At 39.0% G+C, this 126,893-nt stretch overlaps 5 protein-coding genes across 5 annotated transcripts; 3 read left to right on the forward strand and 2 right to left on the reverse strand.

Moving 5' to 3' along the window:
- Positions 1–1,741: 1,741 nt before the first annotated feature.
- LOC117303324 (sushi, von Willebrand factor type A, EGF and pentraxin domain-containing protein 1-like) lies at positions 1,742–59,365 on the forward strand. Its single transcript, XM_033787491.1, has 30 exons — positions 1,742–1,855; positions 9,168–9,332; positions 9,953–10,141; positions 11,546–11,701; positions 12,488–12,685; positions 14,068–14,247; positions 15,366–15,539; positions 16,894–17,067; positions 17,850–18,023; positions 19,496–19,541; positions 19,980–20,124; positions 21,259–21,349; positions 23,039–23,245; positions 24,414–24,596; positions 26,071–26,250; positions 26,967–27,098; positions 29,095–29,187; positions 29,951–30,181; positions 31,220–31,411; positions 39,083–39,253; positions 39,950–40,156; positions 41,286–41,486; positions 43,611–43,820; positions 46,133–46,354; positions 48,063–48,347; positions 50,869–51,042; positions 52,850–53,026; positions 54,778–55,038; positions 58,012–58,257; positions 58,914–59,365. Exons 1-30 carry the CDS (start codon positions 1,792–1,794, stop codon positions 59,174–59,176), a joined length of 5,391 nt encoding a protein of 1,796 aa, XP_033643382.1. The 5' UTR covers positions 1,742–1,791; the 3' UTR covers positions 59,177–59,365.
- A 2,450-nt stretch (positions 59,366–61,815) lies between these two features.
- LOC117303259 (CDGSH iron-sulfur domain-containing protein 3, mitochondrial-like) lies at positions 61,816–64,623 on the reverse strand. Its single transcript, XM_033787415.1, has 3 exons — positions 64,518–64,623; positions 62,705–62,795; positions 61,816–62,194 (listed from the first exon to the last, which is right to left on the reverse strand). The coding sequence occupies exons 1-3, from the start codon at positions 64,575–64,577 to the stop codon at positions 61,959–61,961; spliced, it is 387 nt and encodes a 128-aa protein (XP_033643306.1). The 5' UTR covers positions 64,578–64,623; the 3' UTR covers positions 61,816–61,958.
- A 7,903-nt stretch (positions 64,624–72,526) lies between these two features.
- On the forward strand, positions 72,527–94,194 carry LOC117303382 (protocadherin-like wing polarity protein stan). The gene is made up of 10 exons (XM_033787557.1): positions 72,527–73,486; positions 82,751–83,595; positions 84,858–85,086; positions 85,750–85,955; positions 86,829–87,038; positions 88,462–88,687; positions 88,815–89,034; positions 90,356–90,560; positions 93,161–93,267; positions 93,826–94,194. The coding sequence occupies exons 1-10, from the start codon at positions 73,192–73,194 to the stop codon at positions 94,001–94,003; spliced, it is 2,721 nt and encodes a 906-aa protein (XP_033643448.1). The 5' UTR covers positions 72,527–73,191; the 3' UTR covers positions 94,004–94,194.
- An 11,932-nt stretch (positions 94,195–106,126) lies between these two features.
- LOC117303325 (AP-3 complex subunit mu-1-like) lies at positions 106,127–119,161 on the reverse strand. The gene is made up of 10 exons (XM_033787492.1): positions 118,962–119,161; positions 117,688–117,800; positions 116,347–116,459; positions 115,081–115,202; positions 113,942–114,068; positions 112,531–112,677; positions 111,196–111,269; positions 110,191–110,293; positions 107,501–107,779; positions 106,127–106,863 (listed from the first exon to the last, which is right to left on the reverse strand). The coding sequence occupies exons 1-10, from the start codon at positions 119,159–119,161 to the stop codon at positions 106,798–106,800; spliced, it is 1,344 nt and encodes a 447-aa protein (XP_033643383.1). The 3' UTR covers positions 106,127–106,797.
- A 2,418-nt stretch (positions 119,162–121,579) lies between these two features.
- Positions 121,580–126,675, forward strand: LOC117303326 (TBC domain-containing protein kinase-like protein). Its single transcript, XM_033787493.1, has 6 exons — positions 121,580–121,634; positions 123,181–123,434; positions 124,298–124,370; positions 124,709–124,823; positions 125,629–125,702; positions 126,396–126,675. Exons 2-6 carry the CDS (start codon positions 123,242–123,244, stop codon positions 126,673–126,675), a joined length of 735 nt encoding a protein of 244 aa, XP_033643384.1. The 5' UTR covers positions 121,580–121,634; positions 123,181–123,241.
- Positions 126,676–126,893: the final 218 nt, after the last annotated feature.

The raw sequence follows: 126,893 nt of genomic DNA on the forward strand, positions 1-126,893 counted from the left end.
GACAAGTGCAACTTGGATGATACAATAAATTGTACGAATCTCGCTCGGACAAAAAGAAACTATGATGCGTTTCAGTTCTTTTGACTCATAAAGGGATCATCTAATGTTCTTACGTGTTGGTTAAATCGTGGAGGTGTCTGCGTTTTCCCTCCTAAACAACCGGTGCTTTAAAAAAGCTCATGAACTACAGTGCTATATCAGTGTACGGGCAATAACCAAAATTAAAATTCTTTATCCCCAATGCAAATTTGACATCTCTTATAATTATATAATAATACTTTTTAACTTATTCGGTCAATTACTTCACATCAAGTACAATACAAACATGAACATATTTTAAAAACTTACGTTAAACGACAGTGCGATGCCCACGACGAACGCATAATAATAACTGTTACCAAAAGGCGTATATCGATTTGTATCGAAACAAATCTAGGGAGCCTAAAGTACGGTATAAAATAATTTAATTTATAGCATTGTTTGTAGTTATCGTGTTTATACAAGGTTTGTCTATATGAATTATGAACCTCATGCTGTTGACGCTTTTATCAGTGAGCAACGGTGGACAGTATTACAGCATTTACAAGTATTTTAATTGCAGTGGTATAGTTGGATTATAGATATGATATAATGGCATTTTTTGACGAGGATTTTTAGCCTTATTGTACGAGGTTGCAACATTTGAATCGAAGTTGTATTACAGACTACGGCTAGTATGGTGCTGTTGGCACTTAAAGAAACACGTTGCCTTGGATCGGTCGAGTTGGTCTTTGAAAAGCGTTTGTATTCATTTGTTATAAAATGCATATGATTAGAAAGATATTTTAAAAGTAGAATATAATGATCCACACAAGTTTTTATCATACGACAAACACGGTCGGCCATTTATGGGGGTCAAATGTTTGACTCCCATAAAATTTAATGGCCGACCGTGTTAGTTCGCAAAGTAAAAAAAAAACACGCAATTTCGGGGCAAATGTGTGTGGATCATTGTATTCTACTTTTAAAACAAAAGAAGAGAGTAGCTTCGAAGAAATGACACAACCTATTCGAAGTGACAAAGAGATGTTGATGATTACAATGAATTTGATCGAATAGGGCAGCTTAATTCAATAAAATCAGTGTTGATCCTATACGGTTTTGATACATCTTTTTTGGATCGTTCATTCTTTAGCGTCCTCTGGAAACACCACGCGGTTTATAAAACTTACATTACTGCAATCATGTATGCATACCTTTTCCCCAGAATCTTTTATGTGTATGAAGTGCAAAAAGCATATACCATCTCCAAAGATTTTATTTAGACCTATACAAAATAAAAATGGTCCTATTTCGGATTACACTGTAACGTCTTATAAACATGAAATTAACATCCCAAGAAACGAGTCTCTTTGATATGCCTCAACCCGGACACTGAGCATGGTGACTGCCTAATTCCCAAAATGAATAACACATACTGTTTTTATTCAGGGTATTTTGAAGACAAACCTCTGTTTTCTAAATTACATTTTCGTCTTACATCAATAATATTTTGAAACCGTGGGCTGATATGTTTGTTTATTGAAAAACAAAACAAAACAAAAACGACTTGATAACGGCATGGATCTTTATTGGTCCACGGTAGTTGTAGCTGAAACAGTAGTCAGTCTCTTTCTCTATGGTCTAAACAACCGTGGCCTATGAACACCCGAATCCTACGAAGTTCCGGGACTGGTGTTTTTTTTTTGTAAAAACGAACCGCAGCCACGAGGTTGCATATACCATTAGGTGTGCTGAAGGGACAGTTCTGCAATGGCAACGGCGCGGTTAATGTACCTGTTATTAATGATTACTGCCAACCTGGTTGCTTTTGAAGGTGAGTTTGTATGGGGGTAGTTTTGATTAAGACACCATATGAAAACTAGGCGATCACGTTTTCCTGACACTGCCTTGTATGTCAAACTGTTTGTATTTTGCCAGATTTGTTTTTCTGTACGCTCGATCACGTGCTTGCTTAAAAACCTCGGTTAATGTTTTCTTGTGTGAACCCTGTGTCTTGTGCGGAAATATTTCTGGGTTACCAAGTTTGATTTAAAATAAGTGACCAGCCCGTCGATGTCACCAAACTCATCCTAACTTAGGATTAATCTTAGGACTTAAAGTTCACTATCGCATTGAACCATCCTAAGTTAGGACGGGTAACTCATCCTCGAAGTAGGACTAATCTAGCGTTTCGTGAAATCGGCCGCAGTCACGCGTCATGTGGCTTATGTACCTAGTGTCTGAATGGCACAGCTCCGAGATTTTTAAAACTGCACGAAAGAAAATAAGTATTTTAGTCGAATCGGCAACAGCTGGCTGTGTAAGACTGTTGCCATGAATTCCAATGCACAATGGCGAGGTGATCCTCACGTAGCTGTAGCCACCAAGTACAGACACGTGAGTTTGAAATGAAAAGTGTGCGGGACATTGGAGATGACTACACTAGTGTGCGTGAGTGTCGACAGGGTGTAAAACACGGAGGAAGATTACTCCCCTCCCATGATTCTACATACCGCCGCCGAGGTCGTAACCAACGTCCCCGGAGAAAAGCTCACTCTGTAGACATTACTTTGTTCTATGCACAATTAATTAATATTCTTCAACACTTGTGAAACCTTGTGTGGACGTGTGTAAGTCCACATGGTGTTTCAAAACCCTGCCTTTTCCCTGTTGTTTACCAGGGCAAAAATGTAAGGTTTTTTTGAAAGTCTTTTTTTTTTTTTGGGGGGGGGGCGGTTAGCCTACGCTTATTTTAATGAAATTGCTGACGAAGGGGATTGAAATACTATGAACTCCTTTTTTAAATTAAAAGAGCCAAACAATAATACTGTACCACTGTGTAAGGCTGTAGGCATATAACCCTTTTTAGTTTAATTTATCTTTGTTTTGAATGCATATTTCACTGAGGTCCGAATTGTTCGTCCGCATTGACACTAACAGTGTTTTGTAGTGACACGATGTCTATGTTCAATCTGGAGTTGACATGTAGCCTACTTGTAGGCCTAGCAATTACTTCCAAGGGTCACATGAATTCGCGTGGGAAAACTCGCGTTTTAAACCAGTTAGCGTAGTGACATCGCACTCAGCAGCAACATAGCTAGGCCTACTCAAAATGGAAATTCTCAGTGCGCAAGTAAATTATGAATATACTTGGCTTTGTTAATTTTTTTGTCCCACCACCTTTGTCGGAATTTTTTTGTTCAAACAAAGCTTATAATATTATTGAATTTACGAACACTAAATCTAATTCGGGTCATGTGAAATCTATACATCGAGATCATAGCTCTATTATGAGATAATCCGCATAGCGATCTCCCGGCCCAACGGGCTGGTACTGGTCCGATTGAGTAGTTAGTGTACGATTGTGTCTCAAGAGGGCGCTATACTAGTTATTAGCTGGGTCCCCCGCCGATATCAAAAAGGTGGAATTTTAATGTCGGATCTGTGCTGTCGCCTGCGCCTTGGATTGGCAAATAAACTTCGTAGTCAAAGTGATGGGTATAATTTATAAGGTAATGTATGTTGTAATGTGTACTTTTTGTAGCATTATAGAAAGAGAGTCACTGCTAGAGTAAAGGACCGTCCTTCCCTCTGACAGACTAATTCTGAAAAATACAGCATCGGGGGACAGGTTTACGGTGGTGTGGTGGTGGTGGACGAAACAGGTCAACTCGTACCCAAGTCAACTCGATACCCAAGTCAACTCGTACCCAACATATTACACCCAAGTCAACTCGTACCCAAGTCAACTCGTACCCAGGTCAACTCGTACCCAAGTCAACTCGTACCGTGTAACGTATCCTGGTGTCATGTGTTTTCAGTAGGATAACAGGAAAATTGTTCACAATCAAAAACTAAATGCTTTTTTTTTCAAATCATCTATACAATTTTTTAACAATAACGCTTACACTTCATCGTGGTGTGTTGAAATTTTTTAAGTTTTGGTTTTGCGTTGCGAGAGACAGTCCGCCATTAACAGTGCTTATGCATGCACAACATTGGAGCAACGTCATATGTTTTCACACCTTTCATTGGTTGGTATTTTATTGAATCTTCAGAAGCTAGTATGGCGTGCAAAATAAATCAAAAATATTATTTAATTACTACTTAACTTAAATTTAATTTCATTTTTGTCCTAAGGCATTTTGGCTACTAAATTAGAATCCAGAGATATCATAAGGCATGAAAGTAAAACACCCCACCCCCCTTGAAACACACACACTTCATAACAATCCAATTTCCCCATTTCAGACCAGTAATGTTTGGTTTCAGGAGATAAGAAACCAATCTATGATATTTTCTCTTTAATGTAGACTTAATATTTATTACGCTTATCGGAATTTATTACAGTATGCAGTAAATCAAAAAAAAGTAATTGTTGTAATTTTCACTTAAAATATTTTAATATTTTCCCCATATTGGCACACCATAGAATCCCAAATAGTAACCACCTCTCGTGATCCATCTAGTGACTAAAGCAGAATGAAACTCAATCTCTCAGATAGTAATTTTGTTTTGAACTTTCGAGGTTGGATGATGTTTTGGACTCATTTGAATGTTGGCATAATAATGCACTAGTGATTAGTACCAAAAATCAATCATTTTATAAATGTTTGAGGATAACCAACGACAGGAAACTTTTTCTCAGCATGATTAAGCCCCCGGGTTGTTACATATTTTCCCCAAGTCAATGTCGCCCCTAGCAAAGTCGCCCCCAGAATATGTTATAAGTTCGGAAAATGGTAGCGATTTAATTGCTGTTCTTACCATGAAATATTAACAAAGTTTTAGTTTTCATCATCATGTCGAGCGCCATCTAGAACCTCGAGCCTGCCCAGTGAGTTTTCTCCAGATGTTCCGGTCCAGCATGCAGGAGCGAAGTTCCTCAGCGCTGGTCAAGCCGGTGTCTCGTTTTAGTGTGTCTACAAAGGAGAGACATCTTCTCCCACGCGAGGCCTTGCCTTGGGTGGGCTCCCAGAGGATGGTTGGGCAAGCGGCAAGCTCCGAGTGGCGGACACAGTGCCCAGCGAGCTTGAGTCGGCGTTCACGGATCTTCTCTGTGGCCTTTGGCCAGCCAGCATACAGGTTGGAGTTTCTCATGTGGTCCTGCCAGGGGATGTTTAGGGCCATACGCAGCATCCTGGTGTAGCAGCCATCCAGAGACTTCTCCATACTGGTGGTGAGGGTCCAGGTCTCAGCTCCGTATAGTAGCACTGACTCCACTGTTGCGACAAATAGTGATCTTTTCAGCCGGGCACTCAGCGTTGATGACCACACCTTTTTCATGCTGTGAAGCACGGACCACGCCTGTCCTTTTCGTATCTTCAGGTCTTTTTCACTGGAGTTGATCCAGGATCCAAGGTATTTGAAGTCAGATTCAAAACGAAGAGTTGTGCCTTCCCTCGTGTGGACAGGAGGGTCACTGATGTTGTAAGCTATCACCTTGGTCTTTTTTGTGTTCAGCTGTAGGCCAATTTTCAGGCACTCCTCCTCGACTGACAGTAACAGGTCCTGGGCGTGCTCAATCGTGTTTGACACCAATGCGATATCATCCGCAAAATCCAGGTCAGTGACTGTCACAGGAGGCACACGTCGGCTCTTGCGGGGAACTAAGGTGAAACCCAGCTCTTCTTCTCTACCGCCAATTGCCTTTCTCAGCGCATGGTCAAGGATAATGATGAAGAGGAAGGGGGCCAAGGTGTCACCCTGGAGTACTTCAGCTCGGATGTCGAAGAAATCGGTGACCCCATCTGGTGAAGTGACCTTTGCTCTGGTGTTTGCGTATGTTGACCCGATCACTTCAACTAGCCTGTTTGGGATCCCATAGGCAGTGAGGATGTTCATCATCTTGTCCCGGTGGATTGTGTCAAACGCCTTACGGAAGTCGATAAAGGTGATGACTGCAGGAAGATGTTTGTGCCTGACTCCTTCAACGATTCTCCTCAGCGCGATGATGTGCCCCACCGTTGACCTCTCTTGCCGGAACCCATTCTGCTCTGCCCTTAAGAGCGGGTCTAGCACTGGCCGTATCCGGTTAAGTAACATGCGGTTAAAGGTTTTGGAGACAAAAGAGGTGAGACTTATTCCTCGGTAGTTGTCCGTGCAAGTAAGGTCACCAGCCTTTGGAACCGGGATGATATTGATTGTGCTCCACTGATCTGGTGCTTCTCCCTTCTCATATGCACAGTTGATGAAATCAAGCATAATGTCGTTGATGGGGACATGCTTTAGGACTTCTGGGACAACACCATCCTCCCCGCAGGCTTTTCCACTCTTGAGACTGCTCAGTGCTTTGGCATACCCTTCCTGGCTGAAGGGACTATCCTCTATGTCAAGATCAATGAACACTTGTTCTACCTCCTCCTGAGCTTCAAGCACAGCTGGTGCGTCTCCAAGTAGGTTTTTGAAGTGACGATACCATGCGTCTACCCATTGCTCATCTGTGTCTCCCTTGATCTGAGAGGGCTTGGATGTCTTTTTACCAGTGATCTCGTTGATCAGTTTCCAGCTCAATGAATGTTTTTGGTTAACATGAGCCTGTTCCACTTCACTGATTTTCTGGAATAGTACCTCCTCTATAAGGTCGTAGGTTTCAGCTAAAGCCTTTTTCTTGCTAGCATATTGTTCTTGTTTGTTGCAGCTGTAATCTGCTACTAGTGAATTATAGGCTACTTGCATCTCCTCTCTTGCTATGACGACACGAGGATCCCTTGAGGCTTTTGCCCTCTTTTTCACCTTAGGAACCTTGTTCATGCAGATCTCTGCAGCCTCCTTATTTGCTTCAATGAATTTCCCGTAGCGGCAGGTTGCAGATTCCTCATCCTCAGTCAGTACCTGGAACCGATTGCGGACTTCAATGGCGTACCTCTCCTGTAGATTACTGTCTCCTCGGAGTTTCCCCCAATCATACTGAACCCTTCCAGTGGCTGCCTTACATGGAGATCTGAGACTAAGGCGCACCTTTGTCACCACAACTCTATGGTCTGAACCAACTGTAGAGAAAGTATTGTGGGCACAAGAGTCAAGTACGCTGTTCCTCCATTTTTGCCTGGTAAGGATGAAGTCAATCTGGGCCTTTGAACCTGATGGAGACAACCATGTCCAGCGCCTTCCCTTACGCTTTTCAAACTGGGTGTTATTGGCGAGAAGAGAGTAGTCCTCAATCAGCTCTATCAGACGCTTACCATTGTCATTGGCAACTTGATGGTAGGTGAAAGGAGCATCCCCCAGTCCCAGACGGGCATTGAAGTCACCAAGGATGGCAAGAAAGTGATGCTAAGGGACAGCCTCAACTGCTTGTCTCAGAGCATTATAAAATGCTACCTTTTCATCTTCCTGTGCTTGAAGGGTTGGCACATAAGCCACTATGGTTGTTAGAACTGGGTTTCCCTTGAAGGAGGCAGTAATTACCCTATCAGAAGACTGGGTAACACTGATAAGCGTCTTCTGTGCGTCCCTGCTGAGTATGAGTCCAACACCACCAGTTGCTGCCTGGGCTTTGTTTCTCCAAGCCGATGTCGTAACAAGGTAGTAATCCTCGATCATCTTGGTTACCACCGTTTCCTTCATGACATCAGTGTGCACCCTCCTATGTTCCTGGATCCCACACACAGCCACTCTGTACTTCCTCATCCTGTCCACTAGTTCCTTGGCACTTCTATCCTCTCTGATTGTACGAACATTCATGGTGGCAATAGACGTACTCTTCTTACATCTAAGTAGCGCGTTGGTTCTCCGGCACCCATCAGCCGCCCCCCTCCCCAAAGATGATACAAAATTGGGGTTTAAAGGAACGTCATCATCATGCTCACAGGGCGAGCGTGCTCGAATCCCCTCAGCTAAGTTCCTGCGGACTCCGGCCGCTGGAAGTATACGATTCATCAATGGATTATAATTCATGTTCAGGCTTTTCAATTGCGGAGGTAGTACTTGGGTGGTCGCAACTCCTCTCCCAAGACGGTTGGTTTGAAGTCGAAGTTTTCCATCTCCTAGGACAGCTGCCTTCCCATGGCTAACGAGCCCCTCCTGCCCGGGTTTGGAGTCAGAGTGTCTTCTCCTAGGTGGATTGCCTCCCATGGCTAACGAGCCCCTCCTGTCCGGGTTTGGAATCAGAGTACCTTCTCCTAGGTGGATTGCCTCCCATGGCTAACGAGCCCCTCCTGCCCGTTTTGGTCCTTTCTCTATGGTTTTGTTCAATAATGTTTGATTACAGTTTTTATGTGTTTATAATTGCAATTGTCCTTGCATTTATTGATTTCAATTTCTTCAGTGTACATTTTGGGCTGGACATAACAGGCATTTGGATCTGCACTGTGCATCGTATGAATTTTCACGAGCGCGTGTGTGATTACGTATCTTTATAATGTTTTTATCACCACTCCATTGTGCGAATCTGATTGGAGGATTAGTGCGTACTTGAAGATTATAAGTTATCACAGCTACATGTAAGCGCGTATGGAATGCAGAAAAGTGAAGCACTTCTGCGCCCCATCCAACGAGACCTTTCGTTGGATATGGGACACAGACGCACTTTATTTTTTCGTATTCCACGAGCAAACGTGTGATAACTAATTTATCTTCCAGTCTCACGTGCAACTCGTAAAGTTAAACAAATTCCGAACGTTATTTAACAACGAACAACATGCACGCACGTAATGTTTAGAATTTATTTTTTGCACTGTCCGTACACGGAGCGTCACGCATTGGCACTCACAATACGCACTGTGCACCTACATGTAAAACACTGGAAATGGGTTTGTATTCTGCCCTCCAGTTTGAACATCTGATTGGTGGATTAGTGCGTACTGGAAGATAGAAGCTTGACACCTGTCAGTATCATTCATGTAGTCTTTGTATTTATTGCCATTTACAAAAAACTGTCCATAACACTCACACTAATTGTTACAATTTGACAAACCTAAATCAGTGGGCCATAACTTTGAAATGTCACTCAGTGTGCTCTAAAAACTGTATCCATCTTTTGGTTTAGTATGAAACTTGTACAAATTACTGGAGTGTAAAGGATTGCAAAGAATTAGAAAGAACCTACACATGAAATTATTGATGTAACCTAACTTGTTTGCATGCTCAGAAATTTAAAATTCTTCAGATGCTGTTGTATTAATTTATTTACATTATTTTTGCAGCCAATCCAGAACCTGAGAATGACTGCATATTTGATGAGTCAGCAGCAGCCGCTGCTAGCATTGGCTGCAGTAACAAACGCTGTAGCTTAGATACAGACCTTTGTAATGGAAATAGAAAGTGTGTGTGTGATGGAGTATGTGGCTATCGATGCATCAACATCAACAGTAAGAACTCAATTCGTTTGCATAAATCTACATCTTACCCGTATTCCGAATTTTACCGCGACTCCCGCGACACTGGCAGTATTCTTGCGAGACTGCTGGCCCCTCGAGACTACTGCTCTCATGACTACAGTCCCATTTAATGGGAGTAGAAGTGGGCAACTAGCAGTTCTTACGAGATCACTGCTCTTGTGATCTCGTGAGAGCAGTATTTGATCGCGGAACCTGAATCATTACGTCACCACCATGACATGGCTATCACACCACAAGTCTATATATTACCCAAATTTCAACTATTTGTACGGTCTTTCAGTTCATTGGCCATCACTGTTCAGTTTCAGTGAAAATTAGAAAATCATGCAAGGATAAATGTAGTATGGAGTCACAGTTATAAGTGATTGTTTAGTCAGTTCAATTTTACTTTATTATCCCCGATCAAATTTACTTCAATTTTGCAAAAATTTAATAAATTTAAGTTTTACCATCTATACAGTACAAAATACACTACAAGCAACAGTACTCTACATAATAAAAATATAAAAGCTGAAAGTACTGTACATGTATACAAAATTACTTTTTCAAAAATAATTCAAAAATATCCTGACTTTTGTTCCCACCTGTAGATCGTAAACTATGTCCACCATTACCTGCTCCTGTCAATGGTAGTGTTGTGTACAAGACTAACCGAGCTCATGGTGCTAAAGCAACTTACGAGTGCTCTCCTGGATACAGCTTAGTTAATAGTACAGAGCGGACATGCTTAGGAGATGGGCAATGGACTATGGATGCAGCACCAACATGCTTACCCAATGGTAATGCAAAACTAAACAATGTATTTTTCTAGGAATTTTCTCACTGTGTGTAAAGCTTGATTGGTAACATTATTTTATGTACGACTTTGTACGTATCGTATCCATATGAGCAATGGACCCTTCCCATGAAATATGCTAATTACATTCACGCATGCGTACAGACCCTATTGGTTGTCAAACACCATAGAGTTGTGCACTAAGCGGACACGCAATCGCGTCTGCGTCAAGCAGCCATTAGCTGTGTACAAACAGTAAGATGTTCCCTCATTTTGCCAACCAAAACGTTAGTGCGCACGCACTATGTGCAATTTACATATTTCATGGGAAGGGTCTATTCTAACCAAACCTGTTGTTGGATCAAATTTGTGCTTAGTTTGTTAAATCTATCTGGCTTTCGAACTGTTCAGAGCCTAATTTCATAGAGCTGCTAAGCACAAAAATTTGCTTTGCATGAAATTTCTTCCTTGATAAGAACAGGATTTCCAACCAAATTTCCATTTGTTGCATATTGCTTGTCACTGGTATTCAGCTGTTGTTTGCTTATCCTGATGAAAATCACATGGAAATTTGGTTGGTAATCCTGTTTTTATCAAGGAAGAAATTTCATGCTAAGCAAATTTTTGTGCTTAGTGGCTCTATGAAATTAGGCCCTGGTAAAATGAACGAAAGATGTAGAACTGCTGTTTTGCTTGCCCAGACCTCTAGAGATTGTCAAGTTTGGGTGATGTAGAGAACCAGATAATCCTCTAAAACACATTTCCTTGAATTAAGCTGATGTCCACTACCACTTTTTGATGAAGTGTCGTGGCCGAGCGGTTAAGAGCACCAAATTCAAACTCTGGTCTTTCTGATCAGCAGAGTGTGCGTTCTGATCACCAGCCGTGACACTTGTGTCCTTAAGCAAGACACTTAACCATTGCTTTGTCTTTCGGATGGGACATAAAGCCGTTGGTCCCATGTGTTGTGTAACGCGTGTAAAAGAACCCAGAAAAGAAAAGAGAAGGGGTTCGCCCCGGTGTTCCTGGCTGTGGCTGCTGTATGCGCCATAGCACCTTGTAAACCCTTATAAGGTGCTACATATTGGGTCTCAGAATTCATCACTGCATTAACCTATCTTTCTGAAAGTTTGTATATACTCAGCGCCTTGAGTACCTTGTTTGGTAGATACGTGCGCTATAATATAGGACTTCGATATTTATGAGGATGTTTGAATAATGTACAATCACACGACAAAGTCCTTTTTGGCATCAAAGTAAACATTGTATAAAAATGTATGCTAGTTGGAAATACCCTGCATGTTGGGTGCAATATATGATGTACATGTACATGTATAGGCCTACGTATGCATACTATTAAAGTACATTATTTCCTGATTATTTTATTTTTTTTCCCTTTTCAAAATAGATGAGATTTGTCCTCGTCTTGTAAGCTTAACGAACAGCTCTGCAGGTAATGGAAGTGGATGTTTGCAAGCATGTTCCAGGCGAAGGGATTGCCCCAAGAAAACACAGCAAATATGTACGTGTCGTGGTGCCTGCGGGATGAGTTGTGTGGATCTTTGTAAGTCAACATTTACAATACATTTCCCAAATTGTTTTAATTTTGGAATCATTTGTTTTAGATGCAATTCGCCAATTCAAGGTGTGTGCTACAATTAACCTTTTTTTCCAGAAGCCACTGCCACCAACTCCTAGGGCTGAAACAGGTCACCCCCTTTACAGTCCATACAGATGTAGGCTTGAGTATTATCCATCAGAAGCCTGGCTGGTGGAGCAGAAAACACTACCTCCCAAACTTTTATGAAGCAATCATGGTTAAGTGTCTTGCTTAAAGGCAGTGGACACTATTGGTAATTACTCAAAATAGTTATCAGCATAAAACCTCACTTGGTAATTAGTATAGCCCGGTTCATACTTACTGCGAATGCGAATGCGATACGAATGTTGACGACACTTAACCATTGCTTCGTCCTTTGGATGGGACGTTGAGCCCTTGGTCCCATGTGTTATGTAACGCATGTAAAAGGACCCAGTGCACTTATCGAAAAGAAAAGGGGTTCGCCTGGGTGTTCCTGGTCCGATCGGCAGCAAATTGCGCCACAGCATCTTGTAAAGCATTACATGGTGCTATCAGAATTAGGTCTCATAGCTCAAACGTAGTCCCACATCTGGAAGGAAATACTGTATGTTACAGCGCCAGGAGCGTCACTGGGTGACGGACATGTGCGCTATGTAAGAAGCCACAATTATTATTAATTACTATTTACTGTTCTGATCAAAAACCATGATTGATTGTTTTTTAAGCAGTATTTAATTTGTGTGCTTGTTTGTGATTGTTTTGATGTAGTTGTCCAGGGTTACTGTCCAGACATAGAGGTAGCTGAAGGCACAGTCATCCTGTCTGTCACTCCAACGGGTAACATGTATAAATCAGTAGCAACTATAGGCTGTGATGATGGTTATAAAATGGACACTGAAACTCAAACTCAAGAGATTTCTTGTATGCTAACTGGCCAGTGGAATGCACAGCCTGCAAGATGTACAGGTATTATGATCTTAGCATATGGTTGTATTGTAATAATAATAAGAGAGACATTTATACAGCGCTCTTACACGAGGTACCACAGCGCTTTACAAGAAACTAAACAATGAGCAAATAAATAATGGCACTGATAATGGAAAAACAGTCAAAGCAATCAATCAATGAACAAGAAAGTTTCTTGAAAACTGCACGTGACTCCGCGGAACAAATTTGATGAGTGAGACGGTTCCCTTGGGTGGCATCACAGCTGAAGAAGGGGGGTTTATCACCAATTTATTTAGAGACGAGAGTGTTACAGAAACACAAGTTCACTGAAACAGACAGTTCACAATTGGAGATGACATGTACATCTCATCAAGATGTTATTGGATGATTTAGAAAGATCACAGTTTAAATCAGGACATCACTTCACATTCATAAATACCTTGGACGGTTTTAAGCCTCTGATTGGTAAAAACCAGGTCACGTGGGGTTGTGTTAACGGTCAGTTTAAAGACCGGCTTTGGAAAATAGCGATTAAGTGGCCCCTAATCAGCATACATTGTGTGAAACTTGAGCGTTGCATTGCATGCTTATTTATATTCATGTTAGTTTCATTGCAAAACTTTGCGCACTTGCGCGTACACACTAAAAATGTATCAATTTTGAGTTAACGGGTGCGTTAACAGCGCTAGCCACCAACCCGGTCATTACCACGCAGTGAAGACCGGGTCCTCACACTGTAATTCCTAATTAATTCATCCACAGCACAGATCAATTATTGAATGTTCCCGCAAAATAGAAGTATTAAACAACAACAATCAGTAATTCATCTATGTTTGTGACGTGACTCTAGTGATACAAGTGTAGATTGTTTTGTATAAAATTAAGCTCAGTGGTATGAGGTTAGGAATCTGCACTCAACTGTAGATTTGTTAAGAATCTACACTGACCTGTTAATTTGTTTCAAATTAAAATGTTTTGTTCAACTGGAACTGTGATGTACATCAAGTACAGCTGGAAATTATTTTATCTTTCAGTTTACAGGAATATTTTACAGTCAAAATTATCACTTTAGTACGACAAAGACTGTAAAAACTGCAAAATTTGCACAATAAGTTAGTGTCAATACATACAGTTCAGGAATCAAATGAACTGTATTTAATTGTTTTTTTGATTAACCACCCACACTCCATTTATTTTGGGGACAAATTTTAAGTCAGAGAATAGACTCTGTTCTCTGACTTAAACTATTTCCCCAAAGTCTACATGTACATGCATTTTCCTGCATTTAAATGAATACTGACAAGAAATATCAGATCAACATTTTGCTCTAAATTTCAGAAATGGATCTGTGTAAGTACATCATTTGTTTTCAATATTAAATTAGTTTTCTTTCAATTTAGTTCTTTGCAGTCCTCCTCCAAGAGTTGAGAATGCCCGGCACAATAGCAGGAGTCGAACATTTAGCCCAGGGGACGTCCTATCCTACTCATGTTTAGCTGGCTACCATCACTATGGTAATGCTGAGACTAGTATATGTTTGGAAGATAAGCGTTGGACACCAGTTGTTATGAAATGCTATGGTAAGTACAGAGAAACATTGCTAGTGTGTCTCAAAAAAACTTATACACTTTTAAAATGGCTGCTGAATAAAATATATATGATTCTGGGGAAAAAGGTTTAGATGTATGGATAGCTTATGGACTCAACTTTCATATGTCACCAAAAAGTCTGAAAATAATTCATGCTTGGTTGAGCTGAAGATAAAGTACCTGACATCTTGGATTGAATTTTGTGAGCTTCAAAGGACTTACTCTCACAAATTGGAAGGCTTGTTACTGCACAAAAATGAAGTTCTCACCCATGCATGAATTATTTACAGATTTTTTGAAAGTCGGGTCCATAAGCTATCCATACATCTAAAACTTTTTTCCCCCAGAATCATATACTTTTTATTCGGCAGCCATTTAAAAAATGTTAAGTTGTTTTTTTAGACACCCTGTATTGAATAGTTTATTGAGGCACTGATTGATACCTCTACATTTACTTGCTTTACGCATATCTTTTATGAGGTAAATATTTCTAGTTCTGTTAAATTGAATTGGTATTTTTGCAGTTTGAAAAATAATATTGGTTAAATTATGCAGCAATTCAGTCAACTTTCAATATTTAATAATTTGACTAATGCAAACGTAGAAAATGAACTCTGGAACCTGTTTAACCACTTCATATCAGTATACAAATTGTTATCATGTCTCTGAGCGGTATTACTTTTCTGAGCGTTTCGGAAGCATTCAAAATAATCATAAGCTTTCAGAGCTTTCCCACCATTGTTGCCGCAATGAAAACCTGGACTTAACAAAGGAAAGGACAGACAGCAAAGATTCTAATACAAAGCTTCGATGTGTGCTTTTTCTAAAAATATTATTATGTGATCACTATAAATTGCACACCGCTGTTAATCTGCTATGGTTTGTTTGATTCTAGGCCCATTCGGACTTGCTGCGTATTGAGCTGAATATAATAATAAACAGTGATAAAGCTAGTGTGTTAAAATCATCTTATTAGATCTTGACTGTATCAAACAGAAGATGCAAACCAGTCTTATTATTCAACATAAATAGCCAGGCACTCAATAAATTACCCACAACTATTTTTGTGTATATGTCAGCATTTAATTATTAAATTATGTTTTGAATAGCTAAAAGCTGTGGTGATCCAGGCTTCCTCAGAAATGGTTGGCGTGATGGAGAGTTGTTCACCTTCTTGAGTAGAGTCATCTATCATTGCAATGAGGGATATGAGATGAGAGGTTTTGCTTACCGTACCTGTTTATCAGACAGACGTTGGAGCTCATTTATGCCTAGTTGTGTAGGTGAGTACTCATTCTTGAGTAGAGTCATCTATCATTGCAATGAGGGATATGAGATGAGAGGTTTTGCTTACCGTACCTGTTTATCAGACAGACGTTGGAGCTCAGTTATGCCTAGTTGTGAAGGTGAGTACTCATTCTTGAGTAGAGTCATCTATCATTGCAATGAGGGATATGAGATGAGAGGTTTTGCTTATCGTACCTGTTTATCAGACAGACGTTGGAGCTCAGTTATGCCTAGTTGTGAAGTTGAGTACTCAAGTATCTATATAGACCATAATATGCACATGATATCATAACTTAGTAGTGCGCCCTCACCTAGAGGTGAAAAAGCGATCGATCATTGGACAAACATGTGCGCCGTGCGTACAAATCAGTGCGTTTTGATTGTTTTTTTATCGTTTTACCTCGAAGATGCCGGCTGGATGACGTCAATGCATAAAGGCTATTTGAAACGTAAATTTGTGAACTATTGCATCTATAGGCAGTTTTTCATTCTAAAGCTTGTAAAATGTTATGAGAAATCAATATTTTATTGAGAATTTCCTCACTAGAGGGAAAGGCACACAAAAATAAAATCTCTGTGTGTCCCATATATGCGACAATGACACGGGCACCATGGTCTGGTTCATACTTCCTGGGAATGTTTTCATGGATATTCGCCAGAGAGTTGAGCACAACTCAATTGCTGCAAATTACTTGTTGTGAATTTATGACGTCAACATTCCCATCGCATTCGCATTCGAAGGAAGTATGAACCGGGCTTAAGTCGTATGGAATGCAGAAGGGCTGTCTATTTTTGTGTTCTGCAATTACGGTTGTTGGAATAAACCATCAGGCCAATTTGCAAACACACAAAGCCAAACAGTTTTCTTTTAAAGCTTCAACCCTAGATTTGAGTGTTTTCTTTTTAAATTTTTTCCCGAAAGTTTGTGATAATGTTCTTTAAAGGCAGTGGACAATATGGGTAATTACTCAGCAATGGAGAGCTGTTGATAGTATAAAACATTGTGAGAAACAGCTCCCTCTGAAGTAATGCAGTTTTAGAGAAAAATATTTTTCGGCGAATTTGATTTCAAGACCTCAGAATTAGATTTTGAGGTCCCGAAATCTGAAAGCACACAACTTTGTGTGACAAGGGTGTTTTTTCTTTCATTATTATCTTGCAACTCTTTGACGACCAATTGAGCTCAACTTTCCACAGGTTTGTTTTTTGGTGCATATGTTGTGATTTAGTGAGAAGACTGGTCTTTGACAATTATTACCAAAGGTGTCCAGCGTCTTTAAGTTGAGTTTAGCTTAGTTGGAACTTGAAGTGTACTCTGTATTAATTCATTCTTTGCTATGATCTTTGTAGCTATTGAATGCCCTGCATTGTTTGCCCCTGATCATGGCACTGTACAAGGTACACAGTATGACTTCAATGAACAGGTGTACTTTGCCTGTAAGGATGGTTACAGATTAGAAGGAAGTCCAGTTAGACAATGTCAAGCTGACCAGACATGGAGTGGTGAGGAGGTTACATGTACAGGTATGTGTTATGACAATCACATGGATGTCCGATACTTTAACTTGTTGTGTTTCTCTCTTAGTACCAGGAGTACAATATATCAGCATTACTGATGAGAAACACATTCGTAATCTCAGTCTGCAGAAATTTACACATCATTTTAATTGTAGGATTTGAGGTACTGCATGGTGAGGTATTAATATTTATTTTGTTTGCGGTAACACCATGTGTGTATCTTGCCAGGTAGAGTTTGTTTCTAGAGAACTGTGTTTCTTTATTCTACTATCGTGGAGTAGATTTATCAGATGTTCAGGAGACTTCTCATTTCTGAAAAGAACTTTTCTGCTTTTAACTACTATCCGGGCGGAATGTATAGACAATTGGCTGGGACTACTACTTTAGCTTATAGGATCAAAATTAAATGCACTACTGTGGAGTCAGTTCTTGAAATTGGTCTCAACGTTTCGACTAGTTTGCTCTGGTCATCGTCAGGAGACTTGAGAGATAAGAGAGAAATGGGCTAATTTATCATTTTAATTGTTCTAATTTCTTATAATAAAGGTTTGCGGTGACATCTCTAAATGAGTTTGAGTCATTTAGAGATTATCATTACATGGAGTTACCTCAAACCTTTACTATTGTAGTTCCACCATGCCACATGTGCAAAGTTTCAAATCCTACTTGTTCTCATATCATTTTTGTATAATAACCATTTTTCTATGGTAACCCTTACTCTACTTATAATGGCATATTCCTCTCTGATTGGATTGATATCAAGGTTTTTATCTGATTTTCTCTGTTAGTTGTGAGGTGTCCAGAACCAGAAGTGCCTGAACATGGCTTTAAGATAGCACCCAGGCTAGGAATGAATGCCATAGTGCGATATTTTTGTAATGAGGGTTACAGTCTAGTTGGAAGCCGAACAGCTAGATGTACAATGGAAGAAACGTGGTCCAATCTTGTTCCTGAATGTAAAGGTGAACTATAGTTTCTGCCTTTGAGTAGATTTTTATTTTGAGTTATTTCCTTGTTTCAGTGGTCTATTTAAAGACAGTGGATACTATTGGTAAATACTCAAAATAATTGTTAGCATAAAAACTTACTTGGTAACAAGCAACAGAAAGCTGTTGATAGTATAAAACAATGTTGAAACAGCTCCCTCTGAAGTAACATAGTTTTCGAGAAAGAAGTAATTTTCCACTAAAATATTTGGGTTAGATTTTGAGGTCCTGATATGAAGCATCTGAAAGCACACAACTTCGTGTGACAAGGGTGTTTTTTCTTCCATTATTATCTCACAACTTCCATGACCAATTGAGTTTGAATTTTCACAGCGTTGTTATTTTGTGCATAGTTGAGATACACCAAGTGAGAAGACTGGTCTTTGACAATTACCAAAGGTGTCCAGTGTCTTTAACTCATTTGTTGCATTTTCATGGGGGGATTCATTTATTTTACATTTTCCTTTAAAAGTGTTGTACTAGCCAAACCTATGAGGTTTAGTCAGGAATCTCATTGGAAACTCAAGTACTTGCTTGCAAGGATTTGAAAGCTCGTTATAGGCACAGCTAGGTTAATAGTAAATAAGCATTTCAGTACATAATTCCAGTATTGCCATCGTACATTCACTGTAAAGTGCATCTTATCTGCAAAATTGTATCCCAATATATCACAGATCAGTTGTATGACGTTTCTTTAAGTGGTTTCACAGATCAGTTGTATGACGTTTCTTTGAGGTGGTTTCACAGATCAGTTGTATGACGTTTCTTTTAAGTGGTCTCATAGATCAGTTTTATGATGTTTCTTTTAAGTGGTTTCACAGATCAGTTTTATGACGTTTCTTTTAAGAGGTTTCATGGATCAGTTTTATGATGTTTCTTTTAAATGGTTTCACAGATCAGTTGTATGACGTTTCTTTTAAGTGGTTTCATAGATCAGGTTTATGACGTTTCTTTGAGGTGGTTTCATAGACCAGTTTTATGACGTTTCTTTTAAGTGGTTTCATAGATCAGTTTTATGACGTTTCTTTTAAGTGGTTTCACAGATCAGTTGTGTGACGTTTGTTTTTTAAGTGGTTTCATAGATCAGTTGTATGACGTTTCTTTGAGGTGGTTTCACAGATCAGTTGTATGACGTTTCTTTTAAGTGGTTTAATAGATCTTAGTTGTATGACGTTTCTTTGAGGTGGTTTCACAGATCACTTGTATGACGTTTCTTTTAAGTGGTTTCACAGATCCGTTTTATGACGTTTCTTTGAGGTGGTTTCAAAGTTTCTTTCAAAAATCAAAAGCATACATTTGGAGAGAATTTTCTTTACAATTTTATAAGTTTGGAAATGTAACCCAGATGCATGCTTAACATTGCAGTGCTAATGCCCAATTTACCGTCTGTATTTGCCAAAGTAGGGTCAAATGGTTCTTTCAATATGAACTACTGTTGTTATTTTCAGCTGATTGCACTATTCTTAACGCTCCACAACATGGTAGCTATGAGCGGTTTCATAGATCAGTTTTATGACGTTCTTTTAAGTGGTTTCACAGATCAGTTGTATGACGTTTCTTTTAAGTGGTTTCACAGATCAGTTGTATGACGTTCTTTTAAGTGGTTTCACAGATCAGTTGTATGACGTTTCTTTGAGGTGGTTTCACAGATCAGTTGTATGACGTTTCTTTTAAGTGGTCTCATAGATCAGTTTTATGATGTTTCTTTTAAGTGGTTTCATAGATCAGTTGTATGACGTTTCTTTTAAGTGGTTTCATAGATCAGTTTTATGACGTTTCTTTTAAGTGGTTTCAAAGTTTCTTTCAAAAATCAAAAGCATACATTTGGAGAGAATTTTCTTTACAATTTTATAAGTTTGGAAATGTAACCCAGATGCATGCTTAACATTGCAGTGCTAATGCCCAATTTACTGTCCGTATTTGCCAAAGTAGGGTCAAATGGTTCTTTCAATATGAACTACTGTTGTTATTTTCAGCTGATTGCACTATTCTTAACGCTCCACAACATGGTAGCTATGAGTGGCCATATAATAGATTTATTCCTGGCCGAATAGTCACACATGGAACAGTTATACAGGTTAGTCTTTAATCAAGCCTTTAATTACTACCAAATACAGTACTTTAGAGGAGGGTTAAACATCAAGAAGTGTATGTATCCTATTATGTTCGTTATCAAATACTAAACCACGAGGGAAACTGACCGGGTAGATTTGAAATGATTTGGCATTGAACAAAGACAAATTGTTTGGAGCGGGCTATGAACCAACCACCTCCATATTAATTTGCCTGCGCTCTACCTACTGAGCTCCCAGCCCTATGTTAGCGGTCTCCACATTTAAAAGCTATTGACAAAATAGGAAGACTGCTAACAAAGGAATAGAAAGCTCAGTAGAGCGCTGGAATGTTGATCCGGAGGTCATTGATTCATATCCCGCTCTTGTAAAATTGTCCCTGTTTAACACCAAACCATCTATTAAACTGTTGCAAAGTTTACTAATAACAAGTTTACTAATAACAAGGATTGAGAAATGGATTATATGATGTACATGTAATGGATCATATTGATTAACCAGTTCGCTCATAATATGACTCTTCAGATTGACTGTGATAGATATTACAGTCTTAACAGCAAAGAGGTTCATGTGTGATGATGGGCAGTGGTCATTTCATTATAAATGTGTATGATTCTTTCCCTTCAGATTGACTGTGCTAGATATTACAGTCTTAACAGCAAAGAGGATCGTGTGTGATGATGGGCAGTGGTCATTTCATTCTAAATGTGTATAATTCTTTCCCTTCAGATTGACTGTGATAGATATTACAGTCTTAACAGCAAAGAGGTTCATGTGTGATGATGGGCAGTGGTCATTTCATTCTAAATGTGTATAATTCTTTCCCTTCAGATTGACTGTGATAGATATTACAGTCTTAACAGCAAAGAGGTTCATGTGTGATGATGGGCAGTGGTCATTTCATTCTAAATGTGTATAATTCTTTCCCTTCAGATTGACTGTGATAGATATTACAGTCTTATAACAGCAAAGAGGTTCATGTGTGATGATGGGCAGTGGTCATTTCATTCTAAATGTGTATGATTCTTTCCCTTCAGATTGACTGTGCTAGATATAACAGTCTTAACAGCAAAGAGGTTCATGTGTGATGATGGGCAGTGGTCATTTCATTCTAAATGTGTATAATTCTTTCCCTTCAGATTGACTGTGATAGATATTACAGTCTTAACAGCAATGAGGAGTATATGTGTGATGATGGGCAGTGGTCATTTCATGCTAAATGTGATGCAGGTAATACCTCCCCCCCCCCCCCATCACCACTCCAGACACTATTGGTATTACTCAAAATAATTGTTGCCATAAAACCTTACTTGGTAACGAGTAATGGAGAGAGAAATGGCTCCCTCTGGATTAACATAGTTTTTGAGAAAAAGTAATTTTCCACGAGTTTGATTTTGAGACCTCAGAATTAGATTTTGAGGTCTCGAAATCACTACTTTGTGTGACAAGGGTGTTTTTTTTCTTTATAGTTATCTCACAACTATGAAGAAAAAAAACTTTGACGACCAATATGTTGAGATATATGTACACCAAGTGAGAAGACTGGTCTTTGACAATTACCAATAACGTCTGGTGTCTTTAAGTCAAACTAAAACTACTGGTTTTTTGTTTACCTTGACTTGTGATTTGACTTGGACTCGTTAAAAAATTATGCTGTCACTGCTGCACCACACCCACCCACATTTATCAACCCCTTACATGTAAATCGAAGAGATTAAGAAATGATGCTGTCACTGCTGCACCACACCCACCCACATTTATCAACCCCTTACATGTAAATCGAAGAGATTAAGAAATAATGTGTGTTTATTGTGCTTAACCACTTCACGTCGGTATTTTTACAAAAATGTCCCTGCCCACCTGCAGTTTTATTTTTCAGAAATTTTTGAGCTTCTTGAATAATCTTTTTTCTTAAAGAGAAATGTCATTGGCACAAAGAAACTCTGTCTTGACGAAAGGATGATGTTGTCTTTATGAGAAAATTGAGCAGGCACTCGCAGTGATTCGCAGAACCTTGGCCATGAGACACGGCTGGAAATCTGCTTTAGGTATACAGGAATCTCTGAATGCTCAGACTCGCCTCTTATTGAGCTGAATAGAATAATAAAGACTGGTGACAGCCTGTCCATTCTTGTATGACACATTTGTACAACAACAGGACAAAGGTCTGGAATTTGAGGCTACACAATAACCCCTACAGCCGATTTCACGAAACGCTGGGATTATTCCTATCTCGAGTTAGGACGAGTCACTCAACTTAACTTGTTCAATGCGACCTATGTGACGTCTAAGAATACGGAACTTAACTCGTTCAAAGTTTAATCCTTAGTAAGGACGAGTTTGGTGAAAGCGATGGCTGGACATTTTACAAGACATGTTTTCCTAAACCTGTTGTCACTCTTTGTATCAGTAAAACAAAGCATATCATTGTAGATGCCTGCCTGTGCACTCTACACACTGAAGTATTGGTGGATGTTCATGTGAGCCATCTGGCCGGCAGCAAAACTTTAGAAAAATCTTATTTTCTTCCATGCGTGTAAAACATCCCCAAAAATTGTCCAATACAAATTTGCGGATAAACATGTCTTTCGACGTGAGGTGGTTAAATAAACAACTAAACATTCCTTTCCCTCTAAGTTACAATTTGTGAAAAGTATTGAGCAAAATCTTTTTTGGGCGGAGTTTGAAGTATTTCCTTTTAGATGATTAGTTTTGTACATTGCAGGAAACTTCATGTAACAATTAATTGCCACATGATATCTGGTTGTTTTCAACAAAACTTTGTTTGGCTTCTTCACAAGTTCCTACATTAGAAAATTGTTTTGAAGATATATACTGTATAAAAGTAAATAATTGACTCCAAACTGCAGATGAACTTTGCACTAAACTGACTGTGGTTGTATTGTTTGTTTTGGATAGCTCCTTGTACACGTAGTAGGCTCACTGTTCCTCGCAATGGTGACATCTCCTATCAACCAGAAGTGAACCTAGCGGTGTCGACGATCCCTCACGGTACAACAGCTTCTTATAGTTGCCTGTATGGATATGAACAGCAGGGTCAAACTGTTACTGTGACTTGTCACTATGGTTCATGGAATCAGCATACACCACCAGTCTGCCAGCCTAGTATGTATTCGTTTACTCTTTGGTCAACAAATTCTTAAAACATGATTAATTATTTGTTCATAAGTGGTAAATTAATACCCAAACAAAACAAGTCCACCTAGTTGAACTGACAGTGCCATTCGAACAAACATATCCAAGGCTCATGAACGAAAACACCAAAAGTACGCAAACCTGGTAGCCGACATCTCAAAAAATGGATACAATTGCAACCTCAACTGCATTGAAATTGGTTCATGTGGTGGTCACTTCTGAAATGGATATTTGCTCGTTCACTAAAACCAAAGCTTCTAAGTCTCTCAAAAAGGAACTTGGTAAAATTGTGATCCTCTGTAGCTACACCATATGGAATGCTCGCCACAAACCATCATGGGGGTCTACTGACCAACCTAGCCTTGTTCTTAGAACTTAAGCTATTTTTGTTGCTCATTTGCTTTTCTCTAGGTGTTATGTCTGGCGTATATATATATTTTTTTTGTCTGCCCTGCACTCTACCATGGCCAACTTTGTTGGCCCTTGACATGGGCTGTAGTGTAAGCTTGGGCGATATCGATTTATTTTATTAACGATATATCGCCGACAATATATCGCGATATTCGATATAGTCGCGATTAATTAAATTTGACATCATCAGTCTTCAAGCTCCAAGTGAAAGTTGTAGAAGAGACAGTCATAGCATAAGAGAGGTGTTCTAATGACCTATTCTTTTGGTTTTACTCCAAACCTATGGGGTGCAAGATGTCTCAGCTAGGAAATACATCGTGATATTGCGATATTTAATCGATATCGCGATATATTGCGGTATTTCGATTGAAAACAAATCGATCCGATATCGAAATCGTTTCCAAATTAATATCGCGACATTCGATAATATCGTGATATCGCCCAAGCTTACTGTAGTGTGCTTTCTTTATCCTCTGCCTATTAATATTTTGTATATATATTGATTTGCTCAATAAAGATTGATTTACTATAAATGCAGTCTTTGACCAGACTCGTGTGGCTGGTTCTGGTGTGAGTTTTCTTTAGAGAACACATCATTGCTGAGTTTCCGAAAGCTTCTTCATTAATACACCAGCTAATTCTGAAGCTAAATCAAAACAATCGAAAACAAGAATGGTTTTTAATGATAAAGTATTGTGTAATAACTGATATTTTTCTTTGGTTGCAGAGCCATGTGATAAGGAAAGTTTACTGCATGGAAGTGTGGTCTATGACTCAGTTGGAGATCCTCACCATGGTACAATCAGGACAACGAAATGTAGTGAAGGCTTCAACCTGGGTGGAGATGTTTCACAAGATCAGAGATGCAATAATGGGGTGTGGACTTCACCTCTCCCTTACTGTCAACCAAGTAAGCTTCATTCATTAAATCTATTGTTATGAACTCACCACTCCCTAACTGTCAACCAAGTAAGCTTCATTCGTTCAATCTCTTGTTATGAACTCACCTCTCCCTAACTGTCAACCAAGTAAGCTTCATTTGTTCAATCTATTGTTATGAACTCACCACTCCCTAACTGTCAACCAAGTAAGCTTCACTCATTCAATCTCTTGTTATGAACTCACCACTCCCTAACTGTCAACCAAGTAAGCTTCATTTGTTCAATCTATTGTTATGAACTCACCACTCCCTAACTGTCAACCAAGTAAGCTTCACTCATTCAATCTCTTGTTATGAACTCACCTCTCCCTAACTGCAAACCAAGTAAGCTTCATTTATTCAATCTCTTGTTATAAACTCACCACTCCCTAACTGTCAACCAAGTAAGCTTCATTCATTCAATCTCTTGTTATGAACTCACCACTCCCTAACTGTCAACCAAGTAAGCTTCATTTGTTCAATCTCTTGTTATGAACTCACCTCTCCCTAACTGTCAACCAAGTAAGCTTCATTTGTTCAATCTATTGTTATGAACTCACCACTCCCTAACTGTCAACCAAGTAAGCTTCACTCATTCAATCTTTTGTTATGAACTCACCACTCCCTAACTGTCAACCAAGTAAGCTTCACTCATTCAATCTCTTGTTATGAACTCACCACTCCCTAACTGTCAACCAAGTAAGCTTCATTTGTTCAATCTATTGTTATGAACTCACCACTCCCTAACTGTCAACCAAGTAAGCTTCACTCATTCAATCTCTTGTTATGAACTCACCACTCCCTAACTGTCAACCAAGTAAGCTTCATTTGTTCAATCTATTGTTATGAACTCACCACTCCCTAACTGTCAACCAAGTAAGCTTCATTCATTCTATCTCTTGTTATGAACTCACCTCTCCCTAACTGTCAACCAAGTAAGCTTCACCGGTGTACATCACTTTTCATGTTACCCGGCCAGTCGAGCCATGTAACCTGCCTTTTTGTTGTGGTCACGTGATTGGTTCTCGACCAATCAAACTTCGTAGTTTGTTACCGAGGTATAACAATGTTGGTTGATTTCCAGCGCTGTGTACGAAACAACGGCGGGTTCGAGGGAACAGTCAGGAAATGTTTCTTGTTCGTCTGCTTATTTAACAATGAATACTTCGTCGTAATAATGTTTGAAGATAACAGCAGAACTTTGAGAAGAGGAATACTAATGTTACCAAGGTTTAACAAAACAATTGTTGCACGCTGTGATTGGGGTGCATGGGTTTTGTACACCCTTGGGGGAAAATGGCACCCTCGGCCTCGCCTCGGGTGTACAAAATGCATTGTATACTGTAAACCAAGTAAGCAGATTTGCCAAACAAAATTGTTTTTCCAATTTCAAATTGATTATCAGTTCCTCTTTCTTATTGTTTTCAATTGTATTAATTAGTATTGTTTTCCCTTTTTATTGTAGATGCATGTAGAACGTTGACAGTCGTAAATGGAGACATCAGATATGTCAATAAAAATTTGAACCATGGAGAGAGAGCCAATCTTACTTGTAATGCTGGTCTCAAACCAAGTGTTGGAGATGGCCAAGTTCGTTGTCATGCAGGGCACTGGGTTCCAGCTGACCTTCAATGCATTTCCAATGGTTTGTAAATAGTACATTAACAAGTTGTTCTTGTTAGTATTTCACAAACTGAATTTTTCAGTTTATTAATTATTTTTTGTCTTTTTATAAGAACACCAAATGATTGTTTTTTTATACAAGCTCTTTACTATACCAATTTGAGGAAAATACAAGGATAAATCCATTTTGCGCCATCAGCGCTCTATAATATTGTGGTAGTGTCGTCTGGCCGAGCAGTTAAGAGCACCAAATTCAAACTCTGGTCTTTCTGATCAGCAGAGTGTAGCTTCAAATCCCAAGGTGTGACACTTGTGTCCTTAAGCAAGACACTTAACCATCGCTTCGTCCTTCGGATGGGACGTAAAGCCATTGGTCCCATGTGTTGTGTAACGCATGTAAAAGAACCCAGTGCATTTATCAAAAACAGAAGTGTTCGCCCCGGTGTTCCCGGCTGTGGCTGCCTCTATGCGCCGTAGCACCTTGTAAACCCTGATGAGGTGCTATATATTTGGGTTTGAGAATTCATCACTGCTATTACCTACCTTTCTGAAAGTTTGTACATACATGTACTCAGCGCCTTGAGTACCTTGTTTTGTAAATACGTGTGCTATACAAGACTTTGATATTATTATTATTATCATTATATTATTTAATTATCTTAGAGTGATATTCATTAATCACTGTGTGTGATACTAATGAAATCTGGAGGTAATGCTGAGTTTATTAATGACTTGCAGATATATCATTCAACATTGCTTATGGAAAGCCAGCAGTACATACCTTCATTGGAGCCAATACTTGGAATGCAAGCTTAGCAGTAGATGGTGATAGAAGTACAGATTACAATCATGGAAGTTGCACTGATACACGTCGTGAGTACAGTACAGTCGACTCCCGTTATAACGAGGTCCGCCGGACTGGCCCATTTTCCTCGTATTATCCGAATCTCGTCTTAAACGCAGCGCGCTAAATATAGATGCATACGTCATCATTGTGCATGCACACAACACGTGTACATGTACATGTACTTGCATATACATGTACATGACATAATGGCCGCACGTGTGTACACACAGATGCATGGCAGAGCTGCAATTGACTATACTACTGTGTGCATAGAGTATAGTACATTATGTGCGATGTACTGCACAAACAAGCACAACGCGGGGATTATAAAACTGTTTTAACTAAGTTGATTTAGTTTTAAATTAAATTTGAAAATCAATTTACATTTTACAAGATTGATAAAAAGTGTAAGATTTTAACTTGTGTTCATGTTTTGGGAAGTTTCTCTTACAAAACTTTGGTCGCCGGCAGTTTACTGCCAATGCAATAAATAGAGTCTTGGTTTTCATTGGTAACCACCTGTTTAACGCTGGATGGTTCATTACTGCTGCGAGACACCAGGGGAAATCTTACTGCTGCAATGCATACTGCACACGCTGTGAAAATTTTCAGTCAATAAAATAAAAGCTGGATTTTCATTGGTAACCACTAGTGTAATAATAGAAGGTTCATTGCTAACGCGAGATACCAGGGAAGATGTTCTGTGCATGTGTGTGCATGTGCAATACACTCGTCGCAGCAACAAAAAAAAGAATCTTGATTTTCATTGGTAAACACTGTGTCATGTTAGATGGTTCATTGCCAATGTGGGATACCAGGTAAAATCTTGCTTTTGCATTCAATAATATTGATCACGCAACTAGTTTTGATTGTAAGTTGCGGGTGTTTTTATTCTTCTGAACATTTATAATGCGCTTATAAACTCAGTGGATCAGTATCTTTTCTTAAGATTTCTCCAATGTTTGAACCATGCAAACCTCCTAATCCCACCATTGTCCGGAGTTTGGAATTAACAACCTTGCTTGCTGACTCGTGACTCCCGATTTCGGATTAGTGTTGCTAGCGGTAGCGTCCACTTAACACCTCTATTGTATGTCTTAAAAGCCACAAATATCGACTTTACCAGCTGTACAGGTATTTCCTTTGTTGGTTTTTGAATTGTTCTCGTTATAGAAGGGTTTTATACAATGTTTTGCTCGTAATGGGTCTCCCAAATTACCTCGTTATAACCGTGTTCTCGCTACTACCGTGCTCGTATAATCAGTATTTTAATGCATTGAAACACGCATGGGGCCGTTCGGGACCGGCAAAAAACCTCGTATCAACCGGAACCTCGTAACATGCGAGCTCGTAATAACGGGAGTCGACTGTATATCAATCATATTCAATAATAACAGAAGATACACAATGAGTCAGATGTAGAAAGCCCTGTTCATGCTTTTTGTATACTTCATAATTAGCATGAAACAATTGGATTTCTACAATTGGTAGGTGTGGCATTTGTTACAGGGTCCCTTAACAGTGGTTGGCTGAAAGGCCAGTTAAAACACCCAAGGACAGTTAACATTCAAGTGGTCCAGCTGGCTAGTTCATCGTAGTAAGGGTATTATTTCATTTGTAATAATTTATTATTGATAAAGCTGTTGGACAGACCAGTGAAAAGACAAGCTTAAGGCCCAGTCAAACAGGCCTCGATAACAATAACGACATTGAGAATGTTAACAATGCTTGCCCTCGATTGGTTGAATCAGCTCGGGCGTATTCTGCGTGGAGCCATTCAACCAATAGAATGCGTTCTTTTTGCGTTGTGATTGTTACCGTTTTGGTTATCTCTGCAGTGTGACTCGGCCTTTACTGGTCCTGCTGGCAAGACGCTAAAAAAGTCAAGGGTAAACCCCGATTCTGGTACAAGTACTAAGTAACAACTGTATGCGATAATTAGAGCATCAGTTGAGTGATGAGTGGCTTGAATCCAATGTGCTAGTGACATTAGGTTTTTTTCTTCTTACTGTAATGCAGGAAATGCTGACAATGAAATATTCTGGCGGGTGGATTTACAGGATATTTATATCATTAAATATGTTGAAATCTACAACAGACAAGATTGCTGTGGTAAGAAACATTCATAAATACCTTCCCTTTCTTCCCTGGGTGAGCCCCTGGAATGAGGTCAAAGTTGTTCAAACTGCACCGGGGGAAAAGTGGGGTCGACCCGGGGAAGCTAATCGAATAAACCCAATAAGGTGTGCTTTTTTGTCCTCTACTCTGAAGCACCTCCACAGTTATAATTGTAACTGTCTAACTTGATATGTCTTGTGTCTACTTCAATGCTAATCATGCTGCAGTCTACTGTCTTGTCAATATACCATTTCCATCTAGTATTCAGGCACCAACCTCCCGGTCGTTGAGACATGATCATCACCTAAAATATGGCATGCCCTCTGTCTCCCTGGACTGCTACAATTATTCATTCTACCTTCGTACCATCAGGATCTGGAATAGATTATCTTCTACTGTCGTCACAGCACCCTCCATCTAAGCATTTAGGCTTGCAGCCCTTTCGGAGATCCGAGTGATGGTCCCGCAAGTGTCTGACAGACTCCTCTCATTTCTCCCTCCAATGTACAGTGTATATAATGTTCAATTTGTCTTGTCCTACACTTTTGTTGCACCACTGGTCACGGCGTCTTGCACAGCGTATCATCCCAGTTCAGCTTTTACCAGCTGTAAAGGGATTACTTCATCAAGTATCAAGTATCCATCATGGAGTTATCACATCATATTGAATGGGAGTTGTTTAAAATTTTGCAAGATGTTTTTTCTTGAACAGTGTTCCCCTGTAGATTATGATATTGTACCCTCGTGTTTCTTACAGGGGAAAGACTGTCTGAGGCTTCAATACATGTTGGACTATCAGAAAATGAACCTCAAAGACAATGTGGACTCCAGAAGATCAGTACAGAATCAGTAGGATCTCAGCATCCCATTCATGTAGATTGTGCTGCAGACAACCTGTATGGGCAATATATAACCATCAGATTGCCAAACAACAAAGGAAAGATGAATTTATGCGAGGTGGAGGTCTTTGGTGTTGGACCAGTTAAAAGTAAAAACTGTTTGCTCATTTCCTGTAAATATTGCTATGTGTTTCATAACATAACCCTATAATATCTTCCAATTGACAATAGATTCATGGTTGCTGTGAAAATTATTAAAAAGCTTGATATATTAGCAAAAATGATACGGAAATCACTGAAGCCAGAAAAACGAACATGTTTGTGGTAATCTAATCTTGTGAGATGTGGTTGTTATGAGTAGGTCAGAAAATGATTCGAACTGCTTGATAGAGAAGCAGTAAGTGGTTTAAAGGAACATTACAGAATTGGTTTTGCAAGTAAAACAGTTGGTGGCAGTGTTAGCACTTTATGTAATCCACCATATATACATAATAAACTGACACACCTGTAGAAGTTCGAGATCGATCGACCATCTGGGTCACGAGAGAATAGTGAATAACCGAATACAAATTTTGCATTGCATCGACGCCAAAACAAAAATGAATAAAATGCTCACTGAGCGATAAACTCCAAACGCAAAGTTAAATTATTTATTTCTCATCAAATGTGAAATTTCCTACAGAAATATTTCAAGGGATGTTTTCTACTATCATCATTAGACCGTGTAAGTTTTATGTAAATCTGTGATGTTCACGGTTTTTGTTTCTTACCAATTCTGTAACAGTCCTTTAAGGTTATGGATGTAACAGTCCTTTTTACATGTAGGTTCATGGTCTGAACACAGCTGGTGGAAAACTCAAACCTCAATTAGACTCAAAGATATCTCAAATCTACCACACAAACTGCCTCTAATTGGCACTGTGGGATGTGATACAAGCATAATGACGAAATGCATGGCCCTTTCCCAGACTACAAGTATGGCAGAAACTTGTACATGTGATGTACTTTGTAACTGTATTTTGTCAAACTTTTGAGTGCAATTGTGTGATTGTTCCTTGTAGTGGGATTGGTGTATTGCACCTTTATATAACCAGTCATATGATTTGCACAGAGAAACTATTCAGTGTTTTAGCATCACTTAACTTGTTTTGTTTGTTTTTTCTTTCTCCAATATTTTATATTCACAGCATGTAAGGTCAATGATGATCCTATTTTAAAAGTATCCCTAAAGGATACAGATCTTAGAGTGTATACTGTTGTTGCTGCCACTGTAAAGGTGTATTATAACTGCACTGAAGGTTACACTCTACATGGATCCCCTGTCAACAGATGTAACAAGAAAGGTCAATGGAATAAAGCAACCCCCACGTGTCATCCAGGTATGTCATATCAAGAATTTGAGTTATTTAAAGGCAGTGTCCGTGGACACTATTGGTAATTACTCAAAATAATTATTAGCATAAAACCTTACTTGGTAACGAGTAATGGAGAGCTGTTGATAATATAAAGCATTGTGATAAACGGCTCCCTCTGAAGTAGTGTAGTTTTTGAGAAAGAAGAAATTTTCCTAAGATTTGATTTCGAGACCTCGGATTTAGAATTTGATGTCTCGAAATCAAGCATCTAAAAGCACACAACTTCATGTGACAAGGGTGTTGTTTCTTTCATTATTATCTCGCAACTTCAAGGACCAATTGATCTCAAATTTTCACAGGTTTGTTTTTTTATGCATATGTTGAGATACACCAAGTGGGAAGACTGGTCTTTGACAATTACCAATATTAATATTTTACAACTTCAGCATTTTGTATCATTTGCAGAAAATGCAAATCGTTTGCAGAATTTGTATTATTTTAGGGTACATGTATGCATATGAAACCAAATTTTCATAGCACAAAGGCCAAACACCAACCAAAATATTGTCATGGTATTACTATTTTTCAAAAGGCATATTCTGGTTCAGGAAAATATGCATAAATAGGTACTTACATTTATATGCTGAAATTAGCGGCCTAGTCGGTGGCCCTTGTGAACATGAGAAGATTTGTGTGTACTCGCTTTACACTGGCATTTTGTACAGTTGCATCAAAATTATTTGTCAAGGATGCCTGTGGTGTGCAGAACAAATTAAGACTGGGCGTATCAAACAACTGGTACAGGATCTGTAATATATTTGTCTGTAGCACCTGATAACAAGACCTATCAGGACTTGGCAAGAGAAGAGTAGCTCGAGGAGGACATTGCTGAGGCAAAGGTCATTAATATACTTGTTTTTGGAAAGAGTAAAGGTGATATTAAAGGCAGTGGACACTATTGGTAATTACTCAAAATAATGATAAGTATAAAAACTTACTTGGTAACAAGCAATGGAAATATGTTAATAGTATAAAACATTGTGAGAAACGGCTCTCTCTGAAGTGACATAGTTTTCTAGAAAGAAATCATTTTGATTGAACTTGATTTTAAGACCTCAGTATTACATTCTGAGGTCCTGAAATCAAGCATCTGAAATCACACAACTTCAGGTGACAAGGATGGTTTTTTCTTCCATTATTATCTTGCAACTTCGACAACCAAATTTTCACAGGTTTGTTATTTTGTGCATATGTTGAGATACACCAAGTGAGAAGACTGTTTTTGACATTTACCAAAATTTTCCAGTGTCTAAAGTAAATTGATGTACGTAGCTGTTTATCTAGTTCCATCTACAAAGGTAACAATACTCACAGTATTAGGCGTGCTCTTATGATGGTATAAGTTGTTTTGATTTGAGATTACACGGATGGCAAGGATTATTCTTTGATTATATTTATTCATGAACTGCTACATGTCTGTAACTAGGTAGCCATGTTTTAACTGTCTAAAGTCTGCCAAGAGAGGGCGCTATTACAATAACATGTAAAATCACCACATCTTCCTTTCTTTAAATAAAGAAGTTCCTAATATGAAGTTATTGTCCTGACAGTGTATATAGTTCAAAGTTCACATTCCAGTTGATACACGTATCGCGATGCGGTAGTGTTATGAAGACGATGCGGAAAAGTTCAGTGTTCATTCTCGAAGACTGGTGTTTATAAAAACAACTAAATTTCCTCAAGAAAACTTTCAATTTAAGAACTTGAAGATAATGCTGTAAACTCATTAACGCTGTAAACTCATGAACGCTGTAAACTCATGAACGCTGTAAACTAATTAACGCTAAGTTTAACTGTGACTGTAAGTAAGGTTTGGCAAGTCTCGCGATTTATAGATCAAGTCTTATCGGTGGCTTAACAACTCGTCCGCTCCTGGTCATAGTAGCTGTTGGTTGAGTGATGTCGTTGTTGTTCGGCTCAACTGCTGTTGCGGTCGTGGTTGTTTCGAAATCCTGTTCTTTGGATGATGGCTCGATGAAGTCACACTGCTGTGGCGGTTGTGAAGCAACTCTCAAGTGCCGCCTATTACGACGTCTCGTGCCATTGCCTGTATCTACTTGATATGAACGGTTTGGCAATGCGGCTGTAACTACTCCGCCCTGAGACCACATATTCTTAGTCGTATCCAGCAGCCTCACGGTATCTCCTACTTGAAGTAGAGGAAGGTCACGGGATCCACCCTTTTGTTTTTCCTTTTGTGCGTCCTTTCTTTGCTTGAATGCTTTACTGTCCAGATGTTTAAAACCAAGCAAGCTGTCCACCATGGGAAGATTGGAACGAATTCTTCTGTTGTACAGCAGCTCTGCTGGGGATTTCCCGCACTCAAGTGGTGTACTGCGATAAATCTGCAAAGCTCTATAGATGTCTTGGCCACTGTTAACTGTTTTGCGGATCATGTTCTTGACAATTTTCACAGCATTTTCCACCAATCCATTTGACTGAGGATAGTGGGGACTCGATGTGGTGTGTGTGAAGTCCCAATCTGCTGAAAAGCGTTTGAATTCAGCGCTGGAAAACTGGGGTCCATTGTCGGTGAACATTTCATGTGGAGTTCCCTGTCGCGAAAACACAGACTTCAAGTTGTTAATCACTGTGCCGCTGGTTGTGCTTGTCAATGTGCAAATTTCTACAAATTGTGAGAAGTAGTCTACAATGACTATATAGTTCTTACTGTTGAGTGTGAACAAATCTGCTCCTACCTTTTGCCATGGGCGGTCGGGAGTAGGGTGCGGCTGGAGTGTTTCTGCCGTCTGCTTTGGCTGGTATGTTTGACATGAGTTGCAATTTTTTACCATGTCAGCTACATCTTGGTTGATGCGAGGCCAATACATCACTTCTCTGGCTCTACGTTTACATTTCTCAATGCCGAGGTGACCTTCATGGATTTTCTCAAGCATGTTTCGGCGCATTGATGTTGGGATGATTATTTTAGTTCCCTTGAACAACATGTCGTCTGCTTGTGAAAGTTCATCACGTGCGTTCCAGTAATCGCTGATTGCAACTGGACATTTGCTCTTCACGTCGGGCCAACCTTCATTGATGATTGTGCTCAGTGTCTTGAGGGTTTCATCGCGTTTTGTCTCCAGGGCGATTTCTTTCTTCCTGTTAGAGGACACTGGCATGTTGGTCAATATTGTATTGACATAGGCTTGAATGTCATCCTCTTTGGAGCTGTCTTTATCTGCATGAGGATCGACTGCCCTTGAAAGTGTGTCAGCGGTATACATGAATTTACCCGGTGTGTAAGACACTTTCAAGTCGTAGCGTTGTACTCTGATGAGCATGCGTTGTACTCTTAATGGACAATCACACAGTGGTTTAGTGAACAACGGAATGAGTGGTTTATGGTCAGTTTCCACTTCTATTTGTTGTCCGTAGATGTACTGGTGAAAGCGTTCACATGCATAGGTTATGGCCAACAGCTCATTTTCAATTTGGGCGTATCTTGTCTCGGCCGCTGTCATGGCTCTGGATGCATACGCCACTGGTGCCCATTCATTATCATACTGTTGTAGTAGAACTGCACCGAGCCCATTCTTTGATGCATCAGCTGATAGCTTGATGGGCTTTTTGGGGTCATAGAACCTGAGCACTGGCGCTGTTGTCAGTATAACTTTCAGTTCTTGCCACGCCTTTTCCTGTGCTTCAAGCCACATCCATTGATTCTTCTGGTCAAGCAAGCTGCGTAGTGGTGCTGACTTGGTAGATAGATCTGGAATGCATTTGCCCATGTAGTTGATCATCCCCATGAATCTTTGTACATCATTCTTATTTTGAGGTTTCTGCATGTTGAGGATAGCAGAGACCTTTTTGGGATCAGGCAAGACTCCTTGGTCGCTGATGACATCTCCAATGAAGGTCAATTTTCTCACCCCAAACTCACACTTTTCTCGGTTCAGTTTGAGATTATTACGCTCTGCTATCTCTAGTACTTGTCGGAGATTCTGGTCATGCTCTTCGCGAGTTGAACCCCAAACGATGATATCATCCATCATTGTGTTGACCCCTGGCACTTCAGAAAAGAGATCATGGATGATTTTGTGGTATACCTCTGGTGCACTGCTGATGCCAAAGGGAAGACGAAGGAAACGATACCTTCCAAACGGTGTGATGAACGTGCAAAGTTCTGAGCTGGCATCATCTAATTTGATTTGCCAAAATCCGCTTGAGGCATCAAGTTTACTGAAGAATTTTGCTCCTGCAAAGTGTGCTGTAATTTCAGCACGAGATGGCAATTTGTAGTGCTGTCTCTTGATTGCCCGGTTTAGATCTCGTGGGTCCAGACACACTCGGAGCTTGCCGTTTTTCTTGTCAACGACGCAGAGTGACGACACCCAATCTGTTGGTTGGTCTATCTTTGTGATCACCTGCATTTGCTCCATTTTGTCCAGCTCTTCTTTGAGCTTTCCCTGTAGAGGAAAAGGCACTTTCCTACATGCATGCTGGACAGGTATGGCATCTTCACTTGTTGTGATGTGGTGTGTTCCAGGTAGGCATCCTAACCCGGTGAACACATCTGCAAAATCTTCTACTTCGAGGGGTGTTTTAGTGATGTTTAGTACTCTTTTTATGAGGTTCATCTTCTCACAAGCTTGCAACCCTAACATTGGCTGATGATTACCTGGTGTGACTAGAAATGCAATGAAGTAGTTCTTACTTTTGTGTTGCACTTTCACCATACATTTGCCGGTGATGGGTATGTCTACTCCCGAATATCCTGTAGCCTTTACTTTTGCTGAGTGAAGCTTTGGCTGTGGTTTCATTTGTTGAAACAGCTTTTCAGGAAGGAGATTTGCTTGAGCCCCTGTATCCAACTTGTAGTTTACTTTTATACCATGTGTATGGAGTTGAAGTTTCCATTCATCGTTGCCTGAATCACTGTCTATCACATCCACAAAGAATTCTTCCATATCTTCTGGAGTTTCAGTGACGTTGTGTACATTTTTCTGTCTGTACGGAGAGCTTTGTGCACCCTTGCAGGCTTTTGCAAAGTGATTTATTTTTCCACATTTTGTGCACGTTTTTCCATGAGCAGGGCATGCACCATACTCGTGTGTTTGGGCACATCGATAACATGTCTTGTTACCCTTATTCGAAGCATGTGGAGACTTTTTGGAGAAATTTCCTTTGCCATTCGATCTTCGATCTTTTGCTCGTACTGCATCTACTACTGGCTTGCCGGATGGAGCTAGCTCTTTTGCTTGTAGCTTTGTGGTTTCTGCTGCTCTGCATAGCTGCATGACTTTTTCCAGAGTGAGGTTATCTCCCCTTAAGAGTCTCTCTCTTAAGCTATCCTCTGGAATTCCACAAATGATGCGATCTCTGATTAGCGAATCTTTAAGCTCGCCGAATTCACAAGATTTACTGCGCGTACGGAGTTCCGTAGCATACTGATCAATGGTTTCTCCTGGTTGCTGATCTCTGGTAAAGAATCTGTGGCGTTCAAATGTGATATTGCGCTTCGGCATGCAGTATTCCTCAAACTTCTTTAGCACAACATCTTGTTTCATACTATCATCTTCCGATTCAAAAATAAATGTGTTGTAGATGTCGAGGGCTGCCTCCCCTATGATATGAAGGAGAGTTGATGTCTGAGTCTTATCATCTTTCTCAGTTAATTCTGAAGCTATATTATACAATGTATATCGCTGCTTGAACCGTTTCCAATTCTCGGCAAGGTTGCCAGTCAGATCCAATGCCGGAGGTTGTGATAGATGGGGTAGATGTGCCATTTTAGTGTTCAAGATTGTCCTTTTATTGATGAGTATTATAGATCTCTGTCAGGTACATACCCCTATTATAAAGCCTGTAATAGCTAGACAACAGGAGGAGCAAAGCCCGTCCCCCAACGTATGAGATCAGTTCGACAATAAACGTTACAACGTTTTTTTTCTATGTCTTTTTATATCGGCAATTCTTGAGTTTTATGGCTGATTTATGGCTCACCTTCTATCAATCTTCAGCTATACTGTCTTGACAGGAGAAATCCCACTTCTGACACCATGTTTTGATTTGAGATTACACGGATGGCAAGGATTATTCTTTGATTATATTTATTCATGAACTGCTACATGTCTGTAACTAGGTAGCCATGTTTTAACTGTCTAAAGTCTGCCAAGAGAGGGCGCTATTACAATAACATGTAAAATCACCACATAAGTTAACATATTTTTCAGTTATTTTCATTGGGTTATTCCGTGTCAAATCAATAGCCTCCAGATGCTAAACAAATTTGTTATACTTGTTTGGTCGTATGCAGTGAGTATGGTTGTATACTTGTTTGGTTGTATGCAGTGAGTATGGTTGTATACTTGTTTGGTTGTATGCAGTGAGTATGGTTGTATACTTGTTTGGTCGTATGCAGTGAGTATGGTTGTATACTTGTTTGGTTGTATGCAGTGAGTATGGTTGTATACTTGTTTGGTTGTATGCAGTGAGTATGGTTGTATACTTGTTTGGTTGTACATGTATGCAGTGAGTATGGTTGTATACTTGTTTGGTTGTATGCAGTGAGTATGGTTGTATACTTGTTTGGTTGTATGCAGTGAGTATGGTTGTATACTTGTTTGGTTGTACATGTATGCAGTGAGTATGGTTGTATACTTGTTTGGTTGTATGCAGTGAGTATGGTTGTATACTTGTTTGGTTGTATGCAGTGAGTATGGTTGTATACTTGTTTGGTTGTACATGTATGCAGTGAGTATGGTTGTATACTTGTTTGGTTGTATGCAGTGAGTATGGTTGTATAATTTAAAGTAGTATTGTACATCTATGACCCTATATAAGAGGCATGTACATTGGACTCGGACTTTACTTTAAAATAAAGTCAGCCATATCTTTGCATATGAGATGATTGTTTGGGAAAGTTAAGGATATTGTAGGCGGTGATTATAATAATAATAACAAATCCTATGGCACATTTACACAATATTCGATGGGATTTACATTAGTGCCGTGGTCATAGGGCCAATAACATCCCTTTAATGTTTCTCAGCTCCCTGGGCATCTGGAGTATACAGCCCGAACTACCGTGGCACTATGATGGCTTTTTCATACACAATATCAACCTCTACACTCGCAGGTAACCATTTATACCCCTGGGTGAAGAGAAGCTCAAGGACACAAGTGTCACGACCGGAATTCAAACCCACACTCCGGTGACTTGGCACCAGCACTTGAATTTGATGCTCTTAGATGGGTCAATGTACTTTTTGTAGGACAAAAAATACAATGTCAACAAATTTTCATTAAGCTTACACAGTTTGAAGATAATGATGGTAGAAAGCTTCCCTGAAAATATTACTTGCTGAGGTGCTTTAGTTTTTGAGAAACGAGAAAAACAATGTAATGAAAATAATTTTTGTTTCAGTGGTCATGAGACAAAAATTATTTTAGCATGTAAAAACGTATTTTCATGACAGTGTTTTTACTCATTTCTCAAAAACTACAGCACCTCAGCAGCCAATATTTAAAGGTACACTTTCTACTATCATTATCTTCAAACAGTGTAAGTTTAATGTAAATCTGTGGACATTGTGTTACAAAAAGTACCCAAATCCTTTAACCACTTAGCCATGACCCGCTACCAGCTGATCACATTCTTGAAGTGGTTTTATATTTGTTTATGATTTGCAGATGGTTGTAGTGTGGCTGCTCCAGAGAATGGTCAGCTTGACCAGAGTGTATCAAAAGTTAACCATGATTGGAGTGTAGCCTATTCATGTGACCGTCTCTATATCAAGCTACATGATGAAGTTGTTTGTAAAACAGGCCAATTTGAACCCGGACCACCAACCTGTATACCTAGTAAGTAAATGGGTTTTTTTGAATTTTGTTTTATTACAAATGTCTTTGAATCCCCGAAATTCTGAAAATGCTATCTAACAATTCTATTCCTGTTTGAATGCAGTTGGCAGTAATCACTCTCTTTAGTATAAACTCTGTTTTCTAGACTCTGGAGATCCACATTGACCTTATGATCTGTCAGATGCACATGTTTTGAGAATCGTTGAAGTTTGCATTACTGATAAGTCTCAGATGATTTTTTTTCCCATCATTAAATTCAGTTTTCAATTCAATTTACATTTATTTCCACAAACACATTTCCACAAATAATACAGAGCTAAATGGTAATGCATACATGTACATGTACATGTTTAAATCAAATACAACAAAAGTATAATGATATGGACTGTAACTTTTCAAGAATATTAATTTAAAATACTGAAAACCAATAAAAGAAAATATAGGGCCTTGGCAAGATACCCTGCTGTAATAGCATTATGCCCTCCTCATACACTCCACACAAGTTATACAACAAGAAGATTTCCACAATATTTACTGTCCACACACATGACTGACAAATACATCTAGCAGCATAACAATTTTCCTGTTAAAACAGTTCTTTAGTTTGAACTGGTTAGTAGCTAGAAAGTGAATGCTGTTGAGATTAGTGTTGAAGTTTGTTTTATTATTTTGAAAAATATTTCACTTTGTCTATAGAAAACTGCCTCTTGGATGCAAGTCAGTTCACTAATGTACATGTATTCGTAGACAATCAGGAACTATCACTAGATGAACCAGTTACCATTGATCATGGTAGGGGTGTCACTTTCAGCTGCAAGACAGGATTTCAAGTTGATCATAATTCAAATACTCGTACATGCTGGTTTGGAGAGCTGGATCACCCAATACCAACATGCACAGCAGGTATTTAAGACTAGAGATATTGTACACTTGTAAATATAATTATGTCACAATTGTTCTGTATTGTCAACCTCTCCTGTGATGTCATTCCCATCGTTCCACTACGTTGTATGAATGGCGCAATGGGTACATGTTAAAACAATATAGCGCTATTCGTGTGAAATAATGGAGCGATTGAACAATAGCATGACGTCACAGGTGAGGGATAAGTCGTACAATCAGGCATGTGAGATTTCCTGTTGAGGAAAAGCTTTGATTTTACTCTTTTTTACTTGTTGTGTACAAAAGTATAGAAACTTTATTTTTTCACTTGTTTTTCTTGCCTGGTTTTCTCTTCATTTCCTCTTTTTTTCATGGATAGTTAGTCACATGCCTGCCTTATGACCTCAATGTTTGCACCATTTTGTAGAGTCAAAATTTTGACTCCATTAAATGGCTGACCGTGTTTCTTTGCGATGTAAGAGGAAAAAACATGCAATTTCAGGGCATGTTTGTGTGGGATATGATTGGCCCTCATGCTTTGCCCTCATGCCATTCCTACCCACCTTGCACCTCAGACATTATTCTATATTTATTATGGCAGCCTCCTAAGTGAGCAGGAGCTTGAAACTAAGGTTGGAAACATTGATTTAATGATAAACTCAGACCCAGTTTCTCTTCACTTGATGAACTTAAATGGGCACACTTTACAGGAACACAATGCCTTGGATCAGTCGGGTTGGTCTTTAAAAACTGTTGACGTGTGAAACTGTTTAGAAAGACATTTTAAAACAGAGTATACTGATCCACACATGTATCACTCGAAATTGCACGGTTTTCCTTTTACGTCGCAAACTAACACGGTCGGCCATTTTATGGAGTCAAAATTTTGACCCCACATGCCCGACCATGTTTCTACGCGACGTAAAAGAAAAACCCTGCAGTTTTGAGGCATGTTTGTGTGGATCATTATATTCTACTCTTAAATTATCTATCTAACCATTTGCATTTCATAAAAAACAGCCCCAAACGCTTTTCAAAGACCAACTTGACCGATCCAAGGCAACATGTTCCTTTAATTTGAGGACAGTAGCCAGCATTATGCAACCATCCTTTGGTTTGATATTACCGTAGTTTCTCTGTTTTCCTACAGTTCAATGTCAACAGCCACCTTTCATGGAGCATGGTTCCTACAGTATTGTATTTGGTGATTCTAGTCTGACATATAAAACATCAGTCCGTTATCAGTGTGATCAGGGTTATATGTTTCAAACGGGTGACACATATGTTTTCCGAAGATGTTCTTCAAGTGGTAGTTGGGGTGAAGACCTCCCATCCTGCCAGTCGCAAGCAGGTGAGATTACTTTTAAGAATGCTTAGTAGAGTTGATATTATAAGTTAATGTATATCACACAAGCGCGAGTGGAATACGGAAAACTACAGCGCTTCTGCATGCCATATCCAACAAGGCCGAAGTCCGATTAGGATGGGATGCAGATGTGCTATATTTTTCCGTATTCCCAAAGAGCGCGTGTTTTAACAAATTTATCACCCAGTCACAACCTCATTTATAAAGAAACAAAGGAACAACTAAACTTAAAGCCAATATACACTTTCAGTAAACAGTATTGTCCAAGTCCCACACTTCGTGTATCACAACTTATTTATAAAATAACAAACCTGTGAAAATTTAGGCTCAATCGGTCATCGGAGTGGGGAGAAAATAACGGGAAAACCCACTCTTGTTTCCGCACGTTTCGCCGTGAACAAGGAGCATGTTGCTGGTGAATCTAAGACCAGGTCTTGTAGTACGGGGAGTCAACAGGTTTTGAATAATTATAGAGTGGGGCTGAACCTTGGAGTGCCTTGAAAGTGAGAATGATTATTTTTAATTTGATGCGTTGTTTGATGGGAAGCCAATGTAGATTATAAAGGATTGGAGTGATGTGGTCATGCAATTTGTTTCCAGTCAAGAGACGTGCTGCAGCGTTCTGAACAGATTGGAGGCGCTGCAGCGTGCTCTGTGGAAGACCAGCAAGCAGACTGTTGCAGAAATCCAGTCTGGAGGTGATAAACGCATGGATGAGTTGCTCTGCAGAAGGCAGCTTCATGGAAAGAAGACGTCTGATCTTAGCGATGCGTCTGAGGTGTATGTAGGAAGATTGGCAGACACGAGAAACATGTTTTTCTAGGTTCATGCACTGGTCAAAGAGCACGCCGAGATTTCGTACATCTGTGCTTGGTGTGACCAGGGTATCGCCAATCTGAATGTGTTGGATGGGAACTTTGTTGCGGAGTTGTGGAGAGGAGATGATTATGAACTTCGTTTTAGAAGGATTGAACTTAAGAAAGTTGTCCAGCATCCATCTTTGGAAGTCGTGCAAGCAGTTGGTGAGTGACAAGAGGATGTTGTTGTGATTACCTACCAAGTTGGGACTGAAAGTTGTGTATAATTGTGTGTCTTCAGCGTAGAAGTGTGATTGTAAATGATGATTCCTAGCAATTTGATCAAGTGGCGATGTATATAGAGTGAAAAGAACGGGACCTAGGACAGAGCCCTGCGGGACTCCATAGTATACTTTGGCCTCCGGTGATGATTCCCCTTGAATTTGAACTAGTTGAGAACGGTTATGTAGGTAGGATTTGATCCAGTTTAAAGCTGTGCCCCCAATACCAAAATTAGAATGCAGTCTCTGGATGAGAACATCGTGGTCAATTGTATCGAAGGCCGCTGAGAGGTCGAGCAAGATCATCAGTACAGCCTTTTTGCTGTCGACTGCGCACATGATGTCTTTGTGAACTTTAAGAAGGGCCGTTTCCACGCTATGAAACTTACGGTACGCAGATGGGTGACTTTCGCGCAGCTGGTTTTCTAACAAGTGTGCGTTTAGTCTTGCAGCAACGACCCTCTCAGTGACCTTCGACACAAAGGACAAATTAGATATAGGACGATAGTTCTTTAAGTCATTACAGTCCAAAGATTCTTTCTTGATTACTGGGGTGATCAAAGCAGTTTTGAAGCTGTCTGGGAACTGGCCACTTTCGAGAGACATGTTGATCAGCCGGGTTATTGGGACTACCAACGAGTTGTTCAAGTTCTTAACCAGCAATGTCGGTAGAGGGTCCAGTGGGCATGATTTGGGAGGAGATCTCTTGATTATCTTGGCGATCTCGTCCTCCGAAGAAGGTCTCAGGGTTTCGAGGGTTGGACTCAGTGGTGGGGTTGGGTCAGAGCTACTGCTAACTGTGATAGGTGAGGGTATGGGGCTTGTTTGATTTGAAACCAGGTCACTTCTGATCTGATCAACTTTGCTAGTGAAATAAGCTGAAGCATAAGATCAGTTCAAATAAGAAATAAGAGTTTTTTTCGGAGGGGGGGGGGGGACTGGTCACTTTGAATGTTTCTGCAAAGTATCATCCCATGTTTGGTTAATCTTATTTCTAATCTTATTTTCATGTTTTTTTTGTGTATCATAAGTTTCAAGTGGAGATGTTGTGCAAGAATGCAGAAGACCTTCAATTCAACAAGCGCTTATTTATCACCAACAACAAAATATAGCAGGTTCTCGTATCACCTTTGTGGATGGAGATGCTATTACAATTCGCTGCAGCCGTGGTTTCATAGTAAGTGGAAAATCATCAACAACCTGTAGGAATGGAAACTGGCAACCATCTCTTCCAAGTTGTGGTAGGATCAATTGATTTTATTGGATTTATTTTTGTGTATTTTTAAACCATATTGCTATTTTGATCATGTTTTTTTATCCTGCATTTTAATATTTTCTTGGGTGTACAGCGCTTTGAAACAGTGTTAAAGTGCTTTATAAATGCATTTAAGTTAAAGGCAGTGGACACTATTGGTAATTACTCAAATAAAATTGTTCATAAAACCTTTCTTGATTACGAGTAATGGGGAGAGGTTGATAGAATAAAGCATTGTGAGAAACAGCTCCCTCTGAAGTGACATACATTTTCGAGAAAGAACTAATTTTCCACGAATTTGATTTCGCGACCTCAGATTTAGAATTTGAGGTCTCGAAATCAAGCATCTGAAAGCACACAACTTGGCTTGACCATGGTGCGACAAGGGTGTTTTTTTCTTTCATTAATATCTCGCAACTTCGACGACCGATTGAGCACAAATTTTAAGATTAAGATTATTGAAGTGCAGAGAACGCAGGGTGAATGCAGTACAAACTGTTTCTTTAAGTGACTGACGCTAATAGACCTGGAATATTGTACAGTTAGCACTCATGAGCAGGGAAAAGTCCTATTGAAGTTTTTGTTCCAACTGTTTTTCATGGATAGCATTTTATTGAAAGTTGTAGCAGCATTACTTGTATCTGGACAAAACCATGAAAGGTTACCAAAGAAAAACTCCATCATTTGTCCAAAGGCCAACGAGTGCACTGATTAAAACTATTTAAAAAAACGTGTACAGCTGAGAGTAGGCCTATACATGTTGCTTTTTTTTTCTCTGGAAAGTCATTACACACCAGCAGCCGATTTCACGAAACTTTACGCAACTACGTAAGTCCACTTGCGCAATGTTTATGACGCAACTTACGCAATAAACGTTGCGCAAGTGGGCTTACGCAGTTGCGTGAAATTGGCTGCAGCCCTCTTACTGAATGTGACACTGACCTGGAAGGGTTATTAACCACTGGAAGACATACAGTTTACATGAAAACAGTTTCAGGACATGCAACAGAGGGAGCCTGATAAACAAACAAAAACATTTTTTTTTTTTTTCACTCATACACCGATGTGTGTTAGCACTGTATACTCAGTACTTTCCCGAGTCCTGTGAAAATATCACAGGCATCTAACTTGGGATTTGCCCGGTAGCTATAGGCTGTTCGAATGCTATGTTTTGGCAGCGGGTACCGCAACGATATATAATAGATGTTAAATTTGCATCGGGGATAAAGAATATTAATTTTGGTTTTTACCCATACACCGATGTGCGTTAGCTACCGGGCAATCTCGGCAATATTCTTTATCCCCGATGCAAATATTCATCTATTATATATCGTTGCGGTATATGCACATAGGATTCAAACTGCCTCTAGTTACCGGGCAACCTCGGTAGTCTAGTTGGTAATACACTGCTCTAAAATTGCACTGGTCGTGGGTTCCAATCCCATCCAAGTAATATGCCTATGATATTTTTTCACAGGACTTGGGGAAAGTACTGAGTATACAGTGTTTTAACACTGTATACACACATCACTATTTGGGTAAAAACCAAAATTAATATTCTTTATCCCGATGCAAATTTAACATCTATTATGAACAAAAACATATCCATGAATGCTTGCAGCAGAAACACGTAAACAAACCCAGGCACTTCATTGTGTAATGTGCACAGTGCATTCAGCTATTGTATTACCCTGTACAAAGTGGAACAAAGAGTACAAAGTTTTTTGCTCAAATCTTTTTTTTTTATGGGGGTTATTTTTCTAATACCCAATTCCAGACCTTTGTCCTTTTGTAGGACAAATAGGGATTACAAGGGATCGAAAGAAAATATAGAAATCTTGGAACATTTTTATCAGATTTGTTGTCTTAACTTGACAACTACAAATATATTCTTTAAACTCTGACAAATATTTGAATTGTGAACTTGGTAAGTGGTCAAAAATATGCGGTTTTGATTGTGTGAAAATGATTTCTAGACCTATATTTTTAAATTTGCTATATATGTTTATAGAAATTAAATTTGCATCGGGGATAAAGAATATTTATTTCGGTTTGTACCCATAAACACCAATGTGTATTAGCGCTGTATACTCAGTACTTACCCGAGTTCCGTGGAAACATCACAAGCATATTACTCAGGTGGGATGCGAACCCACAACCTTTGCAATTCTAGAGCAGTGTCATACCAACTAGACCACCCAGATTTCTTGGTGGCTACATATACGTATGTCATTGGTTATTTTTGTCTTGTAGTAACCGAGCAGGAAATGTAAAATAGTGAAAACTTTCATATTTCAGAAGCTTCGGCTAAGCAAAGCTGCAGACTTCCTGATAGAATAGACAACATTGCGCAGTACAAGAATGGAAAGGATAAGATTGAAAATATTGCTCCATCCATCACTGTTACACATGGAGGTTCTATCGTATCAAGATGTCGTGATCCATTGGTAGACAAACTGATGACTTCTGCCATACGCACATGTAATGATGGACAATGGATTGAAGAAAGGCCTCGGTGTGGTATGTGATTATTGAATACATGCTTAAAGGATTTGGGTACTTATTGTCACACAAAACACAATGTCCACAGATTTACATTAAAAGAACATGCTGCCTTGGATCAGTCCAGTTGGTCTTTGAAAAGCATTTCAAACCCGTTTGTTATGAAATGTATATGGTTAGAGCGATGTTTTAAAAGTAGAACATAGTGATCCACACAAGTGTGACTCGGAATTGCGCGGTTTTCCTTTCACGTCGCAAACTAACACGGTCAGCCATTTTATGGGGTCCAAAATGGCCGACCTTGTTTCTTTGGGACTTAAGACAAAAACGGTGCATTTTCGAGGCATGTTTGTGTGGATCATTATATTCTACTTTTAAATTATCTACATGTATCTAACCATGTGCATTTCATAACAAACGGTTTCAAATGCTTTGCAAATATGTACCAGCTCTACCGATCCAAGGCAACTTGTTCCTTTAAACTTACAGAGTTTGAAGATAATGATTGTAGAAAGCTTCCCTTAAAATATTGCTTGCTGAGGTGCGACTGTTTTTTAGAAATGAGTAAAACAATGTCACGCTCGTCTCAGTTTTAGCATGTAAAATGTATTTGTAACCAGTTATGGTATTAAATACCTTACACATGTAACTGGTTAATTTACCAGTGAGACAAAAAAACTTTAGCACGAAAAACGTATTGATAATGCTTAATTATTATGTGACATTGTTTGACCATGGTTTTACTAATTTCTCAAAAACTACAGTACCTCAGCAGTAGTATTTTTAAGGGGAATAGAAATATGATTTCAGGAGCTAAGCGTAACAAAATTATGCTGACCATAATAATGTTACCAGCCAAACTTAAATGTCACAAGTGACTGGTATCTGCATTTTTCTGCTTAGCAGAAAATTGTTAAGCAATCATTTCTGCTTAAAGCAGCTCTATGAAATTGGACCAAGTGCTTGATGTGTAACAATTCCCCACAGCTTACCTCACAGCTAGATCATGTTTCAGACATGAACATAATGAGATTAATAAAGTGTTTCCTGTTTTCATTGAGACCTCTTCATGTATGATTCTTGTGGGGACTACTGTAGAAGATGCTGTCATTGTAGGTTGAAGGGAAGGGAGTTTCAACAGACCTCTTGCATATGACTTCAAAAGCCCAAACAGTGACCTTGCTAAGGACAAAGAAAGACCTAGCGTTGACTGAAATTGTTTGACCTGAGCAATGGTGGCCACAGTCCAAGGGGTCTATTGTCCCTGTTGTCCAAAATATTTCACACTTATTAGATAGAAGGGATCCTGGGAAACAAAATTGTTACAAATATTTGTATACATGAAGTTTGATTTTTGATTTTGTGTTCTCTCTCTGGCGAGAATACTGTACAACAACAAAAATAAAAAAATATGTTATTAATTTTTTAAAGAATGAAGTTTTGGAAAGATTGTAGAGGTTGAAGACAACATGTGAACTATTTAGGAACTTGTAACAATCTAATTCACAAAACTATTAAAACTATGATACATTTTAACAGGCAATTGTGTAATATAAGATTTGTTAAATTTCTATGTACTGTTTAATTCTCACAATTGTTTTTTGTTTTTCAACAAGAGTATGTTATAAACGTTTATTGAAAAAAATATATAAAAAATTGAAGCGTCTATTAGGCCTATGGCAAGGGTTGCTGTATCTCATAACTATGTTTTTTTATATAACTCTAGAGCGTGCTGAATCAAGGTTTCAACTTCCATATCTGGCCGGCATGCGCTATCAGTACTACGCTAATGGCACTCTCCTTATCTACCCTGGCATCGGTCAACTAACAATTGGATGCAGGGTAAGCCACCCATATAAACCTAGCCTTGGTGTTTCTCACCGAGAGCACATTTATGGCAAGTTTACAGGTGGCAAGGATTTTGGACAACCAAGAGAGGAACATTCTGGTGTTTATGTGTGTCAGAGACTAGGAGGCACATTCCAGCATAGTCTTGATATTCAGGTAAGAGGTAAGTTCCACCACTAAGGACTAAAATCAAAGAAATGTAACATCTGTATCTCCAGCTATTTAATAATCATTAGTTTGGCGCTAGTATTATTTGTTTTGGTGGGCGTTAGTTTTTGTTCTAGGAGGACACCGTTCCTCCTCCAGCAAATTATGTTAAGGGCTAAAATTAACAAATCAAAAGCCATTGTCGTAGCTGTTAAATTAATTTTATTATCAATTTTTATAATCAAATGCTTTATACTCCGCATTTGCTTCCTCCTGTCACATCTACATTGTGTTCTTTATTTGGATCGATGGCTGCCATGTGTTTGTGTTTTATTTCCATGCTTTTAGCATACTCGGGGACTCTCCTGACACTTGGCAGTGGGTTGGCAGGGAAGTAGGTTGGGTGGTTCATTCTGACATTTAATTATGGAATAACAGTTGGATTATTTGGTCTTCACTTTGTGGTAATGACCGGGCGGGTTGGTGGCTGGCCGCTGTTAAACGGACCAAGCTGGAGGCGTGGTCCATTCACAGCGGTCAGTCACCAACCACTGTCCCTTTAATAAATACCTTTTTCTTAAAAACAAATGGTTAAACCGTCAAAATGTGAAACTTTTGCTTTGCATTTCTGTTGTATTAATGTTCAAGTGCCACATTTTACTGTCAACTATGACCTCTGCTAAATGTGAACCAGACCATGTATGGACATACGTGTATGAGTTTATATGTGGGCACCTGTTACATCAAAATTGATACAATTTCAGCGCGTACATGATAGCAGTTAGTGGGGGTGATAGCAATTAGGCCACATAAAAAAAATTGTTGATTGTCCCTGCCCGACCGTTCAAAACCCCCAACCCCATTTTTTTTTAATCATAAAAAAACAACCTTTTCAATTATATTTTTTTCAAAATGTAGGCCTACAGGTTTGAAAAGATGTTTAAAGAAGGTTTTTATTCATGATGGCAAAGCAAGAACAATTCTTCAAATATTTACTTGGGCTACAATGTGCTTAGTTGTTTGAAAAAGTTTACAGAAAATGTCATCTAGGAGTTAAATTTGTTTGACAAAACTATTGAAAACATCAAAAACACACAAACCCTATAGAGCTGTTTTATAGTGATTGTGATGATTTCTTTATTCTTGATTTCATATTTGGCATGTCAACAAGACTTTAAAAAAGCAGTTAGTGTAGTACCGCTTTCTGCAGCAAGTTGTGACACATGTAAGTTATGAGATGAAGTGCCAATGAAACTAAGATGAATAAACATGCAACATGCAAAGCGCAAACACTAGTTATACACAATGTATGCTGGTTAAAAGGGGCCATTTATTCGCTAGTTTCCTTTATTTCAGCTCCCTGGTGATATAATAATAATAATATTAATGAATTAGCTCATTTTACAGAGATACAATGCGCTGGTACAAAAAAAGCTATGAAAAAATTACAGTTTATGGGGGAGAAGAGAACAGATGCGTTTTTAATTTCACACTTGAAAGTCTGGAGTGAGTTGATGTTGCGAATGTGATTCAATAGAGAGTTCCAGCATCGGGGACCAGCAACTGAGAAAGACCGGTCCCCTGCCCTTTTGTGAGTGTGAGGGATTGTTAGATTCTGGCTGGAGCGGAGGCCACTCCAACCAGGTTTGTTGAGGTTGAGAGACTCTGTGATAAACTGTGGAAGTACGTCAGAGAGCGGCTTTGTGCATGTTCACTGATGGTTTGAAGGTGGCGTTGTCTAACCAGTGTAATTGTTAGAGAAGAGTGGAGGCGTGTGTGTATTTGGGTTGTGAGAAAATGATACGAGCAGCATTGTTTTGGAGCCTTCTAGTCGTTCAATGTCAGCTTGCTTAATACCATTTGCGTATACACAGCCTCTGGTGCCAAGTGTGTAGCACACTAAGTTGAATCAATCACAAAGAACCATCTCTAACTTCCCAGTTTGCCATTTGTGTGGCATTTTAAACCAAATCTCAGTTTCCCTGTGGGCATTCAACCTGTGCTGCCCCAGCTGTAGTGCATCGAGCCAAATCAATCACAAGAACTGCTCTGTTCTCACAGGTACCCCTTCAATTGTCAAAGACCAGTCTTCTCACTTGGTGTATCTCAACATATATATGCATAAAATAACAAACCTGTAAAAATTTGAGCTCAATTGGTCATCAAAGTTGTGTGCTTTCAGATGCTTGATTTCGAGACCTCAATATCTAGTTCTGAGGTCTCGAAATCAAATTCGTGGAAAACTACGCTACTTCAGGTTCAGAGGGAGCCATTTCTCATAATGTTTTATATTATCAACAGCTCCCAATTACTCGTAACCAAGTAAGGTTTTATTATGCTAATAATTATTTTAAGTAATTACCAATAGTGTCCACTGCCTTTAAAAGCACTCTTCACATCAGATACCATGTGTTAAGATTGCTGTTGATCTCCATTTGTTATACATTTGTCTGTTATGTGAATAAAAACCTTAGGCTGCTTGCTTCACCATAGCTTTCAGTAGTTAAATAGTAAGTAACTGTTGTTTTCCCATCTAGCTATCTCTTGTCCAGAGCCAGAACCACTTACGAATGGGAGACGACATGGCGATGAGTTCAGAATAACACAATCAGTGTCATTTGAATGCAATGAGGGGTATGAGCTTCAGGGAGACTCCATCTTTAAATGTAATCTCGGCCAATGGTCACCAAGTTTCTTTCCATCATGCAGATGTAAGTATCAAAGTTGAATTTGTTTGCATCCAATGTTTCAGAAAAGTTATTAACATGTTGGCACTTGATTTAAATAGCTTACTCATCCACATTTTATGAATTGTAGGGGGCACACAATTTTTTTGGTGGGGTGGGGCATTTATAACTGCCCAAGTTTCCAGTTACTCTTTTCCAAAGTCCCGTTTCAGCAGCTTTTTTTAATGTAATCTACTATTTTTATAAAATAATCTGCCGTAAGTGCAAACAAAAAATCCGGTGCCTGCAGGTAAATGGAAACATAGTGTTAACAACATAAAAATAACAACTCTGGAAAGTTCCAATCACAAAAAGTCACTTGCCCTTATGACCCCCCCCCTCCCCGAAATTGTGATGTTATTTCACAGTCTAAGTTCACACACATGCACACACCCATCGGTTTTAACTTATCACTTTTTGTCCAAAAAACGATGCCATTCTCACATTCTTGAAGATAACAATTTTGGGTGAGCAAAGAAAAATTTACAAGGACAGGATTTGATAATATCACCAAAAATTTGATCCCCATTAGGGTGCTCCCAGGTTGTATCATAAACTTGGGTGCGATCCCTGGCTACACGGCAGTTATAACGGCTATATGGCTTCTGACTGGCACCCATGTACGTATTAGGAAAATATGAAGATTGCCATAACAGAGCTTATAGCTCAGTTGGTACAGTGCCGTCACGTTAATCGCAGGTTCTAATCAATTTTAGTTTTTCACCAAAAAGTTTAACTTAATTAACCCAGTCAGTTTCCCTTGTGGTTTGTTACCTTATCTTTTAATAAAGACTCATAAAACTGTTAACAAGTTTTTCAAGGACATTTGTAGTCTTGTTTTGAATGAGCCCAGTTATTATTGTTGTGGAGAGAGATCCAATGGGAGACTTTTAAGACGCTGGCAGCAGCAGACATAACAGTCCTTTTTTGCAGTCTGAGCCTGCCCCTACATGCTCAGTATTGCGCATGTAGGTCTGAGCAGGCGCTGAGCTGTGAAAAAGGACCATCCAAAAGTGTCCCATTGACAATATCATCTGCCATGAGCTGATCCTGGTAACCCGCTTGTTGCCGCTTATTTTGCAATTGCCCTAGTTATCAGTCTGTGGGCAAACAAGACAATAGATAGTAGCAGGGCTTTATGCTTCGTTTTTGAAAGGGCAAGGGCACCAAGGCAATTTCTCTTTGGCAGAGGGCACCCTATGAGGAAATTGTAAATTTCTACTGAAGCATTTCAAGGGCTCTAAGGCAATGACAAGGGGCAACGGAGGCAATCGCCTCCAGTGCCTCCGTGAAGTATCAGGCCTGCTAGTAGTGCTCTCAGGGTTGTCCACAGTTTTTTGTAGTAGCAGGTAAAAAGAATGTAAGTTGCCGGCTTTGTCAAACGACTTAGCAAGCGAAGTTTGAGTGCCCCTACGATGTGGGGTCAGGGGCCCGCCTAAGGCCTAAAAGATTTTCCCGTTGTAGGACAGTACTTTAGCAAATTGGAGGAGACCAAAAAACTAATAAAAAAATAAAAGTAGCCGGCAGAAAAGGACCAAGTAGCGGGCGAAATCCCCGGCAAAATCGCCAGCTACTCCAGCTGTTCTGGACAACACTAGTGCTCATTGATGGTTCTCACTATGCAAATGAAGCTTGAAATAAATGAAGTGAATATTTTACATTTTGCCGTTCAAAATCACACCTTCATGTACAGATGACAATTGCATGGGTCCTCCTCTACCCATATTTTGTGTGAACATTAATTGCTAGTGTAAATAACTTGTTGATATTAAATTATATATTATATTTGCAGCTCTTAACTGTCCTGAGATCATGAGTGATGATCAACATATGATTGTGGAGGGTGGAGGGACCTTAATTGGTTCAAACGTAGCATTTCAATGCCGTCATGGATATAGATTAGTTGGTGATTACTACTTAGTATGTCAATCTGGTGGTACCTGGTCAAACTCTTATCCTCATTGTGAAGGTAAGATTGTTATTAAAGATGCTATGTCAGATTCTTGGCCGATTTGACCCAAAAATTTGAATTTAAAATTCAATAGGTATTTTGATGGGGGTCGAGAAAGTTACAAGTTTTCGTTTGAGCCATTGCTTGAAAAAGTCCACCAATTATTAGTAGCAGTGAAATAAAGTGCTCAAAATTAGTTTTTGTCGGGATTCTGACAATATACATGTGTGTGTATCACGTGACCAATTCTTATGTGTTTTATAAGAAACGTTTTAAATTTTTGTCATGGTTCCTGACCATTAACATTAAAAGATAAACTTTTTTTCGTTAGAGCGGGTGATACTCTTTGAAATACCATTCACTCAAAAAAATATATTTTTTAATGTTTGGGGCCAAAAAATCTGACATTACATCTTACATGTACATCATTTGTACTGAACAATTGGTAGTGTGATATGTCAGGCATCTTTTACAGTATGGACACCAAGTAAATTCACCGCTTGCACGATGCGGAACGCACAAGCGTCCACAATTTTCAACATTTTGGCTTTGGTGCTAGTAGTTCTATGCGAGATATTCTTTCCACTAAGTTTATAGACTAGTTTTTACTTGACACCCAAGGCTTTGAAGTGATGATATTAGAAATGTTGTGGGCTTTGTGCTCTGGATGTTATAACGTTGTGAACAGCATCAGTCGCATTACACAAAAAGGATGTGGTAAAAAATACTCTAGTCACAATTCAAAAGTTTCCTTTCACTAAAAAACTTGGGAAAGTTTTACTATATGTAACACACAACTCTTATACATGAGTCTCCAACAGGATACTTATAAATGGTCAGCAGCTTGAACTTTTAGGTACACATGGCAAAACTATGGTCAGTCGTTTTTCCGGTCAATTTAGCCAAGCCTTCGTGGAGCCCAAGCTGAGTTCTTATTTGGCAAAATTGGGTTCATTTTTTGTCAACAACTTAAATGTTTGCCTGGAATTACCCATTTAGTAACTGTGCTCACCATGGAAAAGGAGGTTCTTGATTGTATATGGCAAACATTGATTATGATGTTGAGCATGGTTATTGTTTAGGTAATACTGAGGCATTCTGATACTCACATTCTCACAAAAAGGTGGTTGGGTTTATAAGAGTAGCACTCTCTGCACCTAAAATATTTCTGATAATTTGGACTGATTCTTTAAAAAGTTTTAACTTCCAATTGTCAGAAATAATCAAAACAATTATCAAGTCACAAAAGTGTATCTTCAAATTTTTAATAATTCATTTGGTCTAGACAGTTTTATGTAGGAATTAACAAGTGCATCTTAAACACATACAATGAGCCAGAGTTTGAAACAACTGCATTTAAAGGCAGTGGACACTATTGGTAATTGTCAAAGACCAGTCTTCTCACTTGGTGTATCTCAACATATGCACAAAACAACAAACCTGTGAAAATTTGAGCTCAATTGGTCATCGAAGTTGCGAGATATGAATGAAATAAAAACACCCTTGTCACACGAAGTTGTGTGCTTTCAGATGCTTGATTTCGAGACCTCGAATTCTAAATCTGAGGTCTCGAAATCAAACTGTGGGAAAATTACTTCTTTCTCGAAAACTACGTCACTTCAGAGGGAGCCATTTCTCACAACGTTTTATACTATCAACCTCTCCCCATTACTCGTTACCAAGTGAGGTTTTATGATAATAATTATTTTGAGTAATTACCAATAGTGTCCACTGCCTTTAAGATAAAAAACATTATTTTGATTTTACAGAAAGAGCTGAGCCGACTACAACTGAGCCAGCAGTATTGGATTGTGGAGGTGATTGTGAGATATGGGAGAGATGTGTTGGTACTGACCAAGGTCAGAGAATATGTAGCTGTATTCATCCTACCTATTGTGAAGAGGAGGAGGAAAGACGACTTTACTGTGGAACTGATGGAAACGAATACCCAAGTATCTGTAAACTCAAAGCTACTGGATGTCTGCTTGATCAGGACATTGAAGTAGATTATGTGGGACCATGTAGTCAAGGTTAGAACTCAAATTATTTATGTTTTGTTAGGTCCGCTGCTCCACGTGCTTTGATAATTTGATAATTTTCACTAATAAATCGCATCACTTAATCCCCCTCTAACACTTCAGGTTAAATGGCTTCTGACTGGCACCCTAGACGAACAACATTTTGACAAAATAGGTGGACTGCCAACTTACGGCTAGATAGCTCAGATGGCAGATTGAGCACTGGCATGATAATCACAAGCTCAAATCTCATTCTAATTAATTTGTCTTTGTTCACCAAAAAGTTTAATTTAGTGAAAGGCAATGGACACTATTGGTTATTACTAAAAATAGTTGTTAGCATAAAACCTTACTTGGTAACAAGTAATGGAGAGAGGTTGATAGTGTAAAACAATTGTGAGAAACGGCTCCCTCTGAAGTGAGAAAGAAGTAATTTTCCACGAATTTGATTTAGAATCAGGGACCTCAGATTTAGAATTTGAGGAGATCAAGCATCGGAAAGCACACAACTTCGTATGACAGGGAAGTTTTTTCTTTAACTATTATCTCGCAACTTCGACGACCAATTGAGTTCAAATTTTCACAGGTTTGTTATTTTTTGCATATGTTGAGATACACAAAGTTAGAAGACTGGTCTTTGACAATTATCAAAGGTGTACAGTGAGTTATCTCAACCATTGTTCAAAGACTCACAAATGGATTTTAATTTTCGTCAAGGCCACTCCTAAACTTCTTTTGAATGAACAGAGCTATACAAATACTCAAAAGCATGAAAAGTGTCACATGTTGAATTAGTATAGAGAGACCCATCTGCTCGGATTTTACAAATTTGTTTCTGTTAATTGGCCACCAGTGTGTAAGTAAGACCTACATGTACTTCCTCATTCTAAGATGTTTGAACTTAAAACCAGGCTTTCTGCTCGTTCTCATCCATACACTCTTGCTTTGTTGAGATGTAGAGCAAGGAGCCATTTCAGCAGTTTGGAACTCCTTGCCTGGTGCATGTTTCCCTCCATCCATGTTTAATTTTGTTTTTTGTTTCTTTGTTCTGTTTTTGGTTGCTTTTGTTTTTTTTTCCTTGTCGTCCAAGTCCTTAATTGTCTGTCTCAGGGAAATATACAAAAGCATTATGCTTAAACCTTTTCCCTGCATATTGACTATTATGTTAATTTCCTTAGTTATTATCTTCAAATTCTCTACATTGCATCCGTCCTTCATGATTATATTCATCGATATTTCTTTTCTAGTGTATGCGTAAATTGTTATTGTCACCATGAAAAATAAATGTTCATTGATTGATCTAAGACTACGACATCCGGACGCCTATGTTCTATAACATGATCAGTGTTAATGTTAAAGTCCCAGAGGATCTGACGCGGTCGGTCTCTGCAACTTTCTCCGGAACATGGTCGTACCAATTTGCAGTCACTTGGACACCTCATTTCTTGCACATATCCCAATGATTTACCTTGGCCAACTTGTCGCATCTACCTTTGTACTCCGTCTAAGCCATCTTACTGCACTCGCTGACAATATGAAAGACAGTCTCCTCCGCCTTGTTACACATCCTGCACAAGGGAGAGACGTTTGCTTTCTCTATCCTTGCCCTCATTACATTTGTCCTCGGAGACTGGTCCTGTGCTGCAGTAATCAAGCCCTCGGTTTCCTTTTTCAACTCTCCTCTCTTTAGCCAATTCCAGGACTTGTTGCAGGCCACTTCTTTAGTACATCTTAAAAACCTACCAAGAAGTGTTTTGTTCTAACAATCTTGGTGTCTTTCTTATTTCCTTTCCCTCTTGTACTCCTTCGGCCCAACTTCGCACACTTTCAAGTATTTCTGTGCTGCTTTCAACAAGTTCTCCTCAGTTTTCCTAACATGACAATGCAAACTCCTGCGCTCTATGTTGACACTGCCTGCCACACTCAGCAACCCTCTACCGCCCTTGGAAGATGAAGCCTCCTCACATTCGCCGCGGATGAAGCATGTCATTCATGGTCATCAGTTTTCTTGTTCTCCTATCCATGACATCTACATGTAGATCTTCCTTAGTCCACTCGACTATACCCGCACTGTACCTCACTCACCAAAGACACGGCCCATGTATTGAGTTTAGACTCCAAACATTTCTTGACCCGTCTGATGATGTATTCTGCCCTCATCCTTACCTTTGACTCCTCATGAAGAACATGGTCCGATTCGAGTACACCAAGATGCCAGTAACTCTCCTCTTCACCCAAAGCCCTCATCTGTGCACTATCTGGCAGAGCAATGCCATCGGAATGTACCCGCTTTCCCCTCTTCATCGTCATTGAAGCACATTTCTCAAGGCCAAATTGCATCCCGATGTCATCGCTGAAAATCCTGAAGGTCTGCACCAAAGAGTCGATCTCCACCTCAATCTTTGCAAACAACTTCAAATTGTCCATAAAAAGCAGATGGTTTATCTTACACCCGTCCTTCTTCATTTGGTAACCGGCACTTACCTTCCTCAGAATCAATGACAGGGGCATCAGCGCAAGAATAAACAGCAGCGGGGAGAAAGAGAATCACCTTGGAAAATACCTCTTCTTTTACATACCTTGCCCAGACTATCATTGTAATGGTTCTAGTAATGTCAATAACCTTACAAATTTAAATTCAACAAAACTGTTTCATTGGTTGAGACCAATTCAAGAATTTACTCTGAGGTAGTGCAGTTAATTATGATCCTATAAGCTAAAGTAGTAGTCCAAGCCAATTTTGTATTCCTTCGGCCCGAGTGGTAGTTAAAAAGCAGGACAGTTCTTTTCAGAACTGAGAAATCTCCCGAACATCCGATAAATCTACTCCGCAGTAGTAAAATAAAGAAAGACATCGTCTAAGAACAAACTCTACCTGGCAAGTAGAGACACACATGGTGTTATCACAAACCAATTTTATAACAAAGACTACATTTGAAGAATTTGGTATTCTTTTTCAAGGTTTGAAGTTTGTTTCTTTGACAGTGGACAGTGTAGCGCCAGTCATCAGCGACTGCCCAGCAGACAGAACTGAGACTCTCAACACTGGTGCCTCATCAGTAACCATCACTTGGGTTGAGCCTACCATGGCGGACAATACTGGAGTGTTCACAATGACCAATTCCCACCAATCAGGTGATGCCTTCTTCCATGGATCTACTACAGTCACATACACCTTGGTCGACATCGCTGGCAACCAAGCAATCTGCTCCTTTGTAGTAACTGTCATTGGTGAGTACCAACATTTTTTTCTGTTCAAATTTTGCAGCGAACGCTACTTTAGCGATATGCAGCCAAAAATCATATAATTATTACACAACAAATACTTCTTTCCTCTCTTCATTAACACCCAAACAACATTTTAAATATTCCAAACGTCTTTCTTATTTTATTCAAACAACGTTCAATTCTTCTTTGCGAGTAAACAGTTTTTATTAATATTATACACCGCACACAGAAATCCTCGTCATTTGATTGGTGGAACACATGTCCCACGGCATCCGTTATTTTGCCATGTGTTAACTGCTGCAATGTTCCAAAATTTAATGAAGTCCCCTATGGATAATTATTGGATGCTTAACAGCATCATTCCCCGATTAATCGTTCCTCACCCATTTGTGTAAAATGGGGCAAGGTTTTGTCACAGCAGACAAGGTTGGTTTCTGCATGGAGTCTGTATGGATACTTGTATGGATGTTGTATGTTAGCTGAAGTTAGTACTCGCAAAACAAGCAGGCTGAAACCAGGAAAACTTCCCTAACTTAATAAAAAGGATTTAGTTAATGTGCTCACCATAGAAAGTAAGGTTCTGAACAAATGAAAGGCAAACGTTAATAAGAGTTTGAAACATCTGCATTTAAGATAAAAACATTATTTTGATTTTACAGAAAGAGCTGAGCCGACAACTGAGCCAGCAGTATTGGATTGTGGAGGTGATTGTGAGATATGGGAGAGATGTGTTGGTACTGACCAAGGTCAGGTAATATGTAGCTGTATTCATCCTACCTATTGTGAAGAGGAGGAGGAAAGACGACTTTACTGTGGAACTGATGGAAACGAATACCAAAGTATCTGTAAACTCAAAGCTACTGGATGTCTGCTTGATCAGGACATTGAAGTAGATTATGTGGGACCATGTAGTCAAGGTTAGAGGTCAAATTATCCATGGAGTAACAGTAAACAATAATGTGTGTTGACAAACAGTAATAATATATTTGATTTATACGGCACCTAAAGATATCTCCAGGCACTTTACAAAGTGTATGAAAGACACTGGACACCATTGGTAATTGTCAAAGACCAGTCTTCTCACTTCGTGTATCTCAACATATGCACAAAATAACAAACCTGTGAAAATTTGAACTCAATTGGTCGTCGAAGTTGCGAGATAATAATGGAAGAAAAAACACCCTTGTCACATGAAGTTTTGTGCGGAATATTTGATATACAGTACTTGATACTGTGGGGTCCAAGCAAGTTTTTTCAAAGGTTTTCTCAACCTCGTACAACGAAGCCTTCTGATTTGTAATTAATGCTGGCTACTGTTTATAACTGTCACTGTCAAATTTATGAAACACCAATTACATGTATTTTATCATGCAATACCAAAATAAATGTTTTATTGAATTGAATTGAATTTAATGAAAAGGAAAGCTTCATTAAAAGCATAAGATTATTATTTGACCCTTACGAAACCGCAAGCCTATCAAAAGTGTACGTATGGGCTTTGAATTGTTTCTATTTTGGGGTGATTTCATCATTTAAATTGTTTTACATAATCTGCTCGTTCAATCTGTGTTATTTTGGTGAAGTAAATATTAATAACACATGCAATATAATAGGTTGTTTAAAAGGCATTGTATGATCACGAGGTATCAATGTATGCCATGAAGATTTGTTCTTTGGAACATGTCCTGTTATTTCACTGCTGCGGAGTGGATTTTGGAATTAGGGTCTCAACGTTAAGACCAGTCTGCTCTGGTCATCCTCAGGAGACTGACTTAACTTCTATGGAATGATTGGTCTCAACATTAAGACCAGTCTGCTCTGGTCATCCTCAGGAGACTGAAGACTGTTGAGACACTGTTGTCTTTATAGAGATTCAGAGGTTTCAGTGTAGAGTCAGTCACTGCTTTGATTGGTTCTTCTGAAAGGAGAACTGTGTATGGAAGGCTCACCGTTATTATTGTGTGGGCTGCTCATAGTGTGTGAGTGCCTGATGCACTGGAGCTTGTCAATAGACTGTATAAATCTCATCACCATACGTAAGGAATAAAAGGGATGCTGTTTTGATGTTTAATTATTAATAAATCATTATTAAAGCAGAACCTGTTACTGGTTGCTTGACTTTTTGTAATTTTCTATTCTTCATTAATAGCTCCGCAAGGCTCTGAATTTAATAATAATCACAATGAACAGATGTTAATTGTTAGCTTTCATTTTTATACAAGAAAGTAATGTAAGTAATTAAGACATTGTTTACAAACCTACTACTAATTACAGGGCTTGATCTCTGGGTCCAATTTCATAAAGCTGCTAAGCAAAAAAAACCTTTCTTAGCATGAAAGGGTTGCCTTCAATAAAAATAGGATTGAAAACCACTTTTCAATGTGATTTTCAGGATAAGCAAACAACAGCTGAATACCAGTGTTTAGCAATATGAAACAAATGGAAATTTGGTGGGTAATCCTGTGTTTATCAAGGGGTTGTAACCCCACCCGAGTAGTATGTCTGTAGATTTGTTCTGCTCACAAAGCACCTTTCTTGTCCAAAATCAGTGTAGGTCAAGATAATAATACTACATGTTCCTTAAAATTTGTTTTAAAAATGTACACACATTTTGCATATCGTAAGTTGAACTTTATAATATTGTTTATTAAATGTTTGTATTCGTGGTACCAAAACTAATGATGAAATTGTAGGTTCTCTGGGTTTCAATGTATATCAAGTTTTCAATTGCGCAGAAGAATTTATGAAAATAAAGAATGAATTTGGGTACAGGATGTTTGTTTACAAAGTCTGCCTTTTCTTTTTGTTCACATCCCTTGTTTCATTAATTACCACTAAGGCTGTAAATCTCTTTAACCCTTTCCTTCTAAGTCAACTGTTCTTAAATCCCACCCGAGTAATATGCCTGTGATTGTTTTCACCGGACTCGGGGGAAAAGCACAGAGTATACAGTGCTATTACACACATCGGTAATAAAAACCAAAACTAATATTCTTTATTCTTTGTACCGATGCAAATTTAACATCTATTATCGTTGCTGTACCCGCTGCCAAAACATAAGATTGGAACTGCCTCTACCGGGAAACCTTGCTAGTCTAGTTCGTAAGGCACTGCTCTAGAATTGCAAGGGTCTTGGGTTCAAATCCCATCTTAGTAATATCTTACACCAATGTGTGTTAGCACTGTATACTCAGTACTTTCTGTACTCAGTATGCCTGTGATTTGTTTTTCACAGGACTCACCGAGTGTACAGTGCTAATACACATCGGTGTATGGGTAAAAACCTTTAATATTCTTAGATGCATTGGACACCTTTGGTAATTTTAAAAGACCAGTCTTCTCATGTTGTGTATCCTCATGACGCATAAAAGAACAAATCTGTGAAAGTTTGAACTCAATTGGTCGTCGAAGTTATGAGAGAATAATGGAAGAAAAGACGCCCTTGTCACACGAAGTTGTGTGCTTTCATGTCTTGAATTCGAGACCTCAGCTGAGGCCAAATCTTTTAGTGAGAAATACGTTACTTCAGAGGGAGACGTTTCTCACAATGTTTTATACAGCTCTCCATTGCTTGTTACCAAGTACGTTTTTATGCTTACAATTGTTTTGAGTAATTACCAATAGTGTCCTTTGCTTTTAATTTAAAGCACTTAATAAAAATAGAGTCTAGATTAGTTTAGCTTCCCTTGTAAGGAAGAGAAGCATCAAAAGTCTGGTACCCAGCCACACTTGGTGCATAGCTTAGGGCACTTAGTTTGATGGTCATCTTTAATTGGGCAGACTTTCTTTAATTGTTCTATAGTGTCTGGTAGATTAGTATGTGTTGCATCACAGAAGGGTGGATCCTTGGTGTGTTTACACAGGCAGATTGAGTAGAGAGATTGAGGCTTCGAAGGTACTATCCACTTCAGGGATTTGAAACCTGTCCCTTTGTGAGCACCTGTAAAACAAATGGATACAAAAATCCATCATTATTACTCATTTGTGTTACACTGCAGTGCACTGCCCATTTTAAATTCAAACTCAAAAAGGAATTGAGAGCAGAAGTTCAAAATGTCAATCTTCGGACTTTTAATTTTCTACCGTTAAGTGTTTTCATTCCAACATAAACAAAGACTATTAAGATCCTTTCCATTGGCAGAAACTTCTACCCTAACTAGGTGGCAACCCAAACGATGACTACTGCACAGAATACAGCATTTCATGGACAGAAAGGTCTTGCGTAACTACTTGGGTTGACTTCACAAAGAGCTCAGATTGATTTGTTGAGCAAAGTGTGATGTCACAATCAAAATCACTTAAGTATGGGCATTGTTCTTCAACAATTTGTAAAATAAAGAAACAGATTCAAGGCACATTTATTATGTGATTTACATTATACATACTGGAGCTTTTGTCATTGTGTAATTAAACATGTTAAATATGCAAAATGAGTGTTACCACTACTCACCATCACACCATGGTTGAGTTTTACTGAGTCCACATGTGCACCATTTCATCTTCTTGCCTGGCTCAAGATTTCTCACATTAGCTGGACCATACTGTTTATCAAAAAATAATATAGATTTATGATTAGGCCCTCTTTGTCTTCAGTAAGGTAGGGTCACAAATTAATTGTATAGAGCTAAAATGCTGATTTATTGGCAAGGTTATCAAGAAAGAGTCCATAAAACCACATTTTAAAGTTTCAGCTGAATACAGTGTATAGGCCTAGTTGTTGAGAAAACAGCATAAAAACTGTGACAGTATTTCACAAGAAAGTCAGATCCATCCACATTTAACGAGGTGACAGCAAGTACCAACTCGACTCTAGCTGCAGCATTCAGAATTCTGAGAAACGATTCATGCCTGAATCTTTTCCAAGCTATTGATTTCTTATCAATCGGGAGCATTTCAGACTAATAAATTCCGCAGAATGCTTACCATCTTTATGACAAGTTGGGGGAAGGGGGAGCTCATTACCAAAGTAAGACCCTTCCTTCTAAGCTTCTTCTTCCGGGTAAGTACAGACTCAATTACATGAGCAAAAGTGTACTGCGTACTTCCTTTAAGTTCCTGCATAATATATTATTCTTTATAATTCGTCAACTTAAGTTTTCACTAAAGCCTGAACCTCAAGTTCATTTTAAATTACACAAGTAAATGTTTTGTTAGTCGACGAAACTCTAGAAACTATTTTGGGCCTCCTTAACGCTATACGTTTTTCAAATCACGTTGATAGGTGAAAGTTTTACGACCGTTAGCCAGCAATAACTCAACTTTCTTTTGGACTACACTACCAACACTTTCCACACACACTCAATATACATTCATAATGCTTGCATTTCCTATCTGTTGAGTGAAATTAAAAAACATCGTCAAAATATTACATTTTCTGCTCAGTACTCACTGTTGTTTTTCTGCCGCATCGCACCAGCCTACTACATGTAGATCGACGAACTGCCGAGCCGCGGCCGAGTCGAACTGTGAAAGCGGTGTTACAAGGCAGTGCAGCAGCAGTGCGTGGGTGCTGTCCGTTTACAATACCCGCCGTTCACGCATAAAGCTTGCATGCACTGTGGCGGCCATATTTGACTTGGGATTTTGAGGCATTATGGGAAAATTTTGAGCTTGGCATACAGCAAGTTCGAGCTCAGCACCCCTCAATACCTCTAAAAAACTTAAATTAACACAATTTGCCTTCAGGGTTGATTTTTTTAAAAATTTTACCCAGTCTATCTTGGGCCCTTTACTTATTCATCGCTATTTATGGAGTGTCACGTCCCACGATACATAGCGTTGTTACATCACTAAATAAAGCGAGTTTTGGGAACATGCTGTGTGCCAAAAATCTAATCTATCTACTGTTTTTTTTTACCACCGCTGTTTTGGGGGATTTCTTTTTTTTTTTTGGGGGGGGGGGGCGGTAAGAGCGTAGGCCTCTTTTTAGTTTATTCTCATCTGAATTTGTCCTTTAAACTTTCTGGTCTAAAACTTTCTTCTAATTTCAATCCAAGATGGCGCGGGTTAAGCTTTTAATAGTATAGATGGTCACACGAAGTTGTTTGAGTTTGACAGCAAGAAAGGTTGAATATGCCAATAATTAATTTGAATTTAAGCCCCCTAGCCTAATATTAATAATAATATAGGCCTATACTAATATTACTCAAAATAGTAATAACAGTAACAAACTTGCCTAATTAGGTCAATTTCATTGAATTATAATATTCTGTGTGGGGCCATTCAATTCAAGTAATCACTAATGAACTATTTATTTAGATTACCATGCAAACAGCTGGCTGTAAACTGTCTTTTTCGTCGGTAAATGAAGCCATGCTGGTCATAAGGATGGTTGTTGTGATTAGACGGCTGCCCAATTCATGTGTCGGTCACCTGACAAAATGAGTCACGTGTATACAGTCTTTCAACCACGTGAGGGCGCAAAATAAAAGGGCGGAAAATAAAAGGCCTCAGCTGTGTCGTCACGCGTTGTTCACAGACCTTTCTTATAAACTATGGAAAGCCAAAACTACAAATCTGATAGCAGAAATTCTGAATAATAGTAGAAAATGAATAATGTTTGCTAACATACCAACCAGCGCAGTTTGTTTGTCAAAAATGTATAGGTGAATGAGAGATATGGGATTAATTGGGGGGGGGGGGGCATTGTCAATGTAAAGTCGTTTCCTTAGATTTCCTTATTATGTTCATAGTATTGTTGCTTTAGAACGCCATTTCAAAATTGAAACAAAAGTTATGTGTAGTTGATCGCGAAGCCTTCCGGAGTCGGGTTTTGGAGTCACAATTAAGTTCAAATTAAACTGCAGAACTTAATTGGCCTTTTGCATTGTGGACAACAAATTTAAACACAAGATCAACGAACGAAAATAAAAGGTTGCCGTCGTTTATTGCAATTTCCAAGACAGCCAAATGACTGCTAAGGCTTCTTCTAAATTGAATACAAACGTGCCCTTTTGTCATCATAATGCACTTTCTAGAAATCTAAAATGGCTGCTTTTCCCTGCCCCGTGAATACAAGCTTCTAATTTTGAAATCTTGAACTCCGTCACTAGTATACTTTGGCTGCAATCGACGTTTATATTGGAAAACATTATGACGTTTGGACCTAAACGTTGTTGTAAAGTGCATTGTTCTTTGTTTGTGTCCTGGGGTAAGCTTTTTAAATTAAAACATTCAGCAAATTTTCAACAACAAAAATTGTAAAATTAAGACCGACTCATTAAATTTCGATTTAAAAAAATGACACCAACACTTTAGGCAGTCAAAGGAACCGGTGCATTCGCTGTTTATGAAATAAATAATATCACTCAGTTAAGTTGCAAATTTCATCATTTAATCGCATGAAAGAAACAAGCTAGAGGTAGGTAAACTTATTTCAATTTTATCAACTGCAAATAGGTATAGAAACTTAATTTTATAGTTTTTAATAATCTACATGACATGACTGGATGATCTGGATGAGAGAATGAAATCATGTGTACGAAAACGAAATTAAATGCAAAAGCATTAGTAGCTGTACAAACTTCAGCTTCGATGAACTAGAGGAAAATGCGTGAATTTGCAATTGAGTTATTTTTTTTCTTTCTGAAAATTACCGGGAAACTGATTTATAAACTATCAACAAAATTGTATAAACTGACTATTATTCGATTTTCTACACTCTCAATCAACGCTACAGACCCATGTGAAGAGTGCACACCTGGTACAAGCAAACATGGGCGTCAATCAGGGGGGGGGGAACAGGGGGACATGTGTCCCCCCCCCCCACCTTTTGGAGGGTGGGGAACACAATATCAAATGTCCTCCCACCTTTTTGACCACCTTTATCATGAAGCCCAAGTTTTGCACTGTGTAAGACGAAACCCGGTGTCCCTAGGGTGGGGGACACTATATCAAATGTCCCCCCTCAAAATTGGCCCTAGATTGCATCACAGAGCATCTAAAAATGCAAAATTTCATCGGGCCCTTAATCGGGCCCGCACCTCACGACGTAAAGGCTTCCCACACGCATGGTCCATCGTTGACAGATTTGCACCTCCCCCTGAAAGAGTGGAAGGAACGTGAACCCCCACCCCATTTTCGAAGGGTGTGGGACACAGTATCAACTGTTCCCCGTGGCTTTTGACCACCTTTATCATGAAACTCATGTTTTGCACTCTGGAACTGTAGAGCACTGGAACACAATATTCCCACAGCTCATTGTTCTGTTTCGTTTGCCATTTGGCCGCTAAATGGCCTAAAGATTGCACCATCTAAAAATACAAAATTGTCCCGGGCCCTTAAGCGGGCCCGGACCCATGCCGTAAAGTTTTCACATTCGCGTGCTCACTCTTTGGCAGATTTGCCTCCTAAACTTTCGTGTCAGATCAACACCTGAACATGCTGTTAACCAAAAAGATTCTACTGCTGCTCACATTTTTAGATGTTCTGTTCCATTATGTAAGTGAAAGCCTCTTATTGGCCTAAGATTGCACCACAGAGTTATGGGCTCCTTTGGCATTGGACAATCGCATCGGGTTGGTATGACCCCATGTTGACCTTTTTCCGGGTCAACCGGAAGTGGGACCTTATTTCAAGAACTACACAGCAGATTTTCAAACTTTTTTCAGTTATGGACTCTTTGGGCATTGAAAATCAAGCATGGCTTTCCGTGACCCAGTATTGACCTTTACTACCAAGAACTACACAATCAATATTTGAACTTGTGTTACATTTATTCAGCACAATGACCATGGCGCCATGTTGACCTTTATTTTTTGTGTTTAAGCTCCTTTTGATTTAGTATCGGATACAAGACCAGGTAATCACATGTCATAGAGTTGTAATGTGTGTGTTTTTTGTAGCATAGAGAACTTTTATTAACAAAACATCCGGGAACAGCTGTGTGATTGTTTACAATCACTATCTCTAGTTTGAATTGCAATTATTAGTACATAGTCATACTGACCCTTAGCTTGAAACGTAATTTGTAGTGGAAGGTTTGTGTATATATAGAGGATTGTTTTATTGAATAAACTAATAGTGTAAATCGAGAAATTCTCTCTGAGTGTTATTCATTGGATTATGGACCGCAAGATTGTTCTGACATTTATCAAATGTTACCATGAGGGGAAAATATGGATTACTGCCTCTTCCATTATGCGCCTCAGGGCTAGGATGTGTCCAACAGTACACTCATTAGAACACTCATTAAAGCTTCTAATTAGCATAAATTAACACGTGATGACGTCACAGTCTTTAAATTGTGTTTTTCGTACTAATACATTTCATAAGGTACAAGATGGTATGTAACTTACCCCCAATCCAATGACATCTACAAAACCCAATTGTGTATTGCACTAATCATAGGTTAGATGTATGAATGCAATGATCAATGCATATCACGTTGTACCCATGATGCCAAGATTTTTAATGAATCATTAATTAGTGACGTACCTTGACTGATTTTAATAAACTGAAACATCTCTTATTAGAATCAGTAAATTTTTCAACACAGAATATGAAATTTTGAAAACGAACAGATAAATTATTTTGAAGTTATTGTCAATTATTGTGTTTTTGACCTGTAAAACGTTTCCACTTTTAGCACTATATGTTTTGTACACAGAAATAAAACGTGCAAACGTATGACGTCATGATGACGTGACTGAAAGCGTTAGGCTGGAAGTCTTATCTACACTTCAAGACAAGCCCATAACCGAAAAAAAAATTGATTGGATGTTTAATTCTTGAGATATGATTGTTACAATATTGCCTAATTAAATATTCACACGGCTGTCACGTGAATAATTAATTAAGAATTTTAATATAAATAAATCTCAAATTTAAGTTAGGCCATAATCTTCATATGGTATATGATTTGTCTCTTTCTGATAATTATAATTTGACATTTGACAATTTTAAAAGTCAGGTGTTAAGTCAATACGATTTTGAGGAAAGAAAGAATAATAATAATAAAAAAATAAAAAAATCTCGACGATTACAATAGCTGTTCCGACTGAAATGTCGGAACAGCTAATAATAATTTCACCTGGTCAAAAACTGAGAACTCCTTCTTCGTATAGGAATAGTGATTCAGTAAATTGTTAAAACAACCTAACCACTTCCCGACGAAATAAACGACAATGAATTATTATCTGTATTTCTAGGTCCTCGGTTACACTTCAAAACCAAACAAAAATCCAACCGAAATCACTCCCCTCAATATTACAATGAACTATATTATATTCCACCACCAACTTTATAGTACTTCCACTCTGGAAGATTCACCTCATACACTGCGTTTAGAGGTTTTACACTATGCTACACTTGTTGACTGCTTCTTGTTGACTGCCTTGCAGTAATAGTTCAGTTATAGTTTAATATTGTTCCGTCCAACGCTCTTGGTAACGAGTTCCAGCATGGATCCTCCTCACTCACGTCCTTTGTACATACACATCGGTGAACCAGCGGTTCCTGGACGACCTGTTACTTTAGTATCAACTCCACACTTCCAACTACGGGCCATCTGAAATATTGATTACCCAAACTTATGCCATAATAACGGCTATAAAACACGTTATACACTTCAATACACAATAATCACATTAATGATAAATCACACATCTATGAAACTGCACTTCACTTCACTTTACAAGGGAGACAATTATTCCACCAAAAATTCACCAACTTCCAAATAATAAATTGCAAAATGACTTTCGAAAGGCATTCGATACAATTCACAGGTGGAAAGTGTTCAAAATACTGATGGCGTTATGGAATACCAGTGAAGATGGTCAGCGCAATCCAAGCCATGTACGAAAACATCGAAGCAATATTGTTCTTTGACCTGACGGCAATACTGATCCCTTAAAATCAAAGCAGGAGTTTTACAGGGCGGCACACTTGCCCCATTTTTGTTCATTATTGTACTGGACTACATAATGAGGAAGTCAACCACAGAAGCAGAGCGACTAGGTTTTACACTCAACCAAAGAAGAAGCACTAGATACCCTAAAGAAGTCCTATGTGATCTGGATTTTAATGAATGATATTTGTCTCTGCAGCGATCAGCACAATGGCCAAGAGCTACTGAGAAATGTTGAAAGGCATGCTGGAATCAAAAACCAAATATCTAACAATCAACATCAACACCAACGACAAAATCATCAAAACAAGTAGCAGTATGCAACTAATTAAATAGTTGACAACTACAACTAGGTGTCCTTTGTGAGAGACAGCAAAGGGGAACTTACCAAAAGAATATGACAGGCATGGCATGGTCGGCGTGCAACAAAATGAATGCTGTATGGAAATCAGGCCTCAACAAAAAGAGCAAACCCAAACATCTTCAAATTAAACGTAAAATCAATTATATTGTATGACTGGGATTCATGGACAGTCACAAGGGAACTTGAAGAGAAACTGGATGGGTGCTCTACAAAACTCCTGCGGAAATGCTTCAACGTTCACTGGAGTCAACACATGACAATACAGAACTGTATGGTAAGGAACCAAAACTATCCACTAAAATACAACACCTTCGTCTGGGATTAGCAGGGCATTAATACAGAAGCACCAAAGAACCTGTCTCTCAGCTTATCACCTGGTCACCAAAACATGGAAGGAGAAACAGGAGAAGACAAAGGCTCAGCTTTACAGATGTAGTTGCTAGGGATATCGGGGTGCTTCCAGCTGATCTTCCCAACCTAATGAGAGATAGACAGGGATGGGCAAGCCTCAACATGATTCCGACCTCGGTCGACTAGAGATAGAGAGAGAGCGAGAGAGAGAGAGAGGGGAGAGATTATTCGGTCAATGTGTTTAGCGCCCTCTGTTGAATGATGAAGATCTCATGTGGATTTAATTTGCAGATTGCAACTTGTAACAGTGAAGTGCCCCATGCAGTTAAACCATCTGTCACACTTCAAAGTCCAATCAATTAATAATTACACAGGCACCTTAATCTCAATAGGAGCCACAAGGCTCTCCTCCCTTTGTAAAAAATGTCTCAATAATAATATTGGGACATTTCAGCTCGTGTCGTCACGAAACAGTTCATAATGAAACTGTTTCAAACTTATCCTCGTCTCCAAGCCAGCCTCATAACTACTAAGTATCTGCTATGGTTTAAACTGTTACTTTTAAAATGATACCATATCGATGTATTGTTATGATTTTGTGGAAAATAAAGTAAACTGAACTGAACTATTCTTTTTCAGCAATCATTGGAAACGTCACAAAATGCCAAAACGCCAGAAGGACTAGGAATAAGTTTAGCAGACCGGCAATACAGGATTTGCGCATAAGCAGTAGGCCTACAACTAATTGTTGCTTCCGATGATTGAGCCGTTGTCGGGTGGACCCCTCGTTAATCTACCGGGGGGGGGGGGGGTAGACCCACACTCAAAAACCTTGACTGATGGATCACAAAGTTGCAACAGCCACCCAGTAACCTTGAATCAAGGAAGATCTTAACAAACATTTTATATTATGGTAATATCGCTTGAGGGGGTGTAGCCCCCCCCCCCCCACCCACACCACTGCCTCCCTCCAAGACACTACACGCACATACCCTTTACTTCAATTTGTCCCAATATTGTTTGTATACAAAACAAATATACAGTTTCCGAAGACTTTCATTCTAAGCGTGCGGCTCAACGGGTACATGTCCAAAGGCTTCTGAGCTAACGGAATGTACGATGTAGAGAATAAGTGCTGTTCAAGGAGAAATGCCAATTAATAACCGGTTAAACGCTAATCGTCTTTTCTTAATGGGGAGACCTCGTTAGATAATTGGTTTTGCTAACAAAACCGTTGCTGGCATTGTATAAGCACTTAATATATAATCCACCATATTCATAAACTGGTAGAAGATTTAGATCGAACGGCCATCTGGGTCACGGGAAAATAGTGAAAAACGATTACACATTGGTTTACACGACATCGATAAAAAAATAAAAAATAAACGAATAGAACGCTCACTGAGCGATGAACTCTACACGGGAGATTGGTTTATTTATTTCTCATTAAATTCCGACATTTCAAACAATTATTTCAACAGAAAAAAATTCAAGGGATGTATTCAAGTTTTATGTGAATTATGTGATCTAAGACGAGATTGTTTCTTATTCTGTAATGTTCCTGCAAACGAATCGTGAATATACTTTCAGACTGGCGCTCTAATTAAATTGTATTGAAAACAGTGTGATTTCGAGACAACGACATCTTCCGAAATAATCGTCGTCTTTTGAAGCGTTTTTTTTTTTTTTTACTACGTGTGTTAATTTATATATTATGTCGTTGTTTTATAATGCATTTCGCGAAGGCTTTACACGCTGGACATTGGTCGTCGAAGTTGCGGGATAATATGAAGAAAAACAAACCGTGTGCTTTCATGCTTGATTTCGAGAACTCACGCATGGGGTCACGAAATCAATTCAAATGTTTTACTGAGAAATGACTTCTTTCTCAAAAAGTACGCTACTTCAGAGGGAGCCGTTTTTCACAAGTGTTATACCATCAACCAATCTCCATTGCGTACCAAGTGAGTTTTTATGCTGACAACCATTTTGAATAATTACCAAAAGTGTTATGTCACGTATGATTAGTATTATTGTTTCAAGTATTCTCACTTATGAGTTATTATTCCTAAGTTAAAGACACTGGACACTATTGGTAATTGTCAAAGACCAGTCTTCTCACTTGGTGTATCTCAACATACGCATAAAATAACAAACCTGTGAAAATTTCAGTTCAATCGGTCGTACGCGATAATAATGAAAGAAAAAATACCCTTGTCACACGAAGTTGTGTGCTTTCAGATGCTTGATTTCGAGACCTCAAATTCTAAACTTGAGGTCTCGAAATCAAATTCTTCAACCTCTCCCCATTCATTACTCGTAATCAAGAGAGGTTTTATGATGAAAATTATTTTGAGCAATTACCAATAGTGTCCACTGCCTCAAATAAAAATTTGTTGCAAATCAATTAACACTTTTTGGAGGCAACATCTCGTAAATGCTAAACTTCTGTCGTCAAGTCTTGTATATCGGTCACCTTGACCTCCTCTAAAACACAGACAAGTAGGAAACAACCAGTTAGTTCGAAGCAAAAACCCAGACGCCGGAAATAAAACTGAAAATGTTTTTGCCATCGAAAGGTTTCCCGACGGTAAAGGTGTTTTCCTCTTTGGCCGCACGCACATCATATCACCACTACTCAGACTGATAAGCCATACGAGTCAACTACCCGTCAGCATTATTACTCTAACCCAGGTTCACTGTGTGTCTACAGCGCCAATAAACACAGTCTTGTGGGACCTATCGCTCATTCCATGCCTTGCTTCAAACGAACACGTTGTCAATATTGTAGAGGAGGAAACAACAAACGGAAAAAGAGATTCAATATTTCCTTTGGGGGTACACCACTACATAAAGATAACAGCGAGTCCCTTGGTTGGGCAGCAGTCTGGAAATTATCTCCGAGTTATGCGTATCGACTATCTTCACTCATCCTTTGTCAAGCAAACATTTCAACTAACTAGTCAAGAACTTCTAGAGCGTAGATACTGAATCGTCAGACGTCACATGGGCCTTGCCGTGGTGTAAGTAATTTGAATGAGACCTCGTTTGCCCTGTTGTCGATCACTAACAATATTCGTGTTGCACACAGGAATCTAACCTTGACGGGGCTCAAGTTCTTCGAAACAGCTGAGAAATAAGCCCGTTCAACAAGTCGACTCTATCCTGTAACACTGGATAATTTTACTCCTTATTATGACGTCTTCCTGTGCGTTTTGTCCATACAGGCCAGTCTATGACAGCCCTTGATGATGATTAAAACACCTATAAGTATAAGATCTATCAATTTGACTTTGGAGTGTACCGTATTTGCGTTTATAGCTGAAGACCAACTTGGATAGCAAACCGGGTCGCCAGTTAACCAACACCACCCGGTATGCGCTCCCATTTCACTTTGCTCTTGTATATACTCTACATTTGCTGTGGATTGACGGCTGTCGGTGTCGACGCCGCTGACGGTGGACGCCGCCGGGGCAAAGCGAAGAAAGCCCGACAACGGAAACCCGCAGGTCTTAATTGGAAGGGTTCTAAAAACCAAGTAGATGAGAATGATTCATCAGCCAGTATTAATGGCTTGGTGTTCGGACAAGAGACTTACGAAGGAGAGGTGACAGAGAATGCCCCGGTAGGCTCACTGGTGCTCACCATATCTGCATCACGGACTGGAAATGGTAATGTGTACATTAATGTCATCCATGATTATTTGCACTTTTATTGAAAATTTCTGAAATTATAATAATATTTGTTTGTTAGAAGCTAGACTTTAACAAATTTCAAATTTGTGCATAATTCAATTATAATTTCCTGACAAACAATAATAACAATGGGTTTGTTTTTGCTGCGGCTATAAATCTGAGCTTCAGAAAAAATGCAAATTGCAAATTGCCTCTAGACTCAGTAGCTGTTGGTTCATCCCAAATTGCAGATCATCATTTTGAAGAAACTCTGTGCTTTTCCTTTTTTACAAAAATTTTTTTGGGGAAAGAGTGTGCCTTCAAGCAAGACTTCCCTGACGTCATTTAGGTCAAATTGTCTTTGTTTTAAAATGATAATCGCAAGTTTGGGCTAGCTCATAATCTATATAAGCGGTGGTTGCTGCTTATGGTTAAGGGATGGGGAACAAATTATCTTAAATTGAATTGTTTACCTTTGGGAAAGCATTGATTGACCATGTTCTGGATTAAACGTTCAAATATCTGTGGAGGGGCAAATGGGGGGGGGGGGGCAAAAGAAGTAACTGGAATGGGACCCCCCACCCCCCGCTGAGTGCCGCTTCTGTAACAATTTCGACCTAATGTTACCCATAGATGCATGGTGTAATGTTGTATATACAAGAAGTTACCGTTTGTTCACGCTGATGGCGCTATCAAAAGCATGGCATTGAATATAGACATTAGGTTTCCACTGAACTCTGTGTTTTAATATGAAACAAGTTAACTTTGCATACATTAACAAAAGAATGTTCATGTGACAAAACTAGCGTTGTACAGTACATACAAGTAAAATTCAGTCTAGACTGTTCTTTGGAGGTTAAGAAGGTCACGTGACCTACTCTAGTCATCAAGGGCATGCGACATATTTGTGGCATGCTGATGTCAGCAACTGTTGAAAGATAAAGTTTCACACGTCACGAACAGCAAGAATATAACATGTAGTTTATGAAAATGGGACCTCTGGCAACTGAAATGAAAGGTATAGAGCATGGGTATACACAGGTGTCGCCCCACAGAACGGTGGCAAGACACCTGTTGTGGACACTTTATTCTAGAACTTTAAAGGAACACGTTGCCTTTGATCGACGAGTTGGTCTTTAAAAAGCGTGTGTAACCGGTTTTCTTTTTAAAATGCATATGGTTGGAAAGATATTTAAAAGTAGAATACAATGATCCACACAAATTTGCCTCGAAATTGCACAGTTTTCCTCTTACTTTACGAGCTAACTCGGTCGGCCATTATGGGAAATTTTTGACTCTCATAAATGACCGTTCGTGTTAGTCGACGAGGTAAAAGGATATTGTGTGGATCATTGTAAATTATTATACTTGTACAACATCTTTCTACTCATATGCATTTTATTAAAAACGGTTACAAACGCTTTTCAAATACCAACTCGACCGATCCAAGGCAACGTGTTCCTTTAAAGGCACTGTGCACTATTGGTAATTACTCTTAACAATGTGTTAGCATACAAGTTTATGGGGAAGTGTAGATGATATAAAACATTACGAGAAACGTAACCCTCTGAAGTAACATAGTTTTGAGAAAGAGGTAATTTCTCACTCAAATAAGAAAAGGCTTCTGAAAGCACACTGTGAAACAGTGTTTTTTTTCTTTTATTATTCTCTTGCAACTGCTGAAGACCAATTGAGTCCAACATTTTACAGGTTGGTTATTGTATGCATATTGTGAGAATGGTCTTTGACAAAGTGTCCAGCCGTCGATTTCACCAAACTCTTCCCAACTTAGGACGAGTACAAGCCTTGCACTATGTAAACCTTAAGATTTATTAATCTCTCGAGGTATCTTGCGTTTTGTGAAATCGGCTGCAGTGCAACATCCCAAGGAAGAATTTCACATATCTGAGATGGACGCGTTACAATGAAATGTTAAAAATGAATCAACTGCCGTCTAAGAGCTCATAAATAATGTTTTATCAAAACACAGCTGCATACCAAGCTAAATAATAGCTTGAGATATTTGATTTGACATAATTGTCCATATTGGGAAAAGCATTCAGGTTATTTTATAGTCTAGTGCTGAAACGCTAACCCGTCTGATGGTTCAAAAGTCAGATAATATTTTATGTTGTCTGGAAAGTGACAACATGACGGATCGATTGGAACCTCTCAGCATTCTAGGTGGTATTTGTAATCCTTCTGAACTTCTCAGTTTGATTATTTATTTTACGTTTCATTACGAAATGTTGAACGAGGTTTGTATACAAATTAAAGCTGAATTTGACAGCAAGATAAAGAACTGCAAGATAGAAGATGACAGGTAGTGCCACTATAAAATGTGTAACTGTCAGCTAAACATTTTCGAACTACATTTCGCAATATCTAAGCAGGGTTGTTTTTGTGGATATGTGCGTCATTTTAGTAACTTTGACTTAATCTTTTGAGCTATTTTTTTAAAACTTTGCAAGTGATGATTGTGCAAGTGATGTGCATAAACTTGTCAATTTCAATGTCCGGCATATATCCAGAGCCACTTAAAGAATTCCCTTGCTAACTGCCCTTTAGGTACTAAGATAAACTTGCAAAACAAACACTATTTTCCCGGGATTTTGATGACAAATACTCTTCGTGCATAATCCGGGAAACTATTTCTATTAGTGTGTATTTTGTTGTAAGTAGCTGGCCTTGGGGGGTTTTGCGTTGGTCTAATGGAGTGTATAAATATTCTATTGGGAAGAAGTTATTGGCAAATCGTGAGTTTTGTTATTTCTACAAGGGGAGGTCGATGTCAAGTCAGAGAGGTCGCGACATCTGATCCCGATTGTCGAATCTACCAATGTAGTCAAATGTAGAAGAACTTAAAACGTATAACGTTCTTAATACATAAAGTGTTAACCAATATAGGCTAGATACCCCGCGGATTGGAAGTGTTGTTTTTTGAACTACGCATGAGTGACATGTTTGAGCTACTAGTGTTATCGTCGTTTCCACTTGAGAAGGGATCCAGACAACACAAATATTATACAAAAACGATTTAGAGGAAACACTACGTCATCAAAACTGTCAGGCTGAAAAATTCTCTCTTTTTTCGGAATTGGTATATTATATCACAATTTCAAATAAACTATCCAAACAAATTTAATAATTTAAGAAAGTTATAGTTCACAATTTCGAATTATAAGTTTTACTGTACCCTGCTGGCCGGCGCAATTTTGTAATCTCAATCAGAAAGTTAATAATTTCACAGGATGGTACCGTCTTTATTTTTGTAGGCCTTATATTCAAGGAGGCTTTCAGGTATAGAAATTAGACCTCGATATTTCCGAGGTCGTTATAACGGACCTGTCACCATTACTCCATATACATTGGTCCATATACAGGAGAGCTATAGGCCTGTTAGCTTTTAAGAAATATCTATCGAAGCAGATCTACTTTGAAATAATTCATAAGGCATGTTACGTACTTCAAAGCTTGGTATCATCCATTGTAGTAGGAGAATGATGACTGAATACGTACATTGTTACATGAATTGTGTCTTATTTATGAATCAGCTGCAAAACCCGAGGTTCAATCTGCTATTAAAAAATTGTATTCCTTTTGTTTAAAGTTTGGGGGTTATTTTAAAGTTTACATTCATGCAAATACCCTTTTTAAAACTTATTTCATTGTTTATTATTATTTAGTGTTCTGAACTCGTGTATTCTCCATGTGCTCTTATAGGCTGTAGCATTTATTTACACTTTAAAAAGGTAGATTAGTCGATATCGTTCAGTTTTTCGATTAACTGTTGCAAGCTCTAGTACTAGGTGACCCGACCGTGAGGTTGTGAGGTGTAAAAGGCCGTGGCTGTTTTAACGTTAGTTTCACGGACGATATATCCACATTTTTGTATAAGAAGCTTTCTGTATTATAATATAGTTGCTGGCATTCCTTCCAAGTGGGTGCTTCTATCAAACGAGGTCTTAATGTGAGAATGTCCTTCATAATGTACATTGGAAGCATAATGTTACCAACCAAAACGCACAGAGTTTGTTCATCTGGTCCCCTGCTAGTTCTTATATAGCCATAAGGCAGTATTTTCCACTAAGCAGTTCTAGCAAATTGGGCCTTGGACGCCCCCTATGGCTGCCAAGAGTGTATAGATTTAGGAACATTTCTCCGTCGAATTAACCACTTTGCTCCCCGTCGTTTCTGCGATCGTGGACAGGCCTCGGTCCCATGGACCTGTACCGGCGAGCACAGCGGGGAACGGGGAAAGCAAACGAGCTTTTTATATGAACCTTGAAGATTTATTTCTGTTTTTTATTGATTTTTATTACTGAACAATTGTATGTAATTGTCCCCGGTATACCTGAAAATAATGCCACTGTATGTTGGTGCTATTTAGTGTTAAACTTGTCTTAGTCGCTTTAACGCAGTTGCCCCAAAACACGGATTCACCTGTTGATTGTATTATTATCAACGGCAATTTCACAGCTTAACTAATTGAATTCCTTAACCGCAAATTCTGTTAACCACAGAGGAATCCAAATTACATATAAGACATGTATGGCACTCACAACTGTACAATCCATCAGAAGATGTCACATAAATCAAAGTTGACATTGCTTGAGGGTTCGGAAACATGTTTTTCCGGATGTTTTAAATGGAAGTATTATGGGTTATACGTTCATGTGCCTGCTGAGTTATCTGTTTGTTTATACAATATAGTACAAGAGAGTTGAGTTATGCAAATTAATTTTCACAGCGACTGTTTATGGTATCCCATAAAAAAGTGTTGTTTTTTGTATTATAAAATGTAGGCTATTACTGACATACGTCAATAGTAGACGTTGGGTCTGACCACGTGATAAATAAAACACGGATTTGAGTTGTAAAAAAAAAAATCATAAATTCTGAAAAAGTACAAGCTTCATTTCAAGTGATAAACTTTGCCTCGGACTGTGTGATTTGGGCTGGAATGGGCGTTTGTTATGAAATGGGTCGAATATAATAATGGTCGAGAAGATGTTTTAAAAGTAGAGTATAGTTATCAACACAAGCTTTACATGTTTTTTGTTCTTCCCCATTTTCTTCCTTTTGTATTTGAAAAACAAGAACAACAACTGCTCACAAGACGGGCAAACATGGGCAAATGACAAGCAAAACGAAAGAACTACTGTAGATTAGAGCCTATCAGTTTGTTCTACTCTCATCAAATGCTAGTACTGCATAACAACACATCCACCTGGAAGATCTCCAAATCTCATACGATTTGTTATATCTAACTATTAACTGGTCTCGCCATCTCCCTCAATTAACAAGAATACTTTGAGTTCAGGTTACAAACGAATTATAAATCAAGCAGTGCCTGCATCTGAACAAATCAAAACACATTCCTTTTGTTATACTTGATAATCCAAAGCCTTAGCTCTTGACATCAACATTTTTGTTTTTCTTAACTTCGTGACCTAACACGGTCCACCATTTTGTGTAGTCACGTGATTCCCTTGATTTTACGCAAGTTTAGCAAAAGGTGTGTCAGTGTTAAATGCTTCCTTGGCTTTGCGTTGTCTGGATTCAAGTTAGATTTGTAAAATAATATGTTCACGTTAATGTCTTAATAATTACCACTGTGGTATGATTTTGATTCTATTACAGTGCACAATACAAGAAGTGGTGTAGCTGGGGGATCCCCCCATTGATGTCCTTGTCCCCACCCCCACCCCACCCCACCACATTTTGTTATCTGGTATTTTGAGATTTAAATTTTGCCAGATTAATTGTTACATTATTTAGCTTGAATGTGATAATTTCAATGTTGTTATTCAATATTTTTCATTTACATATACAAAAGTACTTGTTTTTTGTTACAGTCACCTCGGACTATCTTATCAAGTAGTAAATGACATAACAAGAGCGCTGAAAAGCCTATGCAAATGGAAACTCAATTGACCGAAAGGGCTCCCTATATAGAAGAAATCGTTCCCTTGTTTCACGTGCCGAATACAGGTCATGTCATAGAGAGTTGTGTGTGTTTGAACACCCCTTGTACAAATCTTACTATCGTATCAACACTTCAACTACTTATTTTGTTCTCGGTTTGTGTGAGCAGGGTCAACTAATAATACCCCTGAAAGCAGATTACAGAGATCATTGCAGGGGTCAAAATATGAAGGGAGTTACACAGAACCACTTCAAACAGAAAAGGGACAGCGTTTTGAATGATTGAGAAGGGTATCATTTGTCGATCTCAGCACGTTTGTTATAGCCTACTGAAAATAATCTTCTGGCTGAAATCCAACTTTGGTAGCCCCCCCCCCCGACACACACCCATATGCCCGCAACAGTGGTCTTAGGTTTGTTTATACTATTTTTTTTTGCATCAGCTCCCATTGGTTTTGTACACGTTTTCCAACTGAGGACCTTTCCCGAACCGTGTGGACTCTATTGCATGTCCTCTGTTGTTATATGTCCTCGGTTTGAATGTGTACACCTGCACTCATACACCCACAAGTGTTAAAACACATACACTCGAGTTCAGCATGGTAACCGTTGTGTCCCATTGGTAGTGTACATACTCTCAAACTGAGGACCTTCAACAAACCGAAGACCTATTACAAATGGGGATACTATTATTGTCCATAACTATTGCAGGTCCAAGTTTGAAAGTGTTTACCCATTGGAATGTCGTCGATGTTCAGCGTAGATTTTAAAGTGACAGGTTGCGTGGTTTTCCTTTCATTTTGCGAACTAACGCGGTCGGCCATTTTGTGGAACCTTGTCGGCTATTTTGTGGAGTCAAGACTCCACAAAATGATGTGCCGTGTTAGTTCACGACGTATAAGGATAACCATGCAATTACGAGGCTTATTTGTGTGGATCGTTATATTCTACTCTTTTAAAACATATCTTTCTAACCATACGCATTTTATTACAAATGGTTTTCAAACGCTGTTCATAGACCAACTCGCCCGATCCAAGGCAAAGTGCCCCATTAACAGTCATATTTAAATTTCCTGAGGCTTTTTTATTTGGCTCTTTTTTAAATTTGGTTGACCTAGCACGAGCGGATTTTTATTTGCGCCCAAAAGTTAATTTTGAGGAGAAACTATTTTTCTTTCAATGCAGGAAATCAGGTGAATCATATGATAATATTACTCTTTGTAAAGTTTTATTTCATTCCAGTTCCATTCAATTATATATCGTTTGAAATACTGTCAGTATGAAAAATACGCAAATGCTCATAGTCAATAAATGACAGCAAATAGCGCCACTTCACACGAGAATCTGTTGTATATTGTTGACAATATCAAATCTGTCAATAAAGAAAAAACACCCTTCTTGCAAACTCGCGTGCTTTCAGATGCCTAATATACATCGGTCACGAGTCTTGAGTGAGAAATTATCTCTTTCTAAAAATAAACTGCGTTACTTCAGACGTTTTATACAGCTCTCCATTCCTTGTAACCAGGTATAGTTTTTAATAGTTAGATACTAATAGTGCCCAGTGCCTTAAAGCAGGTATGACCTACGACCTTTTCAACGCCAGTCTATTTTGTTTTATTTTTTTGTGAACCATGTTTTTGTCCAAGTTGATGAAATAGGACACATGGGATACGGAAGCGAGGTTCATATTTCACACCATGTTCCCAGTTATCCCATTTCCGAAATGACAGACGGTTGCCCGAGGGACTATTAACAGTCAAACATTACCCGGAGGAGAGACGCGATCCCCGGCCTGGGCTACACTGACGCCTCCGCTCACCCTGGGGTTATGTCAGTTGTGAACTTGAAGTGCCTGGAGTTCTTTCTCATGTTATTTTGTCGTTTGCACGCTATTATATTTTACAGGCAAATCATTTGTAGGTGATGAAAGCACTTGTTGTTTGGGACTGAAGCAGAATGCTCACCCTGGAGGGTGCATGTATTTAAATTGCAAAGGCCATTAGAATTACCGTGATTCTAATCCTACTACCTCCATTGCTAAATACAGTGCAGTCACAATTATTTAGCTGCATGAGTAAGCCCTTGAATTATAGCGAGCAATGTAGTCATGGAGGAAGAAAATTATCTCCATGATGTTACCAAGACAAGGCGCAGAGGATGCAACACTATAGCAAACATTACCAGCATTGCCGGAAAGAAAGGAATTGTTGAACTTTCAATCTCTAAAATAAAACAACCGTCGATGACGAGTATTTGTCAGATCTCATAGTATGCGATAACGTTTATAAGTCTCCTGAGAATTGACTCCTTCGTTGCAGTCTGTTTCTTGTATTTCATCGTGGGGACTTGAAAAACTGACACAAGACTTAGTCAGCGGCTCAACGGGTCTGCATTCCTTAAATGTCTCAGACTAACCCAATCTTGAGAAGTAATTCCTCCGGTACTTACTAACTTCTTATGACGTAAAACCATACCAAGTTATGACAACAATGCATAAGATGTTCCATTTGGATATATTGACCTGATGTCTCCACACGAACATTCAATTAAAGGGACGACACGGCCATGGACTTGGGAAAATTCGTCTGTTTTGTTTAACCTTTTATTTGATAATAATAACATCAAAAGTCAAAAGCTTGACTCCATAAAAAGGCCGACCGTGTTAAATTAGTTCGCGACGTAAACAGAAAACCGTGTATTTTCGAGCCATACTAATTGTGTGGATCATTATATTCACATTCTACTTTTAAAACATCTTTCTACAACCATATGCATTTCATAACAAACGGTTCCAAACGCTTTCCAAAGACCAACTCGCCCGATCCATAGCAATGTGTCCCTTTATTACAGGATTGAATCCTTTCGAGACAAAACTGGTCCGATGACTGCTCACTCAGTGTAAATCCGCTTTGGGAACAATTTTAACGGAAATGATTATTAAAATAGTGTGCACATCATTTGGGATTCTTTCCGTTTCACAGTGTCATGTATTTTCCTAATGTCAATGCTTTCTAGTTTTGTTGTATGGTTATAAATTCCTATTGAGTTTCAACTATGAGAAACAAACATATTCGAATGTTTTACCTTAATGATACAAGAGGATGGTAAGGTAAGTTAAGCTGAACGGGTTGTCACTAAGATTCAACCCTGTGTTTTTATTTTTAAAAGGCCTTTCAAATCTTTTTTTTTTAAATGGAGCATCCGCCACCTTCTACACCTAATTGCTCTGCCCATAAACCAGTGGTATTATGTTATTTCGGCTTACAATGATACACATGTATTTGAATATATTGAGATTTATCACAATTGTCCGCATTTTCTTATTTACAGAAGGCAGAAATCGAAACATCAGATACGAAATCAAGAAGAGGAAATTTGATACGTTGTCCCCGCCTCTCAGCATCGACGCTGTGACTGGTGAAATACGAACACTGCGGGCGCTTGACTTTGAGACAACCAAGGAGTACAGTGTACTTGGCTACGCAAAAATTGAGGGGAACAAAAATATTAAAGCAACTACACGGATAACTCTGAGAGTATTAAATGTGGATGATGTACCATTGAGGTTCACACATGACGTTTATGAAGCATATATTGATGAAAACACTCCCGGTCAGGTGAATAACTCGGTTGAATTAGAGCAAGGAGATTCGGATTTGACTTTCAGTTTAAAATCCTCCACTCCGTATTATGGCCTGGAAGTGTTTTTCATACACCCGAGGACGGGAAGGGTGTCAGTTAGTTCCCCACTGGACAGGGAAGAAGATGATAGATTCACCCTGGTTGTGCTCGCAACATCCCGTAAGCAGTCAGCTGAAACCAGACTAATCATCCATGTAAATGACTTAAATGACAACCCGCCAATATTCCCCCACCACGTCATGACGTTCTACATCTTTGAGAACTACCCCTGCTGGCTCCCACTGAACGCCACTGACAAGGACAAAGGAGAAAACGCCGTCATACAGTACCGAATAGCTTGGGGTGCCACCCGATTCTTCAAAATTGACCCCGACGATGGGTCAATTGAGAACATCCGCAGGATTGACTACGAGAAACATAAGATCTTCAGGATGGTAGTTAATGCGTACTCTGGCAATCTCTTTGGATATTCTAGGGTGGTGATACGTGTCATTGATACAAACGACAACCCACCGATCCTGAATGACTTCCAGGTAAGATATATCAGTGACGTAACCAGAGGGGGCGGGGCCACTCCCAAGACCCCTGCCTGCCCCCCCCCAAAAAAAAAAATATTGAAAACGTGCAGAATTGAATTGAATAGCCCCCCTCCCCAGGTATGCATTTGACCCCTTGCCCCACCCTCATCACAATGCACCACAATTACAAAACTATCCGGGATGCCCCACTGTGTTCAGTCTATTATTGTTTTGCAACTTTCTAAAAACAAATTTGGGCTTTCCTCCGAAGCCTGAAATTCTCTGCTGCAGTTGTTTCGCCAAATGTCATTTCTGGTGCTCCCATGTTGGCTAGAAACGACGTGTCATACTTTATTTTGCCATTACTTCCGCGACCTGCGGCATTCCGAAATATTAGAGTCCAATTTTTGATTAATATAGGACACTTGTGGCTTTTCACGTCGTTTCCAAAATAATCGTTCCCGACCGTTTGCCCAAACGAGGCAAGGCCGAATCACGACGGCCAAGCTGGCATGGAGTCTGACATTAAAAGGGTTTTCGAGTGGGAGTTGGACGCGTTTCTGTGACTGTTTTTTTTTTTTTTTGGGGGGGGAAGAAGAAATGTTCAAATAAAAAGGATGTAGGCTCAGTGGTCCTTTCTCTTCGGCTTACGTGTGTGTTATATCATAGAGAAATGGTCCTTTCTCTGGTTATAATATATAAAACAATCATTAAATGAATTTCGTTTGTGGATTGTCGCAGAATATGTTCACTCGTTGATCTAGTCAGAACTCACATCGATATTGTATTATGCGACAGTACACTCACATCATTGTATATTTGAATGGTATGCAGAGCTATGTTTTGAATTATAGCACAAAGTTTTTACAAATCGCAATCTGCAGCCAAAAGTGTACTATGACGTGATGATGCTCCTGCCTATGTGGCATACACATTCCACATATAGCAGACTGGACATCCTTGCCAGTTGTTTAATCAAGCAAAGCAAATATAACCTGGGACCTATTTCATATAGCTGAGCAGAAAATATTGCCTCTTACTTTATGAAATAACTATGTTATGCTTAGCAAAATTAGTAGAACACCAGTCACAGATGTGATGTGGTATCTGGCTGAGAACCGTAATCTGCTATATTAAAACATGTTTGGTTAGTTATATTAGATTGGGCCGTGCGTGGGTGGGGAACTATACACTTCTCTGCTACACACATTGATTATACCCTTTTCCCCATTTATAGACAGTTCCTTATTATGATAATTACCAATGTCCCATTTTAGGTATTTTACAACGCCTTGCCGGACGCCCTATCCGGGGCTGAGCTTGCCCGGGTTCCTGCCAAAGATGTTGACCATGAAGGGGTGTTGCGCTTCGGCATCGTACCCGAACGCTCCCGGTGGAATAAACTCATCACGATCGATGAAGTCACTGGAGTCCTCAGTATGTCAAATACAAGATCAAGGGAAGTGCGGAATAAGATAGTAACTGACATTACCGTGTATGTCACAGGTGAGTATCTATATATAGGAATACTACAGGCTGAATTTCATTTAAAATGTTTTCAATCAATAAGGAAATCGAGTCACATGACTATAACAAGTTTTTAATTGTGTAAAAAAAAAAAAAATCGAACATTCCTTATCCGCCGCTTTTCTGAAAATTCGCGAAAAGCTCAGTTACGTAATCACTCATGTTAAGTCATAGTTGGGAGCTCCAATTTGTATAGCGTGGAGGTATAACAAAGCAAACTCCCAGGCACGACGTCAAAGCATTGTCATTTCTACACGCGCCGTCAACGGCAGAAGTGTTTTTAGTTTTTCAAAACCTTGAGGTTGAGGCCTGAATTTTTAATCAGTAATTACGAAAAATTCAGAAGTATACACATATAAAAACTACATTTGAATGGTGAACAAACGCATTATAAACAGCATTTCGTTTAAAAACATTACGCTCAAGTAGCTGTTTAAATGAAGTACTCTCTTAGTACTCAACGGTTTTAACTTAAATTTCTCACCATTCATTTTCCTGGTCCACTTTATTGACCTCTAATTAAATAAATTCCTGGACACAAAGATGGCGTGTGCGTGATGAATTTAGATCTCCAACAACTGTCAAAATACATGCCTTATCCACATGCACATGTGATATCTCTATATCCGTTTATTTACTCAGATGGTGTACATGGGGCTCAAGCAAGTTGTCGTCTAGAGTTGACACCAATATCCATTGAGATGATGGCTAACGGTGTTAGTGTCAATGTCCTGAATGTCACTGAAGACAACTTCCTAAGGTCATTCAGACTCAATGCACTGCGAGATGCTCTGGCTCATACGCTCAACTCACACGCAAATCAACTAGTCATCTTTAATCTACAAGAGGTATGTGGTTCTGTTAAAGGCCCTTTTCGAAACGACGGCTTCACCTTTGGATTCGGCTCAAGTTAGCTTGGCCCGCCGGTTGCGCGTGCTTTGCATCGCGCTCAGGGTTTCAGACGAGAGAATGAAGCCTCAAGCCGAATCCAAAGCCTAAGCCGTGGTTTCGGAAAGGGCCTTAGAGTGACTTCTTGTAAACAAAAAACAAAAATCGAGCGGGTTTTAGGTCTAGGTTTACTTTACTTTGTAACCGTCAAAGTCCTTTAGAACTGTGGTCGATTTCACGGAGATAGTCTGATTACTTATGACTAGTCCTACCGATATAAAAAACTTTAGGCTTGTCCTAAAGTTAGGACGAGTAACTCATCCTTACTCGCGATATAGACTACTTAACTCTTTGTAAAATGAAGCAATTTAATTTAGGTCGTCCTTTCAGCATAAATTCAGTATTGTAAAAGAAATAACAGTCTGTATATCTTGTTGAGATGTTCTACTTTTTCATTTTAAAGTATTATATAGGATGCATGCAATCTCCATAAAATGTAAGATTTTAATTTTCTCTCCCTTTGAACTGGGTACAATTCGTTCTTGCACGGAGAAAGTCAGGACTGTATGTGTGGCTCTTTGGAAAAATATAATAATACATTTATTGTGATATCATGGTCTACGTTTGCGAGGTTTAGCTGCACCTTACGCGAGGAAATACGTGAACATGAACGTCAAATAAAGTGTGTTGTTTCCGGATGATATCGCCACTTTGGGCTTATTGCATGCTCACGTATGACGTCTGCGCGCACGTACGTACCTGACACAATGTTCTGACGTTCACGTTCGTTCAGGCAAAACGTGCAGCTAAACCTCCCTCATGGTGTCTTGTAGGTAGCACGCGACGGTTATCCACTTCTTAATGTCTCATTCTCGGCACGTGACTTGGACAACAAGTTCTTCTCGCGGGAACACATCTTAAGCACGATATACTTCGAGAGGAGGAGTATAGAAGCAATGAGTGGACTGCCTATTCTCCCTGCTGAAGATGATGTGTGCGTCTTGGAGACATGTAATGATCTACAAAGATGCGTGCCCAGAAAGGTAACGCCCCGTCCGACCAGTGCAAGCTCTGACTGCTCATGAGAACAAGCAATGGTCTTTCAGCAAAAAATACGACCCAACCATTTTTTTCAGATTTCTACGGTGGCTGATCTCTGCCAACAAATAAACACCTTTTCAGTAGGGCGTTATAACGCCCTATAGGGCGTTATAACGCCCTAAATTAGGGCGTTACAATGCCGTAATTTAGGGCATTATAACGCCCTAATTAGGGCGTAATAATGCCCTATACGGCGTTAAAACGCCCTAATTAGGGCGTAATAACGCCCTATACAGCGTTATAACGCCCTAATTGAAAAATTGGGCGTTATTACGCCCTAATTTTACGGCGTCATAACGCCCTAATCACGCCCTAATAGGGCGTTATAATGCCCTAAATTACGGCGTTATAACGCCCTATTTCTCAATTAGGGCGTTATAACGCCGTAAAATTAGGGCGTTATAACGACCTAATTGAGAAATAGGGCGTTATAACGCCGTAATTTAGGGCGTAATAACGCCCTATTTCTCAATTAGGGCGTTATAACGCCCTACTGATAAAGTGTTTATTTGTTGGCGGAGATCAGCCACCGTAGATTTCATGAACACAAAAGCTTAATTAAGTCACACATTCACAATGTAATGTCTGTGGTCAGAGTAGTGTATTACGTTATCGCACTGTATTACGGTGTCACACACAGGTCATAGGAGTAGCACATACCACACTATTTCTAGAGTTTGGATACCATGGGAATATTTTAAACGATAGTTTAATGTCGTATACTATTATTATCCGTTATGGCTTAGTACGTGATGGCTTAGTACCTTACCAACGACCAGGGACCAAGCAATGTGTACTCAATTTAATTCACACACAACCTTTTGAAGCACCCCGAGAAGCTCAGAAGTTTGTGTAGAAATCTTTAACACATCAAATGTGACCCTAAAAATATTGCTTTGGTGTCATTTTGAAAAACCCCGAAATGTCGGTATAATATTATAATTGTTTCAATACAAGCGTTTGACAGTTGCAACCTGTATTTAAAGACAGTAGACACTTTTGGTAATTGTCAAAGACCAGTCTTCTCACTTGGTGTATCTAAACGTATGCATAAAATAACAAACCTGTGAAAATTTGAGCTCAATTGGTCGTCGAAGTTGCGCGATATGAATGGGAAAAAACAACCTTGTCACACGAAGTTGTGTGCTTTCAGATGCTTGACTTCAAATTCTAAACTTGAGGTCTCAAAATCAAATTCGTGGAAAATTACTTCCGGCTCGAAAACTACGTCACGTTTCTCACAATGTTTTATACTATCAACCTCTCCCCATTACTACTTGTTTACAGTGAGGTTTTACGCTGATAATTATTTTGAGTATGTACAAATAGTGTCCACTGCCTTTAAAAATTATTTCTCGTCAACAGAATCTGACTCAGATATCCTCCGTTCTGGCCCATTCTACGGGAGATCTCATAACCTTCCGAGGCGTTCATCCCGCTGTGGAGAAGTCTTGTGAATGCCCCAATATTTACAGTATCAATAACTGCTCGGAATTCGTGAATTACTGCGAGTCGCAACCGTGTTTGAACGGCGGGACTTGCGAAGCAACTGACGGTGGATACTCCTGCCTCTGCCCAACACATTTTGCCGGTGAATAACAACTCGATTGTGTAAATTATTTATTTAAACAGTCGTAATAAACTCAAATCAAAATGATTTATCTTAGACCTGTCAATATTGAGAGGTTTTTAAAAGATGACAAACTGATTTTGTTTAGGTGACGATTGCCAAGTGGATTTCAGTGAAGGGTATTGTTTCGAAGATGCGTGCAAACATGGTGGACAGTGCCTCAATCTAACCGAGGGAGGCTTCGTCTGCCAATGCATGCCGGGATACGATGGTCCACAGTGTGAGATGACGTCACGGTTCTTCCCTTCCGGTTCCTACATGACCTTTCCGAGTCTTCACCAGCGATCTATGATGAGCATTTCTCTCAAGTGAGTCAAACATTTAACATAAATTTGTATGTTTCAATTTTGTTAATTGTTTTCACTCTAGTGAGGTTTGAGATTTTTCTCCCTCATATATGGTGTGGTAATTCTGAAGAAAACAATGTGGTATGCGGACGTTTCGATCAGAATGCTCTGGTCAACTTTAGGAAAGCATACTGATCGAAACGTCGAGCGTTGAAACCAATATAATTTTCAGAACCATTACTGCTCAAAGAGAGAGATCTTTTTACATAGTGTCCTCGCAGATTATATTCCCAAATTGCAAATGACGCAAGAACCGATGTCAACAATTGCAGCTAGTAAGCGTCTACTTGCGTCAGAGAGCTGATACAGTCACATGGAATTAAAACAAATTTAGTATTTGTATTCGTTGGTTTCTGATAATTTTCGAAATCAGATGAACTTTATTTCATAGATTGCAGATTCTCTCCCCCGAAATTGCTGTCAGTTTTTATATTCTTGGCAGAGACTCGAGCTTTAGAATTTGTCACTGTCATGTATGAGAAAGTACATGGAAGTGTTATTATTGCTCCGCTCTCGATTGGTTGAAAGTTTCGGGTGGTTGAATGACGTAGAGCAGAGTGCACACAAACAACAATGGCAGTGCATGAACGAAGTCTGCAAACGAGTCGGCCTTCTTATTTATTGTCAGTGTTTTGTCAGGGGTTAATAGACTTTGCCCACAAGCACTGTCAACGCTCTATACTAAAATAACCCCTTAGAGTCTGATGATCGCTTTGTGTTATGTTTAGTATTCCCAGTGAAAACAACTTAAAGCGATTTACGACTCAACGAACAATTTACAGGATCTTTCCATTGAACTGAAACGGTGTTAAAGAGACTGTCCCTATGGGGTTTTAAATTAGGAGAACAACAATATTTTGGGCAGCATTTCGTTTTAAACTAGTCGGGAAATGCACTAGAAAACACGTAAAGCAGAAACAAAACAGTTAATAATAATAATAAGAAGAAGAAGACTTGTAATGCGCACATATCCACCCTGCTGGGTGTTCAAGGCGCAGTTAAACCATGATGGTGTATTGCTCCACGGTTTTACCAAGTAAATTTGAGGAATGTTGCAGTGATTTCTGTCTGGTAAGTTACTTCATTAGCAGGCTGTTTCTGTTCAAGTTTATCTTGTTCAGCTTTTCACCCGGACAACCCCAACAAAGATATTGACAAAAAGGGAGACTGACAACATAGGAATATATAACTCAGTGCTGGCCGGTTAACCCCAACATTGTTGGTTCAAATCCTGCTCAGTTCAATTATTGTTTCTTTGTTCTGCCCCAATTCAATTGTTCAGCTTTTCAACCGAAGTGACGGACGGGCTGCTGTTGTATGTGTCCAGATACAGTCAAGTGAATGATTTACTGGCCATCGAGATCATTGATACACAAATTGCATTCTCCTTTGCCGTTGGCAAGATGACCATGCGTGTTATGGTCGGCACTCCTGGGGGAGTCAGCGACCACAAATGGCACGTTGTTGAACTCATCTACCGGGACAAGGTAAAAACAAACTTCCAAACTTTTCTTCTGCTCATAATGCGATGGACTTGACCCTTGATAGGTCACCAGTTGAGGTCACACAACTGATTGATTTATCATAGTTGAGAATACCCAATAGGCTAGTAATCCTTGCTTCTTAGCTTAACCTTGGAAACGAACGTCCTTCTGGCGCAGTAAATCACTCCCCACCTAGGATCCCCCCATTTGTTCTATTGTTCTACAAACAAAGTGTGTTTTTTATTACAAGTTATAAGATTAACAAAATAAAGTAGCCAGCTAAATGTATTTCAAAATTACTTGCATTCACAATTTATTTCTTATGAACAAAACTTAATAATCATACTCTTAGTCAAAATGCGTTTGAATTGTTGATTGAATCAGGTAAACAGGTTTACTTTCCTCGTGCAGTGCAATCCACGCTGTAAACTGAATGTACAAGAATATAGGCCTATGTGTGATTTCTAACCGTGATTTCTAACCGTGATTGTATAAACCGTATATAATTATCTAAATATTGTGAAATATGTGTTGGAACAACGAAGACGAAGGAAAATTTGCAACACATGCATGAGCCACGTCAGTTTCCCCCGTGAGTTCTCCATGAGCGGGTCGCCTCTGATCGTGCCTTCAAGGCACATTTAACACCTAATTCCCTTATGTCGCATGAACGTGCACCCCTTCACCCGTCATTCCATGAACCACCCCCTATGACTCTCACCTCTTTAGTTTCCCCACTTGCCACCCTGACTGCCACCCAAGGTCCTCTTCGCCCCTATTGAATACAACTGGGTCATCCTTTGCTCCATAAATTCTCACCTCTGTCCCTGCTCCCCATCGATTTCCTCACCTAAGGCTCTTCAGTTTGACCTGCTTATTTTGTTATCGTCACATCATGTTATAATGTCTGGTGTACTTCATTGCTTTCCTGCCCACTCAGCTATTAAAAGAAACAACCCCATGTGTAGCACACAGGGTGAACTGTAGAAGTGATGATTATTTGAAAATTTATTTTCAGTGTTTGATCGGACGGCCTAATTTACTATAGTTGTCCAAACACACAACTTAGCTAAGCATTACGCAATCATGCTTACCAGAATACGATTGCTAGCCAAAGTACAATAATATGACGCATTTATATTACAATGTCACCAGTTGACAGGTATCCTGCTCATTTTTACCGAACATTGTTAAGTATTTAATTGTGCTGCTCTCTAGAACTGAAAACTTAACTTGTGATGGATCATTTTATTCTGACGGGAAAAGAGCACCTTGTTCAAAACACACCCCCCCCCCGCCCAAAATAAATAAATAAAAAATATATTAAATCGTTTTACATTGATTTCTTTTTTCCCCTAACTGTTTACCTCTTGAAGCTGCGCATCCTTTTCGAAGATACATCTATATTTGATTAAAGGAGTGCTTCTTGGAAATCAAACCAAGATGGAATGGATGACTGTCCTTACAAAATTATAAACAGCATCGAGTGATCCCTTTAATCGAAGAAAGCAACTTCTGTGAGACTAGTGGAAAGGACGAACTTTGTTTCACCTGTTTTCCGTCTTGAAGATCATTATCTTTAGGGAGTAATACCTTCCACTCAGGATGTTACTGTCTAAGACGGTTATACATTTTGAGGAATCTGATAACTCCGTGGCCTTCACCCATGCTGTCTAGGTTTAAAGTGGATGTCAATCAATTAAAAAGCACGCATGGGGACCTCAAATTCCTTGCTGACAGCAAGTCACGATCGAACAAACTAATTTGAAAAATGAAAGTGACATCTGGAACATACCATGAAATGACTACTGAGTTAAATTTGAACCCCTAGATACTTTATTGCTATTGTATTTGTATGCTCATTGACGACGCTATTTTGTTCCCGAGGGCGGGATAAAACATATTTCTATATTTGATTTATATACAAACAGATGTGAATAATATAACCCCTCTGAGGGAATAACTTGATAGCATAAAGATCAGATGTTTATTTGACAGTAATAACTCCGTTGTCATGCTATACTTTGCTGACCCTTTCTAGTTTATATTTGCATTGGCTCCTACTGTTTTAACAGTGCAGCCTCTATTCCCGAAAAACCCCCATAATTGATCCGGATTCCAGCTTCCAAGGGGAGAGACCTGACCCATTACTGTGTCAGGCTGACCCGGTTCTGGTGGGATTTTAACTCGGATTCTGCGCCAGTTTCCACCCATTATTGGTTTATTTTGACACAGCTTCTGACCCGGAAACGGGTCAGGCTCAACGGGACTCGGAATCCCGGTCAATTCTGACCAGGAAGCACGGTCAATTCTGACCCGGAATACCGGTCAATTCCGACCAGAAATTTACGGTCAATTCTGACCAGGAATCACGGTCAATTCTGACCCGGAATCACGGTCAATTCTAACCCGGAATCATAGTCGATTCTAACCCGGAATCTCGGTGGATTCTGACCAGGAATCCCGGTAAATTCTGAACCGGAATCCCGGTCAATTCTGACCCGGGAGTTATAAAGAGTGAAGTGTTTTTTGAAATGTTACTCGACTTAGAATGTGTAGACTCTGATGTTTAAAAAAAAATAATATTCTCTCCTTTGATGTAGATGGTGGAGGTTATGTTGGATAGTTGCGACCGTGATGCCGAGGGTGAAATTATCAATAACTACCCGTGCGTTGCGTACGCCACACAGGCACTGGATGTCACCACATGGTAATATTAATGTTTTAAAAAATGGTTTCTCTTATTTATGATGTTATCACTAATAATAAACCACTATCAGTAGTACTTAGTGGTAGTAACAACAGCTTCGTGATGTGTTGTATTTTATTGTATTGTCTTTTAAAAACGGAATTAAGAGTAAAGGAAATACATCGACAAAAAAAAAACTCATACGATTTAAAGCGGGTTCAAGATTGAAGACGGGAAAAGAAAAGGGCCAGCCCATTTAGGCAAGCTGGGGAGGCAAACTCAACGTAGCGTGCGGGCACACCCACATTGCTTGATATAATGTAACTCTAAAAAAGAGAATATGTAGGACATTATAGAGTGGTGAGAGTCACACCCAACATTATTCAATCCATTGCTTCACTGGATCAATGGCCGATCAGTCTCCCTCTGTATTTCAGTTTATGGTCTGTCTGCAAACGGTGCATTTTGTGGGGGAAGTAGTTACGTTGAACATTAATATTATTGGTACTTCTACAACGCGGGATTTTAGAGTCACCATTACTGTAACAACAATCTCTCCGTTTTGATGCAATACTACAGGTTCTTGGATGTGAACACGCCCCTTTTAGTCGGTAGTATTCCAGCCAATCAGGAGGAGACACGTATTCTAAGCCGAAATTTCATTGGCTGTATCAGAGAAGTCCGCATAGATAATAAGATATTGGATCTTGCAGATAGTTTGACTGACTTCGGTACAGAACCCGGATGTCCCTCCTGAGAAAGCATCTCAACTATAACAGGATGACTACATCATCACATCAATATAAATCCAGTCTTGTGCTTTGGTACAATGATTGCAACCACTCATTGTATACGTTGTGTAGTACTTAAAACTTGGACACTATTGGTAATTAGTCAAAATAATTATTATCATAAAACCTGACTTGGTAACGAGTAATGGGGAGAGGTTGATAGTATAAAACATTGTGAGAAAAGGCTCCCTCTGAAATAACGTAGTATTCGAGTAAGAAGTAATTTAGAATCTGAGGTCCCGAAATCAAGCATCTGAAAGCACAAAACTTCGTGTGACAAGGGTGTTTTTTCTTTCAACGTTATCTCGCAACTTCGCCGACCAAATGAGCTCACATTTTCACAGGTTTGTTATTTTAGGCATATGTTGAGATACACCAAGTGAGCAGACTGGTCTTTGTTGTTGTTGTTGTTGTTGTTGTTTCAATTTATTAATACATTATTATCAAGTAATGAATCACAAGGGAAACTGACTGGGTAAATGTTAAATAGAAGGGGGTTGAACAAAAACAAATTTACCAGAGCGGGATTTGAACCAACGACTTCCGGATTAACGTACCCGCGCTCAACAACTATTTTGGGAGTTAGATACATTTAAAATAAATTCGAATTATTCAAAAACAAATGTTACATGAAAGCTGACCAGTCTGGCATTTGTTTTACTCTTGTCAAACTGTCTAGATTGTTTATAAAGACACGACTTGGATTTGAAATGTTTTCAACTCTTAATTATTTTTTCCTGCCTTAGATTGATGTAGGGGCAATTGATTGGGTGTGGTGTTGATTTTTTTTTTATATAACATCTTTAACTCAGCATTCATTATTAAACAACTTCGAACTGGATCAATTTGTTATCAGAAGTGTTGCGAAAGTGCTGTTATTTAGTATTAAGCTATTTGGCAGAATTATCTGACATCCCTGTTTATTACGGTTATTGATTAACCGAAGCCTGTAACTTCGAGTTGAAGTTAAATACACCATACTTCAAATGTAAATACAAGTTTATTGTTTTTATTTGGTCTACATATTCTGCATAATATTGCTCTATACTCTATTAGTCATTTAGAGAAGTGAAGTGTTGCATCCTTCGACCAAGTAAACAGCTTTACTTCTAAACAATGTGTACTTTCTCTCATATTCTGAAATTATCTTTAAAACCAATTTTATGGTTCTTAACTATAACTTTGTGGTTTAATATTATAGTAAAATTAACAAGCTTTTATGTTAAGAATTCTTCCGTATAGCATAATGGCATTTAATTATTTCTGTATTAATGTGAAACTCTAATCAAAACTTGTTTTATATACGGTCCTATTAAAGTTGACACGTTCAATGTGTTTTTATAATAGTATGCCGATGCATTTGTTCATTATAAAGTGAATTTTAATTCAATTTAGTTAGGCGCGTAAAATATAAACGGATATGTTTTTTGGAAGTAGGACCCGATTTTAGGATCATGGCCGCTTTGGTTTAATGCTACCCAATAACCAACTGCTTGTAGGCCTATACGTTATCTATAATTCTCGAAATGCCTATATAAATAGCTGTCAACATTTACAACCAAATAAAACTAAAAAATAATGTTTTTTAAAAATAATAGTCTTTATTAAACGTGAGTATATTATTAAAATATATAAATCAAAGTTTCATTTTGTGTGAATTTTTACATTAGCATCATTGTTTGCGTTAGGCAGTGGACACTATTGGTAACGACACAAAATAATTACTAGCACAAAACCTTACTTTGTAAGGAGTAATGGGGAGAGGTTGATAGTAAAAAACATTGTGAGAAACGGCTCCCTCTGAAGTGAAGTAGTTTTCGAGAAAGAAGTAATTTTCTGCTCGGGTTTGGAATTTGTGGTCTCGAAATCAAGCATCCGAAAGTGCACAACTTTGTGTGACAAGGGATGTCATTACTATTATTGTTATTTTATGCATATGTTGAGATACACCAAGTGACAAGACTAGTCTTTGACAATTTCCGATAGTGTCCAGTGTCTTTAAGAGACACTTGACATAGTGCACTATTTTTAATAATTCTCAAAATAAACGTTAGCATAAAAACTTACTTGGTAACGAGCAATGGAGAGCTGTTAATAGTATAAAACATTGTGAGAAACGGCTCCATGTGAAGTAACATAGTTTTTAAGAAAGAAGTAATTTCTCACTAAAATTAGCCTTGCAAAAGGCAGTGGAATTATTCACTCCGAAAAAAGACCGCCGCTGTATAAAAACCCACCCATATTCACTGTGCATAACATCGCACGACACGATGCCCCCGTAAACTTTCCGTATGCGTCGGCCGTCGGCCTCCGTCGGCTTAACAAACAGACTAAATATAACAAAGTGTATCCTAGGTTTACATCAAAGGTGTTTGTGTGGACGCACATTGTATTTTGGTGTCTGACGATATGAGTAACGGTTCTCCGTGGAATTTGATAAACCTATAGTGTATGCCATAACAAAATAACAAAACAAGTACACCTAGTTCATAATTTTTGGAAATTTCGTGAAATTTGTTGTTTACATTTTTCAACTTCTCAGCATATGCTACTAATTTGCATAATGTTCTACTTAAGTTGTCAAGTAACTTGACAAAACTACAACATTCAAAATTGTTAAAACGTTGTATTTATGTAAATAAGTAACAGGACAAAACTGCAACCTTTTTGCAAAGTTGTAATTAGTAGTGTTTTAGTTTGGAAATAAGTTTGTCGTAGATGTATTTTCATCTTCTCTGAGGAAAACGTTTTCATAACGAAAACAATTAACAATTTTGTCATGTGATTGTATTTGTTATCTCTAGAAAACGTTTTCAAGATTTCAAGAAAGTATTACACAAAACGGTTTACTGAAGAAACTCACACAACAATCGAAGAATTTAACATCACTGTTAATTTGTTTTTATTGATCCATTCTTAAACAATAGAAACAGAGAGGTATTGAAAAGAAATCAAGTCTGACCCTAATTATTAAATGCAGCTGGTCGAAGCAAAAATAAATTATTAGCTGTGAGCACTGGAAGAAGGGGTGAGAACGTTCAAAATCGCCTGCAACGGCTGGGTTCGAACCCACCTCTCTACAAAAAAGTACTCACGCTAGGAAAAGGAAAATGATTTCAACTCATATTTTATAAATTAACGACAGATCCAGTTCTGAAAACCTATAGATGTTATGATAAAGGTTCTCTAAAGCATGTCCAACGGCTATTGGATGGTCACATCGTCGAAACTAGCTTCAGAGCACGATCAGACCTAGAAAACTATATTTATGTCTTCTTCAAAAATAATGGTCAGTTCTTGGTTTGCCGGTTTAAGTTGAAGTCAAACTGGGCTTCCTTGTGGAGAAATGGGGCTCGACCAGAATCGCCATTTATAATGGCTGGGGTCGAACCTTGGTCCACGGATGACCTAAGAACCGACCATTATATTAGAGAAAACAAAATCATAGTCCAGTCGTGACATCCGATACTAAGTGGTGAAGTTAATCCCACACACGCAACACCTCGGTACGATGGGCGCCACGCCCGATCGTTCTAAAGTTCCCGCAGTGTTCCGGCGATGAGAAAGATGAATCCCAGGAGATAGCATCAGAGTCGCTGTCTCTGCAATGGTAGCTCAAGTCCACGGAGGAGTCGCTGTCGTCTCCCTCGCAGGGATGATCCATGGGCGGACCGTACACTGTGAACTCGGACTGTGCAGGGGCAGCAGGTCTCGTCTTGGTCTTATGTCGACGGCCATCAGAGATGACGTTGTCCATATGCTGGGAGAGTCCTTTCACGTCGCTGAGGAGGCCCTTGAGTTGGCTTTCTACACTCAGCATCTGTGAGATCTCTTCGACTGACAGCTCGCTGTCTGGTTTGAACAACATCATCTTATCCACTAAGCGGGGGTTGATGGCTCTCCCGCTCAGGCATAGATCTGGAGTGCTTGGTCTATCCAGCAGCAGATCTACTTCCTCCTCAACTGTAACATTGATCTTGTCAATGATCTTAACAAGGTTGTCCCCATCTCCGGACTCACCAATGCCAGTTGATCTCCCACGCTCCTTGGGCAGTCGACGGGCCACCAGACTCTCAACAACCGTAGGTGTTACGGCCGGGTCCACACGTGGCCTGTGCTTCCAGAAGAGCGTTTTCCACAGCCGAAAGAAACCACAAGATGGTTTGATGGGGCTTTCTTCCAACTCTTCCACAGATGTTACAGTGGGTTGTTTTTTCGCCTTGAATCGCATAATTTTGAGAGATAAAAACTCACCGCTCAAAAGCTGAACTCAAAGAAATTTTGCAGAACACAAAATGACAACGTTTTTCTGTTGCCAGTCGTTGATATAAGCTTCGGTTGGTATGGGTCTCAACAAGTTTGTGTGACGTAACAATGCTTTTTTTCTTTTGTTTAAAAAAATCATCTCAGATGAGGTAGGTAATGAAGAGCTATCATTCGCTAAGAGTCCTGCGCAGAGCGTACACACGCGCGTGCACGTGTCCATTGTTTGGCATAAAGTCCACCACCACACCATGGCCACACCACTTGCAGTGACTGTGCATATGGCCTCGTTTTGGGCTAGAATTGTGACGTACTCGTGCATAAATATTAATGGTCAACCCGTATCAACCCATAACTCTATGTATCAACCATATCAACAAGATACATGTCAAACAATGGACGCATGTACGCGTGTGTGTACGCTCTGCGCAGGACTCTTAGCCAATGACCTCTTCATTAACCTCGTCTGAGATGGGACTGTTTTGTGGCGTCTGTTTGTAAACAAAATAAATGTTAACTTTAATGACGCCTTTATAAAAAGCATTGTTACGTCACACAAACTTGTTGAGACCCTTACCAACCGAAGCTTATATCAACGACTGGCAACAGAAAAACGTTGTCATTTTGTGTTCTGCAAAATTTCTTTGAGTTTAGCTTTTGAGCGGTGAGTTTTTATCTCTCAAAATTATGCGATTCATGGCGAAAAAACAACCCACTGTAACATCTGTGGAAGAGTTGGAAGAAAGCCCCATCAAACCATCTTGTGGTTTCTTTCGACTGTGGAAAACGCTCTTCTGGAAGCACAGGCCACGTGTGGACCCGGCCGTAACACCTACGGTTGTTGAGAGTCTGGTGGCCCGTCGACTGCCCAAGGAGCGTGGGAGATCAACTGGCATTGGTGAGTCCGGAGATGGGGACAACCTTGTTAAGATCATTGACAAGATCAATGTTACAGTTGAGGAGGAAGTAGATCTGCTGCTGGATAGACCAAGCACTCCAGATCTATGCCTGAGCGGGAGAGCCATCAACCCCCGCTTAGTGGATAAGATGATGTTGTTCAAACCAGACAGCGAGCTGTCAGTCGAAGAGATCTCACAGATGCTGAGTGTAGAAAGCCAACTCAAGGGCCTCCTCAGCGACGTGAAAGGACTCTCCCAGCATATGGACAACGTCATCTCTGATGGCCGTCGACATAAGACCAAGACGAGACCTGCTGCCCCTGCACAGTCCGAGTTCACAGTGTACGGTCCGCCCATGGATCATCCCTGCGAGGGAGACGACAGCGACTCCTCCGTGGACTTGAGCTACCATTGCAGAGACAGCGACTCTGATGCTATCTCCTGGGATTCATCTTTCTCATCTCCGGAACACTGCGGGAACTTTAGAACGATCGGGCGTGGCGCCCATCGTACCGAGGTGTTGCGTGTGTGGGATTAACTTCACCATTTAGTATCAGATGTCACGACTGAACTAGGGTTTTGTTTTCTCTAATATATGGTCAGTTCTTAGGTCATCCGTGGTCCAAGGTTCGACCCCAGCCATTATAAATAGCGATTCTGGCCGAGCCCCATTTCTCCACAAGGAAGCCCAGTTTGACTTTAAGTTAAACCGGCAAACCAAGAACTGACCTTTTTTTTAAGAAGACATAAATTTAGTTTTCTAGGTCTGATCGTGCTCTGAAGCTAGTTTCGACGATGTGACCATCCAATAGCCGTTGAACATGCTTTAGAGAACCTTTATCATAACATCTATAGGTTTTCAGAACTGGATCTGTCGTTAATTTTATAAAATATGAGTTGAAATCATTTTCCTTTTCCTGACCAAGCGTGAGTACTTTGTAGAGAGGTGGGTTCGAACCCAGCCGTTGCAGGCGATTTTGAACGTTCTCACCCCTTCTTCAGTGCTCACAGCTAATAATTTATTTTTGCTTCGACCAGCTGCATTTAATAATTAGGGTCAGACTTGATTTCTTTTCAAGACCTCTCTGTTTCTATTGTTTAAGAATGGATCAATTAAAACAAATTAACAGTGATGTTAAATTCTTCGATCGTTGTGTAGGTTTCTTTAGTAAACCGTTTTGTGCAATACTTTCTCAAATTATGTTCACCACAATAATATTTTTTTAACGCTACCCACGGAGTGTAGACCTGAGACAAAAAGAGGTCGACATTAGAGGGACTTGAAACACATGGCACTACTTTAGTTTACAGTGACTCTGTGGATATTCCTTTGTTCTGTAAACGGGAAGGACAATTCTATAATTTGGCGCTGTAAGTTAAAACACAATATATACAAAAGTCCAGATAGTGTTTCAAGTCCCCACAGAAACCTTTTTATTTAGACAGATCCGGGAATTGTGCTTATTTTTTTATATTGAATATCCGAGACTTTGACACCAAAGAGTGCTTGTAAAATTATATTTACATGCAGGCACAGAACACATTTGGGCTTTAAACGTTTATTTTTTCTGACAGACGAAAGCGCTTCAATCTAAATCATTCTCAAGAAAGCTATTATACGTGTACAAACTTTTCATTTCAAGAGTTTCCGAAACACTTATACGAGCAATTTGAAAATAAGACTACAACTAAAGCTATACAAATCTCTTTAATCAATTGACATTATTGGAACTTCCTCAGTGCATTTGTGCCAGTGAGACAAATCCCGAAGACGATATTTTGGGAAAATATTTTCGAACTTGTTTCTGCCAAGCAACAACAGCCGGATGCTTTCATAAAATTATGGAACTTGAGTTTAGATTGGAGCCATCTGAAGTGACTCGGCTCAGCTCTGCTTTCAAATCTAGAGCGAAAGCATACGAACCTATGTGTCAGGATTGTAAAGGGAAAATAACACCGTCCTAGCTTACTAAAATAATGCACAATCCAACCATCATGTGGAAATGCCATCAATCTCGATGTGTAGCTACGGTGGAACAGTTTGAAAAGGGGTATGGGGAGTAGAAAGTGGGGTGGGTGACAAATTAGCTATCGTCCGTTTGCCACCGCCCTAATGGTTCGGTGTGATGGTGGGTTTGGACCCCCCTCCCCCCCCCCTGCGCCGCCCCACCGCCCATGATACTGCCCCTTGCCACAGTCTTCATTTCAAGTGGCTATGGTGTTTGTATGGTGGCTTTAAAGGGACATCGCAAATATATATTGACGCCAATATTGACGCCAATATTTGCGACTTTGGCCCAAAGTCGCCAATATTGACGCCAATATTGACGCCAATATTCACGACATGGGCCCTATGTCGTGAATATTGGCGTCAATATTGGCGTAAATATTTGCGACGTGTAGCCCATGTCGTGAATATTGGCGTCAATATTGGCGTCAATATTTGCGACTTGGAGGCAATGTCGTAAATATTGGCGCCAATATTGGCGTCAATATTCGCGACTTAGGTCATGTCGTGAATATTGGCGTCAATATTGTCGTCAATATTTGCGACATAGGGCCCATGTCGTGAATATTGGCGTCAATATTGGCATCAATATTTGCGACTTTGGGCCAAGTCGTGAATATTGGCGTCAATATTGGCGTCAATATTTGCAACTTGGGGTAAAAGTCACGAATATTGGCGTCAATATTGGCGTCAATATATATTTGCGATGTCCCTTTAAAGCCACCATATGTTTGGGAGTACTGCCCATCGCCCATGGTTCGATGTGGGTTTGGGGATGTCCCCATCCGACACCCCGTTTCTACCGCCCATGGCTCGGTGGTGGCTTGGGGAAAATGCCCTGTACGATCCCTGTTGCCACTGCCCATGGTTCGGTGTGGGCTTGGGGAAAATGCCCTGCCCGATCCGTGTTGCCACTGCCCCAGGTTCGGTGTGGGCTTGGGGAAAATGCCCTGTCCGATCCCTGTTTCCACTGCCCATGGCTTGCGGTGCTCACATTCTCAAAAGAAAACATACACAAAAACCTAAGTTTGTTTTATCGGGAATGTTGTGCAAGTTCATAGAAGTTATTCAGATGATGAAATAATGCAAAACAATCGATTGTAAAGTGTTGGATGTTATCTTCAACTGCTATTTCCTCGACTTCCTCGAATATTGATTTGGTAAGACATTTATAATGGATGAGCGTTCATATTGAAACTAATCATTTCCTCTGATGATTTAGATTACCAACTCTGTATTCAAACAGGATGGGTGTGGTTATTCTAGGCCCACAGTACACTCATCATTCAAATGCACTGGTTTTTTATGCAAGAGATATGATGATTTGTAAGTTTGTTGTTTCAATTTCACTGAAAAGCTCACTGTCCGCGAGAATCTTGAATTTTGCAGGGGTGAGGGTTGGGTGAGGATGGGGTGAGGTTTGGGTGAGGGTGGGGTCAGGGTGAGGGTGTTCATTCAGGCTGTGTGAAACTCAAGCAAGTGAAAGGGGTTGTCGACCCCATGTGGTAATACTATTGTCACATTTTACCCAAAGGGGGTAATACATGTTACATGTACCTTACCATGCATGGCCATGGGGTGTATGAATGATCTTCGGGGTGGTTGAAACGCCCTCTATCACTACACTATCTTAATCCTTCCAAAATACTTGGTCCTGAAAACTCAGTTCTACCTCTTTGGAAAAGTTCTGTCACAGTGAATATGAATAAATTTGCAAAAAACATAAAGTTAATTTTCTCTCTCGAAAAGCAGAAAAAGAATATTCCCTAAAATGACAACTTTTCTGATGAAAATAACAATGATTGAATATCTGCACCCACTTTATATCAAATAAAGCATTGGGATTTAGTAAACCAAATGTTTTTCTTCAAAAAAGCAGGATAACTCCCTTAGGATTGTTCTCTTAATATGTCTTTCTAAATAACAATTTTAGTAGATTTAAAGGCAGTTGACACTATTGGTAATTACTCAAAATAATTATTACCATAGAAAGCTGTTGATAGTAAAAACCATTTTGAGAAACGGCTCCCTCTGAAGTAACCTAGATTCGAGATTGAAGTAATTTTTCACGAATTTGATTTTGAGACCTCAGAATTAGATTTTTCTTTCATTATTATCTCGCAACCTCGATGACCAATTGAGTACAAATGTTCACAGGATTATTTTGTGTATTATTATGTTAAGAAAGTAGGAAGACTGGTCTTTGAAAATTACCAATAATGTAGTGTCTTTAAAAATGCAGGATAACTCCTTTAGGATTGTTCTCCTAATATTTATTTCTAAGGAATAATTTTAGTAGATTTAAGGTTTCTGAAGAAAAGAAAATAACTTCATCATCTGTTCCATGTACATCAATATACTTATTTATTTGTATATACATTTATTTCCAAAACACAAATTACTGTAAACACTTTGTCTTCCCTAATTCAAACTGCAGCTTCCTCTGCAGTGTTTCGCCAGTTACTCCCAGTGTTGATGCTCAATTATATCATGCCATTTTTCGGTATAGATTAATAATATTTCCCGTTTTTACAGAGCGCCTTTTCCAAAGGATACAAAGCACTAGGGAATAATGCAACCAAAAAACCTAAACGAGAATATCCAATACATGTATTAGAGCATAAAATACATAATGCACTAAAGTACATGTAAAGACCGAAATCCCATGTTAAGACTAGAAGTATCTGTTGATGCCTCATTCAAGGCATCACAAACTACAGCCATGAGAAAGGCCTAAGAATTGGGGTGTTACCATTCAATACAAATCAACATGTTTACTTATCTTTATAAACTAGAATTGTATGGATGTAGGTTGTGTAAAGGCAATACAAATATTTCCATGGCCATATAAGTATAGACTATAAATAATAGTAAACTTGCAGGTACAAGCATGTAAAAAGAATACTCTGTTCGTCTCAGGAGAAATTCTCCTGAAGACGAGCAGCGTATACTGTCTGAAACGTCAAGACCACACTGGCTCTTTTCAGAGCCAGCACTCCCTCAAAGAGAGTTATTACATGGTTGTGCCTGCAAGTTTACTATTATTTGTAGTTCAATCTTATCCTTCACACCATGCAAAGCTTCAAACATTACTTATATCCATGACCACTTCATTATGTAAAATATAGGACAATTTCTCACAAAGGACAAAAGCACAATGCACTTGAGTTATGTTGTACAGTTATATCCCATCAAACTGATCTACTCTGGAAAAAGAGTTAATCTACATGTAATACAAGGGGGAAACAATAATATTGTATTATTACTCATTACAAAACAGTTATGCACGAAGGTGTAAGGTAATCTGGGAATGTAGATTAAAACAGCCAGGAATGAATTGTTCACAAGTACTGGATAGATCACATAAACAGTTTGGATCCTTACTACCTTAATATCTACATACAGAGAAATATTCATGTTCAATCATTCAGATTTTAAATACGACTTTCCACTATGGCATTATGACAGTGAAACTAGATTAAATGTATCATGCACGATTGAAAATAACTGGAAATACTTGTTTATATCATCTATTACCCTTTTAGATTTCTACATGTATATTGAACGCTTTTAAATTAATTTGAACCCAGCAGCAAGAATTTCCCATCACTATGAATTGCAAGATTGTTTTCCCCTCAACAGCCTGTTTTGTTTTAGGGGTGTTTTTCTTCTTAATTTGTGAAATTCTGATTCGCCAAAACAAAATGGATTAAATGAGCACATTATTTTGAAATAAACCCATCATATGAACGTGCACAACATCCCACACAGAACATAAACAATAAAGATGACATCAGATTTTTGGGGTGAATTGTTTTGCAAGTAGGTTGAGTGATGTTTGCATAGCGAACCCACAGGACTGGAATGCCGATACTTCCTAAATGATTTGTCATTCTTTATATGTATAGCTCTAAGTAGGGCTACTGAAAGCATTCTGTTTAATAATAAATAGTGCATTCTCATATAGCGCTTAAACCTATATCCGTGACTTGTGACGCTCATTTTGAAGTATGAGACCAATTCCTTTACATAGCACAATGTAATGGTTTACAGCAGATTTACTTAGCACAAATAATGTTGCTAAATGATACCAGGTTACCAACCAAAATGTTACTTGTCATGTCTATTGATCCTGGACTGGTTCCCTTTAGGCTCCTGCTCAGCAGCTAAATATAATACACATAGACTATCTACAGACAGTCAGTCAGTGTTGGAGACCTATCTACAGACAGTCAGTCAGTGTTGGAGACCTATCTACATACAGTCAGTCAGTGTTGGAGACCTATCTACATACAGTCAGTCAGTGTTGGAGACCTAATTTGTATATTGAACAAACACCCTTGTAAGAATAAACTATAGATAATACTAAACTTATGGATACAACCATGTAGTAATTCTCTTTTGATGGAGTGTTGGCTCTGAAAAGAGCCAGTTTTTTCTTGACGTTTCGAACAGTTACTGTGCTCGTCTTTAGGAGAAAATAACTATTTCATGGTTGTACTCGCAAGTTTACTATTATCTGTAGTTTTTTCTTCTCCTTCGCACCATGCATAGCTTTAAGCATCATTTTAATATCCCTTGTTACACTCAGTCATTGAAATATGTCCTTTTATGAACTTTATATATTTTTTCAAACTGGTTAAAGACACTGGACACTATTGGTAATTGTCAAAGACCAGTCTTCTCACTTGGTGGATCTCAACGTATGCATAAAATAACAAACCTGTGAACATTTGAGTTCAATTGGTCATCAAATTTGCGAGATAATAATGAAAGAAAACACACCCTTGTCACACGAAGTTGTGTGCTTTCAGAATCTAATTCTAAGGTCTCGTGAAAAATTACTTCTTTCTAGAAAACTATGTCACTTCAGAGGGAGTCGTTTCTCACAATGTTTTATACTATCAACCTCTCCCCGCTACTCGTAACCAAGTTAGGTTTTATGCTAATAATTATCTTGAGTAATTACCAATAGTGTCCACTGCCTTTAAAGCCAGATTTCATGTTAACCAAGTGCACAACGGGAATGCACCTTCACACAATGCGCATCCACCATTTCCACCATTTTAGAAGTCAATTTCTTTGTGTATGTTTTGACTCCCAAAATGGCGTTCAGGAAAGAGGCGTGTAAGCACACTGCACTTCATGAAATGGGTCAGTATAAGAATCTGATGAAATCTTGTCCATGAATACCCGACAATATAAATAGTCAATTTTAACTGAACAGTTGTTAATACGTACATGTACATGACTAAGGATTGATACATAAACTACTATCATGGTCCAAAGACTGAGATAAAAGACTTGGTATATGTGGGCCCAATTTCATGGTTCTGCTAACCCTAAGCAAAGAATCGGCGCTTACGTAAGCAGGGAATTCTGTGCTTACGTCAAGCATATTTCACAGGCTAGCAGGGAATTCGGCTCCTGTGCGTGTGTACTCCACAGTACTAGGCATTCTACGCTTACACAGCTAGCGCGGAAGCTCGGCGCTTGCACGTAAGCGGAGAATGGTGATCATGTGCGCCGAATTCGGCGGTAAGGAGAGCCATGAAATTGGGCCTTGATAACGCCCTTGGTTTGTACTGCCTCATGTTCGTACTTGGAACTTGCCTGCTTTAGTTATATACTTCACTCCTTTGAATGGCTTGTATTTCTGAAACAAAAAAAACATTGATTGATAATCACTTTAACAGTGCATAACAGTGATACATGGGAGGAAAAATAAATACTGAATTCTGCAAATACTGATCCAGCACTAATAAAGACAGCTTCCAATTATAAGCAGTTCAGAAAAATTAAAATAAATATCATAAACATAACTCAATCCTCAAACACATGTTACAGTTATGAAATTATCTTAAGCATGCCTACTATCTATTTTTACAACCATTCTGTTTCAGCAATTTCATTTTCGTGGGCTGCCGTTCATAATATCCTTAGAGAGACGTAAGTGCTTAATGGTTATCTTCATCATACAGATCTTACTGTAAAATACCAGCTGTGAGATAACAATTTCACAAAGATATTTGTTGTCTCAGTGAGATGAAAATTATATGATATTACATTCAAAGGAATTCATGTCATGGCCAAAAACTTGACCTACAAAAGGTATCAAAAGTCAGGGGGCCACACTGGAGGAAGATCCCGGTGAAGCTTCAAAAAAATAAAGCACTTTGGGAGTAATGGAACTCTGATTACATGTATAACACAAGCAAAGTTAATGTAGTTTGAAAATTAATAGAAATAAACAAATTGTACTTGAATATAATAATTTCATTTTGAACACTTACCTCTCCATACATATCCAATCTATTGACTTTGACTCCAGATATGGCCAGAGTACTGATAGAGAATTGAACATTGACGGTTGGGTTAGCCTCAGGAGGTGGTGCCCCACTCTGTAACGAGATACTCCCTTTGATACTTGGAAGTTTCTGAGGATTAATCTTACCTACCTCCCAGGACAGTGTCTTATTGACGGGGTCAAAACTGTAGCTCCCCTGGGTGGGGGTTAGGTTCATATTCAAAACCTGTTTAGGCATATCTGATGTGATCACTACATTCTCTACCTGTAATCAAATCAAAAGCAATTGCTTGGTTATTTTGTTAATACAAAAAACACATACTTATGGAGACAAAGAAAGCTTTATGAAAAGTACATACATGTACATGTAACAGGGAAGAGATTTGACAAGAATGTGACAATTCCTGCCAATGGCTTATGTGTCTGTGTTCCCCCTTATTCTAGACCCAGAACCTCTTACATGTAAATGTTAACATGTTACAATCCAGAAGGTTAACAGAGTCTGTGCTTCACATGAAAGACACATCTACAGGTTTGGTCACAATGTGGACTATTTCTTTCTTCCTTTGGTGCCCTCACAGCATTAACATATTGGGCAGATACGACAAAACATTCCAAAGATTCATACTACAGGCCATGTTGGTTGTAACCATAGAGGTAGAATTGAAACAGATAGTTCCCTTTTTTTTCCCAAATTGAATTTTGATGAAGTTTTGATACACAGGGCGGAGCACTTATAAACATGCTCAGCTGTTATTTGCATTATTTGAACTTTGTATGACACAAATATAAAACTTCCTCAACCAATAGTGAAGTATCTTGCCTGCCAGGAAATGGCCCATAATACAAGGTCACTTTATGTCAGAAAGAAATATGTCAAACAGTGGTTGATAGCAGAGATGCCAACATTGAATTTTATAAAAGAGTAGCATCTCCCAAATGTTAAGGGCGAGCGCATCTTGGGCTCCCTAAACCGATCTTTCTATTACTCTCTACAATGCTAATTAGCTCATTTTCAGGCATTGTTGTGAAATAACAATTACCTATATGCATCAACAGAACAGCTACAAATGTTTATAATGGCCAGTGAAAAAAAACTTGAAAAAAACCCTGATTTCCCTCATCTTCTGACTATGTTTCAAAAATAAATGTAACATAAAAAAGGGTGGCCTTACTTAAATGTAACATAAAAAAGGGTGGCCTTACTTAAATGGTTTTGTTTTAATGATCAGAAACGCAACAACAAGCTATTGGGAGAGTGAGGAGAAAAAAAAAAAAAAAAAAAAAAAACGTGTCCGGATTTTGGGCAAAAAATACGTGTCCGTATTTTGGACATTGTCTGGGCATTGTCTGGACATCGGCGCTACAATTACTGGTAGGAAAACATGGAAACTGTCTAGCTTAGACCTCACAGGCCACTCAGTTGAAGGTATATTTGTTCAGAAGGTCTCCTTTTTTTGTCGCCATTATTTCGTACTTTTTTTGCCAAGCTTCGATAAAGTACATGTACAGCCAGCGTGGGCACAATAATAGTGGATACATGAGGAATGAGGTTACTGTGACACGTTCGCTCACACACAACCTCATTCCCCATGCACGTGTGCACTATTTCCCCCATCGTGTAATAGAGATCAATGGGTACGATCTTGCAGAAATGCACTAGCGTAAAAAATGCACACTCAGCCGGCCAGCCAGCGGGTGAGGGCACGCAACAATCATGCCGTCGTCGAGACACGTACATTGTTCGAGTGAATTCGCCGCTATTATTCAACACTGCGTTCTAAAATTAAAAGTGTATTCTTTTTCTTTTCTGTTACAATTGTTTTGATATTTTTCTTAATTTTTATTTCCACTTAATAGTTCATTAGTTGTTTGCATGTATTGTACGATTTAATAAAATTATATTGGCCGGCTTGTTTAGCGTGTTTTATTGAGTATTATCGTAGCGTCGTAGTCACGGCTCGAAATCGTATTTGCTACGCCCAAATCGTGTATGTTGGTATCTCTGTATAGTAAACAATGCCTTATGCACCGGTAGCGCCTATCATGGCAATGACCTTCATTCAACGTGTGTTTGGTTTATAGCTCTACATTTGATCACATCTTACATTAGCTTACAGGGTTTTGATACCTTTTGTAGATCAAGCTTTTGGCCATGGCATGATTCCCTACTCATTGTGAATAAATACATGTATGTAATATAATCAACCTTAAGAAATTTCAGCTTCATGTTGTCAAGTTTTTGAGAAAAATAAGTTAAAATCACATAGCAATGTTTTCAGGAGAGTCGCGTAAATTCACTGTACATGCTAAAATAATGTTCATCTCATTGAGGGGAAAATTATTTTTGTGAAATTGTTTTACTCACTTCTCAAATACTACAGCACCTCAGCAAATAATATTTTAAGGAAAGCTTTCTACCGTCATTATCTTTAAACCGGGTAAGTTAAATGTAAACCTGTAAACGTTTGTGTTTTGTGTCGTACAAACAGTACCCAAACCTTATTGAAAGCTGCTGTACTTCTAAAGTAGTTTTTGATGCCAATATTTTTGTACGCGTGATTACCAAACAGATACTCTCCCTATTAACCCTATTTTAGAATTTACAAGTCAGCAGTAACTAACACTTTTTTTGTTTATATTTTGAGAGAATGGGTAGGTATCACAGCTACTTACTGTCTTTCCCATCGTCTGTTTTGGTCCAATAGTGATGTCAAATCTTCCAGAAGTTTCCCTAAAGGAGATGTTTGGTTTGATGTAGACTGGAATGGCGGTCAAACTGCAAGGGTGGCAACCCCGGAGAGAAAGTGTGTTAATACTAAATACCATCTTAAATCAAATCAACAACTACAGTTATTCAGAATTTTCTAACACCACAGGTTCTTTTCAGCAACACAACTCATATAAAGATGTTAATCATGTAGATGGTGTTACCACAGATCTTAATAGACTTTATATCAACCATGTGATATGTGTGCAAAGTTCCAACCCTACTCATTTATGCAATAGTACACTATTAACACAACACTCTGTAAATATTGCAGGTTTTATCATGTGCCTGTGACTGTGCTCAACCAACTAGAAAAATGGCATGGAAATCTTTGTCATGTTTCAAACTAATGGAAGTCAGTTTTGCAAGCTATTTTGATTGAACCTGTATCAGTGACCATAAGGTAAAACAACATCATGAACAAACAAATACCAATGCAAAGCACCAACTTGTCGAGAAAACTGTGCATGAAAATCATTTTCAGTTTACGGTTGTAGTGCTTTTGACTGGCTCCCTGAACAAAATTTATTGACAAAATAGGAAGAACATAGGCCTAGATAGCTCAGTTGGTTCTGCGCCAACATGTAAATCTGGAGGTCATTGATTACGCTCTAGTAATTTTTTACTTTGTTCAACCAAAAATCATTAAAGACAAATTACCCAGTCAGTCAGTTTCCTTTGCGGTTTATTATTTGAAAATCATTGGTGAAGACGGGAAAAAACGAAGCCCACAAGAAAAATTTGAAATCGGAAAATAAAAAAATGGACTTCCGCCTACGAGCGGAAGTCTCACAGGCCTGATTTTAGTAACCACTAGCCAATGGAATAGCAAGCTTCATGACTTCTTGTTCATATTCAGAGAATAATTCAGCCTTGAAACAATCTTCTCTACTTGTCAACTTTGACCTTACCTTGAAGCTCCAATGTGATATGTCAACAACTGGAAGTTGCCATCAGGTGGAACAAATGACAACACTCTCTCTGACTAAGGAGTACAAAACACAAAACATTGTTACTTTCACTTACTCTCTTGTTCATCAATAAAACAAAGTAGTGAAAATGACATTTTTAGTTTGTTGTGGACAACACTCTTTCTGACTAAGGAGGACAAAACACACAACATTGGTACTTTCACTTACTCTCTTGTTTATCAATAAAACATAATATTAGGGAGGTTTAGCTGTATAAGGGCCTTGTCACAGGAGGCAACTTTGACAGGCAACTTGGAGGCAACCAACTGCAGTGCATGCTACAGGAACACTTTGGTAGCACATGAGTAATTTTTCAAGCAATGGCTAATGAACCCAAATAATAATATGTGAACATTCAAATGTGAATGGCTTTTCTTCTTTGAGATTGCCTGGAACTGGTTGCCTGTAAATTGCCTCGTGTGACATGGCCTTAACAGATGTTAAATTTGCATCGGGGATAAAGAATATTAATTCTTCCTGATTCCATGTACGAATAACACATTGTCACAATGTAAGAATGGGGGCCTATGTTTCTGTTGTGAGATTTTTACAATAACATTTTCCGACGCCACGTTCACGTTTTTGCTCGTGTAACGTACAGCTAAACCTCCCTATTGAGAATGAAATTTAAAGTTTTTTGTGGACTAAGTTCATGCCTATAAGAGATATTAAATTTGCATCGGGGATAAAGAATATTAATTTTGGTTTTTACCCATGCACCGACTGTATACTCAGTACTTTCCCGAGTCTTGTGAAAATATATCACAGGCATATTACTCGGGAAGTAATATTTTAAGGGAAGCTTTCTACCATCAGTATCTTAATTGTGTAAGTTTAATGTAAATCTGTGGACGTGTTTTGTGTCCTACAAAAAGAGGTACCCAGACCCTTTAAAGGCAGTGGACACTATTGGTAGTTACTCAAAATAATTATTAGCAGAAAACCTTACTTGGACACAAGTATTATGGGGAGAGGTTGATAGTATAAAACATTGTGAGAAACAGAAGTTTTTGAGAAAGAAGTAATTTTCCACGAATTTGATTTGGAGACCTCAGATTTAAAATTTGAGGTCTTGAAGTCGAGCATCTGAAAGCACACAACTTCGTGTGACAAGGGTGTTGTTTCTTTTATTACCGATTGAGCTCAAATTTTCACAAGTTTGTTATTTTGTGCATATGTTGAGATACACCAACTCTGAAGACTAGTCTTTGACAAATACCACTAGTGTCCAGTGTCTTGAATAAAAAAAAAGAAAACAAATCTGAGCAACTATACCTCCCAACGCTTGAATCTGACACAGGGATGGAAACTGACGTCATCTAAGAGGCGATGGTTGACAAATGACATGGTAAGATCAGGCATCCCAGAGAGTTTGACGCTACACTCTATATGACCTTGAATCTCTGCAAAGACTACAGAACCCTGGTATACAAAGATATAAGAATACTATGTCATTCTGGTGTGTCATGGCCCAGGGGTAAAGAGCACAGGACTCAAGCTCTGGTGTTTCTAATCAGCAGAGTGTCGGTTCCAATCCCAGTCATGACACCTGTGTTCTTAAACAGGACTTATCCAAAAGAGAAGGGGTTCGTCCCAGTGTTGCTGGTTTGATTGGCTGTACACAATGTATAATGCGCCACAGCACCTTGTAAACCATTACATGGTGCTATGTAAAAGGAGTAGGTCTTATACTTCAATCGCAGTTCCACATACCTTGTAGGAAAATACTGAGTGTTGAAGTGCCTTGAGCGTCACTGAGTGATGGATATGAGCACTATACAAGAAGCCACTATTACTATTATTCATGTTATTAGTAGTATTAGTATTCTGGCAATGTTAATATAAGAATAGATTGTAGTTTTAGCTTTCATCAAACCATTCAGATGAAAACACTGATTACTCAGTATTGTGTTTCTTCATCCTCACTCAAAATTACAAAAATCAATATATTTTTCACTTTGGGGGGGGTGGGGTGGGTGACTTATGATCAAGAAATTGATCACATGACCTTTAGGTTTCCCCTTTGTATCAGATGCTTAAATCACGAGCTTGCCGGGTGACGAAAGATGGATTGCGCACAGCGTCATCGACCGCCATATTTGATGATAAACAATGGAAAAGTGCATAAGTTTACATGCTGCGCACAACTCTTAGCCAATGACAGCCTTTCACGCGTGCACATTTCCTCAAAGAAGGTGGTCAATGACGTCATCGTCATGCGCAATCCTCCATAGGTATTGCATTCTGCATGAAATATGTTTTGTTTTAGCAATGGAAGTGCACTAAACCCCAAATATATAAAATAATGGGTGCGTTCGATTAGCTTCCCCGTGTCGACCCCACGGTGCTCATTCGGGTGAGCCTCTGACACGAGCTAATCGAATGATCACTCACCCTCTAGTGGTGACGTCATGCACCTCAGGTCAGCCCCAAGTGACCCGTTCCACAAGCAGGGCACTAGGGGCTGACCCCGGGTGAGCCCCTGGAATGACGTCAAAGCTATTCGTAACGGGGGCAGACCGGAGTTGACCCAGGGAAGCTAATCGAACGCACCCAATGTGATTAAGAAGGAAAAACAATGAATAACACATTTACTTGCATTGCAAGATTGAAAGGGAAGAACCGTGCATGGTAAATTGTGCTTCCTTCTGCCTTACTGGAACTGATGTATATATTTAGTACTTACAGATTTATCTATGATGCAGTCTACCTCTTCAATCACATCAAAGTATGCCTCATTGTTGGTGTACTTGACCCCACTTCGCCTCCATGGCACATTGGACAACTGTCCGCTTGGTAACGTATCTGCAACACTGAAAAACAAGTTCGGACAAACGTTATTAAATGCAAATTTGAGATCAAATGGTACATGAAATAAATTTTAGTTTATACTTAGAAATATTGAATATCATATAATAATAATGTTATTAAAGGAACATGTTGCCTTGGATCGGACGAGTTGGTCTATAAAAAGCATAAGTAACCGTTTGTTATAAAAATGCATGGTTAGAAAGATGTTTTAAAAGTACATGTAGAATACAATGATCCACACAACATTGCCTCGAAATTGCGTGGTTTTCCATTTCCTTTGCAAACTAACACGGTCGGTCATTTATGGGAGTCAAAAAGTTGACTCCTATAAATGGCCGACCGTGTTAGTCGACGAGGTAAAAGGAAAACCGCGCATCTTTGAGGCATGTTTGTGTGGATCATTGTATTCTACTTTTACAACATCTTTCCACCCATATGCATTTCATAACAAATAGTTACAAATGCTTTTCAAAGACCAACTCGACCGATCCAAGGCAACGTGTTCCTTCAACACGGTTTCTTCGGGGACTGCCAGTAAGCCATTCAACCTTTACCTGCTGTACATGTACAACCAGGGATCACACCTAAGCTTACGATACAACCTGGGAAGCAGCAGCAGAAGGATCACCTTCAAAGGGATGTGACAAGTGTTTTTCAAATATCAAACAATGAAACCACAATGGAAACTGACAGGGAATATACCAGATGAGTCATACAAAATGTAATCATTGGATGTGAGCTATTATTTATTTTTTTGTTTTATGCCATCCAATTTTAAGCATTTATCAATCATCCCAATTCTTTCACTATTAAAAAGGTAAGTCCTACATAGAAATGAACTCTATTGTTCCAGATTTTTCTTGTTTTTAAAATGATAGCTCCCATCCAATGATTGCGTTTTTTATGACTCACGCAGTATATATGTACGATACTGAAAAATATTAACTTCTTAAATATCATATTGACCAAACAACAATTATTTAAGAGATTTTAAGATTGTATTTTCTATCTTACTTTGAGCTTCCTGTGACTGTATTAACCACTGCTCTAAGGATGTTTGGTGGTTTGATTAGTTCCTTCAGAATGTTGGATTCTGTCGCTAGCGGGAAACCACTGTCAAGCATCTCTTCCAAAAGCTGGTAAGAGACAAAACAAAGAGTGTCAAATAAAAGTTTGTGGATTTGTACCACACAGAACACAACGTAGGGATCTCATTGACTGATATGAATTGATAACAAGTTATTCAAGCTCAACCAGCAAGACATTTAAAAAAAATTGTAGCTTTGAATGTGGGAGATCTGTTGAGGTAGTGGTCAACTTCACTTTTGCTTAGTTAGCCATTTGCGTGTTAGATTTGAATATTGTCTGGTACAATGACGTGCTTGGTCATAAGTAACCACTTAAATTTTAACTCCTCAGACTATCGAGACAGTTGCTATGTCACATGATTAGGGGCAAGCTTTTGCGTAGTTACGTAAGAGACGGTGAACACCCATACACAATTCTGAATGGATGTGTATGGCACAATGGTACCTGGGTTTGCTCATCCTGGAGGTTGCTTTACAAAACATTGCCCCTAATCACGTGGCATACAGTGTAGCAACCGTATCTGTAGTCTATGGAATTCAAATTTAAGCGGTACATTGTGACTAAGCAATAGACCGATCCATTAAGCTTCGCCCCACTGCGTATTGACCAATAACAGCGCAACGAAGGTTCGACAAATAACATCCGACATGCGTGCGCGTATGCTTGGCACGCGCGACAGAGTTGTGCAGAAAGGCATTGGAGAGGCTCACAGGTTCTTACTCACACGTGCGTCGTGGGCGGAGCCTAATGGATTGGTCTATAAAGTCATCGTACCAGACATTATTCAAATCTAACTAGCAAATGGCTTATTGGCTTATATACAAGAAGCTCTCCATGGTCCGTCTTTATATATCTGACCTTATTGCAGAAATGTATTCCTGTTGGTCCTCTTTGTTCAGCTGGCAAATCCCTACTGACTCAAATTACTTTTTCTCTTTAGTCAAAGAGCCTTCCACTTCATTGCATACCTTATATGAAACGCCTTACCTCTTAATATTCGCCAAGCTGACTCTCTTCCGATTTTCAAAGGACTTTTAAAGACTCATCTTTATCTTTGTATCGATTGTCTTATATTTCATTTCATTGTTTTATCTTATGTGTTGTGTATAGAGATCTACTGCAACAAATGCTCCATGCCTATAAATGGTCTTATTGTGTATTACTTTATTGAACAAACTCAACTTTACTTACCTCATAAACAACTACATAGTTCTCTTTAATTGCTGTCTCTGTGCATTCTCCAAAGTATTCAGCAAAGGTATCAAAGATCCTATGAAGAAACTCTATCACAAACAGTGGAGGAACTGGAAGACAATATCATTTATTAGATTTGGAGTCTTTCAGCGTGTAAATAAGTGTACTACCAACCCGACCCTAGAACATGGTTGGTTTTCTACATAGAACCAAAAACACCAATTAAGGCATTCAAAAATTACAATACGAGTTTCAACCAGATTGACTTGAACATGTTGAATGGAAATGTCAAAAACAGCTACCAACGAGGCCTCATTTAAGAGTACCAAAACATTGCAACATACATAAATATTCACCCATCACCTGACCAGTGACCACCCATGTCTTATGGTTTGTATGCCTGGCATCATGGTTTACTTAATAAAAACTGAACAAACCAATATCAGCAACAATGTACATGTAGGCATTAACTTTGAGAAGCTACATCAATTAATCATTGTTATAAATCTTCTTTTTTCCCGAAGGTAAACATTATAAAAAAAGGATTAAAAAGGACAATAGCACTCAGCGCTAATGCTTAAATTAGAAGCCAAGTCAGGATCTTAGACAACTGTGTCAAATTTCCAAAGCGTACGCATTTCAACTCATGTGCACTGACTATACTATTAGTGCTATTAGCACTTTGATAATATGTTTAAGTGGTGGTCGAATGATTGTTTGAAAGCAAAGTGCTATTTAAGAGTTTAATTTGGTACTAGATAGTCCCACATCCAAAAAGTCAAAAAGCAAAACTGTTTCAAGGAGTGTATTTTTGCTATACAATGCTATATGAAAAAAAAAAAAAAAAAAACACGAATACAAACCTTTATTTTGAATAAAACACACTATAAAAAGGAGAATTTTGAAAAAAAAATAATAATGGCACTCAGACTTTTGAATAAAAATTGTTTAAAAGGAACACGTTGCCTTGGATCGGACGAGTTGGTCTGTTAAAAGTGTTTGAAACTGTTTGTTATGAAATGCATATGGTTAGAAAGATGTTTTAAAAGTAGAATATAATGATCCACACAAGTATCACTCGAAACTGCACGGTTTTCCTTTTACGTCGCAAACTATCACGGTCGGCCATTTATGAAATGGCCGACCGTGTTAGTCGACGGGTAAAAAGAAAACCGTGCAATTTCGAGGCATATTTTGGTAGATCATTGTATTCTACTTTTACAATATCTTTCTAACAATATGCATTTTATAACAAACGGTTAGAGACCGATTTTTAAATACCAACTCGACCGATCCAAGGCATCGTGTTCCTTTAAAACTGTGTTACTTGAAACAAACCTTCATTCTGCACAACAGCAACAAAGAAGAGTTGACTTCTATAAATACTGATCAGATAATGATGTGGAGTGGCTATTACTGGTGGAACATCGTCATGGCAACTGACCTGATATTACGAGAGAAATGATCAACATCATGAAAGGGCACCAAGCTCAAGCAATGAGCTATGTACATAACATAATTAAACACTTCCAAAAACAAACACACTATTGAGCCTATAGAAGCCTGGTAAAAAAAGATGTTTTGTTGATAAATAAACAAAACCAGAAGAATAAAGAACAAACAGTTTACGGAAGACAGTGCCATTTAAGTAGTTCCATTGAAAAATAAATTTGGGAGGTCTATCCCCCCTACAGCAAAACCAATCTACAAAGCAACTGCAGAATGTATGCGGTAAAAGGTGCACTGCCCGCGTGTCACTTAGTACCGATACTGACGTCATAGTAGAAAAATCCAGAGCGCGATGGTTTGTAGGATCGTGGAGATGAGATTGGTACCTAAAATAATCTGAACGAAAACGCGTGTGAAGGCGGCCTCTATCATCATACCACGTGTGCATGGAGTTCATGCTGCCTGCTGATGACGGTCGATGACGACGACTGACTGTTAAAACGAAGTCTGCGTGTCCGCTTGCGTTGTGTAATTTGCACGTGCGTTGTGTAATGTGTGGTGGTTTGTGCGTTGTGTTTGGTGTGGTCGCAATGTGGTCAGCGTTTTCGAGGCAACTTCGAGTGATTGTTTTATGGTTGCGTCGTTGAAATTTTGATTCAAAAAGAAGAAGGAAATCTGGTAAAACCAAATCTAATTTTACTCACTGCTGTTTAAACTGTTCAAAAAAAAAATAAAATAAAAGAAGTTCAGTAATTTTCACTTAAATTATTATACAGCCTGGCTTCACCCAAGCCGTGCATCAAATTTTTGCCCGTGTTTTCAGCCCAACTGAATTCTAAATCGGAGGTCTCGAAATCAAATTCGTGGAAAATTACTTCTTTCACGAAAACTACTCCACTTCAGAGGGAGCTGTTTCTCACAATGTTTATACTATCAACCTCTCCCCATTACTCGCTACCAAGTAAGGTTTTATGATAATAATCATTTGAGTATTTACCAATAGTGTCCACTGCCTTAAATAGGTACATGTATCTCCGTTTCTTTTAGAATTTTATCTTTCAAAGGAATTTCTTTTTTTGAGGAAAACAAAAAACAGAATCCCGTTTTAAAACTACGGAAATCACATCCCTGTGTAATGAAGTTAATAGAAAAAGTACACTTACCTCAAAAGAAATTTTCTTTCTGCTGGATCTTTGGCTACCTCCAGACCATGAAGGTGAGCATGATTACCCTTTTTGAATGAATCACCATTCTGGATGACTGTTGCTCGGCAGCACATATTCTTATTACGAACAGAGCACCTCCAGAAAACCTTATTTTCGCTCTCCTTCTTTAGGGTGTATGTGAAGCCCTCCCCATCCATCAACTTCCTTCTGTTCCTCTGGGACTGGATGATCTTAAACCCATCAGAGAGCTCCTGGTTATTGACGTCTCACCCTTGTCTCTGACTACATCATCAGACGACGCCTCAGCATCCTCTAAGGTTTCAGTTGTCTCAATGAGGTGGTCTTCCAATGTCTCAACGACTGTCTCGATGATGTTTTCTTGTGGTCCAAGATGAAGATCAACCTCAGCTTGGAGAATGTCAATTGCGATGGAGCTGGCAGCAACTTCGGTTTCCATTTTACAACCGGCAATGCAATCCATTTGGCTTCATCCAACAGCTACCTACGAACAAGTAGAAAAATTTATACAGAAGTTAAGTACAAATCCCTTATAACTGGAGATTTTGAGACAGTATGTGGCGGTACCTTTTTTCATAGAGTTGCTTAAGTAGCAAATGCTGCCTTCGAAGGAAGTTTCTGCGAAAACCAAAAATAAGCAGGATACCAATCACACAGCAATGTCACTGGTATTTGGCTGGCAACTTCTGCTGTGCTTAGCTTCATTTTGTGTTTCAGCACAGCAGCTTTAAGAAGTTGGTACAAGTAATTTTTTAATTATTTACATAATAATGACACACAGCAATAGATTCACATGGTAAGTCTACTGTGACGTACAATCTCAAAAGTATCTCATTTCTCATTGCTTTTGACGTAGGCTTAGCGATTTGACAAGTTTGTAATTTGTAACTTGGAAGCGACTGTGGTGTACTGTTACAACTACATGCTGTGAATGCAGATATGTTGGGCGCTATCAGTCAATCTGCGCGATCAACCAATCGCGCTGCGCTATCGACCGATCGCGCTGCGCTACATTCGGCAACAAACATACGCGATCAACCGATCGTGCGGGAATGGCTCTGCGCGATCGGCCGATTGTGCAGGAAAGGCTTTGCGCGATCGGCCAATTGTGCAGGAATGGTTTTGCGCGATCAGCCGATTGTGCAGGAATGGTTTTGCGCAACACCGATTGTGCAGGAATGGTTTTGCTTGATCGACCGATTGTGCAGGAATGGTTTTGCGCGATCGGCCGATTGTGCAGGAATAGTTTTGCTTGATCGACCGATTGTGCAGGAATGGTTTTGCACAATCACGATGGTGATATTGAAACCAAACCATTCCTGCACGATCGGTCGATCGCGCAAACCTACTGTTCATGCACGATCACTAGATCGCGCTTATCTTTTCCTGCACGATCGGTTGATCGCGCAAAACTTTTCCTGCACTATCGGTCGATCGCCCAAACCCGTTCCTGCACGATCCGTAGATCGCGCAAAGATGTTCATTGTGCGATCGACCGATTGTTGCCGGATCGACCGGTTGTTGCGCGATCGACCGGTTGTTGCGCGATCGACCGATTGCTGTGGGACCAATTTGATCTTTCAATAGCGCAGCGCGATCGGTTGATCGCGCAGATTGACCGATCGCGCCCAACATATATACTACACTGCAGGACAGATTGATAACTACTAAACTACTGTACTTACTCTGAGGACTGGACAACTGTTTTACATTTTTCTTGCTTCAAAACCAAAATCAGACAAATAAAACCATTTATGTGAATATGCCAGAGTGGTAAAGCGCAATAAAACTAGAACAAACTGCAAAGGCATGTCAGGTTGTGCTCTTTAGGTTATCACGATGTGGAACCGCAATGCGTTGTGGGTAGGCAGAGGGTCAAAATGACATGTTCAACTACCCTGATGTATGTTTGATGCTTATTTATATCTTTTGTTTGGGTTTAACAGCGCCCTCTCTTGATATTTGCAATTCGCGATAAACCTTATGTCGCATCATGCAGAAGTCAAACATTTTTTAGGATAAATTACCATACCCCTATTTGCTATGGCGCCACCATTTTTTCACTCATTTTTACAAGGGCTAGATCTCATTGACATTGGTAAATTAGATAGGCCTACTATATTTTTCATATTGAATGAAAACTGGCGGCGCCATGCGGAAACTTTTCCCATTAATTTAATATGAAGTCTCCCAACAACTTCAAGGTTACCCCCCACCCAGTCACGCCCACTGTTTCACCCTTTTAACGAATTTCAGATATCCTGCTGCACAGGAAAGAAACTGCAAACCAAAAAGGTGACTTTTAATTTTGGAAATAAAGTAAGAATTTGAAATAAAAAAGGGATTTACAACGTAAATTAAGACTAAGAATACGTTTAATGTTACCTCCGATTTGTACGTCCAAGACCAAACTGTGTGCGCCTTCAGAATATGATTTTGTTTGGCCTCAAAACGGGAGAACGAAGTGAAAATTCACCCAATCTCGAAGAATACCGTCAGTATGGTACGTTATATCAAGTACAGAATAACCCGTTACAAGAGTCTGGTTACCGCGTACTTTGACGCAGATAAAGTTAACAGCGCCCTCATGTGTTGACTTGTCATAACATTTCGATCATCAAGCCGGCCGGGAGGAGGAAAATGGAAATTCTTGTAAGTTTTTTATTTTCTGTTATGTTTGATTAAAGAAGTAAGCTTCAAATTTTCCCAAGAGCAAAGTCAACAAGTGTGTTTTTGTTGTATAATCCGTTTTGAGTGTGTCCTCCACAGAGCTGAGACGGAGTAAAATCTGCTTTGTTTTGACAATGTTTACTTTATGTCCAAATCACTGACTGGGTTTATCAACGCCCACCACACGTACGTCACACACATCCATCCTCTCACCATTATCTGATTATCCATAGAGCAACCTATCCTGGTGTCGTGTGTTTTCAGTAGGATAATGGTAAAATTGTTCACAATCAACAACTAAATGGTTTTTTTTTTCAAATCATCTATCCAATTTTTTAACAATAACACTTGCACTTTATGGTGTGTTGAAATTTTTAAAGTTTTGGTTTTTACGTTGCGAGAGACAGTCCGCCATTAAACAGACTTGAGACAGTGGTCGATAATAAAGAACAACAATAACATGGGTTGCGGTCCCTCCCACTCCCTCCCTCCCGCCCGTGCAAGCTTCCCTGTCTTGGGTCCGAGTTGACTTGGGACCGAGTTGACTTGGGACCGAGTTGACTTGGGACCGAGTTGACCGGTTCCCCTTCTTACTTACTCTATAGGTTCTAAAACTTAGAACATACATGTGGCACTAACAAACTAAGATTAAGAATGATTAATTAAGAAGACAAGAACTTTAAGACACTGGACACTATTGGTAATTGTCAAAGACTAGTCTTCCCAGTTGGTGTATCTCAACATATATGCATAAAATAACAAACCTGTAAAAATTTGAGCTCTATGGGTCGTCGAAGTTGCGAGATACAAAAAGTTGTGTGCCTTCAGATTCTTGATTACGAGACCTCAAATTCTAAATCTGAGGTCTCGAAATCAAATTTGTGAAAATTTACTTCTTTCTTGAAAACTACGTCACTTCAGAGGGAGCTGTTTCTCACAATGTTTTGTACTATCAACCTCTCCCCATTACTCGTAATCAAGAAAGGTTTTATGCTAATAAATATTTTGAGTAATTACCAATAGTGTCCACTGCAAGAAGTAAGAGGTTTTTACCATATGGACCATATATGATTATGAGCAACCCAGTCTGCCAATATCAATTATCTTTAATGAACAAAGTGACTATCTCATTTTAACATTTCAATTTTCATTCAGTTTTCTAGTGTACGTGGTTTACCTCTGCTTTGAAAACACTTTCTCACTACTGTTTTTATTGTTTTATTATAATTATTTGCCAAAAAGCCATTAAAACAAGTGGGTATATTTTTTACAATAACGAAAAAAGGTGCAAACAAAATTACAATAAATATTCCAATGGTTCCATATTAAACTCTCCTGCTTTTGACTGTTGTTATGATCAAGAACTATAATTATAATCCCAACTTCAAAGTGCTAAGGGACGAAATGTCAAGCCATTTATTATTTTGTCCATTTTAAATCATGTTATTTGTTTTATAATCAGACAAACTACAAACCAAATTGTTATTTTGTCCATTTTAAATCAAATGTTATTTGTTTTTACCATCAGACCAAACTACAAACCAAATGACCAAAGATTCAATACTGGAGTCAAACACTGCAATCTAACCATGCAGCCTTTGGGTAAGGCAGATCTAGGTGTGTCAACGTTCTACGCTGCAGCCCACGCACACGATCAGTGTGGTACAGATGGTCTGCCACTCACACCAAACTCCATCAAAATCCTGGGACGTCTGCAGAAACTGAAGTTGTCCTCGCACCCAAGACTTTGTCAGTATGTGGACATTGTTAGAGGCAAACATGGTGAGGAAAAAAAAATACATAGCAATTTCTTTTGCATGATATAAAACAATGTAAACATGGTGAAGTCTGTCCCGAGCCAATGTTGTTCATCAGCAGGCCGGTGCTTCATCCGGTTTCCTTGGCATTAAACGGCTGAGAATATTTCTGTTCTATTAACTAGACAGGATGCCAGTCCATCAAAGTCTTTTCCCACCTCTCGCAGACAGTATCCATTGTACTCATGGGTGGAGAGAAGCAATTATGATAAAGTGCCTTGCTGAAGGACACAAGTGTTTTGACTGACAAGGCCTTGATTCTGTAGAGTACAGTGTCCTACTAGACTGCTCAGCCATGACACACCAAGAAAACAAATCCTTATAACTGCAAATAATGAACATTTAAGGTTTTATAGGTTCTAACTTGGAACAAGAATGATGTGTGAATACTTATTATTATTACTTTTTTATGTATGCTTTCTAACCCCATTCATGTATTTCCACTTCACTGCTTATGTTTCACTTAGTTACCTGTTCATGTTTGTTGTGTTGTCATTTAGCCTTCGAGAAAGACTCTGCTAGGGTCGAAACGTCAGGCCATTAACTATTTTTTGCACTTGTTAAAATAGTTATCATAGAGCCAGTTTTCCCCATCTATCATCTGATACTTTTTAGCTCAAGATGCCATCTGAAATGAATTGGAAAAAAACGCAACATTTGTTGGAACTTTGTATTTAAACATGTTTATGTGTGCATTCCTTTGATTCCTGTGTTTGTTTTGTGAGAGATTTTGTATTCACAAATAAATGTGTAGTCATTGCTGGCATTTCTTAGGCCTTTCTTCTAATGAGCGGATAACCACAAGGAAAATTGTTCTTTTAATTTCAGAGAGAGTTATGGTCGTTGCTGAGTACTACAACAACAATTTGCGTTTGGAGGCCAAGAAAGGAACATTTTCAAAGTAAGTTGATATGATACATGTACAAGAATTACAGCCAGGAGTGTAGTTTGTCTGACTTAATATGTGTTCAGGGCAAAGAGAAAAACTGTCTAAGTGAAAAAGTTACATGAGCAATTTTAAAACTTGCCCGGTACAGCTTTTTATTGTCTTGAAAATGCTTACTCCCTCTTTTGATCCTATGAAAATAAGACAACATTCTATACTGGCATGACATGTTTTATGAGATAACATTTTGCAATCTTTGTTTCTCCTGAATTCACTGTGGCAGGACGCGAACTACCTTCTCCTCCATCATCCCATTAATAAAAGGTCCTTATTTGCTTTTCCCCTAAACACAGCTCAGACAAAGTGCTTCAGCTTATCCATGAGGTTTTAGAAGGCCTGACCTTCATGAATCAACATGGGTTGGTGCATCGAGCCTTATCACCTACAAATGTACTGCTTGACGGAGAGGTATGTATTTTGGGATTCCTGTCCTCTTCCCCATTCAGGGTTCTCTGCATGCACAAAATCGGGCCCATACTCAAAGAAATAGTAGTATTATGCTTCTACCTTAAAGGATTTGGGTACTTTTTGCAACACAAAACACAATGTCCACAGATAAAACTTACACCGTTTAAAGATAATGAAAGTAGCTTACCCTTAAATATTACTTGCTGAGGTGCTGTAGTTTTTAAGAAATTCTTGTGACTCTTTAAAAAAAACCTGCAGCGCCTCAGCAAGTACTATTTTAAGGGACGCTTTCTACCATCATTATTTTCAAATTGTGTGAGTTTGATGTAAATCTATGGACATTGTGTTTTGTGTCCAACAAAAAGTACCCAGACCCTAGACAGTGGACACTATTGGTAATTGTCAAAGACTAGTCTTAACAGTTGGCGTATATCAACATAGGCATTAAATAACAAACCTGTAAAAATTTTAACTCAATCGGTCGTTGAAGTTGCGAGGTAATAATGAAAGAAAAAACACCCTTGTCACACGAAGTTGTGTGCTTTCAGATGCTTGATTTTGAGACCTTGAATTCTAAATCTGAGGTCTCGAAATCAAAATCACTCAATTACTTCAGAGGAAGCCATTTCTCACAATGTTTTATACTATCAACCTCTCCCCATTGCTCGTAATTCAGTAAGGTTTTATGCTAATAATTATTTTGAGTAATTACCAGTAGTGTCCACTGCCTTTAAACATTTTTTTTCAAAGGTTAGAATAAATTTGAATGAAATTTCTCCCCTCCCATTTTTTCCTCATTTGACAGGGTCATGCTAAGCTTGCTAATCACGGGTTGTATCACATAACAGAGCATGGAGCTTGTGTCTCTTTTCCTGTTGGGTAAGTTACAATCTTCATTAACAGCTTCATTGTGTTGTATTGGATCAACGTTTATTCCAAAATAAAGTATTGAGGTCGTTGGTTCGAATCCCACTCTAGTCAATTTGTCTTTGTTTAACCCCCAAAATAAAAAAAAATTAAAAAAAGCGGAACAATCCCAATACCCTTGGGAAGGGTTACAACAGTAAACAAATCCAACTTATAATACAAACAAAGAAGGAGAGGTAAGCAAGAACGAAGTATTACATTATGTTTGGGTTTTCTTTAACCTAAAAGCAGAGAATATGTACTTCGCAACACAATTTATAATGGTTTTACTGAAAGGCTAAGAAAAGGAAAATAGTGGTGACACTTAAAGAAGTTCTAATTACTCTAATTATTCGCAGCAACAACCACTTCATCAGATGCAATGAAGGGGACATGCCAAGAACATATTATAAACATTTGACAGAGAAGCAGTTTTATGGAAAACTTTTCATGTTCAATTCAATTAAATTCACTTTATTATCCACGATGGGAAACTCATTTCGGCCTTTTATGCAACAAATTTACAAAAATTTAAATATGTTGAAAGCAATTCTTAAAATGCCCCTGGTTGCCAGATGCAAATGGTGGCAACGCTTCTGTGTTTATCTATTGAAAGTTTACCTGAAAACAGATATAATCAAAATGCTTTCTCACTTTTTTTTTCAGCCATCCTCGTTACATGTCCCCAGAAGTTCTAGCGCAAGGTCCTATCCAGGGTAGGGAGTCCACGGAGAAGATAACTCCCTCGGGCCCTAAGGTTGACGTCTGGTCACTGGGGATCATCATCATGGAGATCTGCCTTGGGATGGAGCTGTGGGTTTCCTGTACATTACCTCAACTCATCTCTAAGGTGATGTTACTAGGGAAGCACGGCAATGGTGGACACCCCTTGGAAACCATCCTAAAAGAACACGGCTTACAAAATAAATATCAGGTAAAAGACTGAGAGCCGACATTGAAGAAACTGGTGTACAAATATTGCATGCATATGAGTATTAAATAGCATTGTAGACCCCTACACAACACGGAACACACCTCTGAACAATTTCCGCCTTTGTGCACATCTGACTTCCAAATTGACTCCCATAATGGAAAACAGGATGGGCGCTTGTAGGTTCGTTATTAAAGAGGTTTGTACTGGAGCTGTTAATTGAGCTCGGTTGC

This window comes from Asterias rubens, chromosome 19 (assembly GCF_902459465.1).
Source record: "Asterias rubens chromosome 19, eAstRub1.3, whole genome shotgun sequence".
Taxonomy (NCBI): Eukaryota; Metazoa; Echinodermata; class Asteroidea; order Forcipulatida; family Asteriidae; genus Asterias; species Asterias rubens.

Excerpts from the sequence above, each read along its gene's own strand:
- LOC117303324 (XM_033787491.1), top strand. The coding sequence starts at position 1,792 with ATGGCAACGGCGCGGTTAATGTACCTGTTATTAATGATTACTGCCAAC. Across the intron at positions 17,068-17,849 it reads TGAGGAGGTTACATGTACAG|TTGTGAGGTGTCCAGAACCA; the intron begins GTATGTGTTATG and ends TTTCTCTGTTAG. Across the intron at positions 43,821-46,132 it reads ACCATCTCTTCCAAGTTGTG|AAGCTTCGGCTAAGCAAAGC; the intron begins GTAGGATCAATT and ends TTCATATTTCAG.
- LOC117303325 (XM_033787492.1), bottom strand. The coding sequence starts at position 119,161 with ATGGATGGGGAGGGCTTCACATACACCCTAAAGAAGGAGAGCGAAAAT. Across the intron at positions 116,460-117,687 it reads TGCTGTTGTGCAGAATGAAG|TTCCTCCACTGTTTGTGATA; the intron begins GTTTGTTTCAAG and ends ATTGTCTTCCAG. Across the intron at positions 114,069-115,080 it reads ACAGTCACAGGAAGCTCAAA|TGTTGCAGATACGTTACCAA; the intron begins GTAAGATAGAAA and ends CTTGTTTTTCAG.
- LOC117303382 (XM_033787557.1), top strand. The coding sequence starts at position 73,192 with ATGCGCTCCCATTTCACTTTGCTCTTGTATATACTCTACATTTGCTGT. Across the intron at positions 85,956-86,828 it reads TCATCTTTAATCTACAAGAG|GTAGCACGCGACGGTTATCC; the intron begins GTATGTGGTTCT and ends GGTGTCTTGTAG. Across the intron at positions 89,035-90,355 it reads ATGATGAGCATTTCTCTCAA|CTTTTCAACCGAAGTGACGG; the intron begins GTGAGTCAAACA and ends TCAATTGTTCAG.
- LOC117303259 (XM_033787415.1), bottom strand. The coding sequence starts at position 64,577 with ATGACCAGCATGGCTTCATTTACCGACGAAAAAGACAGTTTACAGCCA. Across the intron at positions 62,796-64,517 it reads TACAGCCAGCTGTTTGCATG|TATGGTCCAGCTAATGTGAG; the intron begins GTAATCTAAATA and ends TTTGATAAACAG. Across the intron at positions 62,195-62,704 it reads AACTCAACCATGGTGTGATG|GTGCTCACAAAGGGACAGGT; the intron begins GTGAGTAGTGGT and ends TTTGTTTTACAG.
- LOC117303326 (XM_033787493.1), top strand. The coding sequence starts at position 123,242 with ATGCAGCCTTTGGGTAAGGCAGATCTAGGTGTGTCAACGTTCTACGCT. Across the intron at positions 124,371-124,708 it reads AAGAAAGGAACATTTTCAAA|CTCAGACAAAGTGCTTCAGC; the intron begins GTAAGTTGATAT and ends CCCTAAACACAG. Across the intron at positions 125,703-126,395 it reads TGTGTCTCTTTTCCTGTTGG|CCATCCTCGTTACATGTCCC; the intron begins GTAAGTTACAAT and ends TTTTTTTTTCAG.